Source organism: Ambystoma mexicanum, chromosome 10 (genome assembly GCF_040938575.1).
Source record: "Ambystoma mexicanum isolate Mex_15411 chromosome 10, UKY_AmexF1_1, whole genome shotgun sequence".
Classification (NCBI taxonomy): Eukaryota; Metazoa; Chordata; class Amphibia; order Caudata; family Ambystomatidae; genus Ambystoma; species Ambystoma mexicanum.
In genome coordinates, this window is record NC_090932.1 from 312,688,488 (window position 1) to 312,832,666 (window position 144,179).

The window sequence follows — 144,179 nt, forward strand, 5'->3', positions numbered from 1 at the left end:
CTAACAGTCACAATTCAATCTATGCGTGGCGCATGATACCAATTATAATGCCAACTAATTGAGGCACAAGCTAACATTCACAATTCCGTATAAGTGTAGGACATGTTAACAATCACGTTTCTAATTAGCTGCGACCAAGGCAATGTTCACGGGTTCATCAAAGTGTGGCACAGGCTAACATTTACGTTTATATCAGGAAGCGACTCAGGCTAATGCTCATGATTTCATCTAAGTGTGGCACATGCTACCATTCACAATTCCATCTAAGTGTAGGACATATTAAAATCACGTTTCTAATTAGCTGCGACCAAGGCAATGTTCCTGGATTCATCTAAATGTGGCACAAGCTAACATTTACATTTATATTAGGAAGCGACTCAGGCTAATGCTCATGATTTCATCTAAGTGTGGCACATGCTACCATTCACAATTCCATCTAAGTGTAGGACATATTAACAATCACGCTTCTAATTAGCTGCGACCAAGGCAATGTTCCTGGGTTCATCAAAGTGTGGCACAGGCTAACATTTACATTTATATCAGGAAGCGACTCAGGCTAATGCTCATGATTTCATCTAAGTGTGGCACATGCTACCATTCACAATTCCATCTAAGTGTAGGACATATTAAAATCACGTTTCTAATTAGCTGCGACCAAGGCAATGTTCCTGGATTCATCTAAATGTGGCACAAGCTAACATTTACATTTATATTAGGAAGCGACTCAGGCTAATGCTCATGATTTCATCTAAGTGTGGCACATGCTACCATTCACAATTCCATCTAAGTGTAGGACATATTAACAATCACGCTTCTAATTAGCTGCGACCAAGGCAATGTTCCTGGGTTCATCTAAGTGTGGCACATGCTACCATTCACAATTCAATCTATGTGTGGCACATGATACCAATTATAATTCCAACTAAGTGAGGCACATGCTAACATTCACAATTCCATCTATGTGTGGCACATGATACCAATTATAATTCCAACTATGTGAGGCACATGCAAACATTCACAATTCCATCTAAGTGTAGGACACATTAACAATCATGTTTCTATTTAGCTGCGACCAAGGCATTGTTCACGGGTTCATCTAAGTATGGCACAAGCTAACATTTACATTTATATCAAGATGCGACTCGGGCTAGTGCTCATGATTTCATCTAAGTGTGGCACATGATACCATTTATAATTCCAACTAAGTGTGGCACATGCGAACATTCACATTTATATCAATGTTAGACTCGGGCTAATGCTCATGAATACGTCCACGTTTGGTACATGGCACCGTTCACAATTATATCTAGGTGTGGGACATGCTGACAATTCCATTCTATTTAGATGTGACTTAGGCTAATGTTCATGATTTCATCTCTAAGTGTGGCACTTGCTAACATTTGAATTTATATCAAGATGCAAGTTGTGCTAATGCTCGTGATTTCATCTAATTGTGGCACATGCTACCATTCACAATTCCATCTAGGCGTGGGACATGCTAGTGTTCAAATTCTATCTAGGTTTGGAACATGTTAACATTCACATTTATATCAAGATGCGACTCGGACTAATGCTCATGATTCCGTCCATGTGTGGCAAATGCCACCATTCACAGTTGCATCTAAGTGAGGGACATGCTAACAATTGCATTTCTATCTAGAGGTGACGTAAGGTAATGTTTGCGAATCCATCTAAGTAGTTTTCTAGTCATTTTAAGAGCACTATATGACAGCCGTATGGTGTTGAGTACACATTGGTAAACTTTCAGTGCACTGTCTCGAATGGCTAGACTAAGAGGGAGGTATGGAATTGAATACATCTATGTGTGGTGCATGCTAACATTTACAGATCCATCTGAGTGTGGCATACGCATGCAATGACAGTTTAGAGGTAAGATAATGTAGAATGGCTGGGCTTACTGGAGTAGAGTAATGGCTCTACTCCTCACCCATGCCACACTTACTTGGTCTGTGTTGGTTGTCAGCAGGCTACTGGCTTCCCCTGCGGACACCTGCTGACACTCTGTGGAACCACCTCTGTAGGAACTGCCCTTTGCCTTGGGGGCCTTAGCCGCAGGGGCTGCCGGGCAGAGGGCTGCCCTGGCAGGTCAGTTATGATCCAGTGGACTGACCAATCAGGGGCATGAGGCGGGCAGGGAGGCGGTTGAATGCGGAATTAGAGGTAGGCAGGGGAAGGGAAATGGAGAAGGTGCGCAGCGGCGCTGGGGAGCACAAATTGGACCAAAAACAGTGTAGTAGGGCCTATGAGACAACTGCATTGTCCACCCCAGGAGGCCTCTACCAATTTAAGGTAATGCCTTTTGGACTAAAGAATGCACCTGCTACATTCCAAAGGGTGGTAACTCATGTTCTGAATGGGATGGAGGACTTCTGCATGGCATAGTTGGATGACATTTCAGTGTTCAGCCACACTCAGAAGAGCATATTGACCAGTAAGGATATGCATTACAGACTCTTGAGCTGGCCCATTTGACCATAAAGGCAAGCAAGTGTGAAATTGGTCAGAGTAAAGTTGTCTACCTTGGACAGGAGGTAGGAGGAGGTGAAATAAGGCCATTACCTAGCACGGTACAAGCTGTACAAGGCTGGGCCACCCCTAATACTCAAACCCAGGTGAGATCCTTTTTATGTCTCACTGGTCACTATAGGAACTTAGCTTCTCCCTTGAATGTGATCTCCTCATCTAAATTCCCCAAGAAGGTTAGGTGGGATGAGGAGTGCAGAAAGGCATTTGAAGGACTTAAGAAAGCCCTTTGTCAAGCTCCAGTCTTGAGAGCTCCTGATTACAACCAATCCTTTATTGTACAAACGGATGCTTCAAATACAGGAATAGGAGCAGTTCTGAATTAGCTGGATGAGAAAGGCAGGGAACACCCTCTCTGCTTCATCAGTAGAAAACTGGAGGACTGTGAAACAAGGTGGGCAACAATTGAAAGAGAATGTTTTGAAATTGTGTGGTCTTTGAAGAGGTTTAGACCATACTTGTATGGATCTACTTTTGTAATTCAAACAGACCACCAAATGGTTAATGCAGATGAAGAGGGAAAATCCTAAATTGTTAAGATGGTCAATCAGCCTTCAGGGGTTTGATTTCACCATAAAACACAGGTCGCTGTGCAACATACCCGAGACACGCAGCAGCAGGAAAGAAGGCAGACTGACTATAGAAGCAACACTGAGAAGCCTGATAGCCAGACGGAGTCACCACGAGGAACTGGTGAGTTGGCAGAGAGTCAATGCTGACCCAGGGCGCTCCATGCATGAAAGCTGCCACAAACCAATAATTTTAAATAATGAACAATTAACAAAGCCAGGTAGAACGTATTTAATGAATACCAAATAATTAAAGAAAATGAAGCTAAGTGGCAAATAAAAGAGTTCCCTTATAAGGGACTCCAAGACGAGAAAGTGTACAGCCAGTGCTACCTACAGCCAAGAGGCTTTCAAAAGACATTGGGCAATTTCCAAGGAGGGAAAGTGTACAACCAGTACCACGTACAGCCAAGAGGCTGTCAAAAGATTTTGGGTGAACTACCAGTGGGGGAAGCCTCGAACCAATATTACCTACACCCAAGAGGCTACAGACAGACCAGATCAAGACAATCCCTGGGAAAAGCTTATAACCAGCATTATCATCAGCCACAACGTTGTGAGAAACTCTTTATAAAGTAACCAAAGCATAATCTAATGCCATCAAGACTAGTTCTTCCGCTGAGTGTTGGACTTGTTCCATCACAAAATACAATCTCCTAATGTTCATAGAGGTATTTTGCCCTCCCATGAAACCACATTGATCTGGGTGTACCATACTGGGTACCCTCTGCTCCAGTCTAGATGAAATGATTTTCCCTAATATTTTCATGTCGATGTTTAATAACGATATGGGCCTATATGAGCGGCAGTCATTTTGATCTTTTCAGAGTTTTAGCAGAACCGTGATTAAGGCTTCTCTCATTGATTCAGGGAGGATACACTTAGTGAATGCCTCCTCATATGCTCTCTTTAGTACTGGAAGTAAGATTTCTGCATATTCTAAATAACATTTCACCAGTAGACCGTCAGTGCCTGGGGATTTACTCTTCTGCATTGATCGTAATGCTCACTCGATCTCCTCAACTTCTATTGGTGCTTCCATTGCCTCTCCTTGGGGTTCCATCAGCACAGGCATATGTGCTATTTCTAACAAGTCTGATGCCTCCTTTTCCGAGTACATGCCTTCGCTGGATCATAGTTTCTTATAATATTCTTAGAAGACCTTGTTAATCTGTTGTGTGGCTACTCTAGATCCCTCTTTGTCATTGATTTGTGTAATTAGCACCCTCCGGTGTTCTTTTCGGATCAGCCATGCTTTTAGCCGACCAGCTTTATTGCCATCCCTGTGTATTTTCTTAGTATATTGGTTCCTGTCGAACTTGGACATCAATTCTTTGTGTGTGTTTTGGGTGGTAATTGCTCTTGACAGATCTGGGCCTACCACCTTCCCTACGCCTAGGTCGGTTTCCAGATCCCTGATCAATGTTTCTGAGGTGACGTTCTATCTTAATAAGAAGAAGTTTATTTTGAAGAAAGTGTTCCATGATAACAGAACAATTGCATTTGGCTTTAGAACCTGTCTTTTGGGGAGAAAGTCAATCATCCTTGCAAGAAAGATATTGTGGAAGACATTGAGTTGTTTGAATTGTCAACCTGCTGTGGTGAAAAGGACACACTTTCGTTCTTCTAAGATGCCCCTGTGCTTGAAAAAGACCTTTATATTTCTTTGAACAGAACTTTGTTGGAACAGAATTATAATATGAGTAGTCCTGAATTGATCCAGGTGAAGGGAATACACAACTGGTCACAAGGAGTAGTTCCAACAACATTTGAGTTTGAATTACAAGACTGTTTTGTTGAACTAAAATCTAGCCATATTTTCCTTGTATAATTTTATTGTATGTATAAGTGTGAGGGACAGAGATGTTTTGGACATTAGATCAATTTTCATTAGTTTTAGTTTGCTAGGCAGGCACCTATCTATTAGGTATGGAAAAGTTAGGCATTCATCAAACCTCCTTTTTACTTTGATTAAATGCCAAACTTTTAGAAAAATTTACCTTTGTGTCTGTCTCACATTTTTGACCCCTCATACAGCTCTTCCTCCTGTGGAAAGTCAAATCCTTCCTCCCTCTGGACAGCTTTAGATCCACCGTTCACGCACTGGTTCTATCCCACCTGAATGGGGGCAATGCACTCCTCAAAGTCATCCCCTCATCCTCCCTTGTGCCCATGAGAAGTGTCCTACACGCAGTTGCATGCATCATCAAGGGTCTACGCAGATGTGACCACATCACCTCGGCTCTCATCGACCTTCACTGGGTCCCAATGAATGCACAAGCCACCTTCAAGTCTTGCTGCTTCATCTATAAGGCAGTCGCACTCAAGTCACCCAGCTACCTCACGAAGAAACTCGGCATCTCTGGTGGACAGTGCACCACCAGAAGCCAGGACACGTGCAGACTTGACATACGCTGCTCAAGACCCACCCCTTCAAGGAGTCTCTCCTCCTCAAGAACTAGGCCATCACATTGCCCCTCGCGTGACCTAGACACCGCCCGCCACTGGTTCTGTTGTTAGCTCTGAAAAGCACTCCGTTATGCAGTTGTACTATTGTACACCTCTAAAGCACTGTGTTATGTATCCGCTTCCTTGCATACCTCGTTAAAGTGCTCTGTTGCTTCTCAAAGTTAGGTCAGCGCTCAATAAATACAGAAATAATAATAATAATAATAATAATAACGATAATAATAGTGTATGTGGTAACCAGGATAAAAGAATTGAAAAGCAAATGCCCAAATTTGCTTAAGAGCATACCTTCTCCAGCTCAATGTCAATTATCACAGCTTTTAGTTTCAGTTCATTGTTCTACCCTAAGGCAATCATCTTAGATTTGTCAATGTTAATGATGCATCCACGGTCTTCACAACATTTTTGAAAGCATAACAGCAAGCACCATAATACTAGCTCAGTTTTACCAGCAACCAACACATGATCTGTGAATAAAAGAAGCAGTACTTCCCTTCCCTTAAACTTTGATTCATCACTCGTAGACTAAAGCAGGGCAGCTTTTAAATCATTAGTAAAAATGATGAAAAGCAACTTAATGAAAGCGCAACCCTAATTCAACCCAAGAGTGACCAGGAAGATCCATGTCTTCCGGCCATTATTGCCATATGTGGCTGATGCCATATTGTGGGAATGGAAAGCCTTCATGCTCTATTGGAATACCCGCCTTTAACATTACTCCGAACAACTTCGTGGTTGGGGCCAAGCCAAAAGCAGTATGCATATTGTCAAATACTAAAAATATTGGGCCTTATTCTAAGTGTGGCTGTCCAGAAATAAGGGTGCCATAGCGGCACCCTTTCCGGACCTCCATACTCCAATGATGCCTTCTGGCGCAATTCCCCAGAGCAGCAGAGGTTTAACGAAAGCACCAGCAGTATTCTGAGCTTATGGCCCTTGGAACGTGCATCTATGGCTAGATGGGATTACACCAGAATAATTCTAAATCCAAATAACAGGACAAACTCAAGAAAAAGGCAAGTTGCTGTTTTATTAACATTGATCTAAAACAGGCAGTGTACAACGAACATCAATGGACGTATGCTCATTCCCTCAGCGATTACCATAAAAAATACAATTATATAGTTCTTTATGCATCAGAGTGACCCATATAGGGACTAGGTCTGTTATTGGCTGTCCGATATCAGGTGGACAACTTATGCCGACCTCTTCATAAGTGTCATTTACGAAAGATCTGTTACACAGTGTTTCATTGGTTTCTTAAGCTATAAGGCCCTTTGTTATCCGGATTAATACAATTGGTTTGGCATGCTTGTGACATGTCTGGAACATTCAGGTCAATCAGGAGCACATATGCCATGACCTAAGTGCAAGTAGATAGGACATGCGACTGCCCTACCACTCAATTAACCCAGCATCTCTCATCACCCATGCCTTCTGCCATGAAATCTTCTTTGTACTTGGCCTTGCAATGTATTCTCGTCCTGGGAATGAAAAGGGAGTGTCACACCCAAAGTAGTCCAGGTAAAGTAGTCCCAGGCCTGCCACACCCAAAAGACTAGACCGCATAGCTCAGTTCCTTGTAACTGAGCTATGTGTGTGCCTCCATGTTGGCTGAACCCCCCCCAAGTTAAATAGTCCCAAGTAAATAGTCCCATTCTAATGTTGTTCTTCATGATGGTTATGAACCTGGCGCCAAAGGCGCCAGGACTGACTCCAGGAGAGTCTTGGATGAGGTTTTAAGGCCTTTGACCTGGCCCTAACTGGAAGGCTGACTTGCCAGTGAGGGCCAGGGGCAAGGGTCATGACATACGCCAATGACACACAGCTATACATCAAGATCAACTCCATCAAGGACATCCATAGGCTCAGAACCTGCCTCTCGCTCATCCAGTCTTGGATGTCCAGTGCATACCTGAATCTCAACCCCTCCAAGACCGAATTCCTACTCTTCACCAACAACTCTGAACACCCAGACATACAGACCAGGCTGTCAACCATGAACTCTGAGGGCTTCACACCCAAGCACGCCTCCTGCGCCAAGTCAGTCGGGTTGCACATCAACAAACACCTATCCTTCAAGACACACGTAGCTGAGAAAACTCAGACAGCTTGGTATCAGCTGTGATGAACCCAGTGAGATCATCACTAGAAACCCAGTACAGGTCTACTCTCTTGTGGCCAAGGAAAGACTGCTGCTACCTGATCCTGACACTGGGGATGGATTAATGTGGAAGGATCACGGGGAGAGGACTCATGCTGGGAGACAATCGGAATCTCCTTATTTCACCAGCCCGCTATAATGCCTGAACTGATAATAGCTAATTGTAAAATGGATAAACGTAATATTATAAAGTCTACTAAGGACTTTGATTCCCATAATGTTATGTTATGTTACTTGGCATTTATATAGCGCCTTATATATTATTGGTATGACCTCAAAGCGCTGGTAGGTTGAACGCCCTCAGGAACCGTAGTTCTGTTCAGTAGAGAGAGATAGTGTTGTTGGGTGTATGGGTGCACCAGGTATGTGTGCAGCTGATGTAATTGTCGGGTGGTAGCTGCATCCTGGCATTAGGTGTGGTGCTGGATATGTCAGTTGGATGTGTGCAGTCTGGTGGGTGGACACCCAGACTGGGCTCTGGCTGCGTTAGGCCTGAAGGACGCGTATGTAAGCGACTAAGCCGGAATGTGCTCGGCTAGCTGCGTTTTATTGGGGTGATGAGGTGTTCATGGGGTAGTATTCGTATGTGAACAGCTTGGCCGAAATAATCAGGGGTATAGCTGCGTACTAGTTGAGTGATGGTGTATAGTAGAGAGTGAGCGTGGTGATGTAATATGATGGTGATCTTTAAAGCGCCCAAGACCAGGCACGAGAACAGGATGGCAGGGAACATAGCGGCACATGGACACAGAGAACGGGGGCTCGGGTTAAAGCGAAAGGAGGGGACATGCGGGTATTTAGCAACAGCATGGGGAACAGGAAAGCAGGATACACAGTGAAACACATGATTCCAAATAAGTGTGGGACATGCTACTATTCACACTTGCGTTTATGTGAGGCACATGGTACCATTCGCCGTTACATCCAGGCTAATGTTCACAATTTCATCTCTAAGTATGGCACAAGCTAACATTTGCATTTATATCAGGATGTGACTAGGGCTAATGCTCAATATTTCATCTAAGTGTGTCATATGCTACCATTTACAGTTCCAACTAGGTGAGGCAGATGCTGACATTCACAATTCCATCTAAGTGTGGTGCATGATACCAACTAAGTGAGGCACATGCTAACAGTCACAATTCAATCTATGTGTGGTGCATGATACCAATTATAATGCCAACTAATTGAGGCACAAGCTAACATTCACAATTCCATCTAAGTGTAAGACATGTTAACAATCATGTTTCTATTTAGCTGCGACCAAGGCAATGTTCATGGGTTCATCTAAGTGTGGCACATGCTACCATTCACATTCCAGCTAAGTGAGACACATGCTACCATTCACAATTGCATCTAGGTGTGGGACATGCTCACATTTATACCAAGGTGCAACTCGGACTGATGCTCGTTATTTCATCTAGGTGTGGCACATGCCGCCATTCACAATTACATCTAAGTGTGGGACATGCTGACAATTCCATTCTATCTAGATGCGGCTTAGGCTAATGTTTACGATTTCATCTCTAAGTGTGGCACATGTTAACATTTGCATTTATATCCGGTGCGACTCGTGCTATTGCTCATGATTTCATATGTGTGGCACATGCTACCATTCACAATTCCATCTATGTGTAGGGCATGTTAACACTCACGTTTCTATTTAGCTGCGACCAAGGCAATGTTCACGGGTTCATCAAAGTGTGGCACAAGCTAACATTTACATTTATATCAGGAAGCGACTCAGGCTATTGCTCATGATTTAATCTAAGTGTGGCACATGCTACCATTCACAATTCCATCTAAGTGTAGGACATGTTAACAATCACGTTTCTATTAAGCTGCGACCAAGGCAATGTTCACGGGTTCATTAAAGTGTGGCACAGGCTAACATTTACATTTATATCAGGAAGCGACTCAGGCTAATGCTCATGATTTCATCTAAGTGTGGCACATGCTACCATTCACAATTCCATCTAAGTGTAGGACATATTAAAATCACGTTTCTAATTAGCTGCGACCAAGGCAATGTTCACGGGTTCATCTAAATGTGGCACAAGCTAACATTTACATTTATATCAGGAAGCGACTCAGGCTAATGCTCATGATTTAATCTAAGTGTGGCACATGCTACCATTCACAATTCCATATAAGTGTAGGACATATTAACAATCACGTTTCTAATTAGCTGCGACCAAGGCAATGTTCCTGGGTTCATCTATGTGTGGCACATGATACCAATTATAATTCCAACTAACTTGGCCTTGCAATGTATTCTCGTCCTGGGAATGAAAAGGGAGTGAGGGCATTCACTATCATATCTGGAACTCCAAGTTTAATCCCTATTTCCATACTTGACTCACGTGACAAGAAATTACGATTTTGCTCATTCTGCAGGCTTTTAATTTTTTTAAATTAATTAGGACTTGGCATCCTTTGTGTCCTTTCTTGCACCTAAACGTGAGAGTATTCATCCTCCGCACACACGCTCCTTTTCAGCATAGATAGCTGACCTGGACTTCTCAGTTCTTGGGCCTGATCACGACTTTGGCGGTAACGCTGGCGGTATTAGCCCTACCGCCGAACTCCCTGGCGCTAATAGCGCCAGATCGCGAGTTTGGCGGTAAAGTTAATCCCCATTCCCCATTGAGCCCATTCGGGAATGCCCCATTCCCCATTGGGCTCAATGGGGAAAATTTGCGCTCTTACCGCCGGCGGATTTCCCGCCGGCGGTAATAGCGCGAATTTTCGGCGGATTTTCCCCCCAGCTCAGAGCTGGGGCGAAATCCGCCAAAGTCCTGATTTGGCAGACCCTTAAGTCCGGCGGTAATAGCGCTACCACCGGATTTAAGGGTTACCACCAAAGTCGTGATCAGGCCCCTTGGCTTCAGGCAAGACAGCCTCCCAACGCAGCTCCACTACCCTGCTATTCTACTGCGACACAGCTTTTCATTCTTTCTCAATGATTCTTTGGCTTACTATTGCATGATACCAATGTCCAGTTTCTATAGAATGGCGGCTCCACCTGCATTCTATTTACTACTTATAGCTAGCCTATAGGATGACTTGATCTATCTTGTGTTTCAGCATCTGTACATTCTTCATGCTTCTGATTTCTGCAGAGCTTTTTGTCGTGTAATCTTCTTCTTTTACACTTGAGAGTTCACTTGTTTCTTTACTTCGTCCTTTCTCCTCTAGGATCCATACATCATCTTCATTCAGTATCTCAAGACGTCATGCACACTTTCTTATGAGGTCATCAGTTCATTTTCCTAGCTCTTTCTCATATTCCTTCAGGGAGCTCCTCCTGCAGGCTGTCGTCAACTCGAGGGTACATCCAATATGGTTGTCTTAATGGATACTGTCTTCCATATGCTCGCTGTATTATTGGTACAGTAGCTGAGGTTAGACAGGGCATGGTCTCATGGCCCCAATACAGGGGAGGAAGGGGGGTAGGTTCTCCTGCGGATAAGTATGTCTGCTCCTCTACAATTCTCTTCTAGATCATCAAATAATATCACAATTTTCACACTGAAAAAATGCCATAATTTACATAAAATGCTACTTGCCACACCGGACAAATTGGATCATAACAGTGAACTATACATATGTTATATGGGAGGATGTAACATACTTCCCTTACACAAAGAATGTTATGTGAATCCTCCAGTCTCTCTTCAAAGTGCCAAACTAAACCTGGAGACAAGAAAGTTCTAATCGCATGTCTGACAGTCACAGTTTTGTTGGCTGGTTACGAGACTGCAACAAACTTATCTAACTTAGATTCCCTAATTGCCAGAGTCTCTTGTAGCACTATTATATGTACCTGCTCGGCCCAATCCAACTAATTGGGATCGTTCATCCTCTATGAAAATCCTGCAATATTTTAAAACATGGCAAACAGATGTCTTGCAGAAACCTTAAGATGTAAAATATGTCTTCCTTTCAGGTCTTATCAAATCATAACCTTTTTGTTGGAGACCCCTTCTAATTGATCTTTCACACCAATTGGGGTATCATACTGCCACATTGTCATAAATGGTCAGTCACGATTGTTAAGAGAAGCAAGTATATAGTAGCAATTTTCAACAAAATGGATGGAAAAAGATAAAGTTAAGAAGCATACCTGGTATTTTGTTGTCGGAGGAGAGAGCTGCTACATCTGCACGAACGTTCACTTGGAAGCAGTATCCTTGGCACTGCGAGCCACGGAGGGCTCTTGCTGAGGCACGCTCGCTTCCGGGAGGAGGCGGAGCCAACCGGCGATCACGTGGGCAATCACGTGACTTTGTGCAGCCTGATAGACCAGCCCAAACCGCCCTTACGGTGTATTTTGTTGTCGGAGGAGAGAGCTGCTACATCTGCACGAACGTTCACTTGGAAGCAGTATCCTTGGCACTGCGAGCCACGGAGGGCTCTTGCTGAGGCACGCTCGCTTCCGGGAGGAGGCGGAGCCAACCGGCGATCACGTGGGCAATCACGTGACTTTGTGCAGCCTGATAGACCAGCCCAAACCGCCCTTGCGGTGTATTTTGTTGTCGGAGGAGAGAGCTGCTACATCTGCACGAACGTTCACTTGGAAGCAGTATCCTTGGCACTGCAAGCCACGGAGGGCTCTTGCTGAGGCACGCTCGCTTCCGGGAGGAGGCGGAGCCAACCGGCGATCACGTGGGCAATTACGTGACTTTGTGCAGCCTGATAGACCAGCCCAAACCGCCCTTGCGGTGTATTTTGTTGTCGGAGGAGAGAGCTGCTACATCTGCACAAACGTTCACTTGGAAGCAGTATCCTTGGCACTGCGAGCCACGGAGGGCTCTTGCTGAGGCACGCTCGCTTCTGGGAGGAGGCGGAGCCAACCAGCGATCACGTGGGCAATCACGTGACTTTGTGCAGCCTGATAGACCAGCCCAAACCGCCCTTGCGGTGTATTTTGTTGTCGGAGGAGAGAGCTGCTACATCTGCACGAACGTTCACTTGGAAGCAGTATCCTTGGCACTGCGAGCCACGGAGGGCTCTTGCTGAGGCACGCTCGCTTCCGGGAGGAGGCAGAGCCAACCGGCGATCACGTGGGCAATCACGTGACTTTGTGCAGCCTGATAGACCAGCCCAAACCACCCTTGCGGCGTTAAGCCCGTCCGCGGAGTAAAGGGCGTTGCAGTCTGTCTTTAGCTGTACTGTTTTGCTGCTGTTTGGCTCTGGGTGGCGCAGGAAGCCCGGCTGGGTCTCATTTACTAAGAATTAGTTACAGGGGTCAACAGTTGCTCTTAGCTGGACACTGGGGAGGAGAGACGGACTCTGGCTGCTCCTCAAGCCATCGGGCGTTCCCAAGGTGATGCTTTTATATATATGTGATACTGATTTTAAAAGTAATTGACAAGCATTAGATGCTCTTTTAATCGCATATCTTTTGTTCCCAGCTACGGTTTTTATTGCTTTTACTCATAGCCACTTCGGAGATATCATCATTAATACATAGAGGTTGCGAGCTGTGCTCCCCTCTGTAAGTAACTTAGTATCTGTGCATTTACTTTTAACATGCCCGCACTTAGAAGTGGGTTTGAAACTGTTGAGAACCAAGCACTTACAATAGAGGTTCAACCTGGCTCCGGGAGGCTAAGCGAGGCACCTGTGTACACAAATCTTACTGGAAATATGCCTAACCCTATTTTAGCTGTGGATAAGACTAAAGAAAAGTCTATTTTAAGTATTGAAGGGGGTCAAAGGAGCTCCTCTTCTACCGACCTCGTAGTGTCTGATGTCGTAGCCCCTAGCAATGGGGATATGGAGTTAGTAGATTCCGAATTTAATGGGGTCCATAGGGACAAACCAGAATTTAGACAGGAACTTACAGATGAAGAATGCCTCCAACAAAGGTTTATTGTTACTAAAAAGGTAGTCCGCTATCACGCTTCTACCCCCTTCGGAGGAAGATTTTGAATAGTAAAACACAAGCTGGAGAAGGTTTAGAATCGTTACCTTGGAAGGGTATAAACCCATCCGGATTCATGCAATTTTCACATATTTCGCCAGCTACATTCATTTTTGGAAAGGAGAATAAAGATAATGTGCAGTCTCCCATAAATTCTCCAAGGATAGAAACCCTTAAACTAAATGATGGGGGGGTCCATCCTAAATGGACTTCTAGTCGGCCTTAGTATAATCCGAATCAACCTATTGGGGAAAGCGATTTAGATGACTCTTTCTTTACTATGGCAGATGCTACGGGTGTTTTGCTTAAAGAAATTGTGGATTTAGAGCTACCAGCAGGTAGATCTGTGCATAATGGAAAGGGGACAAGGAGTCTATCGGCGGGAGCACCTTCTTACTCAAATCCAGGTGATGAAAACAACTACATAACTGGGAATCAACTAGTGGGTACGCAACAATCTTTGGTTAAATTGCCCATAGAAACAGCCAATTCGTCTATACATAACAAAACAGCCTCTACTCAAACTGATAAAGAGGAGGAAACTATAGTGCAAATGGAAGACAAAGCAACGGATCCCCAGCGATTTCTACGAGAAAACCATGTAGTAGAGGAAAATAAACAAGAAACATCTGGTTTAAGTAGGAAGGAGAGAGGCGATTATTTGTTACCACTCCTATCGAACCTACACATTAGTCTAAATCTGGCCTTGAAAACGCTGGGGGAGTCTCAAGAGACCATGGCGGGCTCTATGATAGGGCAACAAGCGGCTTTCAATCAGCTGGTGTCTCGTCTGGCATTTTTGGAGGGAATAGTAGAGGGCAAGACCATGAAGGAGCATATTATTATAGTCGATGTGACGAATTTAGAAAGGATCAGGACATAAGATTAACTACCATGGATGCAAAAATTACCACTCTGTTGGAAGTTATGCTTTCAGGAGACCGCCCCACTTCATCTAAGAGAGAGCTAGGGGAACGCGATTCCCAGGGCCAAAAAGATAATGAGGACAACAATAATAATTACGGAAAGAAAATGGTTTCTCCCGATAGTCCTTCAACCCTCATAGATGTCATAATGATGGCAACTGAAGGGTGCTCCGAAGATCAGGAGTTGGATAATCACAGTACACAGATGCATACGAGAGTATCCCTTAATGACATAGAACTTTTGAACATCAGTAGTGAAGAAACAAGATCCCCTCAATACACTACACCAATTAAAGGGCTAAAAAGCAAACATAAGACCAAACATAGAGAGAAAAAATCACCAAATCAAGAGCTGGAATTGGAGGCAAAGAGTAACAATGATGGAAGAGTGCCTGTGAATATTTCCGACTATAATATAAATGAGGTGCCCCAATCCCCAGTGGGTAAGCGTAATAAATCTAAAAAGCAGGGGAGGACACTTAAAAAAAGCAAAAACATGCCCAATACAAAAATTAAAGGTAGAAATGCCAACCTTAAAGGAATTAGAAACATCGCGCTTCAGGAAGAGACGGAAGTTAGGGGGGGTCCCAAGAATGCCCATAAGGAAGAGAATCCAGTCCAGGGTGAGAATAATAAAGGCCCGGTGGCTTGTGGGGAAACTATTATAGATGCTAATAAAGAAAAGAATAATTTGCTGAAAAGTGGATTTGAGCTTATTCAAACCAAACAAACACAGATGACAGCTTTTGGCACAATAATTAGCACGAAACACGCCCGAACATCTGTAGGCACACAACAAGTCAAATTCCCCACGGTTTCCCAAGAAACTCTGCCGGCTGTAAATAATACTACCAATCCCGTTAAGGGGTTGACCGAATCGTGTGGGAGGGATAGTGGTTCTACTGCTAATATTATGGAAAGAAATCCCCAAAATAAACAACCCCCAAAAATACAAGAGCCGGAAGATGATGCTATGAGCCCTTCTGGAGTAGATCATACAAAGAAGCAATCCACTGTGATTCAGGCCCCTACTAAGCTCTGTACAGGGAAAATAGTGGGTTGGATTAACAATAATATAACAGACTCACAGGTTAACTTGAACAGAACTCATCTTTTAAATCTGTTTAAAAAGATCCCTGTGCTACGAGCTATAACAACAGATGATATAGATGCCATATCTCTTCCTAACAGCAACAACCACAGAATGGTAAGTTGCTTTCACTCGGAAATGGTAGCAGATATGGTGCGTGCCCAAGAAAAAAATCTTAATTCTTTGGGCTATGATCTACTCTCATTAGCAGATAAGAAAGAGGCCAATAATTTTCTTGAATATCAGGAACCGAATAACAGTCAAATCAAACAAATTATTCAACTTGATAATAATAAATTAGAAAATTTGGGCCCAGGATTGGCACTGATTTCAAGCCTCCTGAATAATAATCAGGATTGGTCATGGCTACAACCGGCACTCAAAACCCTGGAAACATTTAGACAAGACAAGAGGTGTTCCTAACTATATAGAGATTGAGGTGATCTCTTGGAATTCTTGTGGGGTAATCAATCTCAATATGTTTCTGAATAAAAGGGAAAATTATGTACGCCCCCGTATCTATTTCTTACAGGAAACTATGATGCTTTCAGATATGCACATAGAAGGTTTCTACACTTTTTCTTCAGTAGCTACCAGGGGTCAGCTGGGCAGACCCAGCGGAGGCCTGATTATTGCCATCGATCGTAACTTGGGGTTCGTAGGTGAGGTGATATTTAGGAGTAACTGGCTTCTGGCTCTTATGCTATCTAGGGAGAATAATTTAGAGTCGATACTCCTTTTGAACCTCTATTGGAATCCGCTAAAAGTAGACATTGAGGAAGTGGAGGACTCTCTAGATATAATCTTGGGAAATTGGTTCGAGAAAGGGTTTGGAAATCGCATTATTTTGGGAGGGGATTTCAACTCAGCTTGTGCCGATGGTTCGGTGCTTAATGAAAGAGGGGTATTACCTAGACTTCTTAGTACGACTACAAAAAGAGGTATAAGGTGGGACAATTATTTAGATAACTGGGATTTGGGTCTTTTAGACCATGCCTTAGATTGGAATCTTCCTAAACATACTTGGAAAAGAGGAAGTAAGAGCTCTAGAATTGATTTCTTCTATGTATCTAATGGCTGGAAGCAAGCTTGTGGAAAACTATCACATATGGAGGTCGAGTTCAGCGACCACGTTCCCTTATGTTTTTCTCTCTTCATCCCCGACAGGAGTATTCTTATCAATCCCATGTTGCAGGGTTTAGAGGTGGGAAACAATGGGAGAAGGGTTACTTGGAATAAGAAAATAATTAAGAAATTTAATACCTTGGTGTTGGAAAATTTGTCACAGGTGCAGCTTCAAAGTATCAGGGGGGATGACATTGAGTTGGGAGGTTCCTACTATAATATTATTTTGTCATGTGTTTATAAAATTAGTAGGGCCAGAGATCTGGGGGTGCCGACACCGAGGGTGCGGGCGGCTGATCCCAGAATTCAAAAAGCCAAGCATACTAAATATAGGGAAATTAAAGCCTTGAAAAAAGTGTCTATTCCTTTCGCGGAATTTAGGCTGAAAAAGAAAAAGATAATTCAGAACTATAAAAACTTTATCAAGTCTCTTAGAATGGATCACTATCACGAAACACATCAACTGATGATGTATAATCTATGCAAGGGCAGAGAGGTTAAATTTTGGTCTATCATCAACTCCATACTAACGCCTTCTAAAGATAAATTAGACTGCCCCATTCAAGCGGATGTGTGGACTCTCTTTTATAAAGCAAAGTTCGCTCTACTCGCTAATCTCTCTAGGGAACAGGATGTGAACTTGGGCCCTGCGGTTGTAAGTGAGTGTTTGTGGGATATAGAGGATATCAAATGGGCCATCAACAAGCTCAAACCTTCTAGAGCACCGGGCCCCGATGGTATTCCCCCCTTTGTTATAAAGGCGGCCCCAGAAATGTGGGCTAAGTTACTCAAACCCATATTCGATGATGTATTTAAATATCATTCCATCCCTAAAACCTGGTCGCAGAGCATTATAATTCCTATCTACAAAAAAGGGGATGTCCTAAATCCACAGAACTACAGGCCTATTGCACTGTTAGATGCAGCGAGCAAAGTCTTTGGCATTTTGCTTTTGAGGGACCTTAATAAGGTTATTAGAGGGAAGGCCTGCTATAGTAAATTCCAGGTTGGTTTCAGAGAAGGCTTGGGAACCGACCTAAATGGGATGATTTTGGCTCATCTAAGAGATACAGTTCACCAAACTAAAATGGGAGATGTATACATGGCTTCCCTGGACCTCTCTAATGCCTTTGATGGGGTTATTAGAGCAAGATTGTGGACAAAAATGTTAGCTATGAATGTTCCACGCAAGATTGTCCAAATCTTGGCTCTTCTACATAGGAATACCACCGTTAGGGTATGCTTATCACAAGAAGGTTCCCTATCCGAGGCAGTTGATACTGAGGTTGGGGTCAAGCAGGGCTGCTCCCTTGCACCCACGCTCTTTAACCTGTACGTTAGCGATGTGGAGGACATGTGGCAGGGCCCTTCCATTGCTCCGGTCAGGTTGGGTAGCTTGGCTATCGAGTGGATGGCCTTCGCAGATGACTTTATCCTCTTTGATCGTACCCCGAGAGGCCTTCGCAGAAGGATGGATATTTTTTACCAATATGCACTGGCGAATAATCTCTCCCCCAACGCTTCGAAATCCCAAACGATTGTAATTTCTAGGAAAAGAGTTGCCAAACCTTGTATCTGGAAGATGGGAGATAACTCGGTGGAACAGGTTCAGGCCATAACCTATCTAGGTTATCATTTTTCCAACCAATCTAGCTTAAAGATGTGGAAACTGAATCTTGGGGATAAAACAGCTAAACTAAAGAATCAGATGAAGTTTCTGAGGGGAAAGGTCTGTAAATTTTCGCTTCTGCCTATTAGACGATTCTACCTTGCGAAATGTGAACCGGTTCTTTTGTACGGTTTGGACATTTGTACAAAAGACTTGAGTTCTTACCTTAATGTGATCCAGGGGAAATTGTGGAAGGAAGCAATGGGCCTTTCTAGGGCAATCCCCAATTCCATTATTCGGCACGAGTTATGTCTCATATCACTTAAAGCCAGATACTTGTGGAGGCAACTCTCCTCTTTTAGAAAAATATATGATCCTCCGATAAACACTTTATATGAGTTGTTGAATAAGGTTGTCAAAACGGGGACGGTACTATCTATTAAGAGTTTTAGCGATATAATGTTCTTTTTGTTGGAATCGCTGGGACTTTGCTTAGACGATCTGATTCAACGACCGGGACTAGTCAAAAAATCTTTATTTAGGTCAGACTGGGTAGACACAATAAATGATATTGAGTCCCATGTTACCTACAAGGAGTATGCTAAATTTTTGCATGCAAGGGAATCGATTCCTCTATATATTCAAAGATTTCCTTGCCAGAAGGCGAGAACTACATTTATGCGTTTCAGATTTAATCAGATGCCCACTCTAGAAAGAATTTACCATTGGAACCATATAGAAGAAGGATCGAAGGATAATTCTAAAAATCTCGCATGTCGATTTTGTGGAGCGACTGACATGACAGAAACACTTAGGCACCTTCTCCTGACATGCACCCATTTTGGGAATAAAAGATCTCTCTACTTGACAGATAGATTTGAGGGGGATTGGGAAATGTCGAAGAATCTGTTCTGGAGTCGCTGCATGTGGGGTGCAAATATCTCCCTAATCCTCGCATTGAATTCACTCCTACTTAATATTCAGGAGGAACTGGAAGCTAAAAATAATGAATTCAACGACTAGAGACTAGATAGATCCAATGGTATATGAAATGATATACGGTATATGAAATGTAATCTGTATATATTACATATGGAATTTGATTTTATGTCTGGGAACGATTTTAAAAGTTAATAAATGTGTTAAAAATGTTTCTGTTCATAAAATGAAATATATTTTTCTATTTGTTTGGAATGTACTTTATGTTTTATAAGGTTTTATGTAAACTAATCATGCAACAATAAAAAAAAATAAAAAAAAAGCATACCTGGTTGGTAGGCAGATTATCGAGTAGGCTGGTACTCTGCTGTCACCTCTTAGGAAAAGAATGGTCCATCGGAGATCTCTCTCCAGGTTTTACCGATGTCCATGCTCCAAATACCTTATCTGCTACGGGTGTATTTGTCTCCTCCCCTGATGTGGGGGGTAAAAAGCACCCACGTGTTCAATTGAAATAGAACTATCAGGTCTCCAGAATTCACAATGCTTCAACCAGGCCTGGATTTCATATTGACATAACCACACAGTCACCTGAGAATTTGTTATTTGTTACTCCAACCCAGTTTGTCCTTCCAATTCCCTCACTTTGAATCCTAAGCAAACAAAAATAATTATTAAGGCGGTTTAAGGATTTATAGATCAGTGATTCTTAGCTTTCCTTTGCATGCTTTTTCATCAGAGGAAAACCCATCAATATTAATGTGAGTGACGCAGCTTGACAGGGGTAGATGTTTACCTTTGCTGATCACAGCATTAAACACTTGTGTGCCCTGGTTAATATTTATCATAACCCTAATGGTTAATAATTTTGTCATTGATGGTCACATACTTATTTCCCCTGTATCAGCCCTTCGCTACTGCAGATGTCATGCCCTCCAATGATATAATGGGAGGTCATCCAGACCTTGGTCACCAAGGGCACCTGCAACTTAAGTTCTAACTATTTAGGTAGATTATCATTTTCAAAGTCTCAATCACAGTCATTTACTTTAACATGTTAGTAACAATAGGTATTATCAGGGTAAGGGCATTGTGGATATTTTATTTTTAGAGGTTGACCATCCTAAAATGGCTCTATTGGGCAACTTGGAGTAGAAGCTTGATTACTAATACCCCCTTCTACCGTTGGTTTACACAAACCTCTAGGCATTTTTACTGATAAGAAAAGCCAAAAGATGAAGGTTGGGATGTTTTGAATCCATTATAACCACTGCCATAGCTCTGGGAAACCCTTCAGAACACTGTTTTCAGCCTTCCAAGCCAGAAGGTGAATGACCATATGTAAATCAGGCTTTGTCCCAGTCGAACTGTTAGATCACATCCCTTTTACTCGAGACCACAAGCATCCCCCAGCCATCTCTCTGCCTCATTGGCCATCATCAATGTGGTGCTTCTAGGGTCTCTAGGCCCAGCAGGTTCTGCACACAGATATACGCATACCTGTCCCACTTTTGTACAGGGTTTCCTGATAGGAGTTTATGCTTTCACACAAGACTCCTTCTGTGAACCAAGGTTAGTAGCAGTCTTATCTTTTATAATGCTCTTGAGCCTGTCTGTTCCCAAATTGCCAAGAGCTATGTGAGCAATAACAGCACTGGTACTTTTTAAATAGGTTAGCTCAGGGCTTGAGGATAGCTTATCTCGCAACTTCTTTCTTTCAACATCGCAACTCATTAGGAGAGGATCATCCGTAACTCGGAATTTAAACTTTTTCGAAGTTGCTAATATATTTGCTCACCTTCCAGAAATGTTCTGCCCCCCCTATTTTAGTTTCAAGATCATCCAGTGCGTGCGTCCGTAATGGAAGAATCAATAGAGCCAATGTGACAACAAACCTTTCCTTTTCCCCATATTGCTCTGGCCTTCTCCACCTCCGACCATCCGAGTGGAGCTCTAAAACAAGAAAAAGCAGGATTTGTGCACAACTAAAATTCACTCCCATTGCTCATATTCCGCAAGAGTAAGTAAAGGCCTCACAGACCCAGGGAATTCTTGAATGGGACTCTAGTCGAACAATCCTCCCACCCCTAAAGTTTTTTTTTTTTTAAATCATTTTATTTATTATTTCAGAATAAACCGTACAACAGAAAGGTGACATCAACATATCCATAACTTTAGGGATTTGCACTCAGATTACAAAATGCATAAATTAATCAAGCAATCAAATATAACAATGTTGAGATACATAAAAGCAAGTCCTTATTAAACTACTACAAATCTCTATCCCACCGTAAAAATTCTAAAAACCGACTACTACAGACAATACAACATCAATAAACACAACACAAAATACTATATAGAAATCACAACAATCCCCCAATTACGTCATATAGAGAATAAATAATGTGGTTAATGAGCATCAACCATATAATTCATTAAAAGTACCCCATGTTCGAAGATAATGCTCCTCTCGCTTCTGTTTCGTTAACATCACTTTCTCATGGCAAGACAAAGTACGGACATCTAACAGCCAATCTTCCACATTAGGCTTTTTTCTTGATTTCCAAACTTTTAATATTTGTTTAGTCGCTATTACCAATACCCTGTTGATCCATTCCGTTCTTGCTTTGGCCTCATCTCCTCTCTCCTTGCTTGATAACAAAATCGTCGAATAACATGTACGTGGTAGGGAGTCCTCCAGTATAATTTCCAATCTATTCAGGACTTCACTCCAAAAGGCGGATACCCTTGAGCATGTCCATAGCATATGAAGCAAGGTCCCCTCATGAAGACCACACCCCCAACAGACATCATTATCTAATAGTCCTAGTTTGGCCATTCGAGCAGGGGTCCAATACAATCTACATAGAATCCTTTGCCTAACATACCTTAGTCCCAAATACATTTTCGATTGCACACCTACACGATGCAGGCTCTCCCATTCTTCACTGGAATGTCCATACCCAGTTCCTCCACCGAAGCCAGTTTTTCCCACGCTTCCCTGTGCGAGTCTTCCATTGTCATTAGTCTCATGTACGTTGAGACAGCACATGGAAGAGAGCGGACAACCTCACAGACCGCGGGTTTCTCTTTCATGGGATACCCTAGCATTCCCTGCTGTTCATTCAAAAGAACCTTTAGGTCCCCATAACGTGCACGTTCCCTACCCCATATCCCGAAAGATTCTCTAAGACGTTCAAAGGAAATCATATGACCACCTTCCCAGACATCACGTATCCTCAGTATACCTTTTTTGATACAGCTTTGCCAACTCAAAGTTTTATTAGCTATCTGTAGCCCTGCATTATACCATAGGGATGCGTCGTAGTGTTGTAGAGGAGGTCCCAGATATGACCTGCACCCCTGCCCCCATTGCGAGTTGCCAGTAAGGTACTCGCCGTGGTACGTGACGTATGAGGAGCAAATGAACCAACAGAGAGCCGCACTGGGACTCTGCCCCTTGTACGTAAGGAAATCAATACCGGTTGAAGCAGCCATAACGCGACAACCCTAGGCAGCAAAATACCCTATCTGACAGCCATACCAGCCACTGATACGAAATGGGGAATACCTGCACACGGTCCACGAGGAGACCCCTAATGCCTTAATGGAAGGCCAATGAAAATAAACCAAGGGCCCGAGCAGCCCCGAGAACAAACAGACTTGGCTACTGAAAGCACGAATGCCAGTACTAGTAACTGCAAGGATAATGATAATGGATGCAGGGGGAAGACACTGTTAAAAGGTAAGAGAATGGTGCCATAAGACAAGATAGAAGCAACCGCCCTGCTGAATGTGTGTAAATAAGCTTGAAATGCAAGAGGCTAAGAAATCGATACTGCTTGCAATGCCTAGTAGAAGAGTAGAGCGGCAAGCGCCAACCATATATCTACCTCAATACTGCACAATGTACACGTGCGACTCCATTTTGTGAAAGCAGAAATGTACCCAGGCGGCCAAAGGCCTGACAGGCCGAGTTTAGAAACCCAGCAAAGACCAGAGAAGGAGCGGAATCGAAACTCAACAAAGAGAGGCTTATGCCGGGGAGATCGAGGTCAACCAGAGAAGGGGAGGTGAGCATGAGCTCACGAGACTCCAACTACAGAGAATACCAGCCCACCCGTGAAGGTCAAGATAAGAGAGGCCCATGCAGGTAGCCAAGTGCACACAGAATTAAATGCACAAAAGGTTGGAAACTGAGGCAGATTCACGGTGAACCAGACAGGCGCGAAGATGTACCACCGCCTGATGCCATCCAGAACCAGGGGGTGCCCTAACTTTTCCTGATAAGAGACTACAGATCCGAGGCCATACCCAGCCAACTAATTGACACACTGATTGATGGAAGGGAGGAAGGGTGAATCTTGGGACACTAGGCACCTGGGTGTCTACTCTAAAGCTGCTAATTAAAATGGAGATTTATGTTTAGGGGTGTAACTTGCCCAATCACAAGGGACCATGTAATTTAGGGTCCTATAGACACTGTAACCAATGAGACGTCGTACTTGTAGTGATGTCAATCATGTGTAGCGTAGAGAGAAGGGCGTAGACGCCCACCCGATAAGAGTTATCTAATCCACTTGCGTTATTTCCATATACAGATATAGCACCTATACTTAAGTTACCTTTCCCAACCAATTGTATTGCATGATAATTTTTTGTAGAATTAGACATCAATGATGACAGATTTTGCCCATAAAAAAGGCTGTTTGACTAATGTTCGAGGAAGTCGGGGTGAGGCAGGTGTTCGTGATGCTGCTAATTTCCATAAGCTGATGTATGTATCATTAAATGTACTTCCCTTTGCCAATTTACTGAGTCCTGATTATTGAACCTTGCTGGAGAATGTGAATCCTGCACTCTGTCCTCGCATGGTGCAGCTATCTTGTATTACTAGTTTTCGAGGGTGAATACTGACCAATGGGCCTGTCAGTAATTTCCTCTCCTCATCAACACTTGGTAGCAGAGGATGGTTACGGCCATCGATTAGTGATAATCGATTAATATAGTTATAATACACCATTAAACCGACGGCACAAAGTAACTCTGGGCCTTCGGTTACATCACAAGTCCTTTTGCCATTCCGGCTGAGTAAGCTGAGAAGCTCCCCGTGGACAATGATAGTGTAAAACTCCAAAAAATCTACAGTGGGTCTGAAGGAACCCGCCTTTCCAAGCACAACCCTTTTCATTCCCACAGGCAGCGGTTCGGACGAAAACCCTAAAAGCAGGAAGAGAAAGGGGTGGTGATCCTGAAGGTCCAGAGAGGAAAAGAGGCGATCGGTGAGTGAAACAATGAAAACTTGTTATCCTGGCAAAGGTCTTATAGGCCTTAGAGTAAGAAGAGGAAAGGTAACAGAGGGTAGCGGAGAAAAAATAAAGCAGCTAGAAGCAGAGAAAAACTGTAAACCAGAGGGGGCACCTGAAAGTAAAACATAAAGGATACCGGGGGGGCACCCGAGAAAAAAACTGTAAATTAGGGGGGCACCTGAGATTAAAACTGTAAGGAATACCGGGGGGGCACCTGAGAGAAAACTGTAAAATTAGCCTTGTTCCTGCGCTTTAAAGCGGGGTCAGAAGGAACTTGAACCCAGAGCCCACAGAGGGGGGACTTTAGGCTACGATGACGTTTAAAGACGTCATAAAGGGGTTAGTTCAAATCCCATGATGGGGTAACAATTAGAAGGCAGGTACACGTATGACCAGCTGGTGTCTGTCTGGTCTGTCAAGCGTCAGTCCTATATGTTTTTTTATGTCCTTTATATGTCAAATGTGAAATTTTTGTACTATTGATTAATTGCAATGCATTTTGGTTTTACGCGATTCCGTAATTGAGAGGAAATCGCCACTGAATTGAGAAGTGTTGAGCGAAACTTCTGGTGTAGAGCTTGGCGGAAAAGTTGGATTGGAGCTTGCATATGTGGTGCTCGCTCATAGTAGTAAAAAGTTAAAAACTGTGTGAATATTGTTGGAGACGAAACTAAGAATGGAGGAAGTTACCCCGCTTGCACACCTATGCAAGCAGTTGCCAAAGCACGCAACAAAATTGAAGAAATATAGCCAGGAATGGGTTAAGGGCACCGCAAATAAAATGTTTATGCTGTGGCCCCAAAATGGGTCATTGTCAAAGGCTGTTTTACAGCACATGACCACCTTCCTACATGCCACATATAACGGGAAGAAGCTCGAAAAACGCCTTGCTGTTCACGAGCTTTGGAAAATGTTTGAACAAGCAAAAGAAGAAGAACCCCCCGCAGACTGGATATTGTCAGGCCGATTCATGTAATTCCTCACAAAAGTGTTGCACGCGGCTGGCGCACAGCGTGCCCGTGCGAATGTCTGCGCCAGCTGCGTGTGATAAAATCAATTTCCGTGCACAGCGTATTCATGGATTCTCGCCTCCAAAAGCAGACGTGGTGCAGAGTGGCGCAGCGAGCCTGCAGCAGCGCCAGTTACGCCCCCAAGAACGCCTTCGCGCAAGGAAAAGCCATCAAGATCGCAAAACCATCGCAAAGGGCTGCGCCAGCCCTGGACCAGTTCACCGGACTGGCAAACAGCAAACGCAAAGCGGGGAAAGTGTATTACGGGTTTCGGGAACACGCCGTGCGCAAGAAGTTTCACACGCGATCGTGCCTGGGGGAGCGTGTGCGTGTATTTCAGGGGTGCGTGAGAAGTTTCACACGCGATTGGGCTGGGTACGTGTATTTCAGGGGTGCGTGAGAAGTTTCACACGCGATTGGGCTGGGTACGTGCATTTCAGGTGTGCGCGGGAAGTTTTACACACGATTGGGCTGGGTGCGGGTATTTCAGGGGTGCGCGAGAAGTTTCACACGCGATCGGGCCTGGGGGAGTGTGTGTGTGTATTTCAGGGGTGCGCGGGAAGTTTTACACGCGATTGGGCTGGGTGCGGGTATTTCAGGGGTGCGCAAGAAGTTTTACACGCGATTGGGCTGGGTGCGGGTATGTCAGGGGTGCGCGAGAAGTTTCACACGCGATTGGGCTGGGTGCGTGTATTTCAGGGGTGCGCGGGAAGTTTACACGCGATTGGGCTGTGTGCGTGTATTTCAGGGGTGCGCGGGAAGTTTCACACACGATTGGACTGGGTACGTGTATTCCAGGGGTGCGCGGAAAATTTTACACGCGATCGGGCTGGGTGCGTGTATTTCAGGGGTGCGCAGGAAGTTTTACACGCTCGCCTACAACACGTATTCATGGAATCGAACGTGGCCAATCCAGAAACACGTACGCCAGCAGGAAGTAGGCGTACATCGACCCACACAGCATAAAAGTGCACGCAAACAACAAACAAGCTCAGACGCCAGGATGAATATACCGTTCCTAGCAGCAGTGGCCGTGGGATACCGCAGGAGGAGGAGGATAGTCAGGGCCAGAATTTTTACACCCAGAACCAGCCTTTTTGGGATGCCTGATGACCATGTGTATGGGAGGTACAGGTTTCCACCTCACATAATACTCAACCTGGTCAGTGAGTGGGAGGATGGCCTCACATCAACCACCCTGTGCTCCCAAGCACTCAGCCCCCTGGAGAAGGTCCTTAATGTACTGCACTTCTTGGCCACTGGATCATTTCAGCGGACAAGTGCCATAGTGGGGGGTGGTGTCACAGGCCACGCAGTCACGCTGCCTACACCAGGTCTTGGCCATCATCATTGCACGCCCATCAGTCCGCAGGCACATATACCTGCCCAGAACACCTGCAGAAAGGCAGGCTGTCGCCCAGGATTTCTACGGGGTGGCACAATTCCCCAAAGTGCTAGGTGCCATTGATTGCACCCATGTAGCTCTACGTCCCCCCAGGGCAACTGAGCACATCTATCGAAACCGCAAGCACTGGCATTCCATCAACGTCCAGGTAGTATGTGATGCCAAGGGAATCATCACCTCAGTATACGCCAACTATCCAGGCTCCACACACGACAGTTTCATCTACAGAATGTCTACCCTAAACCGGGACATAGAAGCTGGGCGGCATGGCGATACATGGCTGCTCGGTGAGTATAAATGCCACTGCGCATGCATGCATGTCAGATACTGAGTAATGTCACAACCCCACTAATGATACCCATCACCACCTCCCCAGAGGACAGTGCCTACCCTCTCAGCACCCACGTGATGACGCCAATTCGGAACCCCACCACGCCACCCCAGGTAAGATACAACACAGCCCGCATTGCAACCCGGGGCATCGTGGAGCGCACATTCGGAGTGCTCAAGTCACGCTTCCGCTCCCTTGACCGTTCTGGCGGGCAGCTGTTATACGCTCCCCCAGTAGTGTGCAGGATCATAGTGGCAGCATGTGTCCTGCACAACGTTGCAACACGCCGGGGCCTGGCCGTGGACATGGTGGTGCCCCCACATCCCCAACCACATGCATGCCCACTGCACATGGGAGGGGAAAGGGCACGGGGTGAGGCAGCCGGTACGCAGCTTGTGGCTAATTACTTCACATAAAATCACACCCCTGCGGAGTGCACACAGCACTGGCACATACCAGCTGACAATCAATGATGATTGTAACTGACAATTATGATGTGTCAATGGACAGTCAACTGTCACAACCATACGAGCCTGAGATTGTACATCTGGAAGTGTTCCATTGTGTGCTTCCCTACCTACACAAACACCACCAATGCTGTGTTCAAAAGACACACTTCTATGCTGCTAAAATCATTACCCCCTTGCAAGATACAACATGACAACAGTGCCATGTCACCCAACCCCTCCCCAGCACCGCCACCCAACACACCATGGCATGACATGCCATGTGAGAGCAAACAAAGTCATCCCCCAAACATGACACGTGTCACAAAGTACAGTGTCCCTAATGGGAACTGGCCACAAACAATATGCCCACATAAATGTAGAAATAACAACACACATGACCAAATACTTACCACAATACAATCTACATAGCATAAACATGACAGTACTAAGGTAAAGGATACAAAGTCTTACAACATGAGAATGCCAGCACATCCACCACCTCCAACTGTACAGTGTTGTTGCCACGCACATCTGGAAGTCCACTGCTCACAACATGAACTCCATCTCCAAAGTGGACGGCCTTGTGAAGACATGAGGAATGAACCTGCAAATTAGGAGGGAGACATGGATGCACAAGCACACATCAATACACCATGCAGTGCACAATACAACAACAATATGCACTAGGAATGTACACACAGCATTGACTACAGACTGCCCACACATGTCGTGGGAGTCCAACGTCACTGTGTAAGTCACTGTCACTTGGGCACACCCTTTGCAAGCCCATGGAAACAGGAAGCAGGAGGGGTGTGTGTCTCACGAACCCAAGCATCTAACCCAAACTCAGGGCAAGCCTGCATGTGCCCAGCCGGAATACAGTGGATGCCCACGGGAGCCGCACAAGGCAACACACTGCAACAAAAATCAAAAATGGCCATGTGTGGGCCAGGGGGGTGGGGGAGGCCACCCAGGAGGTCCGAGGACAGGGTGCCCACCAACAGCCACCTGTGTGAATGTTGGGGAAAAAAAACACCTCCATGGGCTCATGGCCTGCACGGCTACTAAATCGTGAGAGATTCACTGCTGGATTCGCTCTCCTCAACCTCTGCTGCTGCTGCCACAGGAGGTGGTGGTGCTATGGGAGTCAGCCCACGCAAAGCCCTAGTTTGGTCCTCCATGGCAGCAAGCATGCGGGTGTGGAAGGCCTCGTTCTGGAGGGATATGGTGCGGAGATCCCCATGCAACACCCGACGTGTTGCCCGGACCTCTGCCCGAGTTGCCCGGGCCTCCGCCCGAGTTGCCTGCATCTCTGCTGAGAGCGTACGGGTGACACGCTCCAGCAGATGTTCCGTCCTGGTGACAGTGGAAGCCTCAAGGTCCACAAGTGTCTGCCTGAGGTGCCGGACCTCTCCCCTCAGGGCTTCCCTCTGTCCCTGGGCATCTAGAGAAATTGATTCCCTCAGATTGTCCAGGGCCACCTGTCTGTCCCTGTTGAATGCCAACATGTCCTCCCTGACTGATTGGCAAATGGAGTCTGTTGCCTGCTGTAGTAGCTCCATCTGCCTTTCTGGCGGGACAATGGAAGTGGCCACCCTCTCCATGGCTTGAGCAATCATTTCTGATGATGCTGCCTGTTGGTTGGCCATACCGTATATGAATTTCTCCCATGTGGTATTGCCCGGTGGCGGAAGGCCACCGCGTTGGCGGGCACCACACCTGTGTGGGGCAAGGCGAACTGCGCCTTGCTGTGTCGGCACTGCCTGAGGCTGCAGGACTGGATTTCCCCTCTGATCTGCTGGCCCAGGAACAGGATCAGATGTTGCGGAGTGTGGCCCTGCATCCATAACCACCACAGGCGCACCTACCAACACTGACATCCCCATAGTGGGCTCTACCCCTGGTGCAGGTGGGTCGGACAGAACAGTATCCCTTCCATGAACACATACCTGCGAATCCACATAGGTCTCCTCCGAATCAACACCTGAAAAGAGTTCTGGGGATGTGCAACCAGGGACACCCCTGGACAGTATGGCCTGCAGCAAGAGAGGGTTCTCCCCCACCACCAAACCACGTCCCCCACTGGTGCCTGGTCGTGCTTCAGATCCCTCCTGGGTCTGCACCATCTCCTCACCCTCAACAGCATCAAGTGCGTCATCCTCTGCAAAAACATGAAAGACAAAAAATGGAAACAGGCATTAGCACCATGGCACGCAATTAGGCCAGACAAGCTACAATACCAGTACTTGATTTACACATGTCCCACATGACTATAACCCTCCCATGCATGCACTGTCCATGAGTTGGAAGGGGAGGAAAATGTCAGACACTGATGACACCAAGATGGAAGAGCAACACATTAGCTGCATGCTGGCTAGCAGTGCCATCACACATTGGCCTGAGAGTGGCATGTCCAATACACATACATGACACATGCCATCACACAGATGGCATGTACCATAGGCATGTCATATATGTGACAATAGGGCAGAGTGATGCGCAGTAGAACCGGGTGAATTTCAACAATCAGCCTGAATGAACACAGCTAAATACGGAACAATGTTGTTGCAAGATGCCACTTCAAGGGCAACTGGCGCGATGTAGTGCAAAATGCCTACTGTGGGCAGAAGGGATACTGTAATACCCAAATCCCGGTGCGCCGAATGCATTGGATGAAGCACATGGGTGGCCCAAAACACTCAGGCACACACACCCTGACCTGGCACTCAACCAGAACCCCTCCCACAAACAACATACACATGGATCACACACACATGCATGTGCACTCACCGGACAATGCCTCGTAATCTGGCAGTTCTCCCACACCTTGGATCTGCTCCTCTGTGACGTAGGTCCCAGCAACATGCTCATGTAGAGTGAGTTCAATGTCCTCTTGTGGAGACCCACCTCCAGTCACCAGAGTTGCGGCATGACTTGAGGCCAGCTTTTTCTTTGGCCTGCGCTTAAGGTCGTTCCAGCGCTTGTAGCACTCAACAGCTGTGCGCCTCACAAACCCAAGGGCACTTATGCTGTCCGCGATGGACTGCCAGTGTGCCTGACGTCGAGCAGGTGTGATCCTACACCCTGAAGTGACCAACATTACGGCGTCATGTTCGGACACATACTGCACAAGTGCATCCAGTTCGGCATCATTGAAGCTAGGTTTCCTTGGCGTCCCGGACCGTGTAGCCGTGTGGGGGTCATCAGCCTGTACTGGACCAGCACTCTTCCTCTTTCTTTTTGTGGGTGGTGGGGATCCGGTGTGCCCTACGCCGCTCTGGACACTAGAGGCAGGAGCACTGGTGGACTGTGTAGTAGTAGTGTGCGATGGCACACTGACCACATGACTTTCTGCAGGCATTAGCTGAAGTGTGATGATGGCAGGGGAAACCTCAGTCTGATGTACCGGGACCAACACTGTCCTGGCTGGGAGAGTCAGAGCTGGGGTGGACGGAGCTGCAGCTGCCCCTGCAGCCTCCCCACCCCACCTACTCGGGGCAGTAGATGACATGGCTGCCCCTGTGCCACGTGGCCCGGTGACACTGGCTTGCGCCGCCACCCGTGGCCTAAACTTGGCGACCTGGAAGTCAGCCTGGGAGTCACCCTGTGCTAGGTCAGGTGCCACAACGGGCCGGTCCAACAAGGGCTGAGCAGGGATGGTGTCAGCCACGTTTCCCTCAACCATGGGGGGGGGTGTGTGTCCCTGACTGGTCCTCCACACGTGGGGGGCTAGGGGTAGTCTGCAAATCCTGGCCACGTCCCCTACCGCGCCCACCACACCCACCTCTTGAGGCTCTGCCACCTTTGCCACCCTTACCGCTTGCTCGCCTCCCAGCCATGGCACTGATGGAGTTGTGCATATGGGAGTTGCAGTAGACAATTGTCCTGGGCAATTGGGGGTCAAAGGGGTAGGGTACTAGATGGAATTCGTACCCAAGTGCTCTAGCAAGGCTGTATGGAACCCCTGGGGAAATATGACGGGTCACGCAACGCACAGGCACCCCTAAAACAGAAAATGACGTGCACGCGACCCCTCGTAGACCACGTGCGTGGGAAAAGGAACCCGCACTACGCTGTGGCACCCAGAAACACAAAAATGAACGTATGTGTGTCACACGCAGCCTACAATGACCTCTGAAGGGGTACGCTACACGCGGGGCTAGCACAGTTGGTAAATACGTGCGCGACTCACCGTCTGCCTGGGAAAAGAGCGTGAAAAAAACGCGCGTGTGCGCTTTGGCAACACCCACACCAAAAGAAGATTTGTACACTGTCTGAGGAGACAGGACAAAAGGAGAAGTCAACGCCTCCATGGGCTCCATGGGCTCATGGCCTGCACGGCTACTAAATCGTGGGAGATTCACTGCTGGATTCGCTCTCCTCAACCTCTGCTGCTGCTGCCACAGGAGGTGGTGGTGCTATGGGAGTCAGCCCACGCAAAGCCCTAGTTTGGTCCTCCATGGCAGCAAGCATGCGGGTGTGGAAGGCCTCGTTCTGGAGGGATATGGTGCGGAGATCCCCATGCAACACCCGACGTGTTGCCCGGACCTCTGCCCGAGTTGCCCGGGCCTCCGCCCGAGTTGCCTGCATCCCTGCTGAGAGCGTACGGGTGACGCGCTCCAGCAGCTGTTCCGTCCTGGTGACAGTGGAAGCCTCAAGGTCCACAAGAGTCTGCCTGAGGTGCCGGACCTCTCTCCTCAGGGCTTCCCTCTGTCCCTGGGCATCTAGAGAAATTGATTCCCTCAGATTGTCCAGGGCCGCCTGTCTGTCCCTGTTGGACGCCAACATGTCCTCCCTGACTGATTGGCAAATTGAGTCTGTTGCCTGCTGTAGTAGCTCCATCTGCCTTTCTGGGGGGACAATGGAAGTGGCCACCCTCTCCATGGCTTGAGCAATCATTTCTGATGATGCTGCCTGTTGGTTGGCCATACCGTATATGGATTGCTCCCATGCGGTATTGCCCGGTGGCGGACGGCCACCGCGTTGGCGGGCACCACACCTGTCTGGGGCAAGGCGAACTGCGCCTTGCTGTGTCGGCACTGCCTGAGGCTGCAGGACTGCATTTCCCCTCTGATCTGCTGGCCCAGGAACAGGATCAGATGTTGCGGAGTGTGGCCCTGCATCCGTAACCACCACAGGCGCACCTACCAACACTGACATCCCAATAGTGGGCTCTACCCCTGGTGCAGGTGGGTCGGACAGAACAGTATCCCTTCCATGAACACATACCTGCGAATCCACATAGGTCTCCTCCGAATCAACACCTGAAAAGAGTTCTGGGCAGGTGCAGCCAGGGACACCCCTGGACAGTATGGCCTGCAGCAAGAGAGGGTTCTCCCCCACCACCAAACCACGTCCCCCACTGGTGCCTGGTCGTGCTTCAGATCCCTCCTGGGTCTGCACCATCTCCTCACCCTCAACAGCATCAAGTGCGTCATCCTCTGCAAAAACATGAAAGACAAAAAATGGAAACAGGCATTAGCACCATGGCACGCAATTAGGCCAGACAAGCTACAGTACCAGTACTTGATTTACTCATGTCCCACATGACTATAACCCTCCCATGCATGCACTGTCCATGAGTTGGAAGGGGAGGAAAATGTCAGACACTGATGACACCAAGATGGAAGAGCAACACATTAGCTGCATGCTGGCTAGCAGTGCCATCACACATTGGCCTGGGAGTGGCATGTCCAATACACATACATGACACATGCCATCACACAGATGGCATGTACCATAGGCATGTCATATATGTGACAATAGGGCAGAGTAATGCGCAGTAGAACCGGGTGAATTTCAACAATCAGCCTGAATGAACACAGCTAAATACAGAACAATGTTGTTGCAAGATGCCACTTCAAGGGCAACTGGCGCGATGTAGTGCAAAATGCCTACTGTGGGCAGAAGGGATTCTGTAATACCCAAATCCCGGTGCGCCGAATGCATTGGATGAAGCACATGGGTGGCCCAAAACACTCAGGCACACACACCCTGACCTGGCACTCAACCAGAACCCCTCCCACAAACAACATACACATGGATCACACACACATGCATGTGCACTCACTGGACAATGCCTCGTAATCTGGCAGTTCTCCCACACCTTGAATCTGCTCCTCTGTGGCGTAGGTCCCAGCAACATGCTCATGTAGAGTGAGTTCAATGTCCTCTTGTGGAGACCCACCTCCAGTCACCAGAGTTGCGGCATGACTTGAGGCCAGCTTTTTCTTTGGCCTGCGCTTAAGGTCGTTCCAGCGCTTGTAGCACTCAACAGCTGTGCGCCTCACAAACCCAAGGGCACTTATGCTGTCCGCGATGGACTGCCAGTGTGCCTGACGTCGAGCAGGTGTGATCCTACGCCCTGAAGTGACCAACATTATGGCGTCATGTTCGGACACATACTGCACAAGTGCATCCAGTTCGGCATCATTGAAGCTAGGCTTCCTTGGCGTGCCGGACCGTGTAGCCGTGTCGGGGTCATCAGCCTGTACTGGATGAGCACTCTTCCTCTTTCTTTTTGTGGGTGGTGGGGATCCGGAGTGCCCTACGCCGCTCTGGACACTAGAGGCAGGAGCACCGGTGGACTGTGTAGTAGTAGTGTGCGATGGCACACTGACCACTTGACTTTCTGCAGGCATTAGCTGAAGTGTGATGATGGCAGGGGAAACCTCAGTCTGATGTACCGGGACCAACACTGTCCTGGCTGGGAGAGTCAGAGCTGGGGTAGACGGAGCTGCAGCTGCCCCTGCAGCCTCCCCTCCCCGCCTACTCGGGGCAGTAGATGACATGGCTGCCCCTGTGCCACGTGGCCTGGTGACACTGGCTTGCGCCGCCACCCGTGGCCTAGACTTGGCGACCTGGAAGTCAGCCTGGGAGTCACCCTGTGCTAGGTCAGGTGCCACAACGGGCCGGTCCAACAAGGGCTGAGCAGGGATGGTGTCAGCCACGTTTCCCTCAACCATGGGGGGGGGATGTGTGTCCCTGACTGGTCCTTCACACGTGGGGGGCTAGGGGTAGTCTGCAAATCCTGGCCACGTCCCCTACCGCGCCCACCACACCCACCTCTTGAGGCTCGGCCACCTTTGCCACCCTTACCGCTTGCTCGCCTTCCAGCCATGGCACTGATGGAGTTGTGCGTATGGGAGTTGCAGTAGACAATTGTCCTGGGCAATTGGGGGTCAAAGGGGTAGGGTACTAGATGGAATTCGTACCCAAGTGCTCTAGCAAGGCTGTATGGAACCCCTGGGGAAAGATGACGGGTCACGCAACGCACAGGCACCCCTAAAACAGAAAATGACGTGCACGCGACCCCTCGTAGACCACGTGCGTGGGAAAAGGAACCCGCACTACGCTGTGGCACCCAGAAACACAAAAATGAACGTATGCGTGTCACACGCAGCCTACAATGACCTCTGAAGGGGTACGCTACACGCGGGGCTAGCACAGTTGGTAAATACGTCTACCTGGGAAAAGAGCGTGAAAAAAACGCGCGTGTGCGCTTTGGCAACACCCACACCAAAAGAAGATTTGTACACTGTCTGAGGAGACAGGACAAAAGGAGAAGTCAACGCCTCCATGGGCTCCATGGGCTCATGGCCTGCACGGCTACTAAATCGTGGGAGATTCACTGCTGGATTCGCTGAGGAAACAGGTCGAAGAGAAAATCAGAAAAATACTGACAGAGGTAACAGGGAGTACGAACTAGTAAATCGCGTGTGAACCAACAAGAAGTACAGATTTCACCCACTCGCTCTCCACGAAAAGCACGTACAAGGAAATGACGTCCTACACGTACCTTTTAAACCGCACCACACGTCCAACGTCACTTCCGCGTATACGCACTGAGGCCCTATCCTCCAATTACGCGAGCTGACACTCGGACGTGCAGTTTTTGGTCTTGTAACATTCCCCCGGGTACAGGGAAACGCCCGCGCGTGTCACGACACAGACGTGCCTGCGCTGTCAGGGCCTTTGGTCCAATGGAATCGCGTACAAAGGCCAATCGCGTGTGGAACTTCTTGCGCATCCCTGAAATACACGCGCCCAGGCCAATCGCGTGTGAAACTTCTCGCGCACCTCTGAAATACACACGCCCAGGCCAATCGCATGTGGAACTTCTTGCGCACCTCTGAAATACACGCACACGCTCCCCCAGGCCCGATCGCGTGTAAAACTTTTCGCGCACCTCTGAAATAAACGCGCCCAGGCCAATCGCATGTGGAACTTCTCGCGCACCCCTGAAATACACGCGCCCAGGCCAGATCGAGTGTAGATCTTCTCGCGCACCCCTGAAATACACGCACACGCTCCCCCAGGCCCGATCGCGTGTGAAACTTCTCGCGCACCTCTGAAATACACGCGCCCAGGCCGATTGCGTGTGGAACTTCTCGCGCACCTCTGAAATACACGCACACGCTCCCCCAGGCCCGATCGCGTTTGAAACTTCTCGCGCACCTCTGAAATACACGCGCCCAGGCCAATCGCGTGTGGAACTTCTCGCGCACCCCTGAAATACACGCGCCCAGGCCAGATCGCGTGTAGAACTTCTCGCGCACCCCTGAAATACACGCACACGCTCCCCCAGGCCCGATCGCGTGTGAAACTTCTCGCGCACCTCTGAAATACACGCGCCCAGGCCAATCGCGTGTGGAACTTCTCGCGCACCCCTGAAATACACGCACACGCTCCCCCAGGCCTGATAGCGTGTGAAACTTCTCGCGCACCTCTGAAATACATTCGCGTGTGGAACTTCTCGCGCACCCCTGAAATACACGCGCCCAGGCCAATCGCATGTGGAACTTCTCGCGCACCCCTGCAATACACGCACCCAGCCCGATCGCGTGTAAAACTTCTCGCGCACCTCTGGAATACACGCACACGCTCCCCCAGGCCAGATTGCGTGTGGAACTTCTCGCGCACCCCTGGAATACACGTACCGAGCCCAATCGCGTGTAGGACTTCTCGCGCACCCCTGAAATACACGCGCACAGGCCAACCGCGTGTGGAACTTCTCGCGCACCCCTGAAATATACGCACACGCTCCCCCGGGCCCGATTGCGTGTGGAATTTCTCACGCACCTCTGAAATCCACGCACCCAGCACAATCGCGTGTAGAACTTCTCGCGCACCCCCGAAATACATGCACACGCTATTATTCACACACTGGTGTCCGTGTTTGTCGCATACCCCTTTGCACGTCATTTGTCCAAGAGGGCCCAGTATGGGACATTCATCAGAGCTGTATATAGGTGCTTTATGTTAGCGCACAATTTGGCGCACATTTTTTTCCTGAGCAGGGACGCTACCGCCTGCTTTCGTGTGGCGGACATGTATGGGCCTGTGCGCGTCTTTGGCCGTGCGCTGTTTTTCCCTATTCGATTCCATGAATATGTGTTGTAGGCGAGCGTGTGGGCGTTCCGCGCACCTGCCTCCTGTACTTCCCCCGTGACGCCCACATTTTCACGAGTTGTTCCCCATTCTGCGTGTAACGCCCCGTGTTCTGCCTACTTTTGTTATGTGCGCCGCGCTATGTGCGAATTCGCTGTGGCCTTATCGCACGGCGTTCGATGACCGGTGCGCCAGCGTGCGCCAGCGTGCGCCAGCGTGCGCCGCGCACTTTTTCAGCGCACATCCCACATTTTGCTCGTGCACGGACTTCCATGAATAGATGTGCGCTGTTTTCTATGCGATAATCGCACTTGCACTGCGATTTTCGCTATTTCACTGCGAATCGCACGTTTTCGCACGCGTGCGCCGTTTTTTCAGCGCACATTCATTCCATGAATCGGCCTGTGTATGTATGTACGAAGGGGGGTGAGACGCCTACCGCGCCACCTGCCCCGCCGGAACCAGTTGTTGAAGGAAGTAAGTTGGAGGGTCTTTACCCACTAAGAGAGCTTAAGGCAGCCACAGGTTATAGCAACCCTGTATATGAGTCACCTGCATGTAGAAAAAAAGGGAAAAAGTAGTGAACATAAGAAACGAAAGGGCAGGAAAGAAGGATAGGTTGCGGCAAGAACAACTATATCGCGAAGAGCAAGGTATACCGCTCAGTCGCCCGCAATATGCAGCCTATGAAAAGTACAGGCAGAACATGCTTAGATAAGAGGAAGAGAAGAGAGTGCACGAAAGAAAGGTAAAAAAGCGAGAAGATGAGGAAAATAGAAGGACAAAGGAACGTAGCGATGAACGGATGAGGGAAGTTGATAAGGCTAGAAAGGAAGCGAAGAAGCTAAGAGAAATGGATGAGGAAGCAGAACGTAAACGCAGGCAAAGGGCGCAAGATTTAGAATATTTGCAACAGGAAGTGAAAAAACCCAATCATGTTGTAGACTGGCAAGACATAGAAGAGTTCTTCCCTGCAAGCGATGCGGTACCAGGTACAAGCAGGACAATTATTGATGATGAATTCGACACCAGAAGCATCGGGGAAGCGAATGATAAAATATATGATGAGATGGGACTGGAATGAATCTCCCAAGAGGGAAGGGAAGATGATCTCCTAGAGAGCACTCAGCTATATGACACTGAGGATGTCACCCAAAGTAGTGGGAGTTGGGGACGTTCCCTAGATAGACTAGAAGTTGGGCAGAATGAAGTTGATGCAAGAAGCTGTGTAAACTGGGAGTATTCAGAGTCAGACTCCGATGGAGAAGTGGAGAAAGTGGCGTATGATGAAGGGAGGCGGTGCGAAAAGCAGCACACAGGGAACCGAGAGATACGATGGTCAGATGCAAGTGGGTCCATAGATAGGACACCGAAGTCCGCTGGACAGTCCAGCCGACTTGAAGAGACACCCCACGGTCGGAGGGGGGCGTCTGTACCTGCCTATACAGATAGGCTAAGGGGATTGCCAGGTAGAAGGCAAGGCGGGTACGCCGCCCAGGCAAGAGACCGAGGAGGGATAGAGAAGGAAAAGGAGGATTGCGCATTCCAATTCCCACTGTTAGAAAAGGGGGGAGCAAGACCGCAGTATATTCCATGGCCACACATGGACCGAGAGAATCTTAAAAATAAGCTACCAATGCTGACCTCGGGAGCCAGAAAGTGGATACATGAGCTATAGAAAATGACGGGGGCGTCACTCTAGCCATAGGGGACATTAAGGGTCTTCTAATTGCTATACTTGGTGAAAGAGCAGACGACGTGTGGAAAAGGGCAGGATACCCCAGGGTAACCATAACTAAAACCTCCCATGACGGAGCGCCATTTAATAACTGTAGAGCAGCAGTGTGGAAAGCGCTGCGTACGCTATATCCAGACACATCTGATATGGGAGCTATAATGACTCGAAAAATGAAGGAGTCAGAGGATCCTTTGCTTTATATCCAGAATTTTCAAGATGCGTGGGTGCTCGAAACGCATGAGTCTTGGACAAAATCTATCCCTGTATTCTACCATATTTTGTGCCAGGGGTTGCCTGAACCAGTGCAGAAACAGCTAAAAAAAATTGGTAGGAGTAGAAGCTAAACCATGGGCCAAAATCCAGTTGACGATTGCCCATTACTGTAGATAGTTGCAAGAAAAGAATCAGAAGAAAGAGGCAACACGTAAGGGAGAGGGAGCGAAGCTAGTGCAAAGGAAGCTCTCAAAGTAGGCTCTCGAGGGAGCCATGCTAACAAGCCCAGCCGAATTAAGTGCACAACCTGCAACTAACCCGCCGCAGACCAATCAGGGTAGCGCGGGATATTACCCAAGAGGAAGGGGATTTGGAGGAAGAGGATGGCAGAGCAATCAGGGAGGCTTTAGAGGTAACCAAGGAGGTTTTTCAAAATGTTCAAGGTGGTATCCAGAGCGCACCAATGGGCAGTCCAACTATGTCAGATGGACAGATGGCCAGACCACCGCCAGTGTGCTGGCTATGTGGAGTGACAGGACATGTGGCGCACATGTGCAGAAGCCAAGGCATGTGGCAGAACAACCAAGAGATGGGGACAGGCATGGTGAATCAACCTATTACCCCACAACAGGGCAGTGCACAAAACTACACTGTACAGCAGCAGGCAGCTAGCTTACAGCAAGATGCACAGCAAGTGATCCAACCACAGAACATGGGGAATGTACTGCAGGGACAACCCCAGCAGACACTGCCACAAGTGGTTCAGGGCACTAATTCAGGTGGAGGAAACCCACAGGTATACAATGGACCGAACCTATATATGAAATAGGACGGCTCACGGGGAACTCTGATGTGTTATATCCTATCAGTGACACCAGACTCTAACAGGGCACCAAGGGTAAATGTCACCATAGGGGGAAAAGAATATTCCTTCTTAGTTGACACGGGTGCAACGCGCTCGTGCATACGAGAAGGCAAGTTCTCCTTGTCCGGCGAGGCAATAGATACCCAGAGTTTTACTGGAGCTCATAGCAGAGTTCCCTTTACTGATGCACTCCCAGTCTCCGTAGGGGAGCGTGAAATGAATGTATTGGCGTCAGTCCCCTGTAAATATCATGGGTCGGGATTTGATGACGAAGTTGAATATGACCATCTCATTCACTGAAGATGGCATAGAGTGCTCGACCCCAGGAATGCATTATTCAAACATTTGCGAAATTATCAGAGCATACTCTGGACTTGCAGCTATGAGAGCTGTACCACTGGAGCCACAAGTATTCGCATATGGGGCACGAGTGCTCATGGCGGGATTGCCAGGCCTCGCAGAAAAAACTATGAGAACTCCGGATGAGTTTCTATTCAGACCAAGAATACCCATGCACGAAGAGGAGGTACAAGTATTTCCCTTAATGATACACTCTGCCGCAGTGCGAGGAAAAGTGGTATTGGTTGAGAGATATGACGATGAGGGCAGACCATGGTGTGCGATTGTCGCCATCGAAGAAGGGTATCGAGTGACTGACCTCACCAATGACAATCTGTCCGAAGAACACCCTGACCTAGCAGAGACGCGGGTGGAAGTGAGTCTAATATTTTGGGTCAAAATGATCAGGTGGGAGGTACCTCAGAGGATGATGTTAGCTTTAGTGCGTCCAGAATACTTTGATAACGACATGGCCCTGGTGCCGCCAAAGTATGGACTACAGGGCCCTATGATGTAGGTCTCCTGAAGAGGGCCGGCGAAGTAAAAATTAAATTGAAACCAGGAGCAATTCTGCCACGGGCACAACAGCATCCCATGTCCAGAGAAGCGGATGAAGGGATTGCAAAGTCAATCTCTGCCATGATGGAGCAGGGCATGACGTCAGAATCGCTGTGCAACACAGTGATTTATCCTTTCAAGAAATTAAAGGGAGGGTCTTGGCGTTTAATCCAGGATTTACGAGCATTGAACGACATAGTCGAAGCCTAATTCCCTCTAGTGCCTAATCCAACCACAATTTTGTGCAACATACCCACTGAGTCAAAATACTTCACGGTGATCGATTTGAAAAATGCATTTTTCTCAATTCCATTGCACTGTGACTCACAAGACCTGACGTCATTTACTTTCAGACAAATGCGCCTGAAAGTATGAGGCTGCCACAGGGGTATTGCGAGTCTTCATCTATTTTCAACAGAGTCCTGCAAATGGAACTAAGCAATATTGCGGTGGACAATGTTGTTTTGCAGTATGTAGATGACATTCTAATCTGCAGCATCACTGAAGAGCAATGCCGACAGGACTCTGTCAAGCTATTGACTATATTGGCTGAGAAAGGATACAAAGTAGACAAGGACAAGCTGCAGTACTGCCAACAGGAGGTGTTGTACATAGGGCAACTAATCTCACATGAGGGGAAAAGGGTAACCCCAGAAAGGGCCGAGGCTATCATGCACACGGCCAAGCCGCGCACAATAAAGCAAATGCAAAGCTTCTTAGGCTTGTGCAATTATGTCAGAGCATGGGTCTTTGACTACACCTCATATACCAAGCCCTTGTTACAGGCCCTTTAAAAGGCCCAGGCAACAAGAGAAGAAATTGAATGGAATGAAGAAATGGAGAAGGGGTTTACAGAACTCAAGGGGGCAATTTGTAAGGCCCCAGTTCTCGGGATTCCTAATTATGCAGAGGAATTCTATCTGTTCTCTCATACCAATGGCAGTTTTATGACAGCAGTGCTCGCGCAGCGAGCCTCATTGGGATATAAACCCCTAGCATATTACAGCAGGAGTCTGGACCCGGTCATGATGGGCCACTTCTCATGCGAACAAAACCTAGCTGCTGCTGCGTTCGCCATTGAGAAGGCATCATCCATTGTGATGGGATGCTCCATGACATTATATGTTGAGCACTCGCTATTCGCCATACTAGAAAAGCCAAAGGGCACGCTGACTTCGCAAAGAGCATCAGCCTACGAGGTGATTATCTCTAATCCATCGATCAAAATAGTGCAATGCAAAACTGAGAACTCTGCTATGTTTATAGCCGAGCCAGTCACAGAGGGAGAAACTGTGCATGACTGTGCAAATAATGAGGAATTCTATGACGAGATCCCCCCGGGTAAAGGAAAATGCCCTGGTAGGTGAAGAGATTGTCTTTATTGAAAGGTCTTCTAGAATCCACCAAGAAGACAGGCAAAGGTATACAAGCATGGCTGTGGTCAAACACATGGCGAATGGAGAGTTCGAGTACTTGTCAGTGTGCGAATACCATCTCACTATTCGGCACAAGCTGCATAACTAGTGGCACTGATACTCGCCATTGAGAACCATGCAGGCCAGGAAGTAACAGTGTACAGCGACTCCGCCTATGTGACGTCAACAGTGCACGCCGGATTAGCGCGCTGGAAGAGGAGGGGCTACCTCCGAGCAAACGGCACGTCAGTGCAACACACAGCCTTGTTGGACAGGCTGATAAAAGCACTACAGCTCCTAGTGGGCATAGCGGTCGTAAAATGCGCCGCTCATACCAAAGGGACAGATTTTGTGTCACGTGGAAATCATGAAGCGGACACGGAAGCCAAACGTATGGCATCCAAAACTGAAACAATCATGGACGTGGAGGTGGCACGTACCCATGTACGAATGATGGTAGCACGAGCCACTCTAGAAGCCTATAGCAATATGGGGCAGTCTCAATTGATGGAGCTCCAGGGGGAGGCACCTCAGGAGGAGAAAAATGTATGGAAGCTTCGAGGGTGTTCTTTAAACCCCTCTGACAGATTGCAGAGGCAAGACAGCACTGGTAAACCAGTAATGCCTGTCGCCCTTCAAAAAGTAGCGCTAGAACAGCTTCACTACCCCATTCATATGTCAAAAGAAAATCTTGCTGCAACGCTCGCGGAAGACTGGTTTATACCGAATTTAGCCGAGCATGTTGCATTCTTTGTGGTAAACTACATTGTCTGCCAGCAATTCACTTCTGGGTACACATTAAAAGTAGTGAGAGGAGTCATCCCCAGACCAAATGGACCTTTCCAGCACCTACATATTGATTATGTTGATATGATTCAGGTGTGTAATGGGTACAGGTATCTACTTGTGGTGGCGTGTCCATTCTCCAGATGGGTAGAAGCAGGCCCCTGTACACACCCTGACGCTGCCTGTGCTGCTAAATTCCTGGTGCGGGAGGTTTTCCCTAGATGGGGGGTGTGCGAGGTAATGAGATCTGATAATGGGGCACATTTTGTAAATGCAGTATTTGAGCAGATTAGCTTGTTGCTTGGTATAAAGCACAAATTCTCGTCGGCGTATCACCCAGAGGGAAGCGGGATATGTGAACGGATCAACGGCTTGCTTAAGGAAAGGATAGCCAAGTTGAAGCTCACATTAAGAAAGGGATGGATGCACTGCCTACCACTGGCATTGTATGCTCTTCGGAACCAGCCAGGCTCCAACCATCATCTAAAGCCGCACAAAATAGTCACTGGGAGAAGGATGAGGACCCCTCTTACCCCCCGAGACAGAGCTAGATGTGATGCCCAGTCAACTAGGGAGGTTCTGGGAGAGGAGATGAAGGCCTATCTGGATTGTCTCACATCCAGTTCCACTGTCATTTCAGGCCAGCTGCAGCGATGGCAGAAAAGTGACGACACAGCACAAACCACAACAGACAGTGCTGATGCCGGCGCAGCTCATAGCCTATGCGCGCCTCTTGTCCTGCACCCCGTCAGCTGTCAAGCTCAAAGGCAGAAGAGCCTTTATCTTCCTGAATGATATAAAACTCTTTATAGGAGAGAGAGCACTCCTATTACATCTACTGCCGAGGAATCCACAGACAACGGGGAAGGACCGCAGCACGTGCAGACTTGATCTATGGCAAGGAAGAAGGACGCATGAGCAGACAAGTTACAAGAACGAGGAAAAAAAAATAAAAGTGAGACTTTCAAAACAAGACAGTTCTTCAAACCAAGTGAAAGGTGACAAAAGGACAATTAAATGAATATTCAATGTAGCCAACAAAAGAACTTTTGTGAAAATCTTGTCCAAGCTGAACCTTTTCTTTAGGCATAAAAAGACAATAAGAAGCAAGCAAACACCCTGTGCAGCCAAAGGTGCAGGGTAAAAGAAGAAAATTGCGTACTCATATCAACAGAAGTGCTAATCTCATGAACATTGAAAGCCACACAAAGCATTTAAAGCCTAAGACTCTGATAAGAAGTAAAAGTAAGATCAAGACTTTGTTCATGGACATATGGTTCATCCGAGCAGAAGTCTCAAGTGGGATGTGCTCACATATTTTCAGCTTGTAGTACTGTCCTACCCTTCACTTTAACTACTGACTGTCATAACAGAAACTTTCATTACACTACCCGAACACAGCGGAAAAGACACAAATGCTTCCACCACAAGTAATCATTGACGAGATCACATATACTTTGTTCTTCCGCATCATCGAAGAATGTCCAGGACTTATCGGGAGAACTACAGATACATTGGCATTCATTAGAGATCCAAAAAACAATTACTTTCTCAACCAAGTGTGGTACAAGCTGAACCACATGGTTGCAACTCACGCAGCAGGAAAGTGCAAAACTTGTTCGCATCAAAAGAAGGGACTGTGATTAGGACCCAGCAAACAAGGCAAATGTCCCTATCACCTGAGGATACACGGCTGGCACACAACGTTTTATTTAGATTAATCACAGACTATCCGGAAATGGTGGGGAGACCTGCAGATGTTGACGTCATCACCTTTCTTAGGAATCCGGCCAACACCCCACACATGGGCGCACTCCTCCAAGGCATCATGCTCCAGGTGCAGCTGTCCAATTTCTAGCGAGAATTCCTGAGGAGATTTCAGTGAGACTAGTCGACGAGGGACAGATCGAAAAAAAAAAAAACAACTGATCACACTACAAGAAAAGGCCTGTGACTTTAGAGCCAAAGAACCAGAACAAAAGTCATTAATTAACACCTGAAGACAGTTGTTATGCTTTTCGTGTTTTCTTTCATCTCATTGAAAACTTTCCAGAACTAGTGGGCAGACCTCACAACATTGATGTGCCTGCCTTTCTTAATGATCCAGCAAAGAATGCCCAATTGAACAGGCTCCTAAGAGCTATTGCTTCACAACTCAGAAGCAACTATGGACATCCACTGCTAAGAAGAGCCTTAGAAGGGGGCGTGCCAAAATAAACATTTTCATCATCCCCAGCCGGTGACAAGGCAAGAAAACAAAGACACCGTTCTTCATGCTTCCAACATAGGACCGATCGAAAAGAGCAGAAACAAGGATAACTACATCCGTTCTTATTTTTCTTGTTTTGTGTTTTCTATTTGTTCATCATTATCGCGCAGGAGAATAAATGGGTGAGAGAGAGACAGTTCATCAACTCGACCTCGAACGACCAAGTGAAAGGAACAGAGACACGAACTTCACTGCCGTGTTTACCTTTTTTAACCTTTTTCTTATCTTTTCCTACCTTTTCATATGTTCACTTTTATTTTTATTTTTATTTTTTCAATATTTTATTTTTGCGTGATTTGTAGCGAATCCATCTTTTCATGGTGTCACTGCAAACATTGTCCTGCATATCCTCAGGGCCATGACGAGTTGAAAGAGTGCCCTGGGAATGCGGTTCCCACAACAAATGCAGGATGAATGTGATGTGCTGAAAACGGTAGTCTAACCTTTTCCCATAGTCTAGCAAAGGAACTGTACTCCATACTCAGAGACTATCATCATCACTCGCAAGAGGGGGGACATTGAACAGCACATGTCACTTTAGTATTTGCTGAACTTTGAACAACGAGATCAGAACGAAGAAATAAATAAATAGTGAACTATGGACTTGATTGGAATGGGGGCCCAAAACAGTAACTTAGCCGTGCCACCAGCGGAAGGGCACCCCCGGTTTCCCGGAAGGAGATGCTGTAAACGGTCTTTCAAGGCCATTAAATGTATATGCATAGTGATTATTGTAGTATTTTTGTCTCTAACTATCAGAACTGCATTTTTTATTGGTGCACGAAGCGTCCCAATGACTGTGCATCCACCAGGTAATGAACGTCTGGGCCCCACTAAAGCACCCAGACCTTATATTGTCATCCCTGTTCCAAGAAAAATTGATGATAAAGCAAATGATTTACAGTTGAATCTAATTAGCAGTAGTATGGATGCACCTGGAGTCACGAATAACGAGAAAAGCTGGAGACAGGGTCAGCACGGAATGAATGATAACATAGCACTGTCCACAGCACGCACCCACACACTGAGTGCACACGAAGAAGTACAAGTGTCAATGGCTGAGAGACCCCAGGCCGTACTGACAGAAAGCGAAAAAGTACCTATGAAGCTAATAGCTCCAGAGAACAGGGAACCAAGCGAGGGACCAAACAGGGGTGGCATAACAAAATCCCTCAATAAAACAGAGGATGCCACGAAAGAACTCACTGAGAAAACACATGCGATAATTGAGTATGTGTTCCCACTCATATTTAGAGCAAAGAAGCTACACGAGGAGCTGAGCAAGACAACCACCACAACTGTGATAACGAGCACGCCAGCTCCAATGCCAGAACTAACTACCGAGCCTACGACACTGCCGCGTTTCGGAAGGATAGTAAGCCAAATGTGGAAGGAGGTCTATAAAAGAATGCACGAGGGAAGGAAAAGAAACGCAAGACCTCCCCCTAGTACTACAGGGCAAGAAATTAAACCTGCCTTCCAAGGATAATACCCGAGAGCCTGCCTGAACGAAAGAGCAGTACAGATGCATTCAGAGACATAGTGATAGCTAACTACAGAAAAACGCTAAGGATCAAGAGAAGTCCATATGAAACTGATAATGAGCTAAACGATTACTTGGACAGCACAGCCCATCTTGGAAACAACATATGGTACCAGCACATGCAGGAAGTAGGACGTAGGCAGTCAGAAGGAGAGTGCTTCGTCTGTGCACTGCTGCCATACAGCTTGGGAAAATCCAAGATCTTTGTGGCTGTAGAGATCGATGTACCCACAGCCCACTGCATGTCACACGTGGCATTGTGCAACACCAGAGGACAATTTATGGGAAAAGATGCCTCATTGATATGGGCCAACGAAAAGGACTACCCTGATGAAGACGGGTTTGTCCAGGACATCCAAACAAGGAACAGGGCGCACACCAAGAATCAGGTGATTAGATATGAAAACCCTGATGTCAAGGGATCAGGAATAAGGTGGGAAATAAACTCAAGACTGAACGTCCAAGGGAAAACAGCAGAAGAAGCTCAAAAATTGAAGAACCGAGGACAAATGCAGATCTGGGGATCAGTAGTCTCCCGAGACGGATGGGAAGAAGGTGTAGTAATCTGCCGAGCTTGGATGGTCCTTGGAGCCTGCAAAGAAGCAATAGAGAACTCACAGAGACTATGCAGACCATTGTGGCCAAAATTGGTAAAGCTGTTGACATGGGTCGAAGAAAGAGGAGGACCCTTGCAGATAGTACCACTTGAAAACCTGAAACTATGCTTTAGAAACAATGGCACAAGGAAAATGGGGGAGAATCAGAACTGTGAACGAATATATGAAGCCCCAGGGATGATGCAGGGAACTGCAGTCTTAATGGACCAATACTGGGCATGTGGATCCAAGGCATACATAAGGCTACCGAGGAACTGGGGAGGCATATGCACACTGGTGAACGTTCACGTTCCAGCACTAGTGATTCCAAAAAATGAACTGAATTTGGACAGTTTCCCAAAAGCGAATGCTCACCTGAGGAAAAGGAGGTCTGTGGGAATAATGTCAAGAATGAAGAGAGAGAATTACTTCTCCACCAAATCAGAAGACGCATTTTATGCCATTCCCTATGAACACAGGCTGTTCAGCCTAACTTCATCAGTATTTACAACAATACTCTTGCCGCATATCCAAGTTGGTGCAATCACCAAGTGGTTGCAGATAAGGAGATGGGAGTTACTGCAGACCATCAACACCACAATAAAAGGATTCAATGTGATCAAAGAAGAGCTGAGAGCAGTCAGACTGATGACCCTCCAGAACAGAGGAGTTCTGTTGACATGATCACCGCAATGGATGGAGGTGTATACGCAAAAATTGGAGAATCATGTTGCACATTTATACCATCACACGACGAAGAAAATGGAACCCTCACAGAGGCCATAGACATGTTAACAACTCTGAAAAACCAGATGACCGATGAGACAGATGAAGTGGACGATGACAGCTGGTTTGGGAACCTATTCTCATGGGTCCCGCAATGGATGGCAGATATATTCAATTTTCTGGGTGCTTTGCTAGCAATGGTGCTGCTAGGAGTCTGTGTTATCAAGATAATCATCACACAGTGCCAGAAAACAGCAAAGAAGGCCATTGGGATGAAAATTATGTTCGATGTCTAGCCAGGCTGGAAGCCCAGAGACCTGGCAGATGAGGAAATAAAGGACTTTGTGAAGGCCAGTGAATTTGCACCAGAAGGAACAAAATTCACTTATCCCAAGAAACGAAGAAGGTACGAAGGCAAATGGATTTACTGCAGTCCAAATGGACAATGCCAGTTGATGCAAAATTAGGGCTCTTGGTTGGAGACCTATTCTACCCAGGAGGGTAAATTAGAACAAAATATACAAATGAATAGGTCCAAAGGACGTTATGCTCAACGATACACTCCCAAACAGAAAAACAAATAAATTGACCTCTGCATATATACACAAAAAATCACTCTTCACTACTGTCTGGTAGAGATAAAAAAACTTGTTTTTATATTCAGAATAAATGATTCAGAAAAAAGACATCACAAACAGGTTGGCTACACCAGAACACGGAGAAACGTTTTTTTTTGAGACACACACTGAACCAAAACCTTTTGGAACAGACTCCTAATAGTGTGTGTATAACATAGACCAAAAAACAAATGGAGTATGTCAACAGATTCACATAAAATGTGTACACATTTAACATATACTTCTAAAAACATGTATAACCGAACAAAAAAATGGTAACACAGATGAATATTTTGCTTGTGTTAACAGTCTGATTAAGCTGTATCTCAAGGGAGTAGTGGGTCTACACCAGGTGTTTCAGCCGTTTTTCAGAGGGCTAAGTGTGCCCGTCTTTAAACACGGCCTTCATAAGGACGAAGTTCAGGGTAGACTGATGTCTTAACTGTGGAGCTATGAATGCCACAGGTATAGGGCTTATACTGCAAAAACCACGTGGGCTTGTCTCTGTGTAATCCTCACAGTGGAGGTGTACATCATCAAATAGTAAATGGTTCCAAACGGTGAAAAAATAACATCAACTCGCGGCTTTCTGTTATTTTGGAGGGGGTGCTGGCTAGTTGCACGTCCTCCTCTCATGCCAGATCCAGACGCCCGCAGTCTTTTTGCATCTGCCAGTATGGGACATACTCGCTAGCTTCAGAGAATTAAACCGTTGATTTTTTAAGAACAAACCCAGTGCAATAATTGACTAATTTAGGGTACCCAAACACCCCTTCCTTCACAGAGCGTGCTAAAATGTGTTTATAATCTTAGGCTTGTTACCTTCCCCCCAAAGGAACTCTTGAAAAATCTTATCAACTCTACTGATGACCTTCTTGGTGAATTTTAGGGGGATGGATTGAATAATGTAGAGTACTTTTGATAAAAGAACCATTTTGATAGCATAGATTTTTGCCCAATGTCCCATTGTTAAGCGACCCCATTTGCATATATCTCTCCGGATCTTCTCTAAGATTTGTGAAATGTTATATTCTGCCATCTTTTTCAGGTCACAGACTAAGTAAATCCCCAAAAATTTCATTGCCCCGTCTCCCACTGACAATTCCAAGAACCTGTATTGCTCCTTGGATGGCCAACATCTAGGGGAAAGACCATTGTCTTCCCCCAGTTTATCCTATGGCCAGACAATGATCGCACTTCTTGAAACATGCATTTCAACTTTTCACTCCCTTCCAGCGGGTTTTTCAAAATGATAATCATATCATCCGCATAGCACAAGATTTTAATTTCACAACCCCAAATTTAAGTCTGTGTAGACTCTGCTCCTGTTTTATAAATACAATCAACGGTCCTATTGCTAAGTTAAATAGGTATGGCGACAACGGGCAACCCTGTATAGTGCCTCTTGACAGGAAAAATTGAGAAGACATAACACAATTGACCCAAACTCTAGCACCAATAGATGAGTTTAGCATTTTAATAACTCTTATAAAGGTATCCCCGAAACCCATTTCCCTAAGTGTACGATCCAAGAAGGTCCAGTTAACCCGATCAAAGGCCTTTTCCGCATCCATAAAAATAAGAAGCGCATTTCGAACCTTTTCCTTCGGAAGTCCCATTACATCTATTAGTGTCCTCACATGGTCATACCCACATCTGCCCCTCACAAAGCCAACTTGGGATCTACTAATCATGTCTCCAATACACTTATCCAGCCTATCAGTCATCATCCTTGTGAATATTTTGAGATCAACGTTTAATAACGACACTGGTCTATAATTTTCACATTTTTTATGGTGTTTGCCTGTTTCGGGATCACCACAATGCAGGCTTCTTTCATCGTAGGTCATGCAATCCCATCGGACATAAAACCATTATATAGAGTACATAAAAACAGTGACAATACGTGACCCAGTGCCCAGTAAAACTCAACCGGAAGACCGTCCAGGCCTGGTGATTTACCTGTATTAGGCTGTTTGATGGCCATCATTATTTCTTCCTCTTTAATGGGGTCATCAACAGCTACAACATGGTCATCAGACAGCCTTGGCAGAGTCATTTTAACAAAAAACCTATCCATATCTGCAGATGCCAAGAATTGATCTTCCCTTTATAGTGACTCATAGAAATTCCTAAAACTTTCACAAATCTCACTTTTCTTGATTTTATATTCTCCCACACCTCCCTTTATTTTCTGCACAAAGGATTGTCAGTTAAACCATGCAACCTATTTGCTAATAGCTTAGCATTCTTCTCCCCTCACTCCCAGAATTTCTGCCTCATGAAAAACATACCTCTATCATACTGAGAATCCATCTCCTGTTTAAGGCATTCCATTAATCTCTCCACACTAGCCTTATCCTCACTACTCCTTGTCAACTGATATTGTTACGCTCACCTGGTCTCTGCAGAGGCGTTGGAGCATGGTTGCAGCCCTCCCTGATCTTGAATCACCCCCTTCAGGCCTCTCCCTCAGTAGAAAAGCTGTGAGCGGTGGTACGTGGTGATACTGCTCCTGCGTGAACATAATAGTGTGTGAGTGCGCCAATCTGTGATTGTTGTACCTCTCAAACCCTTCACCCCAAAGTATGGTTACTGTGAGCATAAGCCGGCCCATAAAGCTCACTTGTGAATTATGGAAGATAAGCTCTCCGTCCTGATACTTATGGCAAGGGCGTGTCGAATGGGATCTAGTTCCTTCACTGATCCCTGATAAGGATTAGTCCAATCCAGCTGCGACTATGCTTCTCCTTATGATTCGTAAGTCTTTCTTGAGCTCTTGTGATGCTGTTCGTTCAGTTTAATGTCTTTATATCTTGCTCCTATGTATCCCCGCAATAATGTCTCTCTTCTGTTTTCTTCCCTTAAATGGAAATGCGGCCTCAATGCAGCTGTGAGACGCGAGACGCGGCCGGATGGAAGATGGATGCTACCGCAATGTTCGACAGCAGGTAAGTGATGGTTTAAAGAAAGCGCAAAGTATGGCGAAGCGCAACCTTAAACAGACTGTTTTTTCGATGTCTAACCATGTCTTCTGTTTTTCCTTGCAGGTCCTGCTGTCGACGATGGAGCATGTCGTGCTGCGGTGCCAAGATGAAGATATCAGCGTTCCGGAAAAAGTGTAAAGATGAATACTTGGTTCGCCGGAGAGATACAGGTAAGAACACCTTCCCACAGTTGGTAAGTATGCTGGCAGGAAGCAGGATGTCCAGGAAGCAGGATCTTCAAAGGTAAGTCTGACCTCAGGCGATGGTGAGTGTTACGCTGCTTGCAAGTGCAGCATAATGCGAAGCGTCTGTCTTGAAGATTGGGGCAGCTTATATAGCTGAAATCGTGGGCACGTCCATTAGGGCCGGCTTACCAGCCAAACCCTGCCACTCCTAGAGAGTGAACATGTTCGAAGGCAATCCATTAGCAGCCACACCCAAGAATACACTTGGCGCTGCTTAATGGATGGAATGTTCAAGGTTATTCCACCCTGCTTAATGGATGGAATGTTCAAGGTTAATGCATCTGAAGTGCTATGTCCATAATAAAAGCGTTTTGGTGTTAAATGGATGTTCTTGTTTACTTTTGTTCATGAGCCTGGTGCCAAAGGAGCCAGGACAGTGTCCACGCAGGTCTCCTGTGCATGCGACCCCTGCATGCCTGTGCCCCTGACTTCATGACCATGACAGCACTCGCCCTCAATACCCCTCTCAAGGGTGGTTCTCCACCCGGTCCTGGTTTGGTGGGATTATTGCGATGGAACTGTCTGATTAAACGCGGAGCATGGACGTGTTCACTGGGTTCCCAAGTTCGGTGTTGAGGTCCGTAACATTTCCAGTTAATTAGGTAATACAATTTTGATCAAACCACCTTGGAGTCCATGATGGATTTGACTTCATATTCTGGTTCTCCATCTATCACTTTGGGCTCTGGCGGAGAACTAAGACGTGTATTGAACTTCATTGGTTTAAGGAGAGAGACATGAAATATGGGGTGAATTTTCATGTGAGATGGTAACTCCAATTTCATGGCGACAGGATTGCTTATGGACTTTATAGTATAGGGGCCTAGGTATCTTGGGCGGAAAGCTCTTGGCCCCTTCAGGGGAATATATTTGGATGCAAACAACACCTTTTCCCCAATCTCATAGGCGGGAGCTTCCTTCCGATGTCGATCAGCAAACAGTTTTTGTCTTTCCTTAGCCTTGGTCAGATGCTCTGTCACTTCCTTAAGAACCTGAATGATGGTTTTATGCAAGTTTTTTATGGCTGGCATTTCCAGGGTATCGGGTGGATCAAATACTGATGTCCTCGTATGTCTTCTGTGCACAGGGTAGAATGGAGTTTGCCCTGTGCTTGTGTGAGCTGAGTTGTTGTATGCATACTCAGCTATCCACAGTATATTTTTCCAAGAATCCTCGGACATTTGCAACATATAGCTGAGATATTGCTATAAAGTTTGGTTGGTTCGTTCCGTTTGCCCATCAGTTAGAGGGTGATGGCTTGTGGACAACCGGAGATTGATTTTTGCAATCGTACAACACTTTCTCCAAAAGGCAGAAACAAATCGCGTTCCGCGATCAGATGCTAATATTGATGGAAATCCATGCAATTGAACAATTTTCTCTAGGAACACAGAAGCGAGAGTTGACGCAGTTGGGAGTCCCTTCAGAGGGATGAAATGGGCCATTTTGGAGAATAAATCCACAATGACTAATACAGTGTTGTATGCATTGCAGGGTGGAAGACCCATGATGAAGTCCATCGACAGGGTATGCAAAGGTGCTGGCTGTACTGTTAGGGGGTGTAGTAAACCAGCAGGGTTCTGTTTCTGAGACTTGTGTTGTACACATACAACACAGGTTTCAATAAATTGGGTGATGTCTTTTCGCCAGGTTGGCCACCAGTAGTTTTGTTTTACCTTAGCCTAAGTTTTGGCTATTCCTGGGTGTCCTTCCACTAATTAATCGTGGTAATTTGTGATGATTTTCTTTTGCAGTTCTTGGTCTTGGAAATATAATAATCCTTGGAAATACGGTAGATTGTCTTTAATGGTGTACTGGTCACCTTTTAACACCCTTCCTGTTGTGTTAATTGATCCATCAGGGATTGCAAGCTGGTTCTTTGGTCATCCACACACGTGGTGGCAGCTATTCTGGTTTGAATCCTTTCCTCAGGAATTATGGCCACAGGGTTGGATGCTGTAAAAACCTCTTTTTCTTCACTCATGCATGATAGAGCGTCTACTTTCCCATTGCGTACTCCAGGTCTATAAGTGATAATAAAATCATATTCCACAAAAAAGAGAGCCCAACGAAGTTGACGCGAGGATTGTGCTTTGGCGGTTTTCAAGTATTGCAAGCTACGGTTGTCCATGATGACAGTGACCGTATGTCTCGCCCCAAGAAGGTAATGTCTGTAGGCCTTGAATGCTTCTTTAATCACCAGTAATTCCTTATCTGTGATTGCGTAGTTCAACTCGGGGGCTGAAAATTTGCGGGACGAGAATGCGACAGGGTGTAGTTGTCCTGTTTCAGGGTCTTGTTGTGACAATACTGCTTCCATTGCTATTTTTGAAGCATCTGTCTCAACTATGTAAGGTATGTCTGGTCATGGGTGTCGAAGGACTGGTGCTGTAGTGAATGCTCGTTTCAAGTTCTGGAAGGCTTCTTCAGCTTCTGTCGACCAATGGAACTTTTGATTTTTCTTTAACAAGGAGGTCATTGGATGTACAATTTTTGAAAACCCAGGTATAAACAGGCGGTAAAAGTTGGCGAATCCGAGCACGCTTTGCACTCCTTTCGTGGATGTTGGTGGGGGCCATTGGAGAATTGCATCGTGTATCCATATGTACGCCTTGTGGTGTGAGCATGAAACCGAGAAACTCAACCTCGGTTACATGGAATACATTTTTTTCCAAATTGGCATATAATTGGTGTTGTCGAAGCTTCTCTAAGACTGCCCGGACATGGCCTACACGTTCTTCCATGGAATTTGAGTAGATAAGAATGTCGTCAATGTAAACAAGAGCGCAAGCGTCCAGTAGTTCATGGAGTACATCATTCATAAAGAATTGGAACGCCGCATTGGCATTGCATAGCCTGAAGGGCATGACCTGGTATTCAAAGAGGCCGTACTTCGTGCGGAAGGACTGTTTCCACTCATCTCCCTCTTTTACTCTTTTACTCATACAAGATGGTATGCTCCTCTTAAATCCAGTTTTGTGTATATTTGAGCATGTTTCACCTAGTCCACGTGCTCTGGTATAAGTGGTAAAGGATATCGATTTATTACTGTGATCTGATTGAAGGCTCTATAGTCGATGCAAGTTCTTAAGTCCCCCTCCTTTTTAGGCATGAAGAATAAGGGTGAGGAGGCAGGTGACTTGAACGGGCGAATGAAACCGTTCGCAAGGTGCTGATCCAGGTAAGTTCTAAGATGCTTATTTTCCTGTTCTGTCAGAGCGTAAAATCGGCTGCAAGGGATCTGGGCTCCGGGTACAAGATCTATTTGACAATCATAGAGTCTGTTGGGGGGCAGAACGTTGGCTTGCTCTTTTTTTAAGCCGTCCTGTCAATCTTGGTATTCAAGCGGTAAGGAGCTGATGAGGCCCAAAACGATTCCTTTCTTCGGTTTCAGATTGGTGTAATCTTTTTTGTAACATGTGTCGGCATCATGAGGAAATGTCAGAACTCGTTTTCGCCAGTCGATCCTTGGATTGTGGGTCTCCAGCCAGAGCATTCCCAATATCTTCTGGAACTGAGGAGCACCGGTGAGATCGAAAGTAATGTCCTCTTGATGCCCGTCCTGACACAGAAGCTTGACTTTCTCATTGTATTGTGTCACCGGGCCGGATGGTAGCTGAGCCATCCACAGCAGTGACGTTTTCCAATTTCTGCTTCTGTCGGATAGGAAGGCCTATTCGGAGAGCCAAATCTTGGTCAATGTAGTTACCCACAGCTCCACAATCAATATATGCCTCCGAGGCATGTATTTTTGATGGGTGCTTGTGATTCACCAAAAGCACTGAAAGGACTAGATGTGAGGTTTGTACAGATTCCTTTTTCATGCTCGACAAGCGGACCCCTACACTTGCCGGGCATTGGCGTTTCCCGAGTTCTGTTCTTCTTCTTCATCAGTTTTGTCTGTTGCCCCAACTGTTTTCTTGGTGGTCTTACCGGGCAGTCACGGAGAAAGTGACCTGCTTGCCCACAATATAAGCAAAGCTGTTGTGGTCTTCTTTTTTACCTTTCTGCTTTGGTAAGGGGACTTCATAATCCACCAATTTGCATTGGCTCAGACTGTCCATGTGGTTTAGTCTGATTCTCACGAGGTTGTACGTAAACTGACCATCCCTCTGATCTAGCTCGATTCATTTTCAGATTCTGCAACCTATGATCGAGTTGCACCGTCAGGTCTCTGTAGTCCGCACATCTCTCAGGGGGATTCACCACTTGCGCCATCACTTCCTTAAGTTCTCCACGTAATCCTCGGTAAAAGAGTCTAGTCCTCTTCTCTTCTGACCAGTTGGTCTGGGCTGTGAGACGATTGAAGGTTACAACATAGGTTAATAGATCTTGACTCCCTTGTCTGAGTGTCAATAATTCATTGTCCAGAGCTTGTCCTTGAGTATGACGGGCAAACAATTTCTCCATCCCATGTTGGAAATTCCCAAAGTTCCGGAGTAAACGGTCATCTTGATTTACCAAAGGTATAGACCAGTCCGCCGCACTACCTCCTAAATATGAGAGTACAAACGCCACTTTGGCTTGGTCATTAGGAAAGGCTCCTGGTCTGCACAAGAAATTAAGGCGACATTGGTTCATAAATACAGCAAACCTGTTTGGGTCGCCGATGAAGCGTTCTGGAGGGGCTAGAGGCACTGCTCCTGGAAGAACCACCTGAACCGGTGTTGATTGTTGTGGTGTGGAAGAATGAGAAGAATGGGTCACTCCAGGCAGTGGAACCTGTCCTGCTTGTGCTTGTAGCATTTGTCTTGCCAATTCGTCAGTTCTTTCTGGAGTTACAATAAGATCCCTCTGTAATGCATTGGTTTCCTGTCTTAAAGCATGTACTTCAGCCCGTAATTCCCCTAGTAATAGGGCTAACTGATCTGTTTCTGAATTTTCCATAACGCCCAGGCAGAGCATTAGAGGCTTTGCGTTCTGTTACGCTCACCTGATCTCTGCTGAGGCATTGGGGCACGGTTGCAGCCCTCCCTGAACTTGAATCACCCCCTTCAGATCTCTCCCTCAGTAGAAAAGCTGTGAGCGATGGTACGTGGTGATACTGCTCCTGCGTGGAGATAAGAGTGTGTGAGTGTGCCAGTCTGTAATTGTTGTACCTCTCAAACCCTTCACCCCAAAGTACAGTTTCTGTGAGCATACGCCGGCCCATAAAGCTCACCTATGAATTATGGAAGATAAGCTCTCCGTCCTGCTACTTCTGGCAGGGGCACGTCGAATGGGATCTAGTTCCTTCACTGATCCCTGATAAGGATTAGTCCAGTTCAGCTGCGACTATGCTTCTCCTTATGATTGGTAAGTCTTTCTTGAGCTCTTGTGATGCTGTTCATTCTGTTTAATGTAACAGACACTAATGTAGCCGCACTACCTCCTAAATACGAGAGTACAAACGCCACTTTGGCTTGGTCATTAGGAAAGGCTCCTGGTCTGCACAAGAAATTAAGGCGACATTGGTTCATAAACAGCAAACTTGTTTGGGTTGCCGATGAAGCGTTCGGGAGGGGCTAGAGGCACTGCTCCTGGAAGAACCACCTGAACCAGTGTTGATTGCTCCTATTTATGCCCGCAATAATGTCTCTCTTCTGTTTTCTTCCCTTAGATGGAAATGCGCCCTCAATGCAGCTGTGAGACGCAAGATGCGGCCGGATAGAAGATGGATGCTACCGCAATGTTCGACAGCAGGTAAGTGATGGTTTAAGGAAAGCGCGAAGTATGGCGAAGCGCAACCTTAAACTGACTGTTTTTTCGATGTCTAACTTTGTCTTCTGTTTTTCCTTGCAGGTGCTGCTGTTGACGATGGAGCGTGTCGTGCTGTGGTGCCAAGATGAAGATTTCTGCATTCCGGAAAGTGTAAAGATGCATACTTGGTTCGCCGAAGAGATGTACAAGTAAGAACTGCTTCCCCCAGTTGGTAGGTATGCTGGCAGGAAGCAGGATGTCCAGGAAGCAGGATCTTCAAAGGTAAGTCTGACCTCAGGCGACGGTGAGTGTTACGCTGCTTGCAAGTGCAGCATAACGCGAAGCGTCTGTCTTGAGGATCGGGGCAGTTTATATAGCTGAGATCGTGGGCATGCCCATTAGGGCCGGCTTACCAGCCACACCCTGCCACTCCTAGAGAGTGAGCACGTGCGAAGGCAATCTATTAGCAGCCACACCTAAGAATACACTTGGGTCTGCTTCGTTTATGGAATGTTCAAGGTTAATGCATCCTGCTTAATGGATGGAATGTTCAAGGTTAATGCATCTGAAGTGCTATGTCCATAATAAAAGCTGTTTGGTTTTAAATGGATGTTCTTGTTTACTTTTATTCATGAGCCTGGTGCCAAAGGTGCCAGAACAGTGTCCACTCAGGTCTCCTGTGCATGCGACTCCTGCATGCCTGTGCCCCTGACTTCATGACCATGACAGATATTTCTTCGGACAGGTATTCAACTCACTCTCCAGGCTCTTAAGTTCAAACATCCCCCTCTTCCTCGTGCGGCCTGTGATGTTCATCAGCTCCCCACTAATCGATGCCTTAAAACTATCCCAAATCATTAAGTTAGATGCAGATCCTTCATTGATGCTAATGAAATTCTTAGTAAACTCTTGTAGAGACTCAAGTACTCCTTGTTCCTGCAATATATACGTCTTTAAGCACCACTTAGTAATTCCAGACCATTCCATTTCCATGTTCAGCCGCATCGTCATTAAGGAATGATGTGATATACCCCTTTCCTTATTTTCTGCATTGGAAACACTTTCAACAAGCCTATCCGAGATTAGGAAATAATCAATCCTTGAGTATGAATCGTGGACTGGTGAAAAAAAGGAAAATTCTTTCATCCCGGGATGCATGAATCTCCAAACATCAACTAAGTCCAGGCTATGTAAGAACTCATTAAACACTTTGCTCGTGCTCTCTGCAGTGTATCTGCAGTGGGCAGAGCGGTCCATACTTCCATCAAGAACACAATTGAAGTCGTCTCCCAGGACCATATGCTCCCAATTGATCTAGCCCAAAAGTGTCAACATCTTCCTAAAGAAATCACTTCCACCTGTACACGGACCATAAATAGACCCTATTGTGATTAATCTGCCGTCATATTTAGCATCTATCAGAATCGCCATCCCATCCCCATCCATTACTATTTTCTCTATGTTCAGATTCAGACCCCTGCGTAATAATATGCCCACTCCCTTCGATTTGAAACTATGACAGTTTAACAAAATTCTAGTAAACAGAGTGTTCTTAAGGAGATGCTTGTGTTCTTCTAATAGGTGAGTCTCCTGCACAAGTGCAATGTCCGTATTCTCTCTTTTCAACCTGGCCAGAACTTCCCTCCTCTTCCTAGGAATGTTAAGGCCCTTAACATTCCACGAAACAGATATTCAGGTCACCCAGCTAATGTCACTCACTGAAATGTATCCAACCACCTATCTCCATCTTCTTTCTTCGAGACAGGCCATAAGAGGTCGGGTAGTCTACAGAAGCCTGACAGGAGTCAATCATAACAATATTTCAAAAAATGCGAGCCTAAATGGAGGTGCAAATGCATAACAATGCCCAACTTTAATAAAGCATTTATATATCAGAGGATTACCTATCACAACAGTATGTACAAGACAACACATAACAATGACATACACAGACAAACCACATTGACAATTCAAGTGTATATAGAGCACTACACCTCGCCACCCAGCAAGGGGATTCTGAGATACAATATACACAAAATCATCACTATTCCGAACTATAGCATGTCCAAAGCCTGCACCTATATTCTACCATCCCAAAAATATGAATGTTAAGTATGTGATGCAATACCAATGGGAGATCCTGAAGTGCATAGCGCTCGTTAGAACATCTGTTGATAGGCCCTTGAAGCACCAATATCATAGAGCATGTATTGAATGTCAAAGTAACAAATATAGAATCATCCTGAAAGATGTTTGCACAATACTAACGGCTACTAGATTAAAGCTGTTCTGCAGCTATTTGAACGGGGGGCGGGGGGATTTATTGATGGGTGTTGGATATCCACAGAATGACTGTATTCCAATTGAGCACTCCAAAGTGCAATTAAAAACTGTGCAAGTATGCAAATAACTATGAGCTGAAACAATACAAGTACAAGTGCCAATAATAAAACAAGGTATGTTGTTTAAAAAGCGCTTCACACTTTCCACTAGAGGCCTAAAATGTATCTTAGAACTATGCCTGTTTCCTATGTTAAAATAAAAAACGAGTTTGGGCCTTGGAGTTAGCTGATTGGTCTTACACCTCTCACTTGCTGCTTCTTACAGTTTGGTCAAAGCTGTGTAAGTCATAGTCCATGATAAGGATCTGGACTTGCTACCTTGGTCCAGAGCGGGGTGAAAGATAATTAATGGAGTGGACAAGTGGAGACCCATTGGTAAAGGTGGTGCTTGAGTGGTAATGAGCAGTCACAATCACCAATGCAAATAATACTGAAAACCTCTGCCGGCGTGCTCATGCTTGCACAAGCGTAGCCTGAAAGACTAAAGTATGGGCCGGGTGATAAATACTGAACATGGACGTTTCCAATCAGTGCTCTACACTGACTGTGTGCAATTGGCTCTGTGGGGGAGGAACAAACGCCTTGTCTAGGGAACCCCACACGCTGCTGCCCCTGTGCATTTAATGCTTAATATAATCCTTTTCATGGCGTTTGCTGCTGGGTGTTTTATGGGACCCTCTGTGTCTTCATACAATACATCATCATCAAGCGTTGTTCAAGAGAAAGAGGATGGTGTGAGGAGTATGAGATTGAGACATCAATCTTTCTGGCAACAAGACTATGGGCCTCATTACTAGGTCAGTTGTAAAAACCAGCTCGTAGGGGGCAGACTACTGCCGACCCCGTAACACTGTTTCCATCGCCGGATATCATAAGCGGCGTGGGAACGGTAAATACCCATTCCTGTGTAGTTTGATAGGACTATACGGGAATGGAATGGGGACACTGACGCACCAGCACCGGTGCTTCAGTGAAAACACTGCCGCTAGGAGCATGAACTCCAGGCAGGTCAGGCCTGCTGGGATTACTGTGCCCCTGCCGGCAGACTTTTAGTTTGGCAGCCTGGAAAGGGTGCTAGTACGTTGCCACCGGCACCCTTATTTCCAGACCACCAAACTTATAATTAAGATCTATGTGTGTTCATAGGATGATATAAAATAAATGTAACATGCAATAGAAAATCCTGCAACAGGTATTAAGGTTATAGTTTGTGGCATTTCAAGTGGCTGGAATTAATGTAGTATCATTAAGGAATGTATAATTAGTTAAGTTTATGTTTGCTTCATTGTCAATTTTGCAAATGTTTTCTTGACATGTTGATCTTGTTTTATCAGTGGTGGTTTTGCACTTCTTATATTCTGTACAGGTTTCAAGAGTTATATGTCTTGTGTAGCACGTGCAGGACCATCCAAACTGTTGTTTTATCTGTTGAAGGGAGGAAGATATGTTATGACGTATGGTCAGCAATTCCAGGAGGAATGTTGACAACATTCTACTTGGAACGAGAAATGGTTGGAGAATGGACAGGGAGAGTGAAGGAGCAACGGTCCGGCACTCTATAGGCCAATAAAGTACTTACCCTTCAGCAGGTCTGGTGGCTCGTTACATCACTACCCTCTCCTCTCTCCTTCCTAAGGTCTGCAATCAAGACTTTTCTCAAGTGGCATTTGAAGAAATGTTGTTTCCCAAGACCACAAAGTGAGTGGCAAAGTGCCTCCCCATTCTGTTCCGCATCTCTCTGCATACAAGTCCCTGGTTCACTTTAGGTACAAAATCTGAATGCCCCAAAAGGAGTCACAAATGAAGTAAGGGGTCTAGAGTCAACATGCAGGTCAATTTGATGATACGCCGTTGACAGATCAAAAGTTGAAAAGTATTTAGCTTCTCCCAACGTCAACAACAACTCATTAATATTTGGCAAAGGGTGCCGATCCACCCATATGCTGGAATTTAGTTCCCGGAGGTCTACACACATTCTGATGCTGCCATCACTCTTCTTAACTAAAACCACGGGAAACAACCACTCTGAGGACTCAATAGGCTCAATTATTCCTGCTGACTGCAACTTAGCCAATTCCGCTTTAAATGCCTCCCTCGCTGCAACTGGCACTGCCCTCACTTTATGAACTCTCGGAATTGCACCCTTCTTCAATACAATGCGATGTGTAAAACCCCTAAGCTTACCAAGAGTGTCTGAAAATACTTCAGGAAACTCACTCATGAGCACTGTGGGAGTAACCATTATGTCATTCTCTCCCGCTCCCTCCATGACACTTAGAACCGGTTCCTTTTCACCTGGATGAATTTGTATTTTTAGTGCAGCCTGCTCATCCCAACCCAACACACTTGTGCCCTTTGAAGCCACATACAATTTACCTGAAGTTTGCCTCCCTTTGAAAGAGAAATTTGACCAATTATAACCAAGCAGGTCGATGGAATTCTGCCCATAAGCATATGGTCTGATGTCCGGAGTCAACAAAGTAGAAATCTCTTTACCCCAAACCTCTTGATAGACTTCCGGAGACACCAGGGTATAAGGTGACCCTGAATCCACCAGCATATCCACAGGATGCTGGTCCACCAATACCGACACCCATGGACCCTTCCGCCCACATCCCTCAACATGTAATATGACACTCTGACTAGAGCCACTGCCTGATGCCCCTTCTAGCCCCATGGTTGAGTCCTCTGTAGCCACACTAGCGACCACCTGCCCCTTACACATGGGTGCAAAATGGCCCAAACGTTTACATTTCCTGCATTCAACATTGTTAGCAGGACAGGATTTCTAATCAGCAGTGTGACTCGACCAGCCACAATTTTTGAACCCCTCCTTACCCTTCGATGCCTTATCGTCTTGAACCACAACTTTATCCAAACCTTTCTTGCTCCTTGGCACCAAAGCATGCACCATCTCCCTATTCCCATCCCTTTCAGTAACCACCTGTACGATCGCCTTGCCTTTGAGGCTTCAATTGCTCTGGCAATCTCCAAAACCTTATCAAGAGAAGGATTGCTCTCAATCCACAATCTCTCTCTAATTTTTTGATTAGACGTCTTCATCATAATCTGATCCCTTATATGTTCCTCTCCATTCCCCGGGAACCCACACGTAGCCATGAGTGCACGTAGGGCTGTAACATATGAATCTATGCTTTCCGTGGAACCTTGTGCCCTAGAGAAAAACTTATATCGCTCTAAAACCACATTAACTCTTTTACCAAAACGTATTTGCAATTTCTTCAAAGCAGTCTCGTAGGCACTTACAACCATTTCCCCTTCACCTCCCCCTTGAACCATTACATTCTCTCCAGGCAGATGACGAAAAACCCTCAACCCCTCAGTACCAATACAATTCAGTAATGCAGCCTCCTTTTCATCATCATTGAACTTTGCCCCGCCTGCAGCCCTCAAATATACTTTAAAGGCATCTACCCACTGCTCCCAAGGAGCAACAGGCTCTCCAGGATTAGGCAGAAAAGCAGGTGGAGGCCTAGCAGCTGTATGCAACATGGCTGAATGTATTCGCTTGTTCCTTATGTCCCCAAGAATAACTTGCCCGCCTCTGTGCAATCCTCAATGCTCTTTGTTCCCTTGCGGCAGAGGATTACCTCACTGTCACCTTGTGCACATGCACCCCCACATATATGCAGTACCCCAAAGAATTTGGCACTGTTTGAGTCACAACACGCCAACCAATGTAAAAGTAGACAGATGTCTTCCACTGTTGCCTTGAGCATGTGCACCCACACGTAAATGCAGTACAGCCAGGTTCTGGCACTGGGTGAGTCTCAACTACTGATGCAAAAACTCACTTGCAGCCAACCCAGCCCAAGCAAATCTGCCAACCACCAGTTATCAGAACTCCACAAGTTGTGTGCCCCAACCTTACCCCCAACGGCCTTTTGGATTCACCTGTGGCCCCTCAACTTGCATGTGTCACTGGGCCGTATTATGCTCCTGCCTTCTCGCAGCTGATTGCTGAGCACGCTGCGCAGTGCCACTGCAGCCCCTCCTCCTTCCCAGAGGAGACCGCAGTCCGCAGAGAACAGCGTTGGGTAGAGACACTGCCGGGGGCGTGGCCAGCAGCCGGCACTCTGCTAGTTACGCAGATGCTGTCGTGTGCAGGCCTCCTTGAAGCCCAACAGCTGCTCTTCCTCCTGGCCCCGACTGAGCACACCGCGCAGCGCCACCGCAGCCCCTCCTCCTTCCCAGAGGAGACCGCAGTCCGCAGAGAACAGCGTTGGGTAGAGACACTGCCGGGGGCGTGGCCAGCAGCCGGCACTCTGCTAGTTACGCAGATGATGTCGTGTGCAGGCCTCCGTAAAGCCCAACGGCTGCTCTTCCTCCCGGCCCCGACTGGACCCGAGCAGCCAAAGACTCCTCCCAAGAATGGAGCCCTCCTGCCCCTGTCACTGCCTCCGGTGGAAACACGGAAGCACAGCAGCCGACCCGCGAACTCCCTGGAGCTTCCAGCTGCTCACGGCGAGCCGGCAACGAACTGGCCCGCCGCGGTACCCCGACTGGGCACCCGGACAGATCTTCTCCTTCCCCTCTTCACAGGACAACCCTGCACCCGTCAAGAGGGCCCTACTGTGGCCCGCGCTGTCCTCAATGACGGACAGGGCATATGGCAAGCAGCTCCAACGGTTCTTCCTCGCCGACAACACCGGAGATGAGCACGGGGCCCGACCAGCTGTTCCGCGCACACGTGGGACGGGTCTCGCCGAACTCCTCGTCACCAATGTCATAAACTCCAACACACACTCTGGTAAGTGGAACAAAGTGTCTTTATTGCGAGACCCCGCAGCCTGCTGCCACGGCTCCCTCAACTCAACAGCCACTGTGGAATGTTGATTGCCGAACATGCATCAACATTCCACCAGTGTGCCTATGCACGAGCCTGTGCATATTACAACAGAGAGGCAGGAGCTCACTGCGGGAACAAGGGACTCGAAGGATGCAGCCCGCAACCAGCCTCTCCATGCAGACGAAAGTGTAAGCACGCTTTTGGCATTCAAGTATGTATTGGCTTCCAGAAACCATGTTGATAATGGATGCGCATTTGCAGTTATGTGCCTCAGCGGTCCCATCACAGTAAATGCATCTCTTACATCATACCCTGGTTCAGGGGTTGAAAAGTGAAAAATAGATATTAAAACTCATGCTTTGCGCAAGCATCTTTCATGAGCAGAGAAATGCAAGGAGTTAATAAAGATTGCCCTTTCCACTGTGTCTGCCTGTGACAGGGAAGATCAGGATTGGGGGAACCAGAGAAGACAGGCCCATCCCAGAGTGCATTCCTTTGAGAATCAAGGATGCCCGCTTGGGTGCATCTGGCATGCCCCCTGCAGGAGTGGAGACTCAGATTCTCTGGGATGCCTAAATCTATCTCTGCAGTCAGTTTCTCTGTGGTGAATCCGCAGCCTCAGAATGCAGCGCTTTTGATCACTTACGTGCACTGTAGACACAGACAAGAGAACAATAACTTTTGTGAATCTACCACAAATTGTCATCAGTAGAGCCCGAATTTGCACTAGGGAGATCATGCTTGTCCTCCATGCAGCGCCAGTAGTTGGCAAAATCTCTGAAGTACAATATACCTTGGATGCTGTGTGTGAGCATCCAATGGGCCTCATTACGAGGCTGGAGGTAGCCGTGCATGTAATAAAGGCACGGCTGCCGCCGGTATTTATTTTTTTCCGGCGCCCAGGAATGGGCAATTACCAGGTCGTTACGGCCTTGCCGGACCCGGTACTTTCCCATTCCTGGGTGCCAGAAAATATTCTTCCCCATTCCCATTTGAGCCCCCTGGGGCTCAATGGGAATGGGGAAGCCGGATGCACCGGCACCGTTGTAAACGGTGCCGGTGCATCCGACATGCTCTGCTCGTGGCTGCCGGTATGGCCACCAGGTCAGACTTGGCGGCCGCAATGGCACCCGCAAGCAGAACTCGTAGTTTGCCGGTCTGGGAACTACGGTACCGGCATGCTTACCGGTATCGTAGTTCCCAGACCGGCAAACCTTATAATGAGGCCCTATGTGTTCTCCGTGCTGCGCTGGTTTTGTTCTCAGGCTGTGCTTCCCTGGAATATTTTATAGGTAACATCTGGTGGTGCATTTCCTGTGCTGTACAATCAAAGCATATCCCCAGCTTTGCACCTCTAGAATCTGGTGGCCTTCAGCACAACATGACTCCCTGGCATGTTGTAAAAGACATGCTGTGGTGGGCATCATGGTTGCTGGCACCAGTCGCTGTAAACAAGACTTAAAGAACACAAAGTTCTCGATCATGATGGAGAGGAACTCTTACAACTCCAGAGGGCACCAACGTTTTAAAAAACACAATGATTCTGCCAGGGATGGACTCCCAGTGGGCTGATCTTCCCTGCATTGGTGAGCTCTGGCATCTATACCCCAGGGCATTATGCAGACAATAAAATCCTGACATCCTGGGCAGGTGTACAGCTCTTTGGAGATAGGTGCAGGCTGAGCACCTTCTGATGGGATGCAGCTGCACCACTCAGACACCAAGGCATCCCTACTTTAAACACAGGAATTCAGGTGAGTACCAGTATGCCAGATGCTAACCACTGTTCCAGCGTAGGCCATGCATCCTATTAAGAGTGTGAAATACGTTTGCTTAGCATTTATATGTGGGATTAAGTACCCCCCAACTGTATGCTAAAAGGATAGTTCAAGTCAATGAGATGTGACGTGACCATACAGAAGCACGAGGCTTCAGGCTGAGTGTCTTTACAACATCACAGTACTCCAAGCAGTTTTGAAATAACCTTTTACATACATTTGAGGACATGTTATTCCTTGTAATAAACTTCATTTTGCCTCAGCTTTTTTTTTTATCAAGCTAGATGCCCCTCACTACACCCCAACCACGCCCATCCGCACCTAGCAATGTCACACCATGGCATAACAAACAGCTCTGTACTGAACACAATCTGTCGACACCAAACAAGCAGAGAATGGTTAGGACAATGGGCTGTGGCTGTGCATTGCATTGGGAGTTCACTAATCTACTTCAAAAACGCATTTAATCCAACTAATGGTGTGATGTTCATATAGCATGCGAGTTGTGATGTCTCAACTCAATATAAAAAGAAACCAAAAGTCAGGCACTTGTACTTCTATTACACAATCCCATGTATGACATATCCGGGATAAACAGCTGTAGGGATATCACAAGTCACTGAGGACTTCTGGGAACATACAGAGTTACATCCTGCAGGCCAAGTGCTATTATTCTGTCTTGGAACTCCAAGGGGACTGGCAATATTATTTTCATCTAAAGCTGGTAATATTGTATTCCTTATTAATACACAGTCACACCCTCAGTACTTTAAAATATGGTCCCAACCTCCCTCTGCTGCAAAACCTCTTCCATGTGCAGATATGCTGAATACATATAAAATAAGTACTTTAGAAATAAGCACTAAATATTGGCTGGTAATGTGTTGAGCAATTACTGTAGCAGTTTCATAAATTAACACATTTAAAACCTGTCTATGCGGTTTAAAAACAGTGGTGGCGAACACAGATCCCTGCTTCGCTTCCCTGCACCTGTATGGCACTAAATAAATATGCAGCCGTACGTGTCTCCTTGTCAGCCAGCGACTATAAATTGGGAGACACATTTAGTAGAGTAAAGGAAAGTCAAAAGCTAGTTATCTTTAATTAGTTACGTGTCAGCTGCTATTTTGCTGAGGATGCTGTGCTTACAGTGTGTGCTGACTGTGGCAGCAAGCAAGCATTGTGACGTCACATAATAACTTTAATAGATTATTACAATGGAGTAGCGATTTCATTTTCTTGCTACAGGTCCCCGGTGGTGCCAGAGATAGGCTGCAATAAGAACATTGAGTACAGATTTTAATGTAGACACTGCAAGTTTCCAGGCATTAGCAAGTGCTGAGACCAATAGCCATACGGGCGCTGGTACCAGGTGCTCTGCCCAACTACGCAGTCAGCAAATCAACCGATGCCATATTTACAATAGTTTGCCCTTGAGTCTTTTTTCGAGGTTCTGTAGATTGTTCTGGGAAAGAAATGTGAGATGAGCGCTTTGGTGCCCTGGTGCAGAAATGCAATAAGAGAATATCGTTTCTGCACGAGGAAAAGTTTTGCTCTAGTGCTAATTGCACTTGCACTTATTACCGGCTGTGGTAGCTCATGGTGAGCTCAGCTGCAGACTGTTTGCAAGCAAGAGGCTTTGCGCCCTGGTAGTGGCAGAAGCCTTTACTTAAGGGGCGCTGTTCTAGAGACTTGTATGCACAATAGTAAGGGGGTTGAGTTTCACCGCCTGGACCGTATTACAAAACCTTTGCACTAGTGCAAGTGCAATATTGCACGGTATTGGCCGTGGTGCAAAAATTGCCCTTGTATGCAAAATATGCATTCTTTCAATGATTGCCCTGGTGTTCATGCCATACCCTAGAAGCACCAGGACAAACATTGTGCTGATACCATGTAATATTGCACCTACCTGTTCTTGGTTTCTATAATATGTACCCCGGGTGTGACATGTTGTGAGCGAGTTATAAAGGTTAAGATGAGACCAGCAGCAATATTTAGCCAAATGATTATGAGGCAATGTAAAGGGGCCTATACATTTATGTAAAAATGCATGGACACAATATTTTACTATTCTTAAAAAAAATGTCGTATGTGTTAAAGAAATATTGTATATTGTACTATTTCTCTAGGGCACTGCAGACAGTGATTGATGAGTCCTTGCCTAAACACTTTTTTGGGACATCAGCTCTTGGTAGGTCTTGTTAGTAAACCCAACTGTTTTAATACCTTTCTTTACCCATACCCAGGGCTTTAAGTCCCCTGAAGCTAGCCAGGCCACAGCCCGGAAGTCTCCAAAAGATTCTCCCGAACTGGGGCTGTGCAGGGCTCCCTTAAATCCCCCACTGGCCCTTGTCCATAACAACACTGGCCTGAAGTCTCCTGTGCACGCACAGCGCTTCAGGTAACGGCATAAAACAAAGGTTTGCCTTTGTTATTTGTTGGTAGGGACGGGGTGGCAATGGAGATTATCGTGTGTCTCAGACTGTGAAATGGCTGCCTGGCAGGGGCCTGCACCACATAATGGAGTGACATCAATGAGCACTGCACCTTTCCCTGCAGGTTAGGGAAAAGCTATGCGAGTACATCTGATGAGGGATGATTGTCAGCGTTAGGCTGCCATGTCATGTGTTGTGAACATGACTTTGTCACAACCCCCCCCCCCCAGCGCTTGTTCTTCTTGCTGATAGATTTGTATCCAACAGCGGTGATTTTTGGATACCGAGGCTTGAGCCTCATTACTCCATCTTCTCGGGTTGAGTATGTAGTAGTGGGTTTGTTTTCTTCTTGGTCTGTGTGTTCTTGTCACAGTAGAGCTGGTTTCACAGGGTCTTCGCAGTGATGGTTTGTCACAACAGACACTGAAATTGCATTTTATAGAGGTTTGAAATGAAAATTTAACAGAGGTTGATGAGAGCACCGTTTTTATTCCTCTGTATCCCGAAAGCACAAATAATGCATTTATTTTGGCGTCCATTTAAAAGGCTTTGTGCCTTCAAATAACGCCTTCTTCGACCAGAAGAAACTTGCTCACAGAAAGTAGCATCTTTGAAAGCATTAAAGCGCAAACCGGCCTTTTCACAGCACTTTTAATGCTGCAAGGCTGTGGTTGAAGAAAGGGGACTTTCTGCTGGTTGCATTCTTACTAGCGCCAAATTGCAAATCATCGGTACATTTTCTTTTGAGTGCTATTAAAAATCAAGAAACATATCTGATAAATGTGAATGACAATGGGGGTGTGAAGAAAGTAATCAATATTTATAAAAGTGAAAATGTGTGGGTTTGTGGCTGGTTTTGTGGCCTGGCGAAGCATTGTTCTATATACAATTCCACACCATTTCACCAATCTGTACCAAGTTTGCCATAGTTACAACCAGGGGCGTTGCTGGGGGGGGCTAAGGGGACTATAGCCCCTGATCTTTTGGTTGTAGCCCCGGATAGAATTTCAGGAGCTACAGCCAAAAGACTAGCTAGCCCCTAGTCCCAACATTTCCAACATCAGCGTAGCCCCGGGTCCTTTCCAGACCTAGCAACTCCCCTGGTTACAGCACTAGCTACATGACATTTGGACACCCCTCACCGTTCTACGGATTTCAGCAAAAGTTAAAATGTGTGGGTTTGTGGGTTGGCGAAGCATTGTTCCTTATACAATTCCACACCGTTTCATTAATCTGCACAACATTTTGCATAGTTACCTGTTAGGACCCTCCGGACATTACTGGCTACATGCCATTGGAATACCCCATCTCTTTCACCCGGATTTCAGCACCTTCACACATGAGACGGTTGCCATGGAAAGGACAAAGCATCAATGTGGTTGTAGAAGGACAGGTCATCAAATTAGAATACATGGTTTCTGGGACATTTGCACCGCAATGCACCACAACAAACTGCACAACGCCAGGGTGAGGCAACAGGTGGGGAGAGAGCAGAGTAGATCCTGGTGTGCAGCAGCACACCAACTCTCGCCTGCCCCAACGTCTGCTCCGGGGTATATCAGCCAGCCACACACGCTCATTCTCACTGCAGTTAACTTCAGAGTGCAAAGCACATAAGCGATAAGGGAATCACAACACAACCCACAGGATCATTGATTTTCAACAATTGATGAGAGTGTTGTCATGTCCATCCACAGAGCACGTTCAGAGAACGGGCACTTTTGCCAGTGTATTGATAAAAGGTCAATTACAAATTGATTATAACGAAATAAAATCTTTCTGAAAGAAATTGTCTTTATTTTATTGCAAGTGCAGTCTTTTTACCTCTGAAAGGTAACATTTAAAGTGTTTTTCCCTCTTTCCCTTTATGGGCGACTCTCCCGTACATTTACGCATGAAATGATCACTGCAAACATTTGGGTTTGAGACATTAGAAATTACTCCATTATTTCCTATCCGGGTTATGTATTATTTGGGTGCGGGTAACTGGCCCTTGCCCAAGCTGTTGTGCCCCTTTAGTCTGCACCCACTCTGATTGGGCCACGCCCCTTGTTACAGCCCCCCCCCCCTCGATTTCTCACCCCACTTAAAGCACTGCCCATATCTGCACCATCTATAATCACAAACTTTAGCACCTGGAGCAGGGTAGCCTGTCAATAGCGGGCTCGCAACATGCGCTTTATTAGCCGTTACAATAACCGCTTCTCAAACTGGCTGTCAGCTGGCTGTTGCTCTTCTCCAACTTGTAAAAAATCAAATGAAATACTTACAGTGTCAGTCTCCTGCCTCGGGCATGCCTATTTCTTTGGTTATTTGCTGCCAAAGAACTAGAAAAGGAACACCTTGTAGTGCTCCTTCATTTTTTTTCATGATGGCCATTTTTGTTTGTGTTTTATTTTTCTTGACAAACAATTGCCCTGTGTGCGCCCTCCCATTTGTCTAAAAAAAAAAACACAGCAGGTGGGCTAGTGGGCTGTTTCCCTCGGGTACAGCGCCATCATGTCATCGTTGCCTCCTGATGTATAATTCGGATTTGAGACTTTTTGTGACATCTTTCTCTTGATCGACCCTTTAATGTTGGAGATTTGGAGGTGGGCTTTGCTCAGGTGTGTTTCCGTCACAAGCATTCCCATCCATCAATGGGTTAATTTCTTGTATCGGGTGTGCCAAGTATGAATGACCCTTCACAGAGTGGGCGCTTATTGATTTTAAGACAAAGCAACTGAATATTATATGTCACACTTATACGAGAGGAGAGACCACAAATGTAGCCCTTCAGAACTTTGGGGCACAGCAATAAGTTCATTGCTATGCCTGGTTTATTTTTTATTGTAAATGCTTGCCACCCCCATCAAGGGTGGACTCATTTCTCTTTTCAAATCATACAAAATATTTAATGACCAAGTCCAGTCACACCTTTCAAAGCAACGCTCTTGCATACAGCACATAAGCATTGCACACACCGGGCACTCTGTGCAGTAGGCTCAAGGAGGCCCGACCTGTACCACAGAGGATCCCTCAGATGCACAAGCAGGGCTGTGCCAGAATCTCTGAGGTAATTAAGATTCGTACAGGTGCAAAGACTGGGGGACTCGGTGGAACTTCCTCTTAAACTTGTGGTGTGCTTCTTTTCACCTCATCAACTGTGTAGGACAGAGGAACAAAACTGTAGTGTGTTACATCTCCCAAATGCTCAAACAAGATAGGCTGCATAGAAATATTGACAGGGGATGACGAGTGGTTTGCTGTATGTGGTAAATACTTAGTTCCTGTTCTGAAGTGGGAACAGACCTCGGGAGACACACCTATCCAAACACACACACGCACACATGCATGCACGCTCACACACGCTCACATGCATGCACTCTCACACAGACTCACATGAGCACACATGCATGTGCACCCACACAATCTAAAATCACAGCAATACGCAGGAGGAAGATAAAAGCCAAATAGGTAGAGAGAAAAAAGCTGTGTGGGGCAGGTTGACCAGGTTCGGTGGTTGGCAAAACAAATCCCTTTGAAGATTTTCCTCAGTATTTTTTTTGAAAACCTTTCATTCCACACCTGTTAATGCATAGACTTTGCCATTAATTGTCTTGCAATGTCTCAGGTCTATTGCACAATCATATTGGCAATTCAGAAGTAGTTGTCCACACACAATAACACAAATTGAAATTGGAAACGTGCACATTTCAGCAATCCCATACTGTCAACACAGATCATACCCCCATCACTGGCGTAACGCCCCCCCCCTCGCAGGTTTTAGGTTTGTGTTCTGCTCAGATCAACATTGCACATGGCTTACACAAGCTAATTTACGCGGAGGGACAGGAGGAGAGGTCATACAAAGGACACTTTAATGGAAATGGTGTCCTGTATGTCAGACTTTAGATTCTCAAGATTCTGTATCTAGGATGCAAGACAGTACAGCTGGAGCTCTCATGCACAGGAGGTAATATGACTGTCCAGCTCAGTGTGGACACCTTGGCCCACCTTTGATAACTGAGGACATTCCCATTACTTACATTTACATATTGGCAAGAATCCTGTGTGCCAGTATGTCTCTCCTCTGAAGCCACATGTGATCTTTCCTTCCGTGTAGGATTTGATTGAAAAGGTGCAACATATGTATAGTTTAGTTTAGGTTAGTTTATTATTTATAATGCACAGTTATACCCAGGGGTATCAGGGCGCAGCATTTACAAGAATATGCGAAGCTTAGTTACAAGGTGTCGAAAGTACAAATTGGCATCCGGAGAATGTACAAAGCAGCAGAGGAAAGCAAGCAATATATACAGTATATACAAGTTTAAAAGTGGCACACGAAGTTACACAGTGTGCGGATCACATGAGGATAGACTTGGCACTTAGTTGTCTTGGTATATAATGGAAATGTACACTCATCCTCACTCTATACGAATATGGAGAATTAGCTTTAAAATGCTGGTGTCATCACAGCATCACCTCTAGGAATCATGCAGCACAATTAGAGCACTGTAGCATCTCAGTTAATCGTTCTCCAAAAAAGCAATGAGAACATGTCAATAAAATATTGTTATAAAAACGATAGAAGACATCATAATGTACGTCTCCCAGTGTATACTGTTATTTATTTGTTGGATTCATCAAGAGAGTATGCACAGTGTGAATAAGCGGGGGTAGTTTGAATTTTTAGGTCTAGCCAGAGAGAGCTTCATGTCTTTGACAGAGCTTTTGCAGGTGTATGTTAAGGGGCTAGAGTGTCAATCAGCTGCTACGTGATACTGAACAAGTGCAATTTAGTGAGCTCTTTTATAGTGCAAGCCTATAAGCCAATTTGTTGAAGCTAGTGTTGGGGATATTGTTGTTGCATTGCGCATTTTAGAGCTTTTTTTGTTTCCATGCTACTTAGTAAATTGACATTTATTCAATGTTTGTGCTGCATTACCATTTTTATAATAATCAGTATCCCAAAGCCATAACATTCAGGAGATCCATCAGGCAGCCTGTGCCTTGTGTTGCTCCAGTGCATTTTAGCTAAAGCAAGATAGTGTCATTGCCCCCAGGGTGTTTTTCAAAGTCTGTGGGGAAATTGTTTGTCAAAGCATCTTGTGGTAACAGTTTGTCAGTGTCTGATACTGTACTACCTTTGGTAAAGTAAAACAAGTGGCATATTTAGCATTATGTCTGAAATGGTCTAACTTCTCCATCCATTTTCCATCCACACAACTTTCTCCACTCAAGGCTTTCTAATCCAACTTGTGTGAAAATATAAGACAGCATCAGTGTCAAATCCAAACAATAGGGGCGTCACGGGTGTGCAAATGAGACCAGGCTGATTTCTGGAGCATAACCTATCAGTCCTGGTAAGAGAGATGAAAACACATATGGCTACAGAGCTAACAGGGAGCTTTGCATTCTGGCAGACATTATGAAGTGGACGCATTAGGCATTCTCTTTAATGGCAAGCATTGGCAAACAAAGTCGGTCTGGCTTTGAAATGTAGAGGGTAAGACTTTTTTGCCATATAGGAGGTTTACAAACTTACTTCCCATATTTGTAAAGCTAGACCTATCGGTTTTGCCAATGCTGCTTCTATTTCTTTATGACACCCGGCACGCTTGCTGTGCATACACCAATGCATCTTTATAGGGCACCCAAGCTCCTCCCCATTTGTTCGGAAGAATGCACATTTTGCATAATACAATTCTGCTTGCATTCACAAAAAGTCTCAGATTTGTCCTTGTTTTTTTCAAATTCAATGATACATAGCCTGGAAACAATTCTTGGTGGGCCCTTCCCCAAGTTCCAAACGTCACACTTCAAAGCACAAAATAAAGAGTTATGAAGTTTTAGGATTCCCTTTTCCAGGACTTCTATTTCACCATAGTTCGCAACTCAAAAGAAAGGGTAAGGAAGTGTCAGGGTTCCCTTTCCTAAAACGTGTTTTCCATCACAGTTCAAATCACACAGAAGAAAAGGGCCATAGCTGTCTTCTTTATCCCCTTTTTGGCCCATGCATGTTTACTTTCTTTCTTCATATAATAAAGTTATTTTCAGGATTCCATATAATTAGTAGTATTAACTTCCCAGCATTCAGTGATTTATTTGACCTTAAACGTTCAGTTGTTTCCAAAATGTAGTATGCAGTGATGTTTTATGATTGCACAGTTCCATTCACTTCCAAAAGCAACATGCAATATTTTCTGTTTAATTATAAAGTTTGTATTCATTACGGTGTTCTCATGGCATTAATTAGGCACATGCTTTGGTTTTCATTCAGCCCGTTATGGAATATTTATGCCTTTCACTTTAAGAGAACTTCCTAATACTTGGAGACTTTGGAAACCGTTCGCTTTAAGAAACGTGCCCACTCTGATACAAAGTATTTCCAGTTCTTCAAAGCTAAAAAAATGGAAAAAAGTCTAGGCGAGGAGACTTGCGAAAACATGCTTTTGTAATGCACGCAACCAGTGTGCTACTAGTTACAAAGTATTTCAGCCCAATAGAATGTTCAATCATTTGCACTTCACACCCCAGGTTTCTTATTGCACAGAAACTCACCATTCTCTTTAGAAGCTGTCCTCACAGGGAGGAGAACACAATCTGCAGCATCTGCTGCTCGGGGTCCAACCTCTGCGCCACTCATATACCCCTGGCCCGGCTTCTCAGCAACAGGGAACAAGCACTTTAATTGAAAGGGAAAAGGGCAGCCTTTCCACCCGGCTCCCTTGCTGATGCCAGTTTGCTCCACGGAGCTCTTGCTCCCACGCCGGGCTGTCTCAGGACACCTCTCTGTTACACTCACCTGGTCTCTGTGGAGGCTTTGGGACACCGTTGCAGCCCTCCCGGGGGTGAGGTCGCTCGGGTCCGACTTCGCCCTCTGCGCTAATGGGGTGACTGGTGGTAATAGGTGATGCTGCTAGGGACTGCTCCTGCATGGAGAATAGGGGACGTGAGTATGCCAGCCTGTGCGCCGATCCCCTTCCCTTCTCCCAAACCGTGGTACCAGTGGGATGCGCTGTCCTTGGAAAGCTCACCTGTTGATTAGTTTTGGCGAGCACTCTGTCCTGCTACTTCTGGCAGGGGCGCTTGTATGATCTGGACCAAGTTCCTTCACTGGTCCCTTACACGTGGTAGTCCAGTCCTGCTGCGACTAAGCCACTACACTTCAGGTAAGTGTTCCTGTTTGCCTTTGTCTTTCCTCGTCTGTTTTTGTTGTATTGTAAAGGTTGTTGTCTTGTATTGCTGTCCGTTCCACTTTTGATGTTTGCTCTTTTGCTTTCTTCCCTTGCAGGTGATGTTGCCGGCCCGGCAGAAGCTGCGGAGCTCGAGGTGGCAGCCGGAGGGAATGAGGAACAAAGCTGCAGTGATACAGTAGCTGGTAAGTTGTTAACTAGGTAGCGCGCAGGGTTCAAATGCGGCGCGGCCCTAGGACGGATGTTCTAACCTTGGGCCTCATTACACGGAAGCGCCATGGTTCATGCTGGTAAAATACCGGCACCGCCTTGGTGGAAAGGGGAATTACCGCCCTATTCCAAGGTTGGCAGGGTGGTAATTCCCCCTTCCACCATTGCCCTTCCCCATTCCCATTTTTGCCCCATAGGGCATAATGGGAATGGGGAAGGTGCTAATTACGGCACCGCAAAATTGCGGTACCGTAATTAGCTCCCTGGTCCCTTTGCGTGTTGGTTTTAATGCCTGCAAAAAGCAGGTGTTAAATTCCCCAACCCGCAAAGGGACCTCGTAGTACGGCGGTAAGGTTTAACGGTCACCGATGCCATTAACGGTGACCGTTAACCCTTACCGCCGTCCGTGTAATGAGGCCCCTTGTCTTTCTTCTTCTTCACAGGGTCTGAGTTTGTGGATGCGGAGTGCTGTGCTGCGGCATCAGGATCAAGATCACTGGATGTCAGGAGATGAGTCTGCAGATGAAGCGATGCAGCACCGGTTTCCTGGAGGTGAGTATGCAGGAGAACGCCTGATTTCGAAGGTAATCAAACTGGTCCAAGCGGCAGTGAGCGTCACGTTGCACGTGAGTGCACAGTAACGCGAAGCACCGGCCTTAAGAATGGAGCAGCTTTATATAGCTGAGCTTCTGAAGCCACACCCACCAGGTTCAGCCTGCCTGCCACACCCTGCCACACCCGATGAGTGTGCACATGAAGACCAGGCCTAGGTAGCCACACCCGATGAGTCCTCACATGAGGTTGTTCTCTGGAATAAAGGCTTTCAGCTCCTGGAAAGTTCTTGTAAAATAAAAGCACTCCTGCACTGAAATAAAGTGAAAGCACTCCTGCACTGAAATAAAGTGTTCCTGCTCACATCTCTATATGAGCCTTGCGCCAAAGGCACCAAGACTGAGTCCATCCAGGGCCCCTGTGTTTATGGGTCCCAAAGGTACATAAGTGAGTCAAGTGACCCATTGCCCCTATCACTAGATGGTGTGTTGTTTGTGTTCTGTGGCCTGTGGCCATGACACTCTCCCTGCAGTCATCAGCGTCTCGGTGTGCTGTACACACCAGACGCTCCCATGGAAATTCCCTCCAGTGGCTCAACTCTCTTCCAGCAAGGTTCTCTGCTTGTCACACCAGTCTCTCTGCTGCTGCTCCTGCTGCTCTTTGTGTTTCTTTTTCCTACTCATTTTATAACCTGCAACCCTCTAACAGGTTGCAGGTGTGTTCTCTCAATCAGCTTTGCCTGACCCTGATTAGGAGGACATGCCTGACCTTCACATCATTTTGCAGGCATATCCAAAGTCTCCAAAGTGGTCTGAGTGTATGGTGTTCATTACTCCCAGTTTCCTCTTCCTCGTCTCAGTACTGCCAAGTGTTGCATATGTTGAACTGAAGTGTTTCGCGCCCTGAAACACTTGTGTATGTGCGCGATATAAATAAACTATCATATCATATCAAGGGAGCTGACTTGCAATAACCCATAAAGGTCGGGGAGGGTTAGGTAGGTCATCATTAGGAAAAAGGGCATAACATGTCTTTCCTGAGGTCATTCCCCTCCCCAGTCCCAAGGACCCTCCACCCAGTCGATCCTTCCTCGCTTCTCCACCCCTAGGGTCAGGAATAGTCAAAATGGAGGAACGCCTTTCGCCCCCCAAGACACTTAGGAAACCGATTGGCCCCAGGCCTAAGAGAGGACGTTCCAAAGGCATGAGAAAGTACAAGAGGTTTAACACCCCATGACACCAGGGGGCATCCACACATTAAGAGTGGTTCACAGGGGTATGTGGGGGGCTAGGGAGAGGCACTGTCACGGGCACAGACACAGCCCTTTTCAGGACTGGCAGGCAGAGAGTCATTGGACTGGAAAGTAGTCCGCCCCCCCCTCACCAATCACTAATCTTGGATCACTGGGCAGAACGTCAAGTGAAGTGTTATTGAGCATACGTGCCAACTGACCGCTAACATGCTGAAGTTAAAAGTTACGGGTTTTCAGGGAGCCTCCCATTGTGTGGCCATATGTGTTTTTTCTAGGGAGTCTCCAGTCTTAAGGGGAAACCATTTCTCTTGTTTTCTTGGGGGGTTAAGGTGGGGTCCGAGGGAGACTACTATTAAGAGAAGGGATGGGTGGAGGATCAAAACCTCACTTGTGACAAACTACTCCCTCTCATCTTACCTACCCTTAATGCCCTCCCAGAAAACCTGGGACCAGATGCCCTGATTAAAGAATTTAACAATATTATGACCACCTCCCTAGATACAATTGCGCCACTTAAACTCAGAAAAAGCAAACCCAAGGCTCACCTCAACTCTAGCACTAAGGAACTCTTTGTTATCCTCAAAGAACTTGAAGCACCTATTCCTGTACCTGACAACTGTATTAAGGATAAACCGTGGTGCTGGAATATCCAACAAGCATTGACAGGCAAAGTTGCGACCCCTCAAATAAAAATTAATAATAAAAAAGCCTCACTATCATCCAACTCGCCCAACAATATTACCTCAACCACTCCCACTATTTCTGACACATTACCTCGTTTTAAATTCTCAAAAGTTACTATTCTCGAAACAGAAAAGACAATACTCTCACTCAAACCCTCTAATTGTCATGGTGATCAGTGCCCTGCCCAACTCATAAAGGACGCAGCCAGAGAACTATCACCTTTTATCACTAAATTGATTAACGCTTCATTCAGGACCAACTCCATCTCCACTAACCTTAAGGAATCCTGGGTGCTCCCCCTACTAAAGTAACAAACTTTAGACCCTCTAATTCCCACTAACTACCGACCTATTACCACGGTACCATTCCTTCTGAAAATCATAGATAAAATGGCTTATCTACAAATTCAAAAACATTTGGAATCTAATCATTTGTTAGGATCTAGGCAATCAGGCTTCCAGCCTCAACACAGGACTGAAACTGCGCTAATTGACTTGAAGGCCCAGATAGATGACCTTAGGGACAAAGGTGACCTAGCTCTCCTCTTGCTCCTGGACTTATCGGCCGCCTTCGACCTGGTCGATCACCAGGTCCTGTGCAGCCACCGGGACTCGGCAGCACACTTCTCCCCAGAAGCCATTGCTTGGATACAATCCTTTCTCAGTGATCGTACTATGAGAGTATTCTCTCCCATTGCATCAGCTGACCCTATCCCTATCACGTGCGGTGTTCCCCAGGGTTCATGTGTCTCGCCCACCTTATATAACATCTTCACTAAGCCCCTTTTCGATGATTTGGATCGTCTGGGTATCACCTACACTAAATATGCAGATGATACGCAGATCCTCCTACCAATTACTGGTGATTATGAAAAAGATTTGGCCTTGGTGAATAAGGTTTACCTCATCACCCAGGCACGGATGGCCTCCCATGGACTATGCCTGAATGATGACAAGACAGAGATCATCATCCTGGGTACACAATCATCTCTTAAAAAACGAAGTCCAAAATATTCTGCCTTTAGCGTCGACAATAAGATCATTACAATTGCTAAGGAAGTAAAAACATTAGGGTTTTACTTGGATTCTGCCTTAACGTTTAACAAACAGGTAAATACGCTGGCCTCGGCCACAGCCTACACCTGCAAATTAATCAGAGCCGGCAGAGCCTTCCTTTCCAATAACAGCTGTATCACCCTTGCTAGAGCTCTCATATTATCAAGACTTGATTACTGTAATGCCATGTACATTGGGGCGAGCAAGCAAACCACCAAGAAAATCCAACTCCAGCTAAATAACGCCCTTAGAGCTGCGCTTGGAATTGCCAGGAGAGTTCACATTTCGGACACCAGAAGAGCTAATAACTGGCTGTCTACAATTGACAAAATAAAACTTAAAGTCGCCTCCCTTACTCATAAATGCGTAAACAAAGCAGCACCTCGCTATCTTGTGGACAGAATCATTACTAGACCTGAGACAAGACTAACCAGACATTCCAATACTAATTGCCTCCTGACCCCTAGATTCAAACTTGCCAGAGTGGGAGGAAACAGTTTCCAGGTTAAGGCTACCCAGCTATGGAATTCACTCCCTACCCCACTCAGACTAGAATCATCATACACAAAATTTCGCCACAACCTCATAAAAATGCTCAAAGATTCTGACGGCTAAGTGAGATTCTGGCTTCAGTCCACTCCACCTAGCATTAACCTTCCTTTACTTCGGACCTCTTTCGGTATGCCCATTGTAAAATTTTGTATAGGTTCATATTGTATATATATTCTTTGTGCAATCACGTTGTAAAAATGTGTTTACTGTAATTATGCTTTTTGACTTTATACAATAATACTGCAACTGTAATGTCTTCTTATGTACAACCAAGCTGTGAGTAATCTTATGCGATGCACCCGACTACCTCTGAGTTTGGTGCACAATACAAGTAATAAACTAAACTAAACTAAACTAAACTAAACTAAACTAAACTAAACTAAACTAAACTAAACTAAACTAAATCTCAGGGATTTCCAGCAGGCAGTACTCTGGAGCAAAAGGGAATGCAGTGCACACACACAAGCGGCAAACCCACAAAGAGGCATCATCCAGCCGGCATTAGCAGCTTTACAAATAAGAAAGCACTCACTTGGGCAACATACACAGCCTTTTAAAGGGCTCATTGCATCCCAGGGACATGGTGAATGACCTAGTATGATTGGGGTCACTCAACGTGAAAGACTTCAACTCAGCCCAAAAAAGATCAATGTTGATGAAAGCATTCAAACAGTCCACTTAGACGTACTCTTTGTGCAGGAAACCAAATTTAGGAAGGGAGAAGAAGTCGCCCTCAAGGGTAGACAACTGGGAGGTGCCATTTGGGCATCAGGCCTGGTCAAAAAGGGAGGGGGTCAGCATTTTGTACCGTACATCCTCAGGACTGCAGATAGCACACATCCACAGGGACCCAGGCGGGAGGTATCTCGTCATAAAGGGATCTATCCGTACGGGGGAAGTCACACTGTGCACAGCATATGCACCGAATAGCCAGCAAATTACATTTAGTAGAGAGCATTTTGCCTTTCTTGAAAGAACAGGGGCCTTGATCTGTGGAGGGGATTTTAACATGGTGATGGACGCAGCTTTGGATTGGGTATCATATAGGGAGAGTGCAGTCCCAACCCACGAAAAGGGGTCGTTCCAACACCTAATACAGGAATATTTCCTGGTAGACACATGGAGAGCCCATCACCAACAAACAAAGGCATACACATTCTTCTCCCCCCACACAAAACTTGCACTTGCATAGATTACATCTTTCTGGAGGCGGCATTTGAACACATTATCAAGCGAGCATACATCAAACTGGTGGGTTGGTCAGATCATAACATGACCACCATTGATTCTGGATCTAGGCCAATGGACAAAAGGTGGATCTGTAATGACACTCTTTTTAAAGGGAATTCTTGGACACCGGAATTAGAGAATTTTGCAAGCGAAACGACATAGGTGATCCTTCGTGGGCGACAGTTTGGGAAGCAGCCAAAGCTACAACAAGGGGATTGTTGATAGCGCAGGGAACATTAGTGAAGAGAACCCGACTCCTACGGGAAACCCACCTGAAGGGGAAATAAGGTACGGAGAATCTACCCTGGCAGGGGCATCGGCGGACGCAGTGAAGACGTTAGCAGAAATTAAAGAGCTCAGACAAGAACTGAAAGACGTATTGGTGCGGGAAGGCATTGATCCACCTCCTGTACGTCAAACAAAGATTCTGTGAAAAAGGGGATGAAGCCCACACCCTACTAGCAGCCAGACTAAGATGGCAAAGAGCTGAGAGAGCGGTCTATAAAATCAAGTCTCTTAAGGGCACGACTCTGGACAATCCAACTGACATAACCAAACATTTTGCCCAGTTCTACGAAGGTCTGTATTCCTCTAACTGTTCCTCCTCCCGAGATAGTATAGAAAGATTCTTGGAAAACACAGCATTTCCACCACTGCAAAGCCCAGACTTAGAAAACTGAGCGCACCCATATTAGCAGAGGAAGTTGACGTCGCCCTCTCTAAGTTAAAGGCAGGATCAACTCCAGGACAAGACAGCTTCACCCCAGCTTTTTATAAAACCTTTAAGGGTGCCCAACGCCATTTTTGACCCTCCCATTTAATGACATCATGAACACAGGGCAGGCCCCAGCTTCTTTTATGGAGGCTAGAATCCTTGTGCTCCACCAAAGAAGGCAGAGACAGGCTTGAGTGTGGCTCATACAGTCCCATTTCTCTGTTGAACATCGACGCCAAGGTCTACGCTAGTATTCTCGCTAACAGGCTAAGTGAAGTGTTGCTGATGCTTGTGCATAACAACCAGGTTGGATATGTAAAAGGGCAACAGGGCTCAGACAGCGTATGTAAAACTTTGGATCTAATAGTGTTGATTGACGCCGGGTACTCAGACACCCACCCTGGTCTCAGTTGATGCAGAAAAAGCTTTTGATAGAGTGGAGTGGTTGTTCATGCTCCAAGTCTTGAGGAAAGCTCACCTGGTGACTCGTGGATAACAGGGGCACAAGCGCTATACCGCAAAACAAGGGCTTTATGGCATCCCCTCCCTTCACCCTGACCCGCGGGGCCAGGCGGTGCTGCCCCTTGTCCCCCCTGGTCTTTGCGCTGTTAATGGAAACGTTAGCCCAGACCATTCGGCAAGATGCCTCTATCATGGGTATTGTAAAGTCCGGAAGAGAATACAAATTAGCACTGTTCGCCGATGATATCCTAGTTTATCTGACACACCCGTCCCAGACAGTTCCAGCGCTCTGGCCACATTAGAGGAATATGGGATCCATTCAGGCTTTCGCATAAACCGAAGCAAAAGAGTAGTCCTGTCACTGAGAGGTGGTAACACACCCCCAAGCTCATGGGGTTTGAAGGTAGTTAGCAACAGCATCTGATATTAAGGGATAACCATCACGAAACAACTAGCAGACCTTTATCAAACTAATTATACGCCGCTCTGGGCAGCAAGAAAGCAGGACATCCAGAAATGGGCAAGACGTAGACATTTTCGTGGGCAGGAAGATTTATGACAGTAAAAATGAATGTGCTTCCTCAGCTTCTCTTCCTGTTCCAATCCCCAGACTCCTTCCACGCAGAGATCAAGCACACCCTGCTTGCTTTCCTGTGGGATGGGAAAAGGCCTTGCATCGCTTACAAAACCATGATTATCCTAAAAAACAAAGGGGGCATGGCATACCCAGATTTCTATGAATATTACAGGGCAGCTCAACTTTGAGTGCTGTTAGACCATTTTAGGGAGTCGGAAGACAAACAGTGGGTCCACTTGGAAAACGAATACTTCGCCCTGGTCACGTTGGGAGAATGGCTCTGGGTCCCGCAGAAAACCTTGCTGCGACATGTGTGTAATCACCCGATCTTGGAGGTGTTGTGGGCCCTTTGGAAAAGGAAACCAGACATGTCCTCCCCCTTAAGCTGCATCTGGGCACCTTCAATCAGAGACTTCATAACAGACCCCATTCGCTTCCAATCACAATATGAACAGGGTCTAGTCAGGCTGGTACAAATGTGGAAAGACAGGGTCTTTCTGATGAAGGAGGAATTAGAAAGCGCACAACAGGGACAGCAGATCAACCACTCCTATATCCGCAAATAAAGGGGGTTCTCGCAGACCCACGGTGGAACGCACTACTCCAGAAGCATCTCACCCCATTTGAATGCTTATTCAACAAAAAAAGTGGGTTCTAAAGACTTAATTGCAAAACTCTACAGTGCCTTCTTAGAAAGTGGACACTTACCAACCCCCCACACACAAGCAAAGTGGGAAAAAGACATGGGGTGGGAAGAAAACCCAGAGGGATGGGCTGCCATATTTAGAGCTGTCTGGAACTCCACAATTTCAGTCCGGTACAAGATGCACAATTGTAGGTTGCTCATGCAATGGCACATCACTGCAAAGATGTACCCAGGTATAAGCCCCTATTGCTGTCGGGGATGTACAGAGACCAAAAGAAAATCAGATCACTCATTTGTACTGTATGGCATTTGTAACACAATGTAACTGTGCATCTGTTGGTCTTAATAAAAATCAATGAAAAAAAAGGAGAACTGACACTCAATTTGCAAAGATCTATACAAAATCTCCATCGGGCTTTTCCACCAACATGATGGGAGAAGACCAAGGGCTATTAGAAGGTTCAATAACGTTAGATTCTAACATGATTTTGACTTCCTGAATCATGGTTTCCTTCCTAGCCTCAGGTATTCAATTTGGTTTTAAATGTACAACTTTACATACGGGAGTGCAGATATGATGATAAATAACCTTCACTCTCCCTGTTTCTTACTGAAACACATCAGTATACTGCCTTATAAGCTCATATAGATCTTGTTTCTGATTATTATTGAGGTCAGATGAAATTAGGGCCTTACTTTTTGTGTCTTCGGGCAAGCGGCAAGATGATATTATGGCCGGCTTTTCCATGGGATTCCTTTCCATTCTTTGAATAAATTGATGTGATAGATCTGGGTTTCAGGTGCCGATCAGGTTGTGAGATTTTATGACTACATGGGGCCTCATTACGAGTATGCTCCAATACCGGGTTCCTGCAATGAGGACTTACCGGGTCATTCCGACATAGGAGGACCCGGTAATTCCTCCTTGCAGGAACCCATCCACATTCCCATTTGAGCCCCCAGAGGGCTCAATGGGAATGGGGAGGGAGGTAATAACAGGTACATTACAAATGGCCCGTTATTACCTCCCTCTTCCCCTCGCGGGACCGGGAAAGGACGCCTGGTTTTACCAGGCGTCCTTACAGGGTCCCGCAAAGGGAACCTCGTAATTGCGCATCCCGTATTGAGGGGTGCCGGTCCCGTACCGGCACCCTTCATTACGGGAGCACAAGCCTCGTAATGAGGCCCATGGACCCGTTTGTTCTATTACTTCATATGGTTCATGCCACTTGGATACAAGTTTATTGTCTGAAGTTGGCAGCAGGACAAGTACCTTTTGACCTATGGAAAAGGTCCTGAGGGAAACCTTTTTATCATAAGAAGTCTTTTGTTGTTCTTGTGCCTTAACCATGTGGGCCTGTACTAGAGATCTTACATCCTTCATGCACTCTTTTAACCTACTTGGAGTTTGGGAAAGGGGAATGGAAGCTGCCTCTCTCTCTTCCCAAGTCTCCCTCAACATATCTAGGACATCCCGTGGTCCCTGCCCGCAAAGGAGTTCAAACAGGGAAAATCCTGTTGAGAGCTGAGGGGTTTTAACAAGGCCCCGGGTATCATCTTATTTGTTTATTTATTTATTGTGCATTTGTAAGGCGATTATACATCAAGTAAATTCTGTTATAAAGCGCCCACAGGGCAACAGGAAGGGAACATGGGAATGAAAGGGAAATATAACAATGAAAAAAGAGAGTTGTTTCTACTAGGCCTTGTGAGCATTCACAGTGTGCAAGTGCAGAGAGAGCGATGAGGGATGGGGGTAAGTGCTAGGATTAACAGGGAGGGAAGTGCTAGGGAGTAAGTTGCAAACTGTTAGGTGGCTGGCAGAGGTCACTTGGTGAGAGTGGTCAACTGCCAGTGAAAGTGCAGGCCTGTGATAGAACAGGCCAGTGGGCACCTAAGGCAAGTGCTGTAAGTGGGCGGAGGCTGAAGGCGATTGGGGGTGGGAGGCCAGGACCTAGGTGGGCATATATATGCCCTGGTCACCAATCTCAGCGACTGTGGAATTTAGCAAAGGAGAGATGGGGAAGGAGGATGTGAAAAGGAAAGTCTTGAGGCGCTCCTGGAATTTGAGGAGATCCGGCTCAAGAGGAAGGGGGAGGCTGTTCCATAGGAGGGAGCCAGCCAAGGGAATAGATCATCCACCAGCTCGCTGTTTAGCAAATCACTTGACACCCAGAGAGTTGGTGCCGTAGGAACGGAAAGATCTGGAGGGAGTTTATTTAGTGAGAGCCAGTTGTAGATAGTGTGGTCCCTGCCCCCAGACAGCCTTATGGATGATGCAGAGGGATTTGAATTTGTTCCTTGCAGCAACCGGGAGCCAGTGGAGAGTTTTTAGGGCTCGAGAGATGCTGTCCCTGGGCTTGAGGCCAAGGATAGGTCTTGCAGACCTATTCTGGATTAGCTGGAGGGGACGTAGAGAGGAAGAGGGTATATTAAGGAAGATGCTGTCAGTAGTCGAGCCTAGAGAGTACCAGAGCTCTAGAGACTTTGACCTTCTAGGGAAAAGTGAGCAAAGGACGGATTCCTTTCCTGAGGCGGATTTGAAAGTGGGTCTTCTTGGCAAGGTCCTGGATGTGAGGGAGGAAGGAAAGAGAGGAGTCGAAGATAACTTCAACCTTTTTGGCTTCAGATGAAGGATAAGGGGGATAACCCATAAGGGGTGGCCAGAGTGAGGGGAAGAAATAGGGAGCAGGAGTCCCAACGGGAAGGATCTCAGTCTTGCTGGAATTGAGGCAGAGATCATTGGAGGCACACCAGCACTGGATGGCAGATAGGCAGTCAGGAATGATAGAGGAGGTAAGGAGAGGATCAGAGGGAAGTTTGAAGAAGAGTTTGGTGTCATCTGCAAAACACTGGAAATAAGTGTTGTAGGTGGACATTTCTTTAAATGTTTTTATTTATTGTAAAACTTCAGTTTAATACAAAAAGAATGTAACTTTTGTTACAAACTTTCTTCCATTGAATCTAGATCTCCTAAGAGCACCAAATCCAGAGAAAAAAAGAGATAGAAAGAAAAAAGGAACAAGTGATTTCTTCTCGTGGCTGTATGACCATGTTAGGATGTTTTCCCCAGATCCGGATGATTTTCATATTGAACATTCGCCAGAATCATGTCCATGTAATCGACTACTACACAGGACAATTTTATGTTGTTGCCTGAGATTGCATGCTGCCACCATGCTTCCAAGTCTTCATTAATGGGAGCAAATCTTCTGAGATGAAGAGTGCGCTGGTTACTAGTTCCTGTGCAGGCGATTAGTAGATGTTTCAAAGACTCTATTGCAGACCTGCAGGAATGACATTGATTGTCTTTTACATCGTTGTCTCGTCTTAGCCACAGCATTTCTTTGGTTTTTAATGCATTTAATCTGAGTCTTAAGAATTGTTCGCGATGATGTTGTGATGGCCAATGTTGCAGATATCTGGGTGGTACATTTAACTTATTGTCACCAGGTCCTAAGGACAGCGCTGAATGGAGTTGTGCTAGTTTTTCTAAGTTGATTATCCAACACCAAGTTTCAAATGTCTTTTTTGCAATTTGTGAGTGCTTTAATAGTTTGGATTTCTTTATATCTGCAGCTGACATTTCGTCCAACCGGGATGTCCAAGATTTTAAGAGTCCGGTTTGCGCACCTTTATTTCCAGTTGTAAATATCTGATATGCTGGCATTGGTGGACTCAGGAAAATTTTTCGCATTGTGCCCAGCGATTTCCACATTACTCTGGTATACAGGGAATTAAATGCGAGTTCATGTCTTATTGCCGTCAATGAAATGTTCTGAGGCAGTTTTAACACGCGGCACCAGAAACAGCCTTGTAGTATGTGCCAGTTTGAAGATTGAAGAAGAGTTGGGCGTCATCTGCATAACACTGGAAGTAAGTGTAGTAGGTGGAAATTAGGTGTGCTAGCGGGGCAAGATAGATGTTAAAGAGCCAGGGAGAAAGGTTGGAGCCCTGGGGGATGTCACAGGTGGAGCTAGAGATAGAGGTAGGAGAGGAGAAAGAGCCCAGGGTAACCTGGGATGCACGGATATTGAGAAAGGAGGTCAGCCAGTCCAGTGTCCACTCCGAGATACCAAGGGTATTGTGGAGCCGTTTTAGGAGGATGGAGTGATTGACTGTGTCAAATGCAGAAGAAAGATCAAGTCGAATGAGAACGGCAGGAGAGTTAGAATCAAGGGATGCAAGCAGTTCTTCACGGGTGTTCAGAAGAGCAGTTTCCGTGCCGCTGCATGCTCGGAATCCAGATTGATGGTCGTGTAGGCAACCAACAAGCTCATTATGCTGGGTCAGTTAGGGGAAGACCAGCTTCTCCAAGAGTTTCCCAAGGAAGGGGGTGATTGAGATGGGACAGTAGTTACCCAGACAAGAAGGGACTGCAGAAGGTGTTTTCAGGAGGGGGTGGACAAGAGAGTGCTTGAGGGAACAAGGGAAAGACCCAGTAGCTAAAAAATGATGGCAGAAATCAGCAAGTGCAGTGGCTAGAGAGCCAATAGTGTCCTTTAATAGTTCTGGAGGAACAGGGGGAGACCTGTTTGGAGGAGACCTTAATAGAGCAGACAACTCTAGTGACCTCGTCAGATATGATTGGAGAAAAGGAGGAAATAAAAGCCGAGGGGGGATGGGACGCCTTAGGTGGCAGGAGGGTGGGACAACGGGAGGGGGAAAGAGAAGCGAAGGTGCTCAGGATGCCCTGTGCTTTTGCAGTGAAGTGTATGGCCAGTGTATTGCAGAGGGCTTGGGAGAGAAGAGGTGAGGTGGAGACTGCGGAAGGGTTGCCTAGTTCCCTGCAGATTCTAAAGAATTCAGCCGTGTTATTGGATGCACCAGAGATGCAAGCCTGAATGTGGGCCCTTTTCTTGGAGCGAATGCAGAGTCCATATTGACTTTGCAGAAAGCAACAGGCCAGTTTGTCAGAGGGTGAGCCTGAGGTCTGCCACTTCCTTTCCGCAGCTCTGCACTTGCATTTCAGGGCTGCAAGTTCAGAGTCGTATTAGGTATTACGCATGGAGGCATGTTTCAGGCATATCCTCATGACTGGGGCAAGAATGTCAAGAGTGTTAATGATGGCAAGATGGAGGTTGCTGAGAGCGGAGTCAGATAGAGTCTGAAGTGGGGGGACAATGGGGGATGAAAGAAAATGAGAAGGCAGCGGCTGACACTCGTTTCATCAGACAGATGTTCGTGAATGAGGTTGGCATGGCTGGGGGAGGTGCGGTCAGATGGCAGAGAGAGCCCATGTGAGAGGAGAGAATGGTCCGACCAGGGGAATGGGGTGGGGAGTGGGGTGGAGAGCAAGAGATCAGTGTGAATGATGGCATCGAGAGTGTTTTCTAGCCAAATGGGTATGACCAGAGGGGAGAATGGAGAGGGAGAGCGAGGTGCAGATATCACAGAAGAGAGTGGATGCTGGGATTGAAGAGTAAAGGTGGATGTTGAAGTCACCCAGAAAAATGAGTTTAGCGGTGGATAAGAGGAGAGAGTAGGCAAAATCAGCTCGTTCACAAAGGAACAGGGTGGTAGTGCCAGGTGGCCTGTAGATTGTAGCAATGGTCAGGGAGGAAGTTTGCAGACCTGACGCTCGAAGGCAGAGTAAGGCTGGGTGGGTATGAGGGAAGAAGGGACCCACTCAGGGAAGATCAGGGCAACCCCACTGCCGGCGCGGTTAGGGCACAGCATGGAGATGATCAGATAGCCGTCAGGGAGAAGCTAGTCAAAAGCAGTGACTGAGGTGGCATTGAAACATGTTTCAGTAAGAGCGAGGATATCGAGTTTGAGGTCTTCAAGGAGGAGGCAGATGTCGGCAGAGTATTTGATAGCAGAGCGAGCATTAAGCGTGGCTATATGCAAGAGGTCACTGCCTTTGAAGGTTTGTCCGAGGAGTGGAGCAGGGGTGTGGTACACTAGTCAGAGGAGGGGGGACAGAGAGAGTGAAAGAAGGAGTATAAGGTGTGGGAAGGAAGTTTACGACAGTGCCATTGTGATAGACATTAATGATACACCTGGATGAGGAGAGGCCTGCCAAGAGTACTTCCCATCTAGTGCCACCATTGATGGGTGAAGATGTGAGAGGAGAGAGAGTAGAGATAAGATGAGGAGTCCATAGATCTGGAGAGGGGACAGAAAAGAGGATATCAGTGAAAATCTGCCTGGAAGTTGCGATGACATAGGTGTATGTAATGGCTACGCCGGGGTAAGCTATTAGGGTGTCATTTTCAAGCTTTTGTCTTCCAGACTTTGTGAGGGTGGGAGGATAGGTGACAGTATGGCCGTTAGAAAAGATAGGGATATGGTGAGTCCCATAGGGGCGGCAGAGGATAGGAGGAGGATAGAGGAGGGGCTGCACCACACAGTGCAAGCACAAACTCACCAGGCGGCCTGATAGCCAAGGGAACAGAGAAAACAGATGCAATGGTAACACTTTAGTACCGAAAGTGGGGTGTAGAGATGTTAAAAACACACCAGGATTCGAATTACACCAGAAGCACAAAATGCAATGCAAAAAGGGGTGCAGAGATGTTAAAAAACACACCAGGATTCTAATTACACTGGAGGCACGGAATGCAATGCAAAAATGGGTGCAGCGATGTTAACAAACACACTAGAATTCAAATGACACCAGAAGCACAGAATGCAATGTAAACAGGGGTGCAGATCTGTTAAAAAACAGAACAGGATTCGAATTACACCAGAAGCACAGAATGCAATGCAAAAAGGGGTGCAGAGATGTTAAAAATACACCAGGATTCGAATTACACCAGAGGCACAGAATGCAATGCAAAATGGGGCGCAGAGATGTTAAAAAACACACCAGATTCAAATTTGCACAAGAGGCACAGATTTCAATAAGAAAAGATTACGTAAGGCAGGGAAGGCACAATGCATAGGCACATCTTGGTTCAGCAGCTGCTTAGGTTAGAGGAAAGAGCAATAACAGTGTCCAGCCATGACTCACAGGTATTCTTGTGAGGTGCACAAAGTTCCAGAGGCCCAGGTTTGTGCGGAAACAGGCTGCATGCCTGGTGGCCGTTTCATGAGGTGCTGCAGGGGGTGCAAGGAGGAGGCCCTCAGAGCCCTCCACAGCCAGGTCAAGCCTTAGTGGTGGGCTTTGGTGAAGGGGCCAGCTAGCCTGCCGGCATCCTGATTGGCCCTATGGCTGTTCTGATGGCCAATCACTACAGTGGCCAGGCGGGCTGGGGAGGAACACCATTGTGAGCAATGGCGACCATCATGTTGGATGTGACCGTGGTTATCGAATAACACGAGCCCCATTGGGCGATTGCAGCAAGATGAGTCAAAAGTGGGCAAAATGCAGCATTGGCGCCAGCCGTGCCTTTTGCAGGTACACACAGTGAAATTAAATGACTTTTCAGGATGGGTCCATGTTCGCGCACTGGGTGCTGTAGATTTCTATTCAAGCCCTGCTGGGTTTACCTCGTGATCCTGAAGCCGTGCAGCAGTGGGAAGCCTTGTGGTGGTCGGGAGGTTTACAGGCAGCAAGCATCAACCATGTTGGTAGAAAAGGGTCAGAGTTTTCCTAATTTTTCCCATCTTGTTCTTTCGACACCTGAGCCACTCTGGAAAGTCTTGAGGTAAGAATCTTCAAATCAACTGTATCGAAGGCTACCGATAGGTACAGCCGGATTAGCATGCTAACATCACTCTCATCGGCAGCCTTCAAGATGTCATCCCAAACTGACACAAGTGTTGTTCTTGTACCTTAATCGTGTGGGCCTGTACCAGAGATATTACAAGGTACATGTGCTCTTTTAACCTACTCGCAATTTGGTAAGGGGAATGGAAGCTGCCTCTCTCTCTTCCCAAGTCTCCCTCAACATATCTAGGACATCCCGTGGTTCCTGCCCGTAAAGGAGTTCAAACGGGGCCTGAGGGGTTTTCCAAACTGCAAGCAAGGCCTAAGGTATCATCCGATCTCAATTGTTCCCATCTTGTTCAACTAACTTCCGGACTATGGTTTTCAGAGTTTTATGAAATCTTTCCACTAGGCCATCTGTTTGGGGATGGTAAACCGATATTCTAAGGGTAGCAATGGCCAATAGTTCTTTAACTTCCCCCATAAGCTTGCTCATAAAATTCGAGCCCTGATCCATCAAGATCTCCTTTGGGAACCCCACCTGGGAGATAAAAGGCAGTGGATGTTTGAAGATCTGCTGCGTCGTATTCGCTCTTAGGGGGAAGGCCTCCAGGTAACTTGTGGCATAATCTACAATGACTAGGATGTATTTATTCGCCAGTTTAGAAGTCCCCAGGGGTCCCACAATATCGCCAGTGATTCCACAATAGCCACACGAATCCTGGAAAATGGAACCGCAATTATTGGTAACAGATTCAAGGGAGCTGGTGGTGGTATATGTGTACTAGTTTTCTGGCACCCTTCCCACGCTTAAATAAAGGTTTTAATGTCCGTGTAAATTCTGGTCCTATAAAGCATATTTTCTATATTTGCTTCAGTCTTGTACTGCCCCAGATGACCTCCCGTCAGATCTGAATGAGCTATGTCTAATACCACAGGTTTATGACTCTTAGGGATCACCAACTGAGTTTTTACTAGACCCTCCAAGGTGCTATATCCCCTATACAGAATTCCATACTTCAGAAAAAAGAAGGGTCCCCCTTTCTCATGACCCTTTGGCTCCAATACTACCTGCAAAAATACCTCTGCTAACATGGGATAATTTCTCTGAGCAAAAGCTAGATCAAGCAGTGTCTAAGGCTCTTCCTTTGCAGGCTTTCTTGTTTCAATTTGAGGATGTTCACCTGTTTCCTCGTCAGCTTTCCCAAAACTGTGACCACCCCAAGCTGTGTTCTCCTTCCCAGATTCTGTCTTTAACTTAAGGAAAAAGTCTTTTTTAAGTATCCCCTGAGCTACCTTATCCCGTTGACGAACCTGGAAGGGATCATTTCCATGATTTTGCAACAATATTTTAACTTCCCCCCTGATGTCGGGCTCTATTATCCCTGCTAAAACATCAATCCCAAATCTCCATGCTAATCCTGACTTGGGCGCTAGTCTGATATATGCATCTTGAGGTGGAATTAATATTAAGTCAGTTGGTATCAGTGTTCTTTCACCTGGGGGAATTGTCTCATCCCTACTTCTACAGATATCAAACCCTGTATAACCTTTAGTGGCTACTGAGGAGTCTAATGCTCTAGCAATTTAGGGTTCCCCAATTTGTATCAGTTGAGCCGCATCCCATTCTGCCAACATTTGTAAAGGCATCATGAAGAACAAAACAGGCAAGAGATATCAAGTTGAACAAAATAACATGTATTAACTTCAATGTCAGGATGGTTGAATGCCTAACTTGAGCAGAACCAAAGCTGTGTATTGCTACCCAGCAAGCCCAAATGCACTCCAAAGGGGCAGCTATCCCTGTATTAAAATTACTCGTTCATTAAACATTTAACACCGTTATGGTGAAAATTTAGGTGCACATGCACCACATAGATTTCTCTAATTAACTCAAATAGTCATTGAACAATTCAACAGTGTCAATAAAAAACAAATTTCAAACAGTAACGTCAGATGTATAGAAAGATCAGAGCCCAGATTATAGAGATAACTTTTGGATTTTAATCTCCCAAGTCCAACAAGTTATAAGAACTAACACAAATTGAATTTGCACAGTGTCCTCTATTGGCATATAGAGTACATAATAGTCGATGTTACAAACAGTACCCAGAATATTGGGAACAATCAGTGGTGGTGGATAACTGCTCTTGTTGAGCAACACAATTACAAATATGTATACATTTGTCACTTCACAGAACTCTAATACATAGATTCAGTAAATCCTACACTTCCAAATGAAGTCCCTTATTAGGTGTCAAAAAAGTGACCAACGCGTTTCGGTTCATAGAGCCATCTTCAGGGTATAGACTTCATCTTTCATATTCACAAAAAGTGTTCATAATAGAGACTCTGTAGGGTAATAGAGAAAGAAAAGCTTTTCAGTGAAACTCATAGGTTTTTTAGAATCCACTAACTCAGTAGAAAGTGTGAAAGTCACTAACCTTGCTGATACAAGAACAGGTAGTCCAATCTATAGGCCAGATTAAGGAATAAGCACAGGGCAAGGAAAACATGCGGTTGCTTCGGTATCTGAGGAGGTGAAACCAAAGAAAATGCATGGAAAATGGCAGGTTAGCTGGAGAAACAGGCAAGAAAATACTAGTGGCGAAAGAGAGAAATGTATGCAGAGAGGCTTTCTCCACTAGTATTTTCTTGCCCTAGGCTATAGATTGGACTACCTGTTCTTGTATCAGCAAGGTTAGTGACTTTCTACTGAGTTAGTGGATTCCAAAGAACCTATGAGTTTCACTGTAAAGCTTTTCTTTCTCTATTACCCCACAGAGTCTCTATTATGAACACTTTTTGTGAATATGAAAGATGAAGTCTATACTCTGAAGATGGTTCTATGAACCGAAACACGTTGGTCACTTTTTTGACACCTAATAAGCGACTTCATTTGGAAGTTTAGGATTGACTGAACCTATGTATTAGAGTTCTGTGAAGTACAAATGTATATAGATTTGTAATTGTGTTGCTCAACACGAGCAGTTATCCACCACCACTGATGTTCCCAATATTCTGGGTACTTTTTCTAACATCGACTATTATGTACTCTATATGTCAATAGAGGACACTGTGCAAATTCAATTTGTGTTACTTCTTATAACTTGTTGGATTTGGGAGATTAAAATCCAAAAGTTATCTCTATAATCTGAGCTCTGATCTTTCTATACATCTGACGTTACTGTTTGAAATTTGTTTTTTATTGACACTGTTGAATTGTTCAATGACTATTTGAGTTAATTAGAGATATCTATGTGGTGCACGTGCACCTACATTTTCGCCATAACGACGTTAAATGTTTAATGAACAAGTCATTTTAATACAGGGATAACTGTCCCTTTGGAGTGAAATTTGGGTTGCTGGGTAGCAATACACAGCTTTGGGTCTGCTTGATTTTCTTGTCCCAAGTGGCCTTGTGACAACAGCCTGCTTGCACCTGAAATATTTGTTACTTTGCTTGCTACCTTGTGTTGATGCATGTCCCCACACAATCTTTAAGTTCTACTATTTGTTAAACGATTATTTAACCAGCTTGTGCACCCCTACACCTCACTCCTTCTGAATGCCTAACTTGCCCTATGCTAAGGTGGGATGTTCCTACCTGACTAAAACTATGGAAAGTCTGAGTCAAACAGTTTAACTTATAAGTCTGTCTGTGTCCAAAACCCATCCTTGCCCTCACAACTATAATAAACCAAAGTGTAGGGCTGTAACAATCAAAATAAACAGTGTTCAACAAAAGTTCTGAGCTTTTTCCAGCTCGTAGCTTTTCTTTCAGCTCCCCTCCCCAAGTATAAAACAGTTCGACAAAAAGTCTCAGAATTCTTCTTGTTGGTTCAAATTCAAGTATACATAGTTTGGAAACAATTCTTGGGGTTGCCTTCCCCAAGTTCCAAATGCCACAATTCAAAGCACAAAAGAAAGAGTTATGAAGTTTTAAGGTTCTGTTTTCCAGGACTTGTATTTTACCATAGTTCAAAAGAAAGGGTAAGGAAGTCTCAGGGTTCCATTCACCAAGACTTGTATTCTATCACAGCTCAAAACACACAAAAGAAAAGGACCTTTGCTGCCTTCTTGGTCCACCTTTGGCCCATGCATGTTTACTTTCTTTCTTCATATAATAAAGTTATTTTCAGGATTCCATATAATGAATAGGATTAACTTCCCAGCATTCAGTGATTTATTTAACCTTGGAAGTTCAGTTCTTAATGATTGCGCAGTTCCATTCACTGCTAAAGGCAACATGCAGTATTTTGTGTTTAATTATAAAGTTTGTATTCATTTCCGCGTTCTGAGCATTAATTAGGCACACGGTCTTGTTTTCACTCAGCCTGTTATGGAATATTTATGCCTTTCACTTTAAGAGAACTTCCTAATACTTGGAGACTTTCTAAACCGTTCTGCTTTAATAAACGTGACCACTCTGATTCAAAGTATTTCCAGTTCTTCAAAGTTCAACAATGGAAAAAAATCTAGAAGTGGAGACCTTCAAAAATAAGCTTTTGCAATGCGCGTGACCACTGCGCTACTAGTTACAAAGTAGTTCAGCTCAAAAGAATGTTCAATCATTCGCGCTTCGCACACCGGGTTTCTTATTGCACAGAAGCTCACCGGTCTCTTTAGAAGCTGTCCTTGTGGCTCGGAGCACATGATCTGCAGTCTCTGCTGCTTGGGCTCCAACCTCTGCCCCTCAAAGACCCCTGGGCTGGCTTCTCGGCAACAGGGAACAAGCACATTACTTGAAAGGGAAAAGGGCATCCTTTCCACCCAGCTCCCTCTGCTGCTGCTAGTCCGCTCCACGGACCTCTTGCTCCCATGCCGAGCTGTCTCAGGTCACCTCTCCCTGCAGTCATCATCATCTCAGTGTGCTGTACACCTCGGACCTTCCCATGGCAGTTCCCTCCAGTGGCTCGCCTCTCTTCCAGCAAGGTACTGCGCTTGTCACACAGGTCTCTCTGCTGCTGCTCCTGCTACTCTCTGTGTCACTTTTTCCTCCTCCTTTTATACACCTGCAACCCTTCAAAAGGTTGCAGTTGTGTTCTTTCAATCAGCCATTCCTGACCCTGATTAGGAGGACATGCCTGATCTTCACACCAATTTGCAGCCATCTTCTTTGTCTCAGTACTAAAGTGGTCTGAGTATCTGAGTGTAAGGTTTCCATTACTCTCAGTTGCATCTTCCTCATCTCAGTACTGCCAAGTGTCCCATATGTTGAACTGAAGGGAGCTGACTTGCAATAACCCATAAAGATTGGGGGAGGGTTAGGTCGGTCAACATTAGGAAAAGGGGGATACCATGTCTCACCTGAGGTCATCCCACTCCAAGTCCCCAAGGGCCTTCCACCCAGGCGATTATCCCTCGCTTTTTTGCCCCCAAGGTCAGGATCCAAAAGCGATGGCCTTTCCCTGGCCACCTGCGTAGAGGATCCAAGGGATTAGGAGTGAGAACACCCTCAGGTTTCTCGCACAATGCAAAATGGCATATGCTTAAATGCCAGTGCATGAAATTAGATGAGAAAGCAGGCAGTGGTTGGTCCGCATTGCTGAAGTTAGTGGGCTTTAGAGTTGCTTCACTCTGAAGTTACATTGCACGTGGATTACTGTTCTGCCACAGAAGACAACCCCTTTACATCTCACAAGGTTCATCCTAGGGGAGGGTTCAGATACTCATATATGCAGATCTCCTGAGATCTTTGTGCAGTCTGTATGCATATGTTTAAAATCCTGCAGGGATGTCTCTGCCTTACCTTCTATGAAATTAATAATTGGGTAATAGTAACATCTGTTGTTTACAATGCAATAAAGCTTCTGTCACTTATTATTATGCAGTGACGTTTTCTCCTTGTGCCAGGAGGCCTCTAGATTGTAATAGTGCAGTCCTAATGAGGCATGGGAACCCGAAAGAACTTTGCCCTATGTAGTAACATGAAATGTTGTGGCAACACCTTTGAAGTACAGTGTGATTGCATTTTATGCTCTGCCAGTTCTGGCTGTATTTTATTGACTAGAGCAATTAGTAGTATACTGTGTATTAGGTTTCTTGCCACAACAACTAAAGCTGGTATAATTTAATCTGGCACATGATTTATGAATAGTGTTTTTCCAAATGTGGAACTGGCCCAGCGTATCAGCCACTGCGTCAGTGATGTGGCACAAAAAGATGACTGTTTGTTGTGTACCCAATGTTTCCATTGAATGCCGTATATTCCGATTCATTTTCATCAACTCAGGAAAACAATCATACACCTGAAAACTTGTACCTGCTGGATAATACAACTATTGCCAATAATTTTACTTGATTACATTAAACCAAAGAATTATTTAACACAAAATAAAAGTTTGAACAACAAATGTCAGACACCTATAATTATAATCAAAATATATTCTACCTTGCACATGTATAAACAATGAATAATTATTTTAAGAAATTTGCAAAAGCTTTCGCAAACAGTGCATTGCATTAAAAAAATAAACACACAGACATAGTTCATAAAACTCAAGACCAATTATAAAAAAAAATATGAAGAAACAAACCTACTCTAATTATACTACACACTTACACCCTGCTCATTGACCACATTACATTACAATCACAGTAAATTAGTGATAATCCACAATGTTACTTTAAATCAATCAACTGATAGTAATTCTAAAAATGGAAACGATGTTTTACATTGTTTCACTTAATTGGAAATGATGAATAGTTTTACATAAACTCAGTTACTTGAAGATGTTCCAAGTGTCTATGACATTTCAGCAGTGCCTATGACGTTTCGGCGGTGCATATGACGTTTTAGTGTATAAGGAATATCATGCCTTCTTCAGGACAAAATTAAATTGAATGGTGCATCATATCAGGACATATTGATGTTCTCAAGCTACTAAACTTGGGGTGTGTCTACACTGGAATGGGGAACGGCCACAGAGTACAGATCAACTTGTTATATGGAACAGGATTTCTCCCCTGTTTTACTCATCACTATTACAGTTTAAATTTTCCCTATACTGCTTGCAAAATTGTTGACCAGTACCAGGTAATCAGACCTAATTGTGCTCTGCATTGTAGTGGGCCCTTTCATTTGAATTCCTATCAACATGTGAGACAGAGCTTGCAGGATGCAAGAAATAGGGAGCATACCACCCTGCATTCCTTTGGTTACCAACTACGGCATGAATTTGTGTTAACATTGTGGCTTGGGGAGTGGTATATATTGGGCCTCATTACGGGTCCAGCAGTAACCGTGCCGGTGCTACCATCGGGTTGCCGCCAGACCTGTAAATATTTACCGGTGCCTGACTTCCCGGTGCCACCGAGAGATTACAACCACGGTGGACCGGAAAGTCGGGCGCCTGTAAAATGTTGTTCCCCATTCCCATAGAGTCCCGTAAAACTCTATGGGAATGGGGACACTGAAGTTCCGGGTCTGCCTACCGTGGCCGCTGTGCACAACAGGGTCAGACCTGTCGGGCATGACGACTCCGGCAGGCCAACCTGTAATATGCCGGTCCGGAAACAACGGTTTCGGTAAACTTACCGGCACCCTTGTTTCCGAACCGACAGGGTCAGAATGAGGCCCATTTCTCTAGGACCGTTTAAAGGTTTCTTACATTAGGCATCCTGAAACCTGTAATTCAATCATGCATAGTGTAAGAAGGGGTGTAAGGGACCTCTCAGAATTAGCAAAGCACTGGAAGGTGGCACGATTTGTTGTTAAAGTCATGTGCATCATGCACAGGGTAGATAGTGGGTATGCACGCATGACGTGTATTGGGCTGTTCCTATGTGCCCCCTCTCTTTCTCATCTCCTAGTCCTTTCCTGCTTCACATGAACGTAGCATTGTCAGTTTGGCTGCTTACCCAGAATCCATGTACATGGCCCTCTGTGAGTGCCCATGTGTCCTGGCAGGGTGATATTCTGTAGCAGCATGGGATAATGTGTGGAACCAGGGGAACGGGCACAGCAATGGCCCTCGGTCAGATCTGCATCACTGGTTATTTAGACAGTCATTCATCAAATTGTTCTTGCATTGCTTTAATACATTCCCACTGCCCTGGGGGCGGGGGTGTTTGGGAAATGGTGGGGTAATCAACGCCACATGTGTACAGTCCAATGTACCTATCGCATTATGTTGGCAATCACATAGAAACATTCCTTTGAGCCAAGGTGGAGGACAGGGAGACGTGTATTTGAGCACTGAGCACCTGGATCAGCGATTTGAGATCATTGGCGGGGACATGCCATGCAGCATGCTGACAGTGACCTCAAATGTATCCTGCCTCAAAAGTGCTACACTGACTCTAGGTTCAGCAGGGTTCGGATTGCAGTACTGATGTTTAGCTGACTCCAGATGTCCGTTTGAATCAGGGTCAGTAGGTTTGCTACAGTGTCCCAGATCAAGTGATACAATGTGATATGATATGATAGCAGCGACGTCATTGCAACAAAATGCCAGTGGTAGCGGAAGTGACATCACATGACCCTTGACCTCTGATGACACCACGGGAAGCGATGTCATTTGACCCCACCCCAAAGTGATATCACAGGAAGCGATGAGACACGACCTTTCACTCCTTGAAAAAACAGGAAGTGGCATCACACAGCATTGTTCCTAAGTACACTCCAAAAATATGTTTACGATATCACTATAATGAGATATACATTTCATACAAGAATGGATCGCCAAATGTATCATTAAGATGAGTGTGTATAGGCCCATATTACCAAATTACTGTGAATGCAAGCCGACGTCCATGGCCAAAGGATAATGATGTGTTATTATATAGCACTTACGCTTAAGCGATTTATACAGAAAAATATGCATACAATATCACCCAACTTGTGTTGGTACTCATTTATCATCCTCAGAAGGAGGAAAGGCTGAGTTGAGGTGTTTAAGAACAGACTAAATCAGTGACTCACCCCCTGAAGTGTGCCTGAAATAAACCTTTAATGAGTTTAGCAATTATTGTATAGAACTCCAGAAAGACGCATTATTTGGTATTCCTGTTCTTTCTTATTGAGGGTCACTGCTCAAAATGTTAGACTTGTAGAACCCCTGTTATTTTTTTTAAGATGCCTAAACAAGAAAGCCAGCCACTCTAGAAGGAAAGAGCCACATGGCGCTGGCCACAGCGCAGGAACTATTATTTAAAAAAAAAAGTTTATTTTATTTTATTTTTTAGGGGTAGCAAGGCAGAGCACAGGGGTTGCAAGGGAGACCTCAGGGGTCACAGTTGCAAGCCCTGGCGCCCCCTAAATGACGTCCCTGTATGATAGGTTATTTATAACACGTGTAATACCCAGAGGTTTCTAAGCGCGACCCGGGGATCGACCCAGGAATCGAACCTGTATTGCTTTGTGTCGTCTTGCTTCCAAGGTGAGCACATTGCCCTGAGCAATCCTCCCGAGATGATCCTATCTGGCCAAGCCTGGCCTCTGCACAGCAGGATAGTCTGGTGCGATGTGTGGGCAGTTTCATTCACCTCATGACCCCTCTCTGCCGTTGCCATGGTGGTATGTTTGCTTGCTGCTCCATTGACCTCTTCTTAAGGTTATTGAGTAGTATTAGTTGGATGTGGATATCATACTTCGCATCTGCTAGGTGGCGCATATTGTTTGGAGATGACCTAATACCATTAAGGGCCTGTTGCACGCACATGTGGCTTTCTTTTTGCATCCGGAAGTATTTATTTCTCGGGAGCGGGGGGTGGCACTGTTTTTTTAGAGGAAATGTCACCTGGTTTTGGCAGTATTTTGGCAGTCTTGCAAATTGTAATACACTGGTATGGAATGAACTGAAATGGGAACTGGTGAACATCAGTTGTCCTTTCCAGTGATCTGTAATCTGAGTTGTTTACGATTATCTAACTTATTGTTTTATGTAAATGTTGCAGAGCAAGATGAGCCTGAGAAATAGCAGCAGCATTTCCGGATTCATCCTCTTAGGCTTCTCTGTCTCTCCGGGTGAGCGAGTTGCCCTGTTCACTGCCTTCCTGCTCGTCTACATCATCACTGTGCTCGGGAACCTAATCATTGTTGCACTTGTTGCAATCACTCCAAAGCTGCACACCCCTATGTACCTCTTCCTGTCGAACCTGGCCTGCGTGGACATTGGCGTGTCTTCAGTCACTGTTCCTAGGATGCTGGTGGACCTGCTGGCCGAACGGAAATACATTGCTTTAAATGAATGCATCACACAAATATTTGGCTTTGTTTTCTTGGGAGGCACTGAAGTTCCACTCCTTAGTGTCATGTGCTATGACCGCTATGTTGCCATCTCCCACCCATTGCAATACACGGTTATCATGAACAGGAGATTTTGCATCATGTTGCTTGCTATCTGTTGGGTGACTGGCTTCCTATACTCCTGTACTCTCACAATACATGTTTCACAATTACCCTTCTGTAGGGCCAACGTGATTGACCATTTCCTCTGTGAGATCCCCAACCTGCTAAAGCTGGCCTGCGCTGACACCTTGCCCAATGAGATTGTGATATTTGTACTGACTGGCGGGATGGCTCTGATCACTTGCCTGGTGGTCTTCATGTCCTATGTGCACATTCTCAGGGTGATTCTGAAGATTCCTTCAGCGCAGGGGAGGAGAAAGGCCTTCACCACCTGCTCGTCAAACCTTATTGTGCTGTGTCTTTTTTTAGGGACAGGTGCTGGTACACACTTGAAACCTTCTGCCAGATCATTGGGGCAAGAGAAACTGGCCTCACTCTTTTATACAGTTTTTACTCCAATGTGGAACCCAATGATCTACAGTCTCAGGAACGAGGAGGTGAAAAGTGCCGCAAGGAAGGCCCTAAAATGTAATGAATAAGCTCTCATAAATCTCTTTGTGGTTTAAAGAAGCTCATAAATACACATCATATTGTGAAAGAGCTACTCTTTAGAGAGCTATGTAAAATGACACCTTCATACTTATGAGCTTTCATAAAGTCTACTTTCAGCCATTTTACAAAATTAAACACTTTAAGCAAGTGATGCCGCTGCTTCACATGAGGCTGTATGTTTCCATTTGTGGTGGGGTACGAGTGATCTGCATTCTGTTTCCTTGCATATATCTTCTTGAACCCTGCATAGTTTCCTTTTGGAAACTTGGTGCAGATTTGCCAACTTGCCATGCTGGATGGGTAAAATCATGTATGGGTGCAGTCAATTACTGGGGTGGCTTGTGGGGGCACTGCAGAGTGAGTGAGAGGAATAGAACAAGCAGTTGAATCAACCACTGACTCCTAATGGTGCAGTACTACATACAGAAAAAAGATGCTCCTGGTCCTCAGTTTGTACAAAGTTGCAATCTGTGTTGTGCAATTGATTACAACGCTTGGCTAGGTTTGCTCTAACCCAAGTCTGGTGACTGGCATTCAGTCATTAGCCGCTGGTAACACATCCAGTTAAATTGGTTGAATGCAACAATTTACAAAATCCAGATTCCTGGCCAGGGAACACTTGGTCAATGCACTCCTGCTAAGATCTCTGACCCTATATTCCATAAAGGGGAATTTGCTCTAGTAACTCAAACCATACCCTTATACTTGTCCTGGTAGAATAATTTATTTTGGTATCTTGCATCCAGGGAATGTTCTTCACCATGGAAGTGAGGAGTAAGTCTCTAGAGAGTGAGTGAGAATTTTCCAGGACAGAGAGACTATTGGCCCAGTGTCCCTGAGCATTTAACTTTTTGTCCTTAGTGTAGTGTAGTGTAGAGAGGCTGAACAAGGTAGGCGGATGCCTCGCAGTCATCCACAAGACTTTGTGACCCTGCACCAGACTTGACCTCGACACCATTGGCTCCCCCAAGTCCTCTCCTGCTACTTCTCGCTCTTCCCGACAGACACAGTCACCTTCCATCTCATCTACAGTCCACCTAAACCCAACACTGCCTTCATTGGAGACTACACTGACCCGGTCACCACAATGTCCCTCACGCACGCCAACAACATTATCCTAGGCGACTTCAACCTCCCAGGCAGTAAGGTCACCAAACCGATGAAGGAAGCTCTCCTCGGCCATCTCGACACACTTAACCTCACACAGCACACAAAAGACCCACCACACAAGAAAGGTAACATCCGCGACCTAATCATCTCAGCACTGTCTTTCCTCCACTACAGCTCTCCTCTACCGTTTCACTGGTCAGACCGCCTCAGCGTGCTTTTCAACATCCTGTAAAGACTGGAGGGGGTATCTGTACTTCTGCCCTCTATATGGAAGAGCAGAGGCACAGAGTACCCCAGCCAAGGTTCTCTATATGGCAGCTATGGACGAACAATCTGTACAAAAGAACATATATAGGTGCACTCCCAGGAATAGACAGACTGTACTATGTTTGAGTATGTATGAGGGTGCAGGGGAGAGGTAAACGACCCTGGCACAGGGTCATCTATTCACTAGGAGACAGAAACCGGTGTCCACAACTTGTAGAACACTCACGTCCCCTGCACACCCAATGAGTTTGTATAAACAAACAATATATATATATATATATACACAGTAGTGACCTGAGTAGTGATACACCTACCAGTGGAGACGACAGTAGACTATCAAATAGAAAGAACCCAACACTGGTCAGCAAGACCACCACTGACAGTACAACTTTCCATAATTCACAACCAGCCTCTACATCAACCACAATTTTGGCCTGTTTTTTTTAGAAAAAAGAAGACAAGAAGAGGTAAGCAGAAACCCAAGATCAAGGAACAAACAGGGAAACAGCTAGCAGTCAAACTGTCATCTAAACATCTTTCTGAAAGCTAACTAGCTGTACTTAACTTAGGCTTATCATTCTCTCCATCCCAAAACTCTACACACTTAGAAGAGACCACCAACCTATATAGACTACTCAGAAAGATGAGATTGAAGATATTTTTTGATCTACAGCCCCCCAAGGAGGAACAATCGGTTACGTTTGACTACCTCGAGATGAAACCGAAGAGTACGTTTGACCCCTCTGTTAACAACATGGCCTAGAAAATGTTCGAAACCCAATAGTTCACTGATTTGAAAAAGATCAATTTTAAGAACAATTCCAAATATAACATAAGGAAACACCAGGGTCAACTTATTAGGGATCTGGCAGATGATTATACCTTGACACTCAAACCAGCGGACAAAGGGGGAGCTATAGTAATTATGGAAACCTGGTTCTATAACTCTCAATGCATGGCACTACTTGAAGATACAGACACCTACGTACCCATAGAAGAAGATCCTACACCAATGGCAACCACACTTGAGAACGCTCTGGAGAATGGTTAGATCAACCAGAAAACGTTAAGATATCTTAAGAAAGAGAACCCCATTACCCCAGTTTTCTATGGGTTACCCAAAATCCACAAGAACCTCTGCAACCCCTGAACCTCCCGCTTAGACCTATAGTAGCAGGGACGGAGAGTATCTTTAACCCTCTGGCTATTTACGTTGACAAGATTCTGCAACCTGTGTCCAAAAAACTGGCACCTTCTTAAGGGATACAACACATTTCCTTAACAGCCTAAATGGAATCCAAGACTTAAGACCAGAGGGCATAATAGCATCACTGGATGTACAAAGTCTTTACATGTCTTTTCCTCATGAGGGAGGTCTCAAGGCTCTTGAATGGGTCTTATTGAGAGAGGATAACTGTAGAGCTGCCAAAGTATTCACAGTAGAACTCACGAAAATCATCTTATGTAACAACTTTTTCAGATTCAACAACCAGTTCTACCTACAGGCAGCTGGTACATCCATGGACTCCGCCATGGCACCTGCCTATGCAAATTTGTACATATTCTACCTCGAGACATCAGCAATATTGAACCACTCTCTATGGGGTCCCAGACTAGTGACCTGGTAAAAGTACATTGACAATGTTTTTATAATTTGGAGAGGTGACCGAACTGAATTGGATGAGTTTCTTATACACCTTAACTCAATTTATGACAGTATTAAGTTTACCATGGAAGTTGGATCACCGAGACTACATTACCTAGATGTGGAACTTGAACTTATCGACGGAAGAACTTCAACTAGTCTTTTTCACAAACCCACAGATGTTAATAATGCACTCCACTATCTTAGTCAACATTCAAGACACCTAAAGGACAATTTGCCTTATAGTCAGTTCCTACGTGCGAAACGCATTATATCGAGTGTTACCATATTGGATCAAGAGAACATCAGGATGACTTCTAAATATACGGAGAGGGAATACCCTGAAAAAATTATCAAGGCTGCTAAAGTTCTAGCCAGCAACATAACCTGTGAACACCTTCTGAAACCTAACCCTAAAAATAAGGAGATTCTGTTCCTCTATACTTTAAAGTACTCCAGTCAGAGTCATCAAATCACTAGACTCACCAAGAAAAACTGGAGACTGATCCAACTGGACGCGCAACTGAAAAATCTCTTTCCGCAGCCCCCGCTCATAGCCTTGAAGAGAAGGAAAAACTCTCAAGGATCAACTAATAAAAGCGGAAAAATCAGGGGACAAACAATGCTACAGAGAAAGAAGAGCATCACGTATGCCTGCTTCCATTGCAGCAATTCTAATAACATCATGAAAGGCAGCTACGTTAGACACCCAAGAACTGGGTCCAAGATTAAATTTAAGGATTTCGCGACCTGCAACCCTAAGTCAGTAATCTATGCACTCACCTGCCCATCTGGGATGTTCTATGTAGGGCAAACTGCAAGAAAAGTGAAGGACAGATGTAATGAACATAAGAGCAACATACGGACTGGAAATACACGCTGCCCAGTGGCAAGACATTTCTTGGAAAACAGACACACAGTGGCCCAACTTAGATACATGGGGCCTCATTACGACCCTGGCGGTAAGGGGTTTACGCCAGCGTTAGCTGCGCCGACCCCTTACCGCCAATTACGAGGTCCCTTAGCGGCATGGAGGTTTTAACACCCGCTTTTCGTGGGTGTTAAAATCCATGGCGCTAAGGGACCATGGAGTTAATTACGCCACCGTAATTTACGGTGGCGTAATTAACGCCTTCCCCACTCCCATTATGCCCTATGGGGCAAAAACGGGAATGGGGAAGGGTAAATGGGGATTGGGGACTTACCGCCCCGCCGACCTTGGAATGGGGCGGTAAGTCCGCCAACCACCATGGCGTAAACGTAGTTTACGCCATGGTGGTAAAGTCACGGCCCAGGCGGTAACTTACCGCCTGGGTCGTAATGAGGCCCATGGTTCTCGAAATTGTCCACAAATCCCCTAGTGGAGGAGATCACACAAGAAGACTGAATCAGAGGGAACTCTTCTGGATCGACAGCCTAGACAGCATTGGCCTGAATGGGAAGAACAAAGACTTTAACATGAGTGCCTTCTTATAGAACCACTCTTCTACAACACTTATATGACACACACTGACTTTGCCCTTGAACATCTGGTATAGAAACGGGACAATATATCTGAATCTCTTTGATACACCTGACAGTCGATGTTGCATATCGATTACCTCCACTCTCATATATCCGGGTTATTATCTAATCAATGCATATAACACAGAACCTTTTGTTTATTACGTGGAATTGATTACTGTAAGATTGATTAATATCTATGCATATCCCTTTTAATGAATTGATTACTTCTAGAGCAATATCTATGTATATGCCTTCAAGGATTAACACCACTAGATAGTGAACATGATTACTTCTTTGTGTTATCGGCCTGGTAAGAGTTCCCATCATAGCCACTTGGTGCTTACCATTCCTCCCATTAGTTATTCCCCTTTTAGGACATCATTTGTTTTTAGAGTAAGTGCTAGGTAATGGCCACTCTATGCATAACCTTATTGTAAACAAATGGCTGCATATGTGCGTGATGACGATGCGGCGCAGTGACGTCACTTGTTTACATGTGATGTCATCGCGCCGTGACTCACCATTACGTTGGATGTACATATATCTTAATCCATCCGCCACCGGATCCTTTCAGACCACGCCGGTTCGACAGCGATACTTCTGTCTGGATTGCAACATCCAGAACACTTCTGGTAAGTATTTATTTTTTACACGTGCCTGCATCAGTACACGTGGTATTGACATTCACGCATATTCACTAATAGTACTATACACTTGCTTTCCAGAAACACCATAGGCCTCATTACGAACCGGGCGGTAAGGGATTACCGGTACGGGTAAGGGCACCAGTATCAGTAATCCCTTACTGCCCTATTACGAGTTCCCTTTGCGGGTCCTCCCTTAACCCCTGGTTTTACCAGGCGTTAAGGACGGGACCCGCAAAGGGACTGGTGCTAATAACGGTACCGCAATTTGCGGTACCGTTATTAGCTCCTTCCCCATTCCCATTGAGCCCTATGGGGGCTCAAATGGGAATGGGGAAGGGCCCTGGTGAATGGGGAATTACCGCCCCACCAACATTTTTGCCAGAGTTGGATTCCCTAAAGAGGTGGTCTTTGACAGTGGATCTAACTTCATGTCTAGTTGCATGCAAACGACTTGGGAGGAATGAGGGGTAACAGATCATTTTTCCACCTCCTACCATATCCAGACCAATGGTCTGGTTGAGAGGTTTAATAAGAATCTCAAGGGCATGCTGGGTGCTTTGGAAGCACCCCTAAGGAGGAAATGGGATATCCTCCTACCATGTCTGCTGTTTGTCTATAGAAAAGTGCCTCAAGAGGGTGTGGGATTCAGCCCCTTTGAGCTTCTCTTTGGACATCCCAAAGGGGGCCCCTTGCCTTAATCAGAGAAGGTTTGGAAGCCACCCCGCCAGGACCTACCAAGCAAGTGGGGGACTATGTGCTAGGCCTCAGAAGGAAGATGGCACAGATGATGGGCCAGGCATCAGCGAATCTTAGGACAAGCCAAGAATTAAACAAGTACTGGCATGACCTTAATGCCTCACAAGTGGATTGGACTCCAGGACAGGAGATTCTTGTGATGGAGCCTAAAAAGCCTAGAGCTCTGGCAGATAAGTTGACTGGACCCTTCAGGATAATTTCCAAGATGGGCGAGGTCGACTATCTAGTTGACATGGGAGTCCCTGGGGTAGCCCCTCAGGTATTCCACGTTAACAGGCTCAAGTCTTTCAACAAAAGAGAGGAAGTCTCATGTCTTCTGCTAGCTTCAGAGCAAAAGGAGGATGAGAGTGGGTCCCTTCCTGATTTGCTGCATAGCAACCCTCAGGATGGCTCAGTGGAGAGAGCACATCTCTCTCCAGATCTGACACCGGAGCAGCAGAGGGTCTGCATGGTTTTGCTCCGGTAGTATGCCCGTCTGTTCTCACTGACACCAGTCCACAACCCGTGGTGCAGGCACGAAATTGACACTGGTGACAGTGTACCTGTCAAAGGCGGGTTCTATCGGATGTCAGATACTGTTAAGAAGCACATTCAGGCTGAGATTGCCAAGATGTTGGATCTGGGCGTAATTGAACCCTCAACCAGTCCCTGATCCGGCCATGTGGTCCTTGTCCCAAAGGCAAGTTCCCAGACAGGTACCAAAGATTGGAGGTTCTGTGTGGTCTACAGAGGAGTCAATGCTGTCACCAAGACTGACATGCACCCTTTGCCCAGGGCTGATGATGAGCTCATGGACACCATAGGTGCTGCCAAATTTGTAAGCACCTTTGACCTCACCTCAGGCTATTGGCAAATATCTCTGATGGACCAGGACAAGGAAATAACTACATTCTCAACACCTGAAGGGCTCTACCAGTTTAGAGTCATGCCTTTTGTGTTGAAGAATGCACCTGCCACCTTCCAAAGGTTGGTCAATCATGCGCTTAGTGGGCTGGAGGCCTTTTGTGGTAGCCTACCTAGATGACATTGCTGTATACAGTTCCACCTGGGATGAGCATTTGACTCATTTGGATAAGGTGTTGCAGGCCTTGAACAGGGCTAATCTCACTATCAAGGCCACCAAGTGCCTGATAGCTCAGGGGAAGGTCACTTGCCTTGGGCATGAGGTAGGAGGGGGGTTGAATCCAACCTCTCCCCAGTAAAGTACAGGATGTACATGATTGGGAGACTCCCACTACTCAAAGCCAGGGGAGAACTTTTTTGGGCCTCACTCGGTAGGTACTACCGAAACTTCATAGCAGACTATGGCACCATAGTTGCCCCTCTGACAACTCTGACTTCGCCCAAGCAACTGAGGAAGGTTAATTGGACAGCGAGCCTTTGTTGGTTTGAAGAGAAGTCTGTGTAGGGCACCTGTTTTGTGCGCTCCTGATTACAGCAAACCCTTTATTGTTCAAACTGATGCCTGTGGCACCGGAATTGGAGCTGTCTTGTTCCAGTTAGATGATAAAGGGAGGGAACATCCTATCATCTTTATCAGTAGGCAACTCAAAGGTAGAGAACCTAGGTGGGCTACTGTTGAAAAAGAATGTTTCAGTATAGTTTGGAGCCTTAGGCGTTTTAGGCCTTACCTAACTTGGTCTACCTTCAAGGTCAAAACCAACCATAATGAATGACCTCAGTATAGCCTCAGGGTACCTGGTGGCATGATCAACCAGTACCAGGATGTACCAGTGCCCACCTGATGTGGGAGGGTCGAAGGGACCGACAATGTTGATGCCTCCTCTCTCAAATAGTATGCCAATCACTGGCAAAAGCTGCAATGGGGCAATGTCACTGTCTCCAGTCTTGCCAGACAACTGACAAGTGGGGCAGGTCTGGCAGTGGGACTCCACTTATACTCCCACCCTGGGCCAGTAGAAATGGGGAGCAAGCCTTTGCTTAGTCTTCTTAGTACCAGGATGACCAGCTAAGGGCACCTCATGTGCCAACTGCAGCAGGAAGGTCCTGTAAACCTTGGGCACCACCAACCTCTTGAGGACACCAGGTTCAGGCTTAGTGGGTTCACTACAAAGGAGCTCACTCTCCCAATAAATCTTGAATGACCTAAGCACTTCACCTTGTGTCTGGGCCTGGGTCTGTTTTCTTAGACCCTCGAGAGAGAGTGGCACTCTCTCTGACAATTGCGAAGTCTCCCTTTGAGGGCCAACCTTCAGCCAGCAGGCATTGAAGGTCAGGGTGATCCAGGGCTGAGCAGCTCTCCCTGAGGAGGGTCTTCTGTCTCTTCTCCATCAGGAGTTGAGTCTCGGGTTACCACTGGGCCTAGTCCGTCCGGAGCTTGGATCCCAGTGGGTGCTGCTGAAACAGAGAGAGAGAAGGATCCCCCTTCACAGAGGTAGTCCTCTTGCTCTTCCGTTTTGCCTTGGGTCTTCCCTTTGGCATGGGTAGATGACGAGCATTCAGACGCTGAGCGACCTGAGACCTATGATTGCAGGGGCAGTCCGTCAGAGATCAACTCCAACTCTACTAGATCAGTCCCCAACAATATGTGGGCAGGCACATTGTCCTGTACCAGGACGGAAAGCTTTTCTGTCTTGTCCTCAATCTGGATGGTGACTCGGGCTACAGGAGATAATTTGGGAGGCCCACCAGCTAACCTGGTAGCTCTCAGAGGAGCACCTACATAGTCCTCTGGAATGAGCAGGGTCTTGTCCAACGCTCTCACCGCTGTCACACTTGCCCAGTGTCTCTCAAACCAGTGGAAGCCTGGCCATTCAGATGGACACTTCTAAAAAATCTGCGGGTACTCTGTGGGATAGTAGCTAGTACTAGTACTTCTGTGTACTGTTCCGAGGCCCCAAGGGACACTAGAGAAATCTCTGCAGGAGCACCAAAGGAGATTCCTGTAGAGGAAGGGAGGACAGTGGCCTCCACCTCAGGCATGAAGCAAGGGTAGGTCAGGCTGACAGCATGGACTCCATGTGCCTTACCTTTACACTTGGAGTCACCCTTCTTGTGGTTCAGAGCCTCACAGTCCCAACAAGTGACAGGAATGCGAGGCACTGTACTGGATCTGCTGCATGCCTGCTTTACAGCAGGAGAACTGCTACTCTTGCTCCCACTCCCATGAGACTTATCCCACTAGATCTTTGGGTCTTAGGAGAGGGATGTTTAGGTTTACTCGACTGTGATAGCTTAGAGGACTCCTCAGACTTCTGAGAGATCCCTTTCTCTTTGTCCTTGTCCTTCAGACTGAGTTTCTTTGGGGACACCCGTTGGGAGACCCACTTTTCAGCCAGCCTGGCCAGCTTAAAGGGATCCAAAATGTTCTAGTCAGCAACATACTGACACAGTTCTGGTGAACAGACTTCAGAAAAATGCTCAAATAACAAAAGGTGGGACAATTCAACAAAAGTTTTCACCTTGTATCCATTATCCTCACCATCATGTTCATATGCGCAGTGCTCACCCAGTCAACCTAAGACGCATTCTCTCTCTTTTATATTCCCCGAACCTTTTAAGTTATTGGGTAGGTGTATTGCCAAACCTGGAAATCAAAGCAGCTTTCATGCACTCATACTGACCCCTTTCTTCCACACTCAGTTTCAGAATACAGTCATAACCAGTCTGAGGCACTCTTCTTAAACACTTAGCCCACTCTTTTATCAACATCATGGATTCCACAAGCCATTTCAAATGTTTCGGTCCATTGATGGATATCAGAACCCTCCACATTTAAACCAACCAAATCTTTCATAAACTTGGTGGCAGGGTACCTGACACTCTCAACTGGCTTGGCTGAAGTATCCACTCAGGCTTTCTCTAGCTGGATTCTCTGGCATTCAGTGTCCTTGGTTTTGATTTCAAGATCCCTATCTTTGAGTATTACATGCTGTGCCAACTCCTCCTTCTTCAATTCAGCTTCAGTTTCCAACTTTTTATATATTCAAAGACCAATTTCATCCTTCAGTATCCCCGGAAGAAACAATGCTGGGTTTCGGAATAGAAGTGACAGGAGAGGTGGCAATCCCAGAAACAGATTAACAACCCCATGTGTAGGGTCCTCAGTGGTTTCACTCCCCCTACCCCCCTCCATCAAGAGCATATCAATCAGTCTGGTAGGCCACCAGGGCAGCTATAGGCTCTGCCCTTGACTTATCCTCAAAGTCTAACTCCCTGGCTTCACGAGCACTCTGGAGAGCCTCTAGGCTCATCCATGTCAATTTGCCATTTGCAATAGATTCCATTGCTTTTAATGTAGTTATCCTTGTAAATGTAGTGGTTTGACACTTACTAATGCGCCAGACACCTCAAATATGTTATGTTTGTGTCCCTTTATTTTTTGCAAAATGGTTTGCACTTTGTAACTTGCTGTTATCCTAAAAATAACACAATGATAGCAACCCTTTTGACAGTCATGTCACACAATTTTACAAAACATTTGTTGTACAACATCTATATTGTTGATTGCAATCCCGATACATGTCTTGCCATTTAACTAATTATCACAATTTGACTTTCTTGTACATCACAAAAATTACATGTTACAGTTATAATGTTGCCATTACTGCCATTCCTGCCTACACGTGTTTCAACCTTCAACTTCAGGTCTTCATCAAGGAAATTGTGCCAATAGTGGACAACATACATTGAACAAGATATATTCACAAAAATGTTTCGTCAGTATTAATATAATAGTACAAATCGCACATCAGGTCACTGACGAATCACAAGGAGATAGGGGCGGGGGGTGAGATAATTTTTGTGAACAGAACATAGGATCACATTAATTATGCATAATGCCATTTCATATACTCAATATCCTCATATGTTGATTACACAAATAATTACATGTAATCCATTGACCATCTTTTAGTCCACATTGTCGTGAATCTTTAACTTTCCATTAATCCCTTCATGCTAATCCTTTTTCCAATTAACTTAAAAATAATGCACCAGTGCAGCCCCAGATTCACCACCAATGGATGCCAAATTATTATTTGTTTTTTAAAAACTGTATTTATTGAGTGCTTGACATTACAACTGAGGCATACATTCGTGGCAATGCAGTAGCTGGCATCTTACAGCTTAAGCTACCTTCTCAAACATACTATGGTCAGGTCAAGGCATTGCACAGATAGATACCAATAGCATTGTATAACATAACATAGTCTGGCAGGGAGGATAGAGGCAGAGAGGGGGGGCTGCAAGAGACAGGTAAGCAGTAGCATCTCAATTGATAGTCAATAGGAGTCACGCCCCATTGATATCAAGTAATTACGTAAGGGTGGCCATATGTCCTTAGGCCTGCAGTGCGGAGGCTACAACATGGCCCAACGCTCCTCCATGTCTGATGCCCATGTAACAGCAAATAACCATTGTGCCACTGTTGAGCAGGTGGGGCGCAGCCACTGTAGTAGTATACACCGAATAGCTAACAACATGCAATGGCTAGCAAGTTTATGTAGAGATCCAGTGAATTGGTGAAACAGACAATCCCGTGGGTTGGGCTCGATGGAAACGCTCAACATTTCTGACAGGATTCGCAGACTCCATCCCAATACTCTTTTACCTGAGCAGCTCCAGATCATACTAAGCTATCTCGCATCAACTGTGTGGCATCTAGGGCAGAATGAGGAGTGTGTATATGAGATGAGGTGCCTTCTGCCCGGGGTATTGTGGTACCTGTGTAGTACTTTGAACTGTATTAACCAGAATCGTGAGTTAAGGGACACCACGCAAGTCTGCTTCCCAAGTATCATTAGTTATGTCCATCTCCAGATCCCCCTCACAGGCTTCACAGAGTTTACATAGGGATTTATTGCTACGGTTCTGCAGCAGGGCGTACAGTTGGGCCACCCCACCCGCATAGAAGTCCCCCCCCCATGATAAATTCTGGGAGCAGCTTGTCATGCGGCTGAACCGGGAACGTGGGCCATGGTTTTTTTACCGCTCGTCTGAGTCCTGCATATTACAGCCATCGTGTCATCTGTCTGCGCGGGCGGTTTGTCGGGCTTTGGAACGCAGCAAAGGTTTCCATGTCATACACGTCACCCATCGTAGTATACTCATCTGTCACCCACTGTTGCACCCCCGCCTTACTTATTTTAGGATGGAGTGGAAAAAAGATAAATAGCGGCAAATTCCTGTGGTATGATTGGGGGATTTTCTACCATTTTCCATATCTTGCCCCAGGCCAGTCCTTTATTGGGTCATTAACACCAGGGTCTATCCAACGTGGTGGCAACACCAGCGAGCGGACTTCGCGAGTATCTGTTGCATGTAGCTCTATCTTCAAGTGAGGGTACAGTGATTCTGCATCAAACCAATACAGTGCACAGTGCGCCTGAGCCGCAACCCAGTACTTTTCAAAATGTGGGGCAGCCAAACCGCCCTATGCATGGGATCTCGACAGAGTCTCCCTGTTTAGCCGAACTGCACCCGAGTGCCACATGAAACTGTTCATTGCTGATTTCAGTGTATCAAAGAAAGTCACTGCGGGCCATAGTGGAATGTTTAAGGAGTAGTAAAGCATTTTCGGGAGTACCATCCACATGAACTGCCAGGACACCGAGTCAAAGGCTTTTTGTATGTCCAGAGCGGCGGGAACCACGCGCGTCTCCGGGTCTATCTGTGCCAGTATGTTGAAAAGGTGAAGCAGGTTAAGTGCCATGGATCGGCCGGGGATAAACCCGGATTGGTCTGGATGTACTATGTGCTGCATGTAGGGGCTGAGACTAAGAGCCAATATTTTAGCATACCTTTTTATATCAGAATTTATAAGTGAAAGAGGGCGGTAGGAGCCACATTGTTCTGGTGGTTTACCAGGTTTTAAGAGGACAGTTATCACTGTTTGGCGCAGTGTAGGGGGAAGTGTTCCGGTAGTGGTAGCTTCAGCCCATAGGGCAGCTAGCTTAGGTGCCAGGTAGGACTTAAAGTGCTTATAGAAGTCTATTGTAAGTCCATCTGGGCCAGGGGCCTTGCCAGGCGAGAGAGCATCGATGGCTCGAGATATTTGATGGGAAGGTCAAGGTTATTTCTAGCATCAAAAAATAGTCCATAGGCACCTCTCTGGGTGAAAGAACACGGCCCATTGACCTGTTCTTTGGTAAGGTACCCACTCGAGAGTTCCGCAGCCACACTTTAGCTCACTGTACCTTTCATAGATGGGAAATACCCATTTGCAAGAACAAAAGTAAACAGCAATAAGCTTACCAAAACTACAGATCCCAAGAAATGGACATGGTCACCGCCATCGGCGAAGCAGACCGTAGCCATTATTATCAGGATCAGAATTTCTGCATGTCGGAAAAACTGACCTATCTAATACCGGACAATCCAACCTCATTACTATGGCCTCATGGAACACTTGAGGTTTCAGCCATCTAACAACTCCTAGTGAGATTGACTTGGGCCAATTTGCCATTTTATGCCTTCAAGAGACCTGGCTCACTATTGAACCCCACTTGGACGGATACTCAATCTCATTTACACTAGCCAAAAAAGGGCACAACTTGGAGGCCAACTTCAGAAGTATCTGCAACTGACCATCACTGCAACCACATAATAATCAATGGAGATTTTAACGCAAGTTGTGCCAACATAGGCGATCAAAGGGTACACCTTCCTAGATCGTCTACAATTTTCGAAAGAGGGAGGTTCTTGGAAAACCTCATGTCGGAAAATGATCTACACAATCTTCATTGGATGAGAGATAAAACAAACTCACATTTACCAACTTGGGAGCGTACCACACACAGTACGATTGACCATACGTACGTCTCAAAGGAATTGCTGGGCTTGATAAACTCTTTTTCAATTATCAGAATGACAAACAGCGACCATAACTTACTAAAAACTATTTGGATGACTCCCAAGGGTACACAAGAACAAATGCCATTCCAACTAGAAACAGACAACAGAGGAATTAGACTAAAATTGTCGGCTGAAGCAATTGAACAAATAACCAACCAGTACCAAGTGTTTACAGGAAACGTTTTAGTCTCTGATAGACGGCATTCCAATGTGGTAGACTATACACCACTTCTCCAGACACACATCCAGACACACATACAGAAAAGGTCCATGAGACCACCCGTGAATACTTACCGACATACTTATGACATCCAATGTGTGGAAACAACTCAAAAGAATTCTGGACTTTGATAAGAGGTACAAATAAGAATACCAACGACCTCCTGCAAAACAACGTAGGAGAAGCCCAGTGTTATGCTCACCTGGTCTCTGCGGAGGCGCTGGGGTACGGTTGCAGCCCTCCCTGAACTTGAATCACCCCTTTCAGGCCTCTCCCTCAGTAGAAAAGCTGTGAGCAGTGGTATGTGGTGATACTGCTCCTGCTTGGAGATAAGAGTGTGTGAGTGTGCCAATCTGTGATTGTTGTACCTCGCGAACCCTTCACCCCAAAGTACGGTTTCTGTGAGCATACGCCGGCCCATAAATCTCACCTGTGAATTATGGAAGATAAGCTCTCCGTCTTGCTACTTCTGGCAGGGGCGCGTCGAATGGGATCTAGTTCCTTCACTGATCCCTGATAAGGATTAGTCCAGCTGCAACTATGCTTATCCTTATGATTGATAAGTCTTTCTTGAGCTCTTGTGATGCTGTTCGTTCTGTTTAATATCTTTTATAAGTTGCTTCTATTTATGCCCGCAATAATGTCTCTTCTGTTTTCTTCCCTTAGATGGAATTGCGGCCTCAATGCAGCTGTGAGAAGCGGCCGGATGGAAGATGGATACTACCGCAATGTTCGACAGCAGCTTAGTGATGGTTTAAGGAAAAGCACGAAGTATGGCGAAGCGCAACCTTAAACTGACTGTTGTTTCGATGTCTAACCTTGTCTTCTGTTTTTCCTTGCAGGCGCTGCTGTCGACGATGTAGTGTGTCGTGCTGCGGTGCAAAGATGAAGATTTAGGTGTTCCGGAAAGTGTAAAGATGAATACTTGGTTTGCTTGTACAGATGTACAGTTAAGAACAGCTTCCCCCAGTTGGTAAGTATGCTGGCAGGAAGCAGGATGTCCAGGAAGCAGGAGCTTCAAAGGTAAGTCTGACCTCAGGCGATGGTGAGTGTTACGCCGCTTGCAAGTGCAGAATAACGCAAACCGTCTGTTTTGAGGATCGGGGCAGCTTATATAGCTGAGATCGTGGGCACGCCCATTTGGGCCAGCTTACCAGCCACACCCTGCCACTCCTAGAGTGTGCACGCGCAAAGGCAATCCATTAGCAGCCACACCCAAGAATACACTTGGGACTGCTTAATGGATGGAATGTTCAAGGTTAATGCATCCTGCTTAGTGGATGGAATGTTCAAGGTTAATGCATCTGAAGTGCTATGTCCTTAATAAAAGCTTTTTGGTGTTAAATGGATGTTCTTGTTTACTTTTGTTCATGAGCCTGGCGCCAAAGGCGCCAGGACAGTTTCCACCCAGGTCTCCTGTGCATGCGACCACTGCATGCCTGTATCTGTCATGATGCCTACCCCCGGGGACCCAGACCAAGTCCAGCTACCCCGGAAGCAGGCATCAAGTTATCCTAAGCAGGCCCAACAACCCCTACTAGGGGCTATTTGGGTCCAGTCCTGGCGCCTATGGCGCCAGGCTCATATGTAGAGTCAGTCCTGGCGCCATAGGCGCCAAGCTCATAGATTAAAAACTTACCTGATGCAGACCATGCTGTAAACTTACCTGATGCAGACCATGCTGCAAGAGCTCCAAGCCAAAAGAGGCTTGGAAGGGTCTACTTTACTTAGGGACTATTTTTTTACTCGGGCGGGGCTGGGGAGGAATACTTACCTGGGACTACTTTGGAGGCTATTTAAACCACGCCCGAAGAGCAGCACATGCTTCGCGTTATTCTGCATCCAGCAGCGTAACGCTCACCATGCCTGCAAGTCTGCATCCAGCCTTCTGCCATGCCTGCCTCGAGTTTGGAGCTCCTAGAAAAAGGGAGAAAGAAGGAGAAAAGGTTAGAACAAGAGCAATACCTTTGATCCTTACTTGAATTCCAGATCCATCGCGCCTTCAAGCTGGAAGAAAGAAGCTATTTATGCGCGTCGCCTCGCCTGCTGCAGCGCCGCGCTGAACTCACCGGCCTTTGCAGCATCTTCACATTCCACCGCATCCTCCTGCATGTTCCTGCCGCACTCCGGCACCTAAGGAGAAGACAAGAACAGCAAGGTGAGCCCAGGGAATACACAGAGGAATATTAGTTACCCCCAATAGACTTACCTGATTTTACCACCGGGGGTACTATTCCTCTTCACGGGTCGGCGCAGCTTCCACTGCATCTTCGCCGAACCCCTGCCCCTAAGGGGAAACAAAAGGACAGCAAGGTGAAACAAAGGGACTAACAAGGGGAACCCTCCTCACCACAATAGACTTACCTGATTTTACCACCAGAGGTATTATTCCCCAAGACTTCATACTTTTTCTCAGCGCCTGAATAAGGGAGAAAGCAACAGGTTACAAATTGACATTATTTTATCGAACTGTGTTGGAAAATACAAATCCTTACCAGAATACTACCGGTTGCCACGAGGAACTCTTCATTAGGGTCAAGCTGCAACCTGCAAGGAATCGGACAAGAGTGAAAGTCAGGCATTTGAACTCTTACGAACTTTATACTTACGGCGTCTTGCCAGGAATCTCGGAGTCAATATTGTTCTGGAACTCACCAATTCCTTCGAGCCAGTGAAGCAACTGGTTATCAACTCGCCCTTGCACTCAAGGCAGGATGGAGAGCTCATCTTTTCAAATCATCAGGTGAGACTATAAGAGGGAACATCCAAGGTGATCAGGGGGAGAACAGCGGGGTGGGGGGATTTACGCTCAACTCCACGGGTGGTTAATTCCCTTTCTCCATTTGCAGAAGAATATTCCTACGGGCCAAGCAAACGAAGCTAGGTGGGCCAGTCCAGTCCGTCATCTCGGCCCTACACGTCACATTGGTGGAGACCGCAGCTGTCCAGTTCCGATCAACGCCTCTGTGGGAGCCAGGTGAGCATAGCAGAACGCAAAGCCTACCCACAAATTCCCACCCGGACGTTATGGATACCTCAGAGACTGACCAATTGGCCCAATTTTAGGGGAACTGAGGGCTGAAGTGCATTCCGCCTGTCAAAAAACCAATGCTCTTAGGAGAGAACTGATTTTGTCAAAGGAGCGAACTGATGACCTTGCTAGGCAACTATTGCAAAGCCAGGCTGGACAAGCACCCCTACCTGGTTCCGGGGGAAATCCAGCTCCTGTGTTATCGAGTAACCCTGTGCAAATAAAACCACCAGGAAATATTACATTAGCTCCACCCGAACGCTTTGCCGGAGATCCCAAAAGGTTCGCCGTGTTTATGAACCAATGCCGCTTGCACTTTTTATGCAGACCTGGAGCCTTCCCAAACGATCAAGCCAAGGTAGCCTTTGTATTGTGATATCTCAGCGGCAGTGCAGCTGATTGGTCAATGCCACTAGTTACTCAGGATTACCCAATTCTTCGAGATTTTCAGGGCTTTCAAACGAGCATGGAAAGACTATTTGCCTGGCACTCCCAAGGACAGGCCCTGGATAACGAACTTTTGTCCCTACGACAGGGTAACCAGGACCTTCAATCCTGCATCGCAACCTTTAATAGGTTGATAGTGGAAACTAGATGGCCGGAGGTAAAACGAATCACGTTATTTCATCGAGGGCTTCGAGGAGAACTCAAGGATGTCTTGGCTCAAGTCGTGAACCCACCTCAAGGCTGCACTGAATATATAGACTTAGTGGTCCAGTTAGATCACAGACTTCAGAACAGAAAGGCTGATCGAGCCAAGTTTGAGAATCGGGTGTTGGTCAAAACCCACGCTAATCCCAAAGGAGCAGATGCTTCAGAATCCATGCAAATCGGAGGGGTTAAAAGATCCTTAACCCAGAAGGAAAGATAAAGGAGAAGGCAAATGCAATTGTGTCTATATTGTGGAACTTCTGGGCATTTTCTACGGGATTGCCCTGTAAAACCACCCAAGAAGGTGGTAGGAGCTGCTGATAAAAGCCATATGGAGTCAGACTCAGGAAATGACCACGCCCGACAAGCGTAGAGGTCTGCTTACCGAACTTGAAGAAGGATACTCAGACCTCGCATTTCATCATACCAATGGTCCTCGTAGATCCAGGGCAGCCATCGCGTATGCACGCAGTAAGGGCATACATTGATAGCGGGGCCATAGGAAACTATGTGGACTATGAATTGGCCTGCAGGATGAATCTACCTCTCTGCCGAAAAACCACCTCAGATGTCATCACCACAGTTGTAACTGAAATTGCCTCTGGGCCTGTAACTCATTCCACCGCAGAGATGACACTATTGGGTGAGGATGGGCATCGAGAGACTATTGTGTTTGATCTAATCAAAGCCCCACAGTTCCAAATAATACTGGTGATACCTTGGTTCGAAACACATAATCCTTGTATTGATTGGCGAGAGAAGAGAATAACCTTCCCGGATTGTGCACAAACCTGTTACTCAAAGAAAAGTCAGAACGCAGGCCTGGCCACAGTAACCACAGCAGTCATGCAACTACCTCCAAAATACCAAGAATTCTAGGATGTCTTCCAAAAAGAACAGGCAAACACCTTACCTCCTCACAGATCGTACGATTGTCAAATCGATCTCATACCCGGTGCACAACCCCCTTGTAGCAGGATCTATGCCCTTACGGAACCTGAGAACCTTCACCTACGACAATACTTAGCCCAGTACCTTGCCAATGGCTTTATTCGCCCATCCACAGCCCCTGCATCTTCAGCTTTGTTCTTCGTGCCCAAAAAGGAAGGTGACCTCAGAACGTGCATAGACTACCGCGCATTGAACCAGATAACTGTTAAGAACTGATACCCATTGCCTCTGATCCCTGAACTACTAGACCAAGTGAAGGACGCTTGTATATACACTAAATTAGATCTCCGGGGGGCATACCATAAGGTACATGTAAAAGAAGGCAATGAATGGAAGACTGCTTTCCGCACTAAGTATGGGTTATTCGAATACCAGGTGATGGTTTTCGGGTTGTGCAATGCACCAGCAGCCTTCCAATACTTCATGAACGATGTCCCTCGTGAACTCATTGACGTTTGTGTTGTCGTATATATCGATGATTTTCTAGTATACTCCTCTTCAGAATCTGACCATGTGAAGTACGTCCGAGCAGTCCTTGAGAAATTGCGCCAGCACAAACTATATGCAAAACTGGAAAATGCGTTTGTCATGCCACAGAAGTTGAATTCCTTGGGTTTATCCTGACCCCAAGGGGAGTCCGAATGGACTCACGAAAGGTGGACGCAATCCTTAAGTGGCCATCACCAAGTTCAGTTAAAGGAGTACAAAGCATGCTCGGCTTTGCCAATTTCTACCGCAGATTCATCCCAGATTTTTCACATGTTGTACATCCCATTACAGCACTCTTGCGAAAAAATAAACGCTTTATGTGAACTGAAGAAGCTGAAAATGCCTTCCAAGAGCTGAAAGCGAAATTCAGGTCTGCACCTGTATTAAAGCACTCGCGCCCTTAACTTCCATACATAGTGGAAACTGATGCATCCAGTATAGCCATGGGAGCTGTCCTGTCTCAAAAGGACCCTGAAACTGGCCAGCTTCATCCCGTAGCATTTTGGTCCAGAAAGTTCTCGGCACCCGAGTTGAACTATGCGGTTACCGACAAAGTGTTATTAGCCATTAAATCCGCCCTTCAAGCTTGGCGGCACTATCTTCTCGGTGCCAGGCATACCATTACTGTGATCACCGATCACCGGAACTTACAGTATTTAAAGACAGCCAAGGCCCAATCGTCACGTCAACTCCAATGGGCATTGTTCTGTGCTGAGTTCGATTTCGTAATAACCTATCGACCAGGTTGTAAGAATGGTAAAGCAGACGCCTTTTTCCGAATAGGGATGGGAGAGGCAGAAGTGAACCCAGAACCAGTACCTATAATTTCCGAACAAAGAATTCTTGGCATGACTACTCTACAGACACTAGAGGACATTCAGGTAAAAATCCAGCAACTCTTTGATCCTACAGCCCTGCAGGACTGGGTAAAAAAAGGCCCGGACTACTCTGTCACCAATGATCTGCCTTATTACCAAGGGCGGCTATTTCTGCCACACAAGGAACTACAAGAGCTAGTCATTTCCCGTTATCATGATACCCTAATGGAGGGGCACCCAGGTATTGCAAAAACTGAAGCTAAAATTAAAAGACAATTCTGGTGGCCCACCTGGCGAAAGGATATTAAATCATTTGTGATGTCTTGTGGCATTTGCACCCAAAACAAAAGTCAAAAGAAAAAGCCAGCTGGACTCTTACAACCTTTAGACATTCCGCCTACACCACGGCACACCTTATCGTTAGTCCTTATTACTGATCTACCCCCATGCAATAGATTTAACACCATTCTAGTTATTGTGGATCTTTTTTCCAAGATGGCCCACTTTATTCCTTTAAAGGGATTACCTTCAGCTTCAATCCTGGCCAAGGAGTTCCTCGAAAACATTGTTCGCATACACGCATTTCCGTCCATATTGGTCTCTGACCGGGGCAGTCAATTCATTTCACATTTTTGGAAACAATGCTGTCAATTGGCGCAAATCGATGTGAGGTTATCGACCAGTCACCACCTCCAGACCGATGGTCAAACGGAGAGGACCAACCAGACTCTCAAACAATACTTGCGTTGTATGTTACATCAGACTGAGAGTAATTGGAAAGACATTCTTTGGATCGCGGAATATGCATACAATAATTCAGTACACTCTGGAACTGGACAAAGCCCCTTTTACACCTTACATGGGCACCATCCTCGAACCTCAGACCTTGACTCACCCCAAAACTTAGAAATGCCCACAGTGGACCATCTGCACGCTACGATTACACAAGCCTTTAAGGAAGCAACTACACATTTAAAACAGGCGAAAGAAAAATACAAGAAAGATGCTGATCGGCATAGAAGTGATACTCCACAATACCAGACAGGGGACCAAGTATGGTTAGCGACAAAACATATACCTCTAAAGGGAACACAGACCTTTAACCCCAGATATTTGGGACCGCACTCTATTAAGGCCATTATCAACCCGGTGGCTGTCAAGTTGGACTTACCTGCTAATATGCGAATTCACCCCGTCTTTCATGTGTCACTTTTGAAGCCCGTGCAACCAGGGACAAGACTAACCAAGCCACCAGACCCCATCCTTGTAGACGGAGAACCCAAATTTGAAGTTAAGAACATCCTGGACTCCAAGCTGATAAAGTCAAAACTCTTTTATTTAATCGACTGGAAAGGTTACGGACCACAGGAAAGGTCATGGGAACCTAGTAACCATGTTCATGCACCCCGATTGGTGAAAGAATTCGACCGAAACTTCCCAGACAAACCGAAACCACAGGGAAGAACGACTTTAGGAGGGGCCTTGGGGGGGAGTGCTGTCATGATCCCTACCCCCGGGGACCCAGACCAAGTCCAGCTACCCCGGACGCAGGCATCAAGTTATCCTAAGCAGGCCCAACAACCCCTACTAAGGGCTATTTGGATCCAGTCCTGGCGCCTATGGCACCAGGCTCATATGGCGCCAGGCTCATATGGAGAGTCAGTCCTGGCGCCATAGGCGCCAGGCTCATAGATTAAAACTTACCTGATGCAGACCATGCTGCAAACTTACCCGATGCAGACCATGCTGCAAGAGCTCCAAGCCAAAAGAGGCTTGGAAGGTTCTACTTTACTTAGGGACTATTGTTTTACTCGGGCGGGGCTGGGGAGGAATACTTACCTGGGGCTACTTTGGATGCTATTTAAACCATGCCCGAAGAGCAGCACACACTTCGCGTTATTCTGCATCCAGCAGCGTAACGCTCACCGTGCCTGCTAGTCTGCATCCAGCCTTCTGCCATGCCCGCCTCGAGTTTGGAGCTCCTAGAAAAAGGGAGAAAGAAGGAGAAAAGGTTAGAACAAGAGAAAATACCTTTGATCCTTACTGAATTCCCGATCCATCGCGCCTTCAAGCGGGAAGAAAGAAGCTATTTAAGTGCGTCGCCTCACCTGCTGCAGCGCTGCGCTGAACTCACCGGCCTTCGCAGCATCTTCACATTCCACCGCATCCTCCTGCATGTTCCCGCCGCACTCCAGCACCTAAGGAGAAGACAAGAACAGCAAGGTGAGCCCAGGGAATACACAGAGGAATATTAGTTACCCCCCCATAGACTTACCTGATTTTACCACTGAGGGTGCTATTCCTCTTCACGGGTCGGCACAGCTTCCACTGCATCTTCGCCGAACCCCGGCCTCTAAGGGGAAACAAAAGGACAGCAAGGTGAAACAAAGGGACTAACAAGGGGAACCCTCCTCACCACAATAGACTTACCTGATTTTACCGCCAAGGTATTATTCCCCGAGACTTCATACTTTCTCTCAGCGCCTGAATAAGGGAGAAAGCAACTGGTTACATATTGACATTATTTTATCGAACTGTGGTGGAAAATACAAATCCTTACCAGAATACTACCGGTTGCCACGAGGAACTCTTCATTAGGGTCAAGCTGCAACCTGCAAGGAATCGGACAAGAGGGAAAGTCAGGCATTTGAACTCTTACGAACTTTATACTTACGGCGTCTTGCCGGGAATCTCGGAGTCAATATTGTTCTGGAACTCACCAATTCCTTCGAGCCAGTGAAGCAACTGGTTATCAACGCGCCCCTGCGCTCAATGCAGGATGGAGAGCTCATCTTTTCAAACCATCAGGTGAGACTATAATAGGGGACATCAAAGGTGATCTGTGGGGAGAACAGCAGGGGTGAGGGGATTTACGCTCAACTCCAGGGTGGTTAATTCCCTTTCTCCATTTGCAGAAGAATAATCCTACGGGCCAAGCAAACGAAACTATGTGGGCCAGTCCAGTCCGTCATCTCAGCCCTACGCGTCACATTGGTGGAGACCGCAGCTGTCCAGTTCCGATCGACGCCTCTGTGGGCGCCAGGTGAGCGTAACAGTGTCCCTGACTTTCTGACCATGACACCCAGTGGGTGAGCCATTTTACTAACATGTACAAACCTGCGATAAATGACACCAATCTCACAACTCCTACCGCTTTAACATCATGGGACATTACTGAAGACGAAGAGACAATTTTGAATAACATTTTTAAAAAACTAACTCCAGTGCTCCGGGCCCGGACGGTATTTCAAACTTATACCTTAAGAAGCACCCACACAAATGGGCACGACTCCTGGGAAAATCTTGAGGAACTGTAACATAGCGCAAGAGATCCAAGAATCCTGGAGGAAGGCTATTGTGGTCCCGATCTTTAAAAGAGGGGCAAGAGACAACCCCCGACAATACAGACCGATAGCCCTTTTAGACGTCATTGGTAAAGTGTTTTGCTCCCTCGCCTTAGAAGCCTTCCAAAATTGGCTAAAACCGTCAAATTCATCAGACCCATTCCAAACAGGCTTTATAAAAAACACAGGGACAACAACAAACATATTCCTGTTGAGTACCATCAAAGTAAACTTTTTACAGGGAGGACCAACGGTTTACATGGCATTCATTGACCTGGTCCAGGCTTTCGACCAGGTCAGTAGGGATCGTCTATGGGCAAAATTAGAGAACTAGAATTGCCCCAAGTCAATAATATGACCAATTTGGGCCCTTTATAATCAGACAACAATGAGAGTAAGACTCAACAAACTCGGACAACTATCAGAAGAAATCACAACAGCTAGGGGCGTAAAGCAGGAGTGTCCACTAGCCCCAGCCCTATAGAACGCCTATATAACTGACTACAGCGATACGGAACAGACGTTGAGAAACTTTCCCCTAAAAGTGGGAGACAAGAAAGTCTCCAGAATACTGGATGCCGATGACATTATTCTTCTAGATGTAACACTGATTGGCCTACAAAGGCAGATCAATAATCTCTCCCAGTACTTAAAGATTAACAACCAAGAAATGAACAAAGTAAAAACAAATGTAATGATGATGGAAAGGTGAGAGAAAAAACTGGAAAAGAATAACTGGAATGCAGATGGCTTCCGATTGGAGAAGGTAAAATCCTTCAGATACCTTGGAGTAATGATTAGTAGCAGCCCAAAGGATGTCATGGTCATGAAGTCAGGGGAACAGACATGCAGGGGTCGCATGCATAGGAGACCTGGGTGGACACTGTCCTGGCGCCTTTGGCACCAGGCTCATGAACAAAAGTAAACAAGAACATCGATTTAACACCAAGAAGCTTTTATTATGGACGTAGCACTTCAGATGCACTTCAGATGCATTAACCTTGAACATTCCATCCATTAAGAAGCCCCCAGTGTATTCTTGGGTGTGGCTGCTAATGGATTGCCTTTGCAGGTGCTGACTCATCGAGTGTGGCAGGGCATGGCAGCAGACAGGCCAGAACTCCTGGGAGTGGCTAGGAACAAGACTATATAAACCCACCGATCCCATAAGCAAACGCTTTGCTTTATTCTGCACCTCTGTGCAGCGTGACTCTCACCATCGCCTGGGATTCAACTTTCTTGAAGAGATCCTGCCATCCACAATCATACTCACCGTGCAGCAGATTCTGCTCTCACCTGAACACTTCCTTCTGGCACTGCGGCTCACCTGCAAACATCTTGGAGCACAGTCAACTTCTTCCTGGCACCGCGGCTCACCTGCAAACATCTTGGAGCGCAGTCATCTTCTTCCTGGCACCGTGGCTCACCTGTAAGCATTTCGGAATGCAGACAGCATCATCTGGGCACCGCAGCATGATGCGCATCATCCAAACTCTGAGCATCTGCAACAGAAAGGAGAAAAAGACAAGAGACAGCAAGAAAGCAGAAAAAGGGGAAAAGCCAAGAGACATTGCAAGAAAGCAGAAAGAGGAGCTTAGTCGCAGCAGGACTGCACTAATACTCAGGAATCAGTGAAGGAACTCAAATCCATTAACAAGCGCCCCTGCCAGAAGCAGCAGGACTGAGAGCTCATCATTCACATTTACCAGGTGAGCCTTATGGGCAGGTATGTGCCCACTGAAATCGCACCTTGGGTCGAAGGGTTAGGGAGATACCATAGTTACCTATCAGCGCACTCACGTTTCCCCATATACACACAGAAGCAGTGCCACCAATTATCGCCGCCCACAGCTGATTCGCAGGGGACGAAACCTGAAGAGGGTGATCTAATTCCAGGGAGGGCTGCAACTGTGCCCCAACGCCTCCACAGAGACCAGGCGAGTGTAACAGAATGCAAAGCCTCAACAACTCTCTGCCTGGGCATTATGGAAACTTCTGAGACAGATCTGTTAGCCATACTACTAGGGGAGTTACGGGCTGAAGTACACGCCTCAAGACAGGAGACTAGTGCATTAAGGCGGGATCTTATTGTAACTCAGGAAAGAACTGATGATTTAGCCAGGCATGTGCTACAGATACAAACAGGACAGGTTCCCTTGCCTGGAATAAGCCAAGCTACACTGCCACAACAATCCACACCGGTTCAAGTAGTCCTTCCAGGGGCAGTGCCCTTAGCTCCGCCTGAACGCTTCAATGGCGACCCAAACAAATTTGCCATATTCATGAACCAGTGTCGCCTACATTTCTTATGCATACCAGGAGCCTTTCCTAATGATCAAGCCAAAGTGGCATTTGTACTCTCATACCTAGGGGGTAATGCGGCGGACTGGTCAATACCATTGGTAACCCAAGATGATCCTTTACTTCGGAACTTTGGGGGCTTCCAACATGAGATGGAGCTACTGTCACTCACACAGGGAAATCAAGATCCATTAACCTACATTGCAGCTTTCAATCGTCTTGTAGCTCAACCCAACTGGCCAGAAGAGAAAAGGACTACACTCTTCTATCGAGGACTATGTGGGGAACTTAAGGATGTGTTGTCTCAAGTTGTGAACCCACCTGAGGGATGTACAGACTACATCAACAAGCAGGTAAAAAATCCCTGTATTATAATCTTAATGGTCACGCTCGATTTTGTCTAAACACAGCTATGCAGAGCCCATTTACCCGAATTGCACTGCTGACCGGCGCATATTTTTTGCACCTTTCTATTTGTATCCCATCTAGTGCGGTTCTCTGGCTGAATATCTCTGCCCTTATTAAGCCGCGAATACCTTTCCAAACGACCCGCAAGGACTACCAAGGGGTCAACAGGTCAGTCCAGCTCCATAGCTTTAATCATCCACTGAGTTGTCACCTATATTTACTGTCTATAGCCACTCACCAGCCCAATAGTAGGTGTTCACTGTATAGACTTGTATTAGGGTTAAGCACCCCTGTGCCTGTCACTTACCAGGTCTGGCATATCTGTACCTTATAAACACACACAATGACAGATGTGTTGGTACCTTTTGTTCCCTGGGAACTTTGCCTGAAGCAATTGAATAGGCTACTGAAGTTATGTCATAAATTTGGATACCTAGACCGAGTCAATGACCCAAATCATGTCGGTCCATATCTAGGTACCCTTTGCAGAAGTCTAATTGACAGAGGCATCTGCAGTAGGACTGAAGCCTACTTCCACACATCTAGGACCCTCCCCAGAAGAGAAGACACCAATACTGGGAGGTAAGACACTCACCACTCTTGGTGACAAACAGACAAATGATGTAGCCACAATAGCACTCATCATCATGTTGTGTCTTTTCTCTCCCTTCCCTTCCACTCTCTTCCCTCCCGTCCCTTCCCCATTCTGTATCCATACAGACTGGTCCACCTGAACATAAGGAAGCTATATTTAGCTCTATAAACACCAACAGCGACGAACTTGGTCAAGCTGTTCTCAGCCCTGATGAAAGTGGTCTCACACCACTGAAACCGGTCGGCTCATTATAATACTGTACCTGCACCTTTTGAACGCAATATGGCAGAACACAGTACAATCAACCCTAATTAAGATAAGGACTGATCAAGGATCATTACTGTGTATCAAACACACAGATATATAGGGAAAAATTCTCTATATTATCAACAGCAAGACAAAAAGTATAAAATAAATATATCTAAAAAAAGAAGTTGATGCGAGGACTGTAGGTCCCAGATATACCAAATATACCCACCTCCCAGAAAATATACCAATCAGGGATAAGTAGGGATTTTTTAAAAGAAAAAACCTGCCCTCAAGGGAAACCTAATAAAGTCAATGGGCCTCATTACGACCCAGGCGTTAACCATGGCGCTATTAGCGCCTTGGTTGACGTCGGTACCTTACCGATTCCGCCATGGTGAATGGCGGAATTACCGCCCCATTCCAAGGTTGGCGGGGCGGTAATTCCCCATTCACCATTGGCCCTTCCCCATTCCCATTTTTGCCCCATAGGGCTCAATGGAAATGAGGAAGGCAGTAATTACGGTACCGCAAATTGCGGTACCGTAATTACCTCCAAGGTCCCTTTGCGGGTCCCGTCCTTAACCGCTGGTAAAACCAGCCGTTAAGGTAGGGACCCGCAAAGGGACCTCGTAATTAGGCGGTAAGGGGTTAACAGCGCCGCCACCTTTTACGGTGCCGTTAACCCCTTACCGCCTGGGTCGTAATGAGGCACAATGTTGTTTCATCTTGGGGTCAGCCTTTTATGTCAAAACAACAAAAGTAGCTCAAAAACCTTTTGTTTTTTAAGGAACCATTATAAATAAAATTGCCCAAACCCTAACGTGAATACATAATATCCAAGGGAAGATTTGGGTATGTGACCACCCTTACGATCCAGTACGTGGATACCCCAGACTACATTGACCTCACAGTACAACTCGACCATAGGTTACAGAATAGGAAAATGGATTGAGCCAGGACAGAAGGTAGAACAGTTTTTGTGCGACCCTGCGAGACCCAAACCAAGCCACATGAACTCTCAGAACCAATGCAAATCAGCGGGTTACGAGCCCTTTGACCAAGGCAGAAAGAGAAAAAAGAAGACAACAAAAACTCTGTCTATACTGTGGGAAAGCAGGCCCTTTCCTCTGAGACTGCCCGTTGAAACCGCCCAAGAAAATAGTAGGGGCAACAGATAAAAACAATAAAGAAGAAGAAGCACCGGACTCGGGGAAACGCCAATGCCCGGCAAGCGTAGGGGTCCACTTGTTGAGCGAGAAAAAGGAATGCATCCAGACCTCCCATCTAGTCCTTCCGGTACTTTTGGTGAATCACAAGCAGCCATCAAAGATGCATGCCTTGGAGGCATACATTGACAGTGAGGCAGTAGGAAACTACATTGACCAAGATCTGGCAACACGAATAGGCCTTCCTCTTCAACAAAAGCAGAAATCGGAAAATGTCACTTCAGTGGATGGATCACAGTTATCATCCGGCCCGGTGACACAATGTACTGAGAAAGTCAAGCGTCTGTTGCAGGATGGGCATCAAGAAGACATCACCTTTGATCTCATCGGTGCTCCTCAGTTCCAGATGATATTGGGAATGCCCTGGCATGAGACCCATAATCCTAAAATCAACTGGCAAAAACGAGTTCTGACCTTTTCTCAAGACTGTGTCGACACTTGTTACAACAAAGACATTATCAACCAAAAACCCAAGAACAGTATTGTGCTGGGCCTCACTGGTACTTTACCACCTGAATATCACTGATACCAGGATGTCTTCCAAAAGGAACAAGCTAACGTTTTGCCCCCACATAGACCCTACGATTGCCAAATAGACCTTGTGCCCGGAGCCCAAATACCCTGCAGCCGGATTTACGCACTAACTGAGCAAGAAAACCAACATCTTAAAACTTACTTGGATCAATATCTGGCAAATGGTTTTATCTGCCCATCTAAGTCTCCTGCCTCCTCGCCCCTCTTCTTCGTACCTAAGAAGGAGGGGGACTTGAGGACCTGTATTGACTTCAGAGCGATCAACCAGATTACGGTAAAAACCCGATACCCTTTGCCACTTATACCTGAGCTTCTGGGCCAAGTGAAACACACCCAGATTTACACAAAGTTGTATTTGCGAGGGGCCTACCACCTTGTGAGGGTAAAAAAGGGAGATGAATGGAAGACGGCATTTCGCACGAAGTATGGCCTCTTTGAAGACCAAGTCATGCCTTTTGGGTTATGTAACGCCCCTGCAGCATTTCAGTTCTTTATGAACGATGTACTCCGTGAGTTGTTGGACATTTGTGCACTAGTCTACATAGATGACATTCTCATCTACTCTAATTCCAAGGAAGAACATGTCGGTCATGTCCGAGCAGTTTTGGAAAAACTGCGACAACACCAATTATATGCCAAGCTGGAAAAAAATGTCTTCCATGTGACCGAAGTCGAATTCCTCTGTTTCATGCTCACACCGCAGGGGGTGCACATGGACACATGGAAAGTTGACGCGATCCCCCAGTGTCCCTCACCAACCTCCACGTAAGGAGTAAAAAGTGTGCCTGGCTTCGCTAATTTCTACCATCGATTAATTCCTGGATTCTCACAAATTGTTCATCCAATCACTTCTTTGCTAAGGAAGAACAAAAAATTCCATTTGTCCACTGAAGTGGAAGAAGCCTTCCAGAAACTAAAGTTAGCATTTACCACAGCACCGATTCTTCGACATGCCCGTCCAGACCTACCATATGTAGTGGAGACAGACGCTTCAAACATAGCCATGGGAGCTGTGCTATTCCAAAGAGACCCGGAAACAGGACAGCTACATCCAGTTGCTTTCTGGTCCTGCACATTTTCTGCCCCCGAACTAAACTACGAAATCACGGACAAGGAACTACTGGCAATTAAGGCTGCATTTAAGGCATGGAGACATTGCCTTCTTGGGGCATGATACATGGTCACCGTTATCACAGATCATCGTAACTTACAGTATTCAAAGACCGCCAAAGCGCAATCCTCACGCCAACTTAGTTGGGCACTCTTTTTTGATGAATACGACTTTATTATTACATACAGACCTGGAGTGCGGAATGGAAAAGCAGACGCATTATCACGCATGAGTGAGGAAAAAGACGCCTTTACAGCATCCGATCCCGTGGCCATCATTCCGGAAGAACAAATCCAGACCATGATTTCTGCTACCACGTGTTTAGATGCCTTAAAAATCAGCTTACAGTCCCAGATGGATCAGGTAAAACAACAGGCATGGCTTTTAAAGGGAGACCGGTACATCATCGAGAATAACCTACCATATTTCCAAGGACGGTTATATATCCCGAACAAGAAACTGCAAACCCAAATCATCCCAAACTACCATGATTCGTTAGTAGAAGGACATCCTGGTATAGCCAAGACACAGGCTAAGGTAAAACAAAACTATTGGTGGCCCACTTGGAGGAAAGACATTGCCCGATTTTGTTACAACCTGTGGCGTCTGTGCTCAGCACAAATCTCAGAAGCAAAATCCTGCTGGGTTACTACATCCGTTAATGGTTCCACCAGCACCTTGGCATACACTATCAATGGACTTTATCACGGATCTTCCCACCTGCAATGGTTACAACAGCATCTCAGTCATTGGGGACTTATTCTCCAAAATGGCTCATTTTATCCCCCTGAAAGGACTTCCAACGGCATCGACTCTTGCTACCGTATTTTTGGAACAAATTGTCTGATTACATGGATTTCCATCTATCTTGATATTGGATCGTGGACTCAATTTGTTTCCGCCTTTTGGAAAAGGTGTTGTGCAATTGCCAAAATTGACCTGCGGTTGTCCACTAGCCACCACCCTCAAACCGATGGACAAACCGAATGGACCAATCAGACGCTAGAACAGTATTTAAGATGTATGCTTCAACACTCCGAAGACTCCTGGAAGAACATACTTTGGGTAGCCGAATATGAAAATAACAATTCGGTTCATACAAGCACTGGACAAACTCCATTCTATACTCTACAGGGAAGACACCCACGGACTTTAGTGTTTGATCCACCCGATACTTTGACAATGCCGGCAATAAAAACTCTGCCTAAATCCATCACTCAAGTTCTTGAAGCAACAGAGCACTTGAACAAGGCCAAAGAAAGACAAAAACTGATTGCTGACCGGCACAGAAAAGAAGCTCCCAATTACCAGATTGAAGATAAAGTTTGGTTAGCATCTAGGCACTTACCTTTGAAAGGACCACAGGCCTTCCGCCCCCAGATATCTGGGCCCCTATACTGTCAAGGCGATAATCAACCCTGCCACCATGAAATTGGAATTACCATCCCACATGGAAATCCATCCGGTATTTCATGTCTCGCTTATTAAACCCATGAAACCAAATACACAAATTGATTCTCCGCCAGAGCCTGAATTACTAAATGGGGAACCAGAATATGAAGTTAAGTCTATCTTGGATTCTAAGGTGGTTCGAGCCAAGCTGTATTACCTAATAGTCTGGAAAGGATACAGACCCCAAGATCGAACCTGGGAACCCAGCGAATATGTTCATGCCCCTCGATTGGTCAGGCAATTCCATCTCAATAATCCCACCAAACCAGGACCGGGAGGAGAACCACCCTTGAGAGGGGACTTGAGGGGGAGTGCTGTCATGGTCATGAAGTCAGGGGCACAGGCATGCAGGGGTCGCATGCACAGGAGACCTGGGTGGACACTGTCCTGCCTTTGGCACCAGGCTAATGAACAAAAGTAAACAAGAACATCCATTTAACACCAGGAAGCTTTTATTATGGACATAGCACTTCAGACGCACTTCAGATGCATTAACCTTGAACATTCCATCCATTAAGCAGGATGCATTAACCTTGAACATTCCATCCATTAAGCAGCCCCCAGTGTATTCTTGGGTGTGGCTGCTAATGGATTGCCTTTGCAGGTGCTGACTCATCGGGTGTGGCAGGACATGGCAGCAGGCAGGCCAGAGCTACTGGGCGTGGCTAGGACCAAGACTATATAAACCCACCGATCCCACAATCAAACTCTTTGCGTTATTCTGCACCTCTGTGCAGCATGACGCTCACCGTCGCCTGGGATTCAACTTACCTGAAGAGATCCTGCCATCCACAATCATACTCACCATCCAGCATATTCTGCTCTCACCTGAACGCTTCCTTCTGGCACTGCGGCTCACCTGCAAACATCTTGGAGCGCAGTCATCTTCTTCCTGGCACCGTGGCTCACCTGTAAGCATTTCGTAATGCAGACACCATCATCTGGTCACCGCGGCACAACGCGCCTCATCTGAACCCGGAGTATCTGCAACAGAAAGGAAAAAAGACAAGAGACATTGCAAGAAAGCAGAAAAAGGGGAAAAGACAAGAGACATTGCAAGAAAGCAAAAAGAGGGGCTTAGTCACAGTAGGACTGGACTAATACTCAGGAATCAGTGAAGGAACTCAAATCCATTAACAAGCGCCCCTGCCAGAAGCAGCAGGATGGAGAGCTCATCATTCACATTTACCAGGTGAGCCTTATGGGCCGGTACGTGCCCACTGAAATCGCACCTTGGGTCGAAGGGTTAGGGAGATACCATAGTCACCTATCAGCGCACTCACGTTTCCCCATATCTACAGAGGAGCAGTGACACTGATTGTTGCCGCCCACAGCTGGTTCACAGGGGATGAAACCTGAAGAGGGTGATCTAATTCCAGGGAGGGCTGCAACTGTGCCCCAATGCCTCCGCAGAGACCAGGTGAGCGTAACAACGGAGTACCCAATGCAAGATTTCCTATTAGCCAGATTAAAAACTCTAACGTCCCAAGGGAAGGCAATCGATCAGAAGCACGGACACTTCTCGTTAATCCCTGTCATCAATTTCTTCAGAGAAAAGGTTACACCAAGCTTGACGTACGGGACAGAGGCAATGCCTTTACTGTCAACAACTTTATGACTGAAATTAGAGAGTTACTTTTGGAGAAGAGTTCTAGGCTTATCCAACACAACACTGATGCCCCTTATTAGGCGCGAACTATGTACGCCATCACTGGAAGCAATAGCCACAAGAAACCCTCTAATGTTGTACAGAAAGGTGATCATAAAGCCTAGACCACTGATTATGTCCATTGTCAATTCTGAACTGGAAAGTGGTAATAATTCCATCACGAATAAATGGGCCCTAACCAATCAAAATGTACTGGCGAGCCTAGACACCACGGAAGTCGAACTACTAGAAAACCCAAATAAAGTGGCAAAACGGCTAATGGAAAAAGACTAGATTACGACACTTGAGGTGGCCAACAACTACAAATTAACAGAGGGCCTACCAACAACGTCAATGAAAGTGATACAGTTCGGAGCTACCTAGAGAAATTCCCGGATGAACTCTTAGCAAGGCTATTTCTAAGATTCAGATTGAATCAGATAAAGAATAACGAAGTATTGGTGGCCAGAAAACAATCCACCTTAAATAAATGCCGATACTGTGAGGGAAAAGACAGGATAGAAACTAGTCAACACCTCCTATTGTCCTGTACAGGAACACAACTTACTAGAGAAAGACATCTGGCCAAAATGTTAGCAACCTTCAAAACCTTTGATGAAGAGAGTTGGTGGATCGCCCTAAACAGTGGGACATAAACGAGATGGGTGACTGGTGTGGCCCTATTCTTCAAAGAGCTCGACTTGGACCAACGAAAAGAATCCTCACTGGCAAAGTAAAACTGTCGCTCCCCCAAACTCTTGAAAATTTGGAAAAAAAGTGGAGCTTGTTGGATCTATCTACACTCCATTTTTTGTAAAAATTGTACTACAATAAAAAAATTTTTTTTAAAAAAGAATACCCATTTGCATATCAGTAGTTCGGTGCTGGACTGCCCATGTGGGCGGCACAAAGACTGATAAGCAGATGGATATTTCCCATCAGTGAAATGTACAGTGAGCTAAAGTGCGGCTGCAGAACTCTTGAGTGGGTACCTTCCCAAAGAACAGGTCGATGGGCCGTGTTCGTTCTCGCAGAGGGGCTCTTATGGACTACTTTTTGATTATTTCTAGCATCATTAGACAGTATTGACAGTGGCAGATTGTCCAGGTAGGTCTCTATGTCCGAACGAGTAGCTGTGTCTGAGCTAGAGTATAATGTTGCGTAAAAGGGGTGGAAAACACAGCACACTTCACGCGTAGTAGGAACCGTTTCACCTGTCGCGTCTTGTACTAATGGGATATGGTGGTTCCCTTTAGCCTGTAGTGCCATCCTAGCTAGTAGTTTACCGGGGCGTTCACCCTCCCCGTATATATCCTCGCCGGACCTGGAATGTCAAGGAACTTCAGTTCCCTTTCAACCCAAATCTAGGAACCTATCCAGTTCGGTCTTAATGTCTCCCAAGTTAGTATTGCCGGGTGTGGCTGCATATCCCTGTTCTAGATCCAGCAGCCTGTTCTCGCTAGTCTGAATATTCCTGCGTATAGTCTTAAGTAGCCCTGACTGTCGCTAGCGCGATGCCGCATATGTATGCCTTAAAGGCTTCCTAAAGGGTCTCTTTACTATCCACAGATCCCGTGTTTACCTCAAAGTATTCCTCAACTTTCTTACCAAATTCAACTGCAAAAGCGGAGTCTAACAGTGATTGCGGCTTGAATCTCCACTGGCTGATTACTTCCAGTGGTGCACCCAGCAGTAGCTTCAGAGTAATCGGGGAGTGGTCCGTGAACATGCAAGGTAAAATAGCCTCTATAAGGTAGTTTGTGAGAGAGTCAGATATCCACCAAGCATCGATTCTGGAGTGGGACTCATGTACTGAAGAGTAATATGAGTATTTACACAGTGTGGGGTTTAGCATTCTCCAGGCATCAACCATTCCCACCTCTCGTAGGCCCCTTCATAGTGCCAGGGCAGCTTTGGTAAACTGCTGAGGCTTTGCGCCCGACCTATCAAGGTCCACGTCCATAATGGTATTAAAATCTCCTCCCCATTTCGCAGGGATCAGGGGGTAGAGCAGTAGTAGCCCAATTAATTCCGTGTAGAAGTCCGGGTCCTCTACATTAGGCCCGTACACATTAAGCAGGAAAATCTCTTGGCCCATCGGTATACCCCGTAGTAACACAACGTCCTAGTGGGTCAATGTGTGCCTTCAGGTGGGTGTATTGTAGTGATTTATGTATAATGGTTATAACTCCCCTGCAATGAGATGAATACAAGGTGTAGTGGCACTGTGCACCCCATCTTTTGGCAAATCTACAATTACCTATGTCTAATGCATGAGATTCTTGCAGAAACAAGACATGTACCTTGTGCCGTTCAGCATACAGTTGTAACCTACACATCTTTATTGGATTTCACAGCCCACGCACGTTCCAGCTCATGAAGTTTACAGTTTCAACCCCCATTTGGCCAGACTGTGATATGGACTCTGAATTCACTTGAGATAGAGGTAAGGCGTCTTGCTAGGTTTGCAGTACAATGCCACTGATTTCTTTTAAACCAAACAAACGTCAAGCACTTTTAAAAAAAACTAACCCATAACACCCCCCACCCCATCCCTCTACCAATCAGAGGAATACTAGACCCCAACCAACCCAACAACATTCGCAACTTTTCATAGGGGGCTGCTGGCCGATTGTAGCCCGGCATATCGCATCTAATTGCTTCTTAAACATGGTTGTAGGTACATATTAACTAGCATGTATTCCCTGAGCAGTAAAAGTATAAACAGATCGGTAGGTGCCACACTCGGGGGTATCAACATTGGTGACAGCGCCACTCATGAGAGACAGTGAAAATGAGTAAGGGAGGGGCCAGAGTGCAGATTGAGGCCAACCTGGAAAGTGTTTGTCTATGAACTGCATTGCGTCATAAGGAGTTGTGAAAAAATACAACTTGTCGCTGTGTTCTATTCTTAGTTTAGCCGGGTAGAGCATTGAGTATTTCACATTATGATCTCAGAACCTTTTCTTGGTGGCCGTGAATGTTTTACGCGCCTGCTGCACCGTTATCGAAAAGTCCGGTTACAGGTGGATCCTGTTGGAGCCCAGTAAAAGCTCCCCCTTGGATCTCGCAGCCCGTAATAGCGTATCTCTGTCTCGGTATGATAAGATATGATATGTTGTTTATAACGTGCTGTCCAGTAGCGACAAGAGAGCATGCTCCAAAATCTCTTCCATAGGACCTGTCACCTTATCCTCCGGTATTCCTATAATCCGCTGGTTATTGTGCCGGGATCTAGACTCTAGGTCGTCGTTTTTCTTCCCGATGGAGAGCACCTGCTTTGAAAGTGAGACAATGTCAGCTCTCAATGCCTGTATGACCTCGTCTTCAGTCGTGCCCACCCTGGACTCCACCTCCGTCACTCTCGGATCAGATTTGTCCATGCAAGATTTTATTGAGCTGATGGTACTGCTCATGTCATCCAGCTTGGTGTATAAAGTAGTGAATCCCTTGCACATGTAGTCCATCATCTGTTGTATCTCGCTAGGGTTGTGCGCTGCAGCTGAGCCGCCAGGTGTCCCAACAGCGCCGGAACCTTCCCCACCAACCCGGTTATGTTATGTTAGTTACATTTGTAAAACACACGCACGCTAAAGCATTTTGGCTCTAAGAATGAACCAGGAAGTTTTGAAAAAAATAGCTGACAAAAGGACTGTTTAGAACAAGTATGTTTTTAAAAGCCGGCGAAAAGTGGGGAGATGCCTGGTTGTACGAAGTGACACAGGCAAAGAATTCCATAATTTAGCTGCCACCACTAAAAAAGAGCACCCACCCACCCGCTCAAACTGGTAGCGGGGGATCGGAAGAAGACAAGAGCCTTTGGAGCGTAGTTCGCGTGAGGGCACATAAGGACGGAACCTCTCCTGTAAATATTTAGCACCTGATCCATAAAAAGCCTGGTGAACTATCACCAGCAATTTAAAGTAAACCCGCTTAAGAACCGGAAGCCAATGTAAAGACCGAAGAACGGGAGAAATATGGGCACCATACGGCGTGCCCATACAAATACAGGCCCCCATAGTTCTGGAAGAGCTGCTAATGATGAAGAAGATACAGGGGTTGGGCCAGAAAAAGAGAATTGCAATAATCTCTGCCGATTTAGGACTAGAAAGTCCAGTACAATGGGCATGAACTGGATAGGAAGAAACAGTAAAACTTTACGAAGAACTTGAAGCTGGAAGAACCCAGCCCTACAGACAGTCCCAACTTGAGCGACCATGGACAGTGAGGATGAGAAAATCACTCCCAGGTTTTTTACCTCCGACACTGGCATAGGGCAGGGACCCATTTCAGTGGGCCAAAAAGCCGAAGACCAGGTCGAAGCAGGGGAGGAGACGACTGAGTGAGTGCTGTGCGGGGGGGTACACCACCAGGCCCTGCGTCTTGTCCCCATTTCGTTTCAGCCAATTGTCGCCCATCCACTTGCTCATGGCCAGTAAACAACCCTTAAGCTGTGACGCTAGGCCCGGTTGGGTGGAGTCCAAACGGACGATGATTTGAGTATCATCAGCATAGGAGTAGCACCTGAAGCTGTGAGAGCGGATGAGCAGAACAAGAGGCTGAATGTAGATGTTAAAAAGGGCTGGGGACATGGGACACCACACAGCAGAAAAGAAGCAGCCGAGAAGAAGGAGGCAAGTGTCAGTGTTTAGCTGCAGTAAGCCAAGAAGGAGGCGAACCAAGCCAAAACCTGACCCAAAAGGCCAGCCACTGCAAGACGATCAAGTAATACCTGATGGTCGACTGTATCGAACACAGCTGATAAGTCCAACTAAATTAGGGCTCCCATCCCACTTCTGTCAGCCAATAAACATAGATTGTCATGCTCTAATACCAGAGACCTCTCCGTCCCTCGACCAGGATGGAAACCAGATTGGAACAGATTCAAAAAAGATGAATGCTCAAGGAAAGAGGTGAGAAGAGGTGAAAAAAGTGATTCCAGCAGTTTCATAAAGAAAGGCAGAAGCGAATTGGGACGAAAGTTTGCAGGCAGAGAGGGATCCATAGAAGGTTTTTTCAGGAGGGGAATAACAATCGCTTGTTTAAGCTCAGAGGGAATTGATCCAGTTTGGCAGCAGTCATTGACCGCTTCTGTCAGCCATGTAGACATTTGCGGAGTAATTTCCTTTAGAGTTCCCAAAGGAATAGCTTCCGAATGCGAGGCAGACTTAAGACAACCAATGGCAAGCTCAACTTCCTGAACTGAAAAAATAGGAAATACCGACCAGCTTTGGTCAGATGGACGTAGAATGGCCTCCTGCTCAGGGGTGGGAGAGCAAAATAAACGAATGAGCACACTAATGTGATTAACTTTGCTGATAGAAAAGGCCGCCAGGTCATCGCAAAGGGTTTGAGAGTGAGTGACCTGAGAGGCATTGTCGAGGGGGGAGAAGAAAGTGTCTGAACAACAGTGAACAATTCTGGGCATTTTCGGCCATGCGAGTGTAGAAAGTACTTTTGGCCACCTAGATTGTAAGGTGATAGGAGTTGCAAGTCAGGGTAAAAGCAGATTTAGCACTGGCAGAGTAGGTACACTGCCATTTCTGCTCTGCCTGCCGTTTTTTTGCCCATAGGGCTCTGAGCTCGTCTGTGAACCAGGCTGTGAGGGGCGGCCCCTCGATTTACAAAGAGTGAGGGGGGCCAATCTATCTGCTACAAGGGTGAACATTTTTGTCAGCATGGAGACGTTCATAGTACTTGATTCCTGACACTGTGCCTGAATGTTGGAAGCAATGTCCTCATTAGAGGTTTTAAGCCAATTTCGGCATAGCTGATATTTAACCACATATTTAAGACCAAAGAATGGGAAAGGGAGGGAAAATGGAGACCAGGGGAGCACTGGCAAATACCAAGTCAAGTGTGTTGCCATCTGAATGAGTTGGAGATGTAACCAATTGAGTCAGTCCCAGGTCATTCATTGCTTAAAAAAAGTGATGTCTCCGCCATCGTGGCAGGGGAGCTAAAATGAAGTTTGAATTCACCTTTAATGACCAGGTGTGGACATCTCAGTTCCAGATCTGTGATGAATTCAAAGAATTGGTCACAGAAGGAACTGTATGATCCAGGGGGGCGGTATGTCACCAAGATATGAAGTCTAAGATGGGCAGAAATGGTGGTTTGTATTAAAAGCGATTCCATTTTAATAGTGAGTCAAAGGAATAGGAATAGCATTCAGCCAAGACTTGACAATCACTGCAATACCTCCACCTGGTTGAGCAGAAGGGCGATCCAGTCGGAGAATACTGTAAGAGTCGGGAAGAAGCTGAACCACTACGTGACCAGAAGCGCCATTCAGCCACGTCTCTGTGACGCATAACACATCCGGAGCCAGGTCAGCCAGCAGATCAAAGCAGGCGGCTGTATGTTCAACCAAAGAGTGGGCATTGACCAGTAACCCCATGAATACATTATGAGGAGTGTCTTGTTGGGAAGTTGCTGAGTCATCTAGCAAGGTCAGAACTGTGCTGGGAGGGGCTAGCACCAGTAGCTTCTCTTTGGACCATGTGGTGTGTGTCTTAGTCTCTTTACCATCAGTCCACGGCATGGAGTGCCCATGGATGAGCGCAGAAAGGCTTAACTTTGGCGCAACTTCGAGACGCTGAGGGAGTGCCTGCTGTGCCCGTCCGCTGTGCCTCCGCGCCGCGGTCCTACTGATAGGGCACATGGTATTGCCGAGGGCTTTCCTTGCAGCTGCTTATGAGCAGCGAGGAAAGACTGCGTCCGATAGGGGAGGAAAGTATCAAAGGACACTGCTGCCTAGCAACGTGCAGCGTGTCAATGAGGCCAGGCACCCTCCGCAGAGCGGCATACAAGGAAATTAAATCAAGTTAAAATAATCAAAAAAGAAATAATCATGCTTGTAGGCAACCAGTCAACCGACCGGGTAGTAAAACCGGAGCCTAAAAGGAACTGAACAAAAGTAAGTTCACGTGCAGACAAATGCCCTGGCTGCTGGTTTAGCAAACATATATATGGAGCTTTGCTTTTTGCCGGCAGTTTTGGGCATTATATTTTGATCCACCAGGACACCCCGAGGGTTCGCTATTGCAATCCTCTCACCCCCTCCAGCACTATCTGAAATGTTGTCAGGCCTAGTACAATAGTCGCTTGTTTTGTTCCTCCACTCCCTTTCTGCACCCTTCTCCCTCCCCTTTTGTTTTCTCCAGCTCTACCAGAAATGTTGTCAGGCCTAGTACGATAGTCACCTGTCTGTTTCCATTTCCTTCCCACTCTCCTCCCTTCCTTATATGTGTTTTAGCTCTTGCACTAACTGAAATGTTGTCAGTCCGAGTACGATAGTTAATTTCACATCCTTACTGTTCATGGCATGTAAGAATGTCATTGTATTTTCCCTTGTTCCCTCCCTTGCCGTGAAGCGCTTTGAAACACATTGTGTATAGGCGCTACATAAATAAACTATCATTTCATTATCATATCAATAAGTCAGTGTCTCTTGCAGTATCAGAGGACTGTATTTCTCATAAATCTCGAAGAGTAGATTGGGGTGTGTATGTGGCTCTACGAATTGCCCTTTGGGCTCAGTACCATGTAGCAGAGAGAGACACCATGATTACTGCACAGCAATTTGCCGTGATTATGAAGCAGCGTGTTGCGTGATGGGGTCCAAGTGTACTCCGTCTCTGGGTGGAAGTGATGCTGTGTAGCATGTATGGCGACCCACTACAATATTGAACGGGTGGCCTTTGTTACGGTACATGAGTGTGGGTCAAATCAAGTCAAAAGGCCGGCGCATATCTAGCGGTGCAACAGGAGGGGATCCAGCGTGGGTTATCCAAGTACAGTTATCTCCTCTGCCCAATCAATTCCACAGAGCCATAGGCGGTCAACAGCGACCAGCATATGGATCCAGAAAGGGGCACCGATGTCCCACCACTGCAGTTAAAGAGAGACTGTATTTTAGAGCAGTAGCACCCACTTGCAGTTTGAAGATGGGATATGACAATATATCTTGAAAGTTGCCCCATTCACAACATAGTGTTTAGCCACCGTCAGTGCGCACAGCTTCTCAAAGCAATGCAATGGGGCCAAGTCTGGAATGGAGGAGGGGGGAGGAGGTGATGCTGAATCGGTTGAGGATAGGGCATGTGGGGCTGAATGACTGTCTGCATTGAGTGGGGAAGCGTGAGTTGAGGGACTGTGCAGTGTGTGGGGTGCCTGAGACTGTGGGACAACTTTTGCTTAGGTGTGAGAGACATGTTGTGGAGAGAGAATTGATGAGGCAGAGTTGCCTGCACGGCCGAACACACACCACCCGCCGCAGCCAGCTTTGGGCCAGCCGCAGCCTGTTGCAGGGAGAATCAGGGAAGCTGCCGCAGGGCGCCAACAGCAGCGATGGAAGCAAGTGGTAGGCAATGGGTGATGCAGCCTCCAAACATGAGGTACACAGCATGCGTTATCCGCCGGATGGTGTCGGCGGCTGGAGGTACCGGCAGTGTGGGATCAGCTCGGCAGACAGGCCGCAGTGCAGTAATTCACCCACTCACCACAGGAACATTGGTCACCGACGCCATCCACGGCCCCGGTATGGCGGTAGCAGCAAGGTTGTGCCGATCCGAACTGCGAGCACAGGCAGAGTGTGGCTGGGAGCTTATCGGCCGACTTCCCAGTCAGCCGTCAGTGGTGTAGT

At 46.2% G+C, this 144,179-nt stretch overlaps 1 protein-coding gene across 1 annotated transcript; it reads left to right on the forward strand.

Annotated features, from left to right (window-relative positions):
• Positions 1 to 51,995: 51,995 nt before the first annotated feature.
• LOC138492865 (olfactory receptor 5J3-like) lies at positions 51,996 to 102,745 on the forward strand. The gene is made up of 4 exons (XM_069620194.1): positions 51,996 to 52,153; positions 57,755 to 57,837; positions 79,913 to 80,190; positions 101,813 to 102,745. Exons 1-4 carry the CDS (start codon positions 51,996 to 51,998, stop codon positions 102,743 to 102,745), a joined length of 1,452 nt encoding a protein of 483 aa, XP_069476295.1.
• Positions 102,746 to 144,179: the final 41,434 nt, after the last annotated feature.

What these genes read in the sequence shown, in the direction of transcription:
- LOC138492865 (XM_069620194.1), top strand. Translation starts at nt 51,996, where the DNA reads ATGTCGTGCTGCGGTGCCAAGATGAAGATATCAGCGTTCCGGAAAAAG. An exon ending in AGGAAGCAGGATCTTCAAAG is followed by an intron (nt 52,154 to 57,754) that starts GTAAGTCTGACC and finishes TTCTTCCCTTAG; the next exon opens with ATGGAAATGCGCCCTCAATG. An exon ending in ACCGCAATGTTCGACAGCAG is followed by an intron (nt 57,838 to 79,912) that starts GTAAGTGATGGT and finishes CTAAATATGCAG; the next exon opens with ATGATACGCAGATCCTCCTA.